The 144,179-nt window shown below is 41.2% G+C and overlaps 2 protein-coding genes across 13 annotated transcripts; both read right to left on the bottom strand.

The window, feature by feature from the left end:
* Positions 1-44,745: 44,745 nt before the first annotated feature.
* BBS10 (Bardet-Biedl syndrome 10) lies at positions 44,746-47,506 on the bottom strand. The gene is made up of 2 exons (XM_063155873.1): positions 47,319-47,506; positions 44,746-47,250 (listed from the first exon to the last, which is right to left on the bottom strand). The coding sequence occupies exons 1-2, from the start codon at positions 47,504-47,506 to the stop codon at positions 45,492-45,494; spliced, it is 1,947 nt and encodes a 648-aa protein (XP_063011943.1). The 3' UTR covers positions 44,746-45,491.
* A 182-nt stretch (positions 47,507-47,688) lies between these two features.
* Positions 47,689-131,358, bottom strand: OSBPL8 (oxysterol binding protein like 8). 12 transcript variants are annotated; one of them, XM_063155003.1, is made up of 24 exons: positions 131,256-131,358; positions 102,491-102,594; positions 97,159-97,195; positions 93,288-93,422; positions 76,552-76,619; positions 73,176-73,256; positions 72,247-72,348; positions 71,338-71,541; positions 67,525-67,609; positions 66,254-66,425; positions 62,451-62,685; positions 60,884-61,068; positions 60,137-60,218; positions 59,337-59,435; positions 58,809-58,905; positions 58,358-58,456; positions 57,508-57,605; positions 56,776-56,865; positions 56,077-56,213; positions 55,559-55,744; positions 53,188-53,275; positions 52,703-52,805; positions 52,043-52,148; positions 47,689-51,820 (listed from the first exon to the last, which is right to left on the bottom strand). In XM_063155003.1, exons 2-24 carry the CDS (start codon positions 102,530-102,532, stop codon positions 51,685-51,687), a joined length of 2,667 nt encoding a protein of 888 aa, XP_063011073.1. In that variant the 5' UTR covers positions 102,533-102,594; positions 131,256-131,358; the 3' UTR covers positions 47,689-51,684. The 12 variants fall into 12 exon arrangements, with proteins under 12 accessions (XP_063011073.1, XP_063011075.1, XP_063011074.1 ...); XM_063155005.1 differs by having other exon boundaries at positions 93,288-93,419; XM_063155004.1 differs by lacking the exon at positions 131,256-131,358 and adding an exon at positions 103,433-103,518.
* Between the last annotated feature and the right edge of the window lie 12,821 nt (positions 131,359-144,179).

The following is a 144,179-nucleotide window of genomic DNA, read 5'->3' as shown; positions in this document are numbered from 1 at the left end:
GTTGTTTCAAAGAGACAGCCAGCTGAAATCCTAGCCTGGAATAAGTACATGGCAGTTCTGATCAGCAGATTTCCACCTGCTTTGTGTAACAGGAAGGCTGAGGTGGAGCTAACATTTCAGTTTTAAACATTGGGTTTCAAACATGGTAGCCAAACAGTGAGCAAAGTCTAATAATAAAAGCAGGACCTTGAGGACAGCAGAGTCAAGGTCTGTGTCTACTCTTACTCCCGGCTGGTTGGACAACCTTGGCAAAAACTTGGCATCAAGACATTCCAAGGCTGCACCAGAGAAAAGTAAATGGAAAGATGGAGCTTGCAGGAGACAGCTGTTCAAGGATGGAGACAGGACCAGGCATTAGTGCGAGACCAGGCAACAGGTGGGGGTGAGATGGCTTTTGGGGAAAGAGAATCAAGCACACTACTCTTCAAAGAGCTTAGCTGGAAATGACAGGTACTGACAGGTGGGAGGAGGGGAGGTATAATTCTGTCCCCCAGTATAGCAAAATCAGTGCTCATTAATGGCTGCAAAACAGCTCTGAATATGCAGAGCCCCACCCAGGCTGCTAACAAAAATGTGAGCATATGGATAGGATTATCCTATTATTATTTTGCAACATTCCCAGGGGTAAGACCAAAGGAAGAATCCCTGCTCCACTGTAGATAAAAGGTCTTTTTCTTTCTTAAAAAAGAAGAGTGACTTTTTTCTTTTTTGCTCAAAAACCAGTTCCATATAAAAAATTCCCATGGAAGTGTCTAGAGGGCAAGGCTGGAAGTGCTCAAGCGAAATCCTAAATTTTCAGAAAACCACAGCAAAATTAAATTCTTCATCTGGTCACAAGAGGATGAAAGGAAAGGAATAGCAAAGGTCTGTCCTAACCAAGCACCAGAGAATCAAGAGATGCTTGTTGAAAGAGCTTTTCCTAGTGGTTATTATGCTCTCAGACTGGGGTGGGGGGTGGAAAGCCAAAGAAAACATATTAGAAGAGGCTGAATAAAAATGTAGCTATTTCCATTTCCCTAACCGTTATGAATTTTGAAAAGATGTTTCATCTTTTGAGCTAGACTAAATTACAGACAGGATGACAGATGGAGTTTGGGCTGAGTACAAGGCTCTGCTGACATCAGACTGCAGGGATGCTACCTGCAGTATCCAGTTTAGGGATTTAGAAATGCTACCATTCAAACACCATTTGTTGATTAGTTTGCATAAAAACATAGCACAGGTTGATAAGATGCTCTTGTCCCCATATATGAACTATGTGTGATTTCCTGATCAATGCTGAGAAGTATTTAAGCAAGGGAAATTAACCAGACCTTGCTACAGTGATGCAGCTGCACTGCTTCTCTTTCTGTGGTTGCCCCAGATGTGGTTATTGCCTAACTCCAGCTCAATCTCCATGGTTTCCTGCCATGCCGGTGTCCTCTTTCCCAGCAGGAAGGAATCACTGTGCTGGGCCATGCAGTGAACACCTGGGCTTATCTTAACTCATCAGACCTAATGTGTAGCACGTTAAGTTCATGAGTGGCAATGGCACAGGGAAGAAGCCCTGTGGCTGAGGGGCATTGAGGAGCCTGGCCATCTGCAGCTGGTCACAGATCACTTGGGCAGGCACAGTGGCACAGGAGGCTGTGGGCTGGGAGGTGAAACTCAAGGATGGCACATTCTTCTGTTTGCAAGGGACTGCGAGTCAAGAAACAACTGTGGGTGGCCAAGACTGGAGAGCTCGGTCTTCCCCACCCCAGCCTCCGTCCCATTTCTGGAAAGGTGATGTGCTAACAAGTTCATGGCTGTCCTATTGCCCCCAGCAGCAGCAGCATGCTCCTGCCCCTTTTCCTGACAGCTTTTTGTTTCTCATAACAAGGCCTGGAAATTACCTTTTCTTGGGATTCATTCTAATGCTCCTACTGCTGTAGTACCTGTTTTTCAAGACCTGTCAAGGTATTAACTCTGGGAGGTCAGAAGCATCACAGTGCCAGTGGAGCAAGGCAGGAGAAGAGGCACATCTGTGACATGGAGCACAGTGTGGCCCAGCAAGTGCTGAGCTCCCACTGACCCCGTTCCAGAGCTGGGACCTTCTCAGCTGTGCCTGGCACGGTGCTGAGCAGGCTGCAGGCAGCTGGCTGGCACAGCCACCTCCCTGGGAGGCTCCCAGGCATGGGACTGCGTGTGGTGACAAGGTGCCACATCTGCACCTTGCTCCACTGCCTGGATGTGCCTGGTAATGGCCCAAAGGACATCAATGCAGCACCATTTTCAGGCTTATAGATACTCCAAATGGAAAAGACCTGTTAGCTCTTTTGATCATCCTTCTTGCCTAGAAAGGATTATGTGAGCCACTGATACCTGAATTTGCATGTGTTTCCAGGTGTTCTCTTTACAGAAGGGTAAGCAAATTTGGCTGCCGATTGTACCTTACTTGCATCCCATGAATCAGACACACCACTAATAGCAGTGCTAACGGGGAAGCAGGGAGCATCTGGGCCCAGCTTGCTGAAGGACAGGGCAAATCTGTGGGCAGTAGTATTCATTCTTCCTAATCTGCCTTGTGATATTCACAGAAGAGAAGAAGAAAAGAGAATGGCCTGATGTGTGACAACATCATGCTTCTCCTGCATGCACTCACCCTCCTGCAAGACAAGTCAGATTTCCCAATGTTGGGACTGGATATGTTAGGCTTGATTCCTGATTTTGTCAGTCAATGCAAATATCTGGAACTATCCATTCCATCTCTGGAATGTGACAAGGAAGCAAATATCCTGCCTTTACATGCCTAAATATCTTTGCCTCCTGGGGATTGGCAGAGCTTGTTTGATGATTCTTAAATTGGGTTCTTAATTGCTTTTAGGAAGCACCCAGGTACTGCTTACATTGCTGAACCAAGCACTTGCTGTGTTATGCAAAGATTAGAGGAGAAAGAAACAAGAACCTACTTGAGAGCTCCTTTGTACCCCTTTGCATCAGGAATGTCTCATCTGAGCCTGCAAGGGTTAACCTGGCACAGAGCTACTAGGAAGGAGAAGAGAAACAGGCCCCAGTACCGCTTTTCTCTTGCTAGCAGCTAATTTCTCTTTTGGATTCTTCTGTTTCCCTGCTGCAAGAAGTCTTTTTCCCTGCTCCTGACAGAAGTCACAGGAACACTCATTAAAAGTACAGCCTCCTGCCACCTCCACAAAGGAGCCAAAATTCACATCATGCTGGTGGGCTGGGAAAGTTTATAAAATATCTTATTGTGATTGTGCTGTTTGTTAAACACTGAGGGTGGAATACATAAACTAGGAAACGGAGAGCCTGGCGCTCCTTGCTGGACCTATAGGATGATGGATGAGTGTTTGTTCTCAGTGCACTCAGCACTTGCCACCTCCCATGCTAATTCAGCATTTCTGTGGGGCTGCCTCTGCTGCTGCGAGCAGCTGACGGTGAGCACTGGCAGTGCCTGGCTCTGCAGGGTGGGTGTGGCATTGCAGGGGACACCCCGGAGACAAATCTGACAGTGCCACACTGATCCTGACAACTCATATGCAGCTTGGACAAAGCAGCAATTGCAGCAAAACCAGAGAAATCGATGCTGTTATCCTGCCCAGCAGGAGCTCTAAATAGACTAGGAGAGTACCAGAAGCTGACCAAAACCCTGAATTTTTTAAATAATAAAATTCCTTTTCTTTAATGCAATATTCCTTTAAATTGGTTTGCCTTTTTTTTTTTTTTTTTTTTTTTCAGACAACTGAACAAACACAATAGCAGATGGAGTCCCTGTTTCTTCTCCTGGCATGTTCGCAGCTGGAATGTGCAAAGCCTTAATCTCCATTTATAAGTATATTAGGAAATATATTTACATTCAGTGTTGCTATGGAGGCTGAATGGTAAATAATTATGATCTCAATATACTGAGATGGCTGGCAAGTTGTTAGTAATCAGTACTACAATACTTTTGTGTCATACTGCACTACTGAAAGACTTCTATAGGAAAATACCTGTTTGATGCATTAATATATGCAACAAATACAGAATTTTACAGGTATAATCCTACACAATACTGAGGTCATTTATATGGAATTTGTTCTTAAAAAGAACAATTAATAAAATTATTCTTTTAGCATGACAAGGCATAATTTGCCAGGGACTGTCTGAGGACTAGAATACTTTAAAGCTACAGTTTGGTAAAAAGAATCCAACAGCTTCTTTAAAGCACATGTTCTGGGGTCAGCCCTTCAGTTATCACCTCAGTATGTGACAGTGCCAATTAAATTTGGTGTTGACACAAACTTATGAGATTTTGTCAGTCCAGGGGCAGATGGTTGGGGTGGTAATCAGATGACCCAGAGGGCTGAAGTAGCAGGAATCAAATTGTATCTAGCAGAGCAAGGTGGAGGAGCAGGTACCAGGGGACTAATAAAATGGTAAGCTCAGAGTGCATCAGCTGGAAAATGCAGAGAGGGAGAAATGCTTGGGTACAGCAGCCAAACCCAGGCAGACGATGTGCTGACCTCAAATGCTCCCTGGGGATGGATTTCCAGAGGCAGGGAAATATGAGACAGTGGCTAACTTAAGGCACTATATTAGTTTGATACTATGAATTATTAATATCATAACTGTTAGAGATTATCAATACACGGAGACCAAACATAAAACAGAGCAGCACAGCAAACTCTCTCCTGCATTTGGAGCGGAGTTTGTCCTGTTTCTGGTACAGCTGCACACCACTACAGTGGACTGGATATGAAGAGTCATCTTGTTCCTGGCTGGAATCTGCCCCACCTGCCTTGAGGACAACCCCTGCACCATCCAGACTCCTTTGTCAGAGCCTGCCATCCCGGCTTGCTCCAAAGCTGAAAAGGAGCAGGTATTTTAGGAGCTGCAATGTGTCTGATCTATTTTAGACAGCTGCTCTGGGATAAGGCATGTCATGTCCTGGAAGTGCCTGTTTCACTGTCTCTAGACATCTACATCTGCTCCGAGGGCTCCACCCTGCCTGCCACCAGCAGCTCAGCCCAGCCCAGGCGCCCCAGCTGACTGTGGGAAAGTTCTGCTAAACAGACAGATTCCTCTCTGTATATTACTATTTTATTTACTTTTGGGGAGGGTGTTATTTACTTAGTTTTATTTTTGTTCAGAATCTCTAAATAGTTCAAGGGGTGAACTCTGAGTTTGAATTTTGAACTGCAAGTATGAATTTAAATACTTTCTTGCTTAAGAATAAGTATTTTTGCTGGAAGCTTCTTTCAAGGAGTTCCTTAAAAAAAAAAACAAAAACAAAACAACAAGGATTTTAATTACTGTGGAGTTTCTGCACTTGCTTTCAGAAAACTGGATTTTTATTTTTTTCAGAAAATATATGACAAGTAGGGATTTCTAGCCCTTATCTAATTTAAGTAAGCTGGCTCTGAGTGTTTGTGAGAATCCCAGCTGCAGATTTTGGACCTCATTTTGACTGACACATTCTTAATTTCAGTATGGCAACAACAGAGAAAAAGCATCTCATTTAACATCTGTTATCATGGTTTTACACCAGCAGCAGAAAATTCAGATGCTCTTTCAGTCATGCCCCATACATGGCTGAAGGCCTGTCTTGCAAAGCAGTATGATGCCAGTGTGCATTCCTGGGCTGATGTTACCTGTTTGTTCATAGACTCATAGAATCCTGGAATCATCAAATGGTTTGGGTTGGAAAGGCCCATAAAAGCCATCTAGTTTCAATCACCCTGCCAGGGGCGGGGACATCTTTCACTGGACCAGGTTACTCAAAGCCCCATCCAAACTGACCTTGAACATTTCCAGAGTGGGAATGTGGGAAATTCCCACATTTCCCAGAGCAAGTACATTTGGGAACATGGAGCCTGTATATTGAGGACCAGGCCCTGAAGATGTACCAGTGATTCCAAGAGAAAGCCACAGGCAGTTTTTCTCGGAAAATAGAAGAAAAGAATGTATATTACAGGTTTCACATTTCTGACTGTAATTGTGCCCCTTCCTTCACCATTGCTGAAACACCAGCTCAGTCCCCTAGCAGACAGCCATTACTCATTACAGCTAAGCCTTGCCATTTTTTTGAGGCTTCAGCACTAATTTGGTTGGGCTCTGTTTTGTTGTTTGAGGTATTTTGAGGCAATTCAGGCATCCACAATGATCTCCAGGCAGTGCACACCTATCCTGTATTCCTGCAGGTGATTCCCACTCACTGAAGAAATCCTGCTCAAGTAAACATCAGCAACAGCACAAGTACAGAACTGTATAACCAGACCGAACACCCTGGAAAATTTTGCCATCTAAAGAAAGACAGCTCTCTAGAGCTCTCCTTTTCATATTCATGAAAGATGGCAGAACTGCAGAGGAGTGAAAGTAAACACCATGCATAATTTAACAAGTATTGGCTGCGAAAATATTTTTAAGATTACCTGCAGAAGACCCAGAAAAATGTGACCAATTCATGTTGTGAGGTGTGGAAAACAAGAGAGCCCTCATGCAGTTTGCCATGCTGCCTGCCTGATGATACTGCTGAGTGATGGTACAGCTGGTGGTGCTGCTCTGGTGCAGCTGCACCTGTCTCTGGTAGAAATATTCCTACAGAGTGGTGGTGGTGGTGGTGTTGTTCTCAGTGCCATGCTCGGGCTCATGAGTGCACCTGCAGCCCCATTTCCACTGGCAGGCAGTACATCTGCTTCCTGCCCGTCCTGAGAGCTCAGCCGTGTGGTTAGGAGAGCTGGATTTTGGCTGGGCTTCCCTGGCATCTGCCTCAGTGTTATTTCCATCTAGCTGTTCCTTGCCATGGCTGAATAAATGTTGCTAAAGACAACTTTTTGAGAGTTTGGGATTTGGTGTGGAGAATGGATGGGAAAGAGTGGAAGTCCTGTTGGGATTCCATGTCTACCTACATACACCTGCTTTGAAATAAAGAAGGAAAAATACAGAAGAAAGATTATAAAGCACCAGTTATTAGCAAGAAGCAGAAGACTGGCAATACTGAACTGGCATTCCCTCCTGAGCTGTATCATCTCTCTAAAAGCAGCCTAGAACCAGCTGCTTTCAAGACAGAACAAGAAACCTGGACACTACTATTACTGGGTAGTTTCCTCTTGGTAAAATGTCTTTTGAACCTGTATTAAATGAAGGGGGTGTTATAGTCTGAGAAATGAGTATTTACATTTATGTAAAAACTCTAGTCTTTTAATCCTTAGCAAATAATCACTTCCAGCAACATGAATAGAAATAGAAAGCCTTTCTTAAAGAGGCAAGAATTCCTGCATTCCAGTCTGGGCATATGGTTTGATTTTCTTCCAGTTTCAAATTAATGAAAATAAAGACTCATAGTGAAATAAAGGTCAAAAAATGCAAGCAAAAATAGGCCAAAACAAAGCCAAAAATCTTTAGGAATTTAATTTCAGAAACCAAAGATGGGAGGCACTGTTAGGTGTTGCAGAGTGCAGGAGAGAGGCCATTGTCATTCCAAGCAGGGTTAATGCAAACCTCAGAGCCCTGAGAAGGTGGTTTGTTCTCTTCCTTCTTTCTCTACCATGTAGATATGGCCTTTGGGTAACCTGGGCATACAGCGGAAGAAATGTCAAGAAATCAAATTGAGTTTCTTTTTTGGAGAATACCCATCAAGCTGCAAGAAAGAAAAGGTCACTATCTATTTAACAGGGTTTCAAAACATTCCCCAGATGCTATGGCTGGTACAAAAGCAAAGATTGTGTAATTCTGGGGGAGCAGCAGTGGTCCTAGTGGTTTAAAAATTCTTCTAACTGCATGAAGTGTAGGTTTTTCTATTTGCTGTATTCTGTTGCAGGCACTTCAGTCGTTGGATGAATGATAATCACTGTGGGATTTGTGGAAAATTTACCCTTACAAGACACTTCTTTCAGTACTGTTTGCAGGTAAGCTCTCCAGAGCACCATTTAATCAAATGGTTCTAACCATAAATTATTTTTTCACTAGAAACCAGATAATTTAAAAGAGTGAGATGCTGAATCTTGAACACTCCAAAAACAGTGAACAACTCCTCCCTAGCTTCTTGAAAATTGCCTTGAGTTACTCATATGTAATTAAACTTTCCTTTTAATTAAAAAAAAAAAGGAAATTGTTACACTTTTATGAACAGCTATTTTTAAAATTTGAACCGCCTGTTTCTCCTTCACATTTTTGTCTGTGTTGAATGAAGTGTTACAAATCCAAGTACAGCCCTGCTCCTCTCTGTGGGCTCTGTGGGCACTGGGTGCAGAGCATCACACTTCTGCAGGGTCGTTCGGGCAGGTACTTGTGTCACACTCATATTTTCTGGAAAAATCCCTTCGCCCAGGAGTTTTCTGCTGGGAAGCTGAGAAGCCTCAGAGCAAAAGGAAAACAATAATTATCTGTTTTGCTTCTCCTGTGTTTTGGTCCTTTGGAATGTGTTTGGAGATTGTTTACCAGCAGGTGGTTGTTTCATTGGTTTTCTGTGAATTATTTTGACTCATTGGCCAATCAGGGCCAAGCTGTGTTGAGGCTTTGGAAAGAGTCACGGATTTCATTATTATCTCTTTAGCATTCTGTAAGTATCCTTTCTGTATTCTTTAGTATAGTTTAGTATAGTATTCTTTACTATAATGCAGTATCATAAAATAATAAATTAGCCTTCTGAGAACATGGAGTCTGTGTCATCATTCCTTCCAGCCACAGGGCATCCCACAAATGCAATACATTTGGGAGCTCTTTGCAAATACCACTCAATATCTGGAAGTGAGATCATTAGGTGTTGATAGCCATGCTGATTTGTAGATGGCACAGAGAGTCAAGGGATTAAGGATTGCATCTCATGCCTCCTCCTTGTGCACTGGAGGGATGCAGTGCCCAAGCAATGCATCTCTATGTGTTTGCGCAGCCATCAACTGCATCAGTTGTCCCCAGCTTCTTCTCCAGCCTGGGCCACGCTCCTTCCAAAGGAATAGTGGGCAAAGCCAAAAGTCTGAACACTGGGAGCTAATAATAGCTCCATGGGGGGGGGGGGGGGGGGGTGTGTGTTCATGGGGGAAGGTGGAGGCACCCCCAGCACCTCACTGGGATGAGGGCAGGGCAGGCACCAAAGGTGCCATGAGAGGAATTACCCAACAGCTGAGTCCAAGTCCAGATGCAAAGAGCCACTGCAGCTTTGTGATTCACAGCCCTGCTTGACTCCATCAGAAACACAGCTGATCCAGAAAAAATTCCACCCATATTTTATACAGAATAGAAAAAAGGCCTGGTTTTCAAAATATGTTTGGTTTCTGCAGGTTTTGTCAATAAGCCCAACACAGACTCGTGCTGTAGGTTCCCAGACATCCACAGGTTCCCTCTGTGCCCTGGAGTCAGGGCCCTCCCTCCTGCTGCCCCCTCTCCATGCAGTGAACATCACCAGTTTCCTTCTGTCACAGGTGTGTGGTCAGGCTAAGGGCACAGAAAGGCTGTCTGGCAGTACAAATGCATGCACATATCCACTCTCAGATCCAGAAGGCAAACAAGAACTCTTTCTCCAGAAAACCTTTGGCTGCAAAGGAAGAAGTCCTGCTGCAAGCCGCTGCATGGGAGGTGCAAGAGAGTTTCTGCATGCGAAGAGCACACTTCCCCTGGGAAAAGACTTTTACTGTAATTCCCACCTCATCCATGCTTTTCTTTCAGCCTCTGTTCACTGTTAATTATTTTTTCAGACTCTACCAACTTATCCTCTCTTTTTCCCCAGGCAATTGCTTCAAGGTACTTCACCACTAATGGGCCATGTGTTTATTTTTAGCTCTGCATCTCTTCAGTGTAGGAGTTTGCTGGTGGATAGCAAAATAAGTACCTCTAGCCATCAGATGCTGCCTCCAGTGCCCTTCCAGATACTATTTTGTCTTTTTTTTTCAATGAAGTGACAGTAAATACATGGTGGTGGCCTGCTGCACAAGATGTAATATGTGCATCTCTGTGACAGGCACCTGCAGGCAGAGACCAGCTGGAAGGGCAGAAATGCTTCTAGCAAATTGTGGGACTCCAGCTTCACCTTTCTGCAAGTGCACAGAAACAGCAGAGAAGGGAAGAACACTCCAAAAGGACACCATTCCTCAGTACAAATTGCAGACTACCCCTTTCATCCCAGCTTGGAGGGCTTCATAAAAGGCATGTCAGTGCTGAAGCACCCCAGAAAACATGAAACTACTGAAGGTCTAACTGGTGGTGAGGAGGGTTGGGACAAAATGCTCACACAGGCACAGAGACAGCTCAGAATAAGCCCCTGGGCTTCGAATTTGCCAAACAAGTTCCTGGCTTAGGCTTGTGGTGTCTGAAGCAGCTGTGTGCCAGCACTGCAGGTGGTGCAGAGCCCTCAGCACTATGGCAAGACTAGAAACAGAGCTCAAAGATGACAGCTCTAAATGATATGCACATCCACTCCCCAAGCCATGAGAATTCCCAAAACAGGGAGCACCAACCTGAAATCAAAAGGTATCTTCAATATCTTCAGGTACCACAGAAGGAGGCCAAGTGCCAGAATTATTGTCATTGAGGCAGGAAGAAAATCCATGAGCAGGGCAAGTGAGTAAAACTCACTTTGTGTTGAAGTGAGGGGCTGCAGATGTTTCTAGGGCATGATTAATCTCACCCTAAAGGAGATATCAGCATCCAGTCAGAGGAACTGCACCATTTCTCCATCACAACACTTCAAAGGTGCCTCCCTTTGTCATCTTAAGGGAACACTATCCCTGTGTCTGAGTGGTTCAGTCACCAGTGATTGTTGGGAAAAAAATAAAACCCCAAAAAAACAATGTAATTAACCACTGTCCATGGGTAGAGACAGATCTGTCGGGGTACAATACCAGAAATATAATTCTGTATGATGGGACACAATCCTGCAAAATAATTGTTGCAATGTTTAGCACTGTAAGGCCAAAAAGGATCCTCCCAGACCCAGGTATGGCTATTGGGGAAAACTCTCTTTGCTCTATAGGAATTTTTTCAAAGACATCAATGTTCATTCAAAGGAAAAGCTGTTTAAAAAGTCAAATGTGAACTGTTTTATTTACTTTAGTTTAATTCCTTTAGTTTCCTTAAGGAATTGAGAAGTTTAAGGAAAGAACCAGATATATTTTGTAGGGGTCTTAGATGAACAAAATTACTGACACATTTCTAAGACATACTGTGTGTGCACAAGAGCCCAGGGAGGTAGAAGAGGCCTTTCTGGGCAGTATCTGGCCAAACCACACGTGTTCTGGCAAAAGGATACAGGGTCCAACTGCTGGAGCTCTAACCTTTCCTCTGAGCAAGTGCTGCTCACAGGCTGCTGTTTGGCCTAGGGATTTTTAATGAATTTTGATTCTTTTTGAGAGTCATTTGAGAAGATTGGAGCACATGCAGGGTGCCTGGAGTGGCAGGTCTGACTCTGCAGTGGCTTGATCACTGAGGCACCAAAGAGGGAGAGGCACCTTCATCACTGCACCTTTGCCTGGTGTTGCAAGGGAACAGAGCTCCTTGTTCCCCCATCTGCCCTCGCTGCTCCACCACCTTGAGGACTGCACTGCTGCATTGCAAAACATCCACAGCCTTTGAGGGGTTGTGAAATGGCCTTAGGATATTGCTCATCCATCAGAAACTCAAAAAGTTCCATAAAGTCAATATACATCAACAGTAGTTTTATCTCCTTGAAAACACATATGTAGGAAGGGCTCAGCAGCTGCACAGTTTCCCTTACCACTGTTTAACACATGATTTTTTAACTGGCACTGTGGCATCTTTTAGTGGCAATATCTGCAAAGGTCCATGCCTGAATATTTCATCTTGGAAGAAGCATGCAATCCTGGAGCACAATGGTGCAATGTCACATTTTCCAAAGAGTTGTACCCACTAACATCAGAAAAATGAAGGACCTGTGTGGCTTAATTAAGTGGAACAGAGCTTATTCTTGCAGTGCTTTGGTTGATCTGTCAGTGTTGGGCATGACTTTTCACCAGTGGGACACTCTTCTTGGGCTGACATTTTATATTCTGCATGGTGTGTGTGGTGCTTTTAAAGCTCAAGGCTTTTCCTGACTATTTCCTAGACAAGTTTTCCATATTGACACGTAGGATCTGCAATGCAGGAGTGTTTCCTAAAGAACTTTCAAAACATTTCACTCGCCACATGTGATCCCCTGCCAGCCCAGCAGCTGGAAGCAGCACTGTGGTTTTGCTGGCCTGTAGTAGAGCAGCCCAATTACATGGAAAACACAGCTCCCGTGACTGATTTCCCAGGCTTGGCACCTTGCTGATTGCACAAACAAAAACCTGTAGATGAAGGCTGTGTGTCACATGACCTCTCTTCAGGATGCTGACACAGCAGTGTCCTGTGCAAGCAACAGGAAAAGCAGGAGCCAGGACAGGTCACCCCAGGACTGGGCCATGTTTGCAAGGAGAAATGCCTTCTGACAAGTTCTTCTTTTCAACAGGCAGGTCTCCATGCTTATCTCTGGGGCTGAAGGTTTTCTTCAAAGCAGACATCAGGGTAAAACATCACCTGTACTTTGAGTGCTCCTGGCCTCCTTCTGACCTTAGCTCAGGCCCTGCTCTGGGAGTGAAATCTGGATGAAGGGGAGGATTACCTCTCTCCTTACATATCAGTAATTAAGTGCAAAAGGATAAGGAGAAAAACTCTGGGATTTCATCCAAGAGAAGCCAGGACAGGGGACTGGGAACTTTGTGTGGGTAAAAGTGTGGAGGTCAGGAGGTCACCCATACTGGTGTAGTGCTGGGCAAGGATGGGTGAGTAGGCCCCATTCATCCTTGTTCCTCCAGCTGCAGGATTTTAATAATGCACGATGCAGGGAAGTGCTGCATAAAGCAATCACTCATAAAGTCCATCCAACTAATGTGTGAATGAATTCCAAAATATTAAGTTTGCCCTTAGCCCTTAATAAAGAACATGTTGAATCCCATTTGGATCATTGATTTTAAGTGAGAGTTCAATATCAAAATGCTTTTGACATATTTGCCACCTCTGTAGATTGTAGAAGTTACTTGCTGCTGCTGCATTTTTTATTTGTCTCCTGACTCTGGGAGCAGAGTTGGCAGGTGTAATCTCAGAGAGGGGGGTCTCTCTGGTTAGCTGATGGCTGGTGGCTGGCCTCAGGATGACAAGGTAATGAGATGTGCTTGCAGAAGGTGTCAGGAGCCCCTGTGCCACAGCCAGCCTCTCTGCGGAAAGCACACGGACTGGGCAGGAGAAGGACAGGGATTCGTCCACTCCTGTCAGCTCCCTCCCATTTGACATTAGAGAGGTCAGCACACATGCTAGGAGGATGTATATACAAGTTCATTATGGGACTTGAAATTGAATGTAAAGCTTTTTTCAGTCCAGGGGGAAAATATCTCACTGAATTGGATGGCTTTTGACCCCATTTTGGGTCCACAACATGCCACTAAAGGGAAACCAGTAAACTCTGTGAAAACTGTTCTGCAAAATTTTATTGTGCATTTTATATATTTTTTCATTTTTTAACAGGAGAGCTCCACACCAGATGTTCTTTCATCTTCTTGCTTTCCTTCCCTGCTGTTGACAGTGATTCAAATCCACTGAGGGCAGAAAAGCCACACAAGTACTTAGATGATGAAACATAAAGCTTAACACTTAGATAAAAACTTGCACAAAGATTAGGCACTTGTAATTAATACTAATCTATAAGTTTTATTGATGAACATTTTGGCCAAGAAATACATTTTCTATGTCTATAAAGTATTTTTCCAAGTTTCTTCACAGTCATATAACTATCAAAGCTTGATGTGTTTTTATCTCCATAACATACTTGCTGGCTGGAATCAGGAAGAAATGTATCCATATGTCATACAGATATGTTCTACTTTCCCCAGTGCATTCCAGCGCGGATTTGTTTTTTCGAGGCAGTTTTTTGTGTGCTCTGTGGCTTCATAAATAGGTCGCTGCTGAAAAAACAAGAAGCGAGACCATTGGCAAATCCTGGTGTCACAGTTGTGCACTCCTGTGCAATGTGGGGATGTGGGGGCATTTTCATTGCAAGGAGGTTAGACTAGCCTTCCTTTAGAGGTGCCTTCCAACTCTAATTCTTCTATGATTCTACTCTGGCCTCTGAGTCAGTGACATCTTGGTCTTTATTCCCAAATCTGGTCGATTTTGCTGAGGATTAGGATAACACACAGCAAGTTTTTGCAGGGGTGTATGTTTGTGCCATGAAGGTGTTTCTCAGAGTCAAAAAGCCCATGCTGGTGCAGGAGCTGACTGCTGGTGATGAAGTATGATGCCATCTCAGAAACAGGGGAATTGAAGGAAGACATTCACACATGAGGTGTTGGCCCATCTGTCAATTAGGCCACAGCTTTCCTGGCGAGGGGCAAGAAGGTGTTTATCTCCTTGAAGCCATGTGAAGACAGGGAGAAGGAGAGGGCACACAGTGCTACAGAGACCAGCACCTTGTGTCAGATGGGACCAAGATGAGGACTGGAAAAGGACCACCTGCTTGTTGGAGTTATGAGTCAATAAATCAGACATCAGGCAGGGAGATGCATTGCTGCAATTGCTTGCAAGCCCCTGTGTGTGAGTTTGTGCAGAGGAAGGAATGACAGCTGTGATGGAGGATGCAATAGAAGTTCTCCCAGTCATGCTGGATGTCTTTGCATAGGGTCACCACCCTGGGGCACAGACATGGAACTGCAAATCCATGTGTCAATGCTGGAGCCAAGCCTGGCTGCCCAAGCTGACACGTAGTCCTGGCCATGTGGGCAGCAAGATGTTCTGCAGGCATGTGGTGCAGGCAGGGGCCAGTGGGGGATGCACCTCTGGGACATCGGTGAAATGATGTTCTGATGGATCTCTGCAGGGAAACAGAAGGGCAAATCATGAAGAAGGGCCTTTCCTCACCCAAATGGAGAACTGTACTGGTGTGCAGTGTTGCACCCACCTAAAATTCCTTGTTGCCTGTCAGATGGAAAGGAGCATTACTGAAATGCTTTGAAGATGCTGTGTCATAATTCCCCCAACCCAAAAAGACGGATGCTAAAGAGCACTTTGTGATGAATAAATGATGTGACAAAAAAGGAACAAGAGTGAGTATGCAAGTGCTTCCCCCCCTCACATGCATGGTTGAGCTCTTCCCTGCTGCTTCCTCACAACCTCTTCACCCTTTCTATTTTGTACTCATACAAATATGCACTCTGTACTCTAACATACCCTATAGCCTTGCTTTATAATCCTCTGTTATCACTTCATCTTCCAGCACTTGACCACAGCACACTGCACAGCCTGACCCACCTTTGAGATAACTCATTTGTGCTCTCTCTTTGAGGGGCTGACTCACAGCACCCCACAGCTGCTCCATACCTTTGTGTCCCTCTGCACTGCAATGAGAGCAGGGCATGGCACCCTGTGGGCTCCCTCCCACGGGTGGGCTCCTTTCCACAGCCCCCAAATTCACAACTACTTCTGCTGCTGCTGCTGTGTAAATGCAAACTGCAGGATCAGAGCCCTAAGGCTAGAAAATATTGTACTGTTAACGTTTATTCCGTCTCCTTGGGCAACTCAGCTGGCAGGTCGTTAAGTAACAGCTGAGACGGAGGCAGCAGGCAGGAGTGCTTGAGAAGAGAGAGAGGCTGGCAGTGCAAAGGAGGGGACGGATGGGGCTCACAGCAGGAACTCCTAACTCTAAACCCTGAGCAATATGTGCTGCATGTCAGAGGCAAGTAACAGGAGAGGAGACAGTAGTGGTTTTCATTTAATAGGGAAACATCATTTCTGCAAAATGCTGCCTGCAATATTTTGCCTCTCTGCAGCACAAGTGTGATATTTGTGGGAGAGCTCAAGTGTTTGCAAGTCATTGAGCAGGAATAAAACATCTCTCATGTTGCCTGACTGCCTGAGTGCCTAGGGAGCAGCCACTGGACTCATTGAGCCAAAGTCAATGGGAATTTGGCACTGCGGATCTGCTTCCCCAGGGATAGCAGCACCCATTTTCCAGGCAGTGTTCTCCATTCCTAGCAGCAGGGCATGTGCTGCATGGCACCCAGAGCAGTGTGGTAGCACAGGGCAGTGCCAGGACACCCAGCTTGTTTGCCCCCACCCAGAGCCAGGTACCAGGGGCCCTGCTCATCCTGCTAACAGCAGAGACAGGGCACAGGCAGAGCAAGTAAAAGGAGATTTGGACATCTCCCGGTCCCCCATCTGATTTTCCCACTTGGATTGCAGACTCTTTGAGTAGGGGTCATCACTGGAACACAACCCAGAAATGTTTGGGTTTGGAGGTAATCAAGTAGTAACAGGAGATATTAGTTCTTCAGAAAATTTGTTGCTGGATGCTCATCTCCTTGGATGATTCATTATTGATGGTGTCCATGTGACGTTTTTCAGCAGTCTCTTTTAAGTTCAGTTACATGCTTCTTCATTTGTAGGGAAAGAGGAACTGAATGAACATGTCACCAGCTTGTCACTTTTTCATTCCTCTTTCTGCCATGGCCCTTCCTTTAATAGTCTGAACCAATTTTAGAAAAGTCTCTGATGTCATTGATGATCCATGGCCTCTGAGAACTGGAGAGCCAGCTACCAGTCAACGTGGGCTCGCTGTCACTAGAGGAAAGAACAGTACTAACACAGTCAGTGTAGGAGCAAAGCTGATGATGTGCTGTACTATCTCTAGCTGCTTCAAAAATTCCATTTTTAGTCCTTTTATTGATTAAATTGACAGATCCTACCCCTGTTCAAGAGACATTTTAGGCTGAACTGAATGCAGCTATCAGATATAGAGATACCAAATATGCTACAAGAGAAAAACAATGAATCTTTAAAGCCCTGGTGCCCCGCAAAGACACAGCTTGTGACCTACCTCAGTGCCCTTAACTCATGCAGAACAGCACTGTGCTCAGCCCAAGCCCTCAGTCCAGGCATTGGTATGCCTCATCCTTGTTGCAAGGGAGAATAAATGAGGGCTGGGCTCCCCCACAGCTGAGCAGTGGGTCTTCATTCTGGCTAAGCATATCATTGCATGAATAAAGAGGCAAATCTAGTTCAGCTCTATCTCAACCTCACTGCTGCATCAGTGCCATGGGCCCTGCAGACAGAGCCTGGGAGAGACAGCTACTGGCTGGGCAGCAGGAGCTCCAGATGGCAGCTTGGCTCTGTGCCTCTTTTGCCACAGTTGGTGCCACAACTAATGAAGAAAAGCCACCCAAGGCCTTTCCGATTTTCCTTGAAGTCATCCCTGAACTTCCCTGGTTGGGCAAGAGCAGTAGGAGTGGGGAAGGACAAAAAAAAAGTCTCTCTCCTCTATCAGTGAGAGGGAGGAAAAACCATGAGGGTGGAATTACAAGGGTGAAATTAGCACTCTGCCAAAAGCCAGTCAGGAGTCCTCCATGGATTTCAGAATATGACAGAGGGGAAAACCCAGTATATTAAATCTAGCCATGCTTGAAAACTATAGTACCACATCATTCCTACTCAGATGCCAAACCTAAACTGTGGTGAGAGAGAGACTTGCTTGGCTGGAGGTTGGGCTAGCAACACACTCAGTACCAGCTGCTCTGCAAACTGTGTTAGCAACTTCTGTTCAAGACACATATTGCAAGATGTTGCTCAAGCCATATAACTGCAATTTCTTATTAATTCTGGGCATAAAAATCACCCAATGAAGGTGTTTCAATAAGCAATAATATTGCTTATTGCATCAGTAAGGAACAGCCTGAAGTAAAATCCCATCTTACTACAAAGAGCCTGTTACAGCCTGGCATGCAGGAAAGGCCATTGGCAAGGTGGTAGCTCATAAACCCAGCAAAGTGGTAGCTCACAAACAAGGTGGTAGCTCACAAACCCAGCAAAGTCACCTGGTGACTCCACATGTCCCTAGGAGAGAGCCTTCTTCCTGCAGGATCAATAGAAGCCTGGTGTAAATGGCTCTGCAGTGCCAGCCCTGGAAGTACTGGAGAAGAAACAGCAACAAGACTTTGATGTATGGAGGCCCTGATCCTCTGGGCTTGCTGCATGTAGGAGCAAGACAGGTAAAGCCATACTGGCCACTCTCACTGGCTGTGATAGAGCAGCTGAGCATCTCAACACCAGAGGGATGGCTCAGAGCAAATGTCCCTGTCATGCTGGTGCCTCAATGGCTGAGCAGCTCAGAGATGTGAGGTCCTCAGACCCCTAATCTGAATGCTCCTTGGATGATGGGGGTAATTCAGCACACACACTTGTCAGAGTCAGGCTGGGTCCAGCCTTTGCAGGCTGTCCTGTGGCAGTGATGAGGATCTTCCACAGCAGAGGCAACTTTGACAAGGCAGTGGTTTATGTAACCACGATCACTGACCAGGTAGATGTTTCTCCATGCCTGGAGAGCAACAGGGGCCAAATCACACACTAGGCAAATTCTCCAGAAATAGAGTCCTATGGTAATACTAAATGGAATCTTTCCACATCCAGCTGGGGCTTTTTGTTTAAAGTATCAATATGCTTTGATTTGCAGGCAGCAGAAAGCTCTGCTTGAGATACATCCATCATAAATTAGAGCTCTTTATTTTATGCTCTACTCTTCTGATTTTATGACCATGAATGGTAACTTATGTCTGAAGAGATTTATAGCTTTGCTGTCACTCTCCTGTCACAGTGCCACCCAGCACCCAATGCTGGCACTCAGAGGTGTGCTGAGGCATGCAACAGCACTGGGCAAAAACAGGCTGGGCTGGTTTTATTTCTGTGCTCATTATCATTTCAGATTTATAGGTGGCCCTAGTGTGCTGAAGTCAGAGCTGGGTTCAAGCAACATAAATTCAAATCCAAGCCATGCCTAATGTTTCCTGTGATCTCTGCAGGAAGTTTCATAAACTCCTAAGCTACAAAATGGAGATAAACTCTCCTGAAACTTTACTGCCCCTAATGCATTGTCCGGATGATCTGCTTAGACTAGTCCCTTTGGGCTGTTAGCTGCTTCTGCGGAGGTGTTTGCACATCTGGCCCTGAATTTGGCTGAAAACTTGCTCTCCACATGTGACAAGTCAATAAATAGCATTTACACCTTCTGGCCTTCAGTAAGACGAGAGGCTTCCCAAAAAACCTCTGCAGGGCTGGGGATGCAACAGCCCCTCTGCCAAACAGGATACAGGAGCCAGGCACCACAGGCAGCAGCTCAGTACAACACACAAGCCAATGAGTGCATTAACAATAAAACTGTGCTTTGGTGTAGCTGCAGAGAAAATGGATTGATGCTGGGCCTAGACTGCTGTGACGTGATCCTGTTGGGAATTTGCCATTCCTTAGATCCATGTTCCTGCCCTCATACATCCCCAGTGCTGTTCACAAACATCGCTGGGGGCGAGATCTGCAGCTTGTGCCTATCAAATGTCAGCAAATCATCGGCAGTGCCTGTGCTGAGGAGGTTGGGGTGAGGTTGAGGAGCTTGTGCTTAAACTTAGTCCTCCTGGCAAAAGCCATGTCAGGCAGTCAGGATATCCTACCCTAAGAAGAAAGGAAGTGGCAAGGCTGTGCTCTCATAGCAGAGAGCAGATGACAGCTCAGGGATATTTTATTTGTTTTAATTTGTGGTATGCAAATTCAGATGCTGCAGCAGATGTTCTCTAGTCTTTAGCCAAAATATGTTTTCTGAATGTCACTTTAGTGATCTTTCCTGCTTTTTTTTTTTCAGGTTGGTGATCCTCTGCATTACATTTCTTTTTAGTGCTTCTTTGTTATTTAGTGGCAAAACACCTCACAAAACAAGCATTTATTCTTCTAGAGGTTTGTGTGATCTGGATATCATCTGGCCTATTTTTTGTATTTTGTGGAAATATCCACAGCCCTCTGCAAAGCTGATGGAGAGACTTCTGACAGTCATCAAGCTATGCAAAAAAATCTTAAATTATTCCGTTTGGGGAATTTCTACCGGAAAGATGACACGGAGTGATGCACTTCACTCAAGTGTCCTTGAAAATACATTTTATCACATCACTTTCATGTCAAGAAAGTGCTGCAAGCACTGATGGAAAAAATTCAGTATTCAATGTGCTTTCTGAGAGCTTTCCAGCAAACATACAGGAGTGCAGCAAAAGCCTCTATTTTTATTTTAATATTTGCATAAAACTCCTCATCAGAAATCCAGGTGTGCTGGAACTAGCAAGCCCCAGAAGGGCTGTGGCCAGCTAGCAAAAGGGAGAACATGTCCCAATACAGAAAAAAAAAATACAGTTTTCAATCTTGCAAAAAACACAGTAGTCCCTTTAGCTGGTCAAAAAGCCAGAAAAAGGGCTGGATGCTTTCCCCAGTCTTTCTCCTGGGAAATCCATGCATCAAGGGCCAGGGCATCATGTGCAACAACTCCATGGGTTGTGAGCTTGTGGTCACGTGGGGAAAATTTCCATCCAAAGGTGAGGGGGATCTTCCTCTGTAGCTCTGTGGGGATGCTGCAAAGCTCCTCTGTGAATGTCACTTTGAGGGTTAGGTTGCTTCAGCCTCTGCTCATCATGACTGTTCTCAGGGCTCTTCTTCTAACAGGCTGTTTTCCTTCCTTCTGTGATTCAGGCTTCATTTTGTGTCATTTCTGAGTTTCACCTGAGCAAGAGAAACGTAAAAATCTTCTTTGTCTAGAAAATTATTTTAATTAGCAGTAATTTACTAAAGAGTTCTCATGTGAGCAATGAGAAAGATTAACATTACACATTGAAAATACATCCAAGTGACAAATGTGTTTCTTTTACAAGACAACGTTTGACTCACTTCAATTTCAGTGGGTACTGGGAGATTAGTTTTTAGTAAATATGGTCCTGATCCAAAGCTATCTTGCTGAAGGGGGCAACTGTCTGTTCATCCAAGTGAAATGCTGATTCCTCTGACAAATGCTAAGCTCACCTGAAATCTCAATCATCTGAATCGATTTCTACAGCAAAGTTAGAGTGACAAAGGAATGATGCATCCAGACCAAGGGACTAGATGTTCCATTTAGTTTCCATACTAGATGTCTCTGAAGCAAGCCACCACACACTGGCTTTGCAGAAAGCTAAAATGTGGGCATTTTCATCCTATTTTCTGTTGGAGAAATTTCTGAGAGTACTGCTTATAGTGAGGGGAGCACAGGGTCAAAGGCAGAGGTTGATGATTTTGATCAGCTATTTGCATGGGTTTTGTTTGCTGTAGATCAAAGCAGGTACTCAGGTGGTGTGCACAACAATGTGCATATGTTAATGTGTACTCTCATTTATATAACCTTTGGAGGAGTTTGGTTGCCTGTGTGAACAATTAGTTGGGGTCAGGCTTCAGGAGGGGTTGGGTGGGATAGCAGCAGACTGCAGAGCGGCTTCAAACAACAGTTTGTATGTGATACAAGGAGCTGCTGTGTCCCTTGAAGGCAGAGAGGCCCTGCAGAGAGACCTCAACAATCAGAGGGCTGGGCAATCACCAGACACATGAAGTTCAACACAAAGTGCCAAATTCTGTACCTGGGACAGGACAACCCTGGATGTAAGGACAGACTGGGGAACAAGATGCTGGAGAGCAGTGCCATGGAAAGGGACCTGGTCAATGGAAAGTTGAACAGAGTCAGCAGTGCCCTGGCAGCCAGGAGAGGCCAACTCTGTCCTGGGGTGCATCAGGCACAGCAGCACAGCTGGGGAAGGGAGGGGATTGTCCTGCCCTGGTCTCCACTGGGGCAGCCTCACCTTGAATATTGTGCAAAGTTTTGGTCACTGCCTTATAAGAAAGATGTTAAAGTACTAAAGAATGCCCAAAGGAAGAAGACAAGGACAGTGAAGGGCATTGAGGTGAAGCTGTGTGAGGAGTGCCTGAGCAAGCAACCTTGTTCAGCCTGGAGGAGACTGAGGGGAGACCACATTGAAGTCTACAACTTCCTCATGAGGGGAAGAGGAGGGGCTCCTCTCCCCTTCTTTTCTGAGGTGCCCAGTAACAGGACCCAAGGGAATGGCCTGAAGATGTGTCAGGGGAGGCTTAGGTTAGGTATTAGGGAAAGATTCTTCACCCAGAGGGTGGTTGGGCACTGGAACAGGCTCCCAGGGAAGTGGTCACAGCACCAAGCCTGTCTGAATTCAAGAAGTTTTGGACAACACTCTTGGGCATATGGTGTGACTCTTGATGATGGTCCTGTCCAAGGTCAGGAGATGGACTCAATAATCCTTGTGGGTCCCTTCCAATTCAGCATATTCTGTGATTCTGTGAATTTCTGTTTGTCAGTGATAGAAGTTGAGGAGAACAAAATGCCACAGTCTTGAGCGAGGACATCCCAGTTGTTCAGGCTTAACACTGCTTAGTTCAGGGCAGGACTGGAAGCATCATTATGGACAAAAATAAACCCCAGTTGTTGTTGGAAGCTTTCAGAACAAAAGTAGGCTCGGAGTACAGCCAGTACCCTTCTTCTTGGCTGTGTCTCCCCCAAGATACAGTTGGAAAGGCACAAAAAAGTGGGATTTTATTTTTTTTACTTATTCACAATGGTGTTTTCCCTCCATCTCACTTGTCTTCTTCAGAGCACTTGTTGGTGCCCACCATTTTTTGTTCACTACTATATTTCTATGAAGAAGGACACAATGCTAAGAAGGTGGTTGCCACTGCCATGATCTAAAGTCAGAGGAGAAGCAAGATTTGCAAGGAGGAGTCATGTCTTTTAGACCAAACAATACACTCAGAAAAAAATGGAGACACCCAAATGCCCCAAAACCTGACTGCTCTTTTCTCCTGGCTCTGTGTGATGGTCTAATAAAAGCTATGAGTTCTCCTGACAGAGCCTGTCTCCTGATGCCAAGGGATGTTCACTTTGCTCTAACCCTTTTGGTGAGCATAGAGACGACAGTGCTTTGTCCCTGCATTCAGGAGTCCCATGAGAGCCACGTTCTTTGGTGGGTGCAGACCAAGAACAACCAGGCAGGAGAGACCTCCCTGTTGTGCAAAGCAGTCCTTTGCATAGTCAGACACACTGAGGGCACTGAGCCACCTGGTCAGCTAATTGTCTCCAAATGCCTTGCAGCATGTATAGACAAACTCCAGAGCAAGGAAGCACTGTATGTATTTAGTCATGTGCTGTGAGAAACACACAACCAGCCAGCTGCCTTCGTCCCCACCAGCCAGCCACGCCAGCTAATATCGCTAAGCTGAACCTGTTTCACCCTTGATGGTATTTAATGAGTGATCTCTCTCCCTGTCCTTATCTCAACTCATGAACCCTTCATTAAACTTTCTCTTCTCTGTCCAGCTGCAGAGGGGTGTGAACGAGAAGCTTTCATGTGTGCCTGGCATCTGGCCAGTGTCAAACCACAAAAGTCAAGTGCCAGGCATGAGATTTTCACTGTTGGGCTGGAAGAGCCCTCAGTTCACAGGCTGGTTTAAGTGCAGAGGAGCAGGTCTGCAGGGAGCTGTGGTTTTTTTTCCATCCCAGGGCTATCCTGCTCTGGGCTGTGCAGGTCAAACAGGACCTTGGTGAACACAGGCTGGTGTTTCCTTGGCCAGGTGCTCCTCCCTCTGAGGCCCCAGGGAAGCTTGCTGCCCTGAGGAGAGGGGCCACCAGCAGGAACAGCTGGATGCAGGGAACATGAGGGATGAGACAGTATCCTGCTTTGCACTTTTGGGGTTCCTGGGAGCCTGGGCCCTGCAGCTGGGTTCTGGGTACTGAGGAAAGAGTAATTTCTGCTTCTGCCCTAAAGAGAGGGCAGAATGGTTTCAGGTCCCTGCTGGCACTGCTGACACACCGTGAAGCAGCCACAGCTGAAAATGCTTGTTTCTTTGAGCAAGGATTAAATAGCTCACCAAATGAGATTGTTGTGGTTTCTGACTTATTTCAGTTTTGCAAAAATATTAAAAGAGGGTAAAACCAGGGAGAGAGTTCACTTCCTCGTATAGCCAGATTACTCTTTCTAGGCAGTAGCAGCAATGACCACTCATCCCTGAGCTCCCTTCCCTCTCTCTGTGTCCTGGCTGAACAGGGCACCAAGGCAGCTGTGGGATCTCAGCACCTCAGGACTGATGTGCAGAGTGACCGAGACCACCCTTGGGGGGCTCGGGAGTCCTGGAATGTTGCCAGAAGTGTCTGGTGGCTGGACTTTGATCCTACACAGGAGATGACACCTGTATGAGGACTGGGAGGATTTCACTGGGGTGAATGGTGAAGGGATAAGTTAATTAGAGTGTAGAACACAGGGTTTAAGATTTCTGTACAAGGGCGTCTAGAGAAGTAAGATGGAGGAATTGGGGCGTGTCCTGTCCTTCTTCTTCTTCTTCTTAGCCTCCATCTTCTGTGGTGATGGTGGCACTTTGGGATTGGTTATTACTAAAGGTGTACTGGTCAATAAGGGTAAAAAGTATTGGGGGAAATAGGTAAATATTGTATACGCAGTTTTGAGTATAAAGATAGGTGACCGCCCCAGGGCCTCTCAGTGTGCTCATGGCTGGCTGCTGAGCAGACCTCTGTTGGGCTGAGAGAAAATCTTTTAGATAAATAACTAATAAACACTGAAGACCGAGAAAAAACCTGAAGCCTCTTTTCGTCCTTTGGAGCGCGGGCTGCCCAAGGCCATCCCGGGCCTTTCCAGGTCATTAAAACAGCCGAGAAACCGACAGGCAGCCCCTTTTGTGTGCTCAGTTTTCACACCCACACATAACCAGTTTCCTTTCACCTGTGGTCACATGTAGCATCATTCCATCTTAGGACTAACCCGGATTTTATCAAAATTATGCAAATTGATGCCCCTCCTCTCCCATGCAGTCCGAACTCTGGAAACTCACTTGATTACTTCTTTTAATGCATGAGGTCTGCTTCAGTTCTGAATCCCAATAAAGATGAGAAAAGTGCAGAAGTCTGCTAGACAGAAAGAGTTGGATTTATCTTTTTTCCGACCTGACAGGGAAAGGCCGGTATAAGCAATCTTGGAGGAGATATACTCCAAGGACAAGGACAAGAGCTGGCAGGGACAGTGGGTGGCCTTGGCAAACCACTCTGCAATGAAACCCAAGAGAAACCACAGCTCTGCTTTCACCTCAGGACTGTTCACCCTTCAACCTTGCCTGAGGGAGGAGCCCAGAAACACTCCACATACCCCACACTCCCCTCCTCGTGGTCTGTGTTTTTTCTTTCCATGTGCCAAAGCGATACAAGGAGTCAGCAACTCCCAGGGCCTTTCCTCTTACAGCCAGGGGATATTTTTGGAGGTGGATTAGGTGGACTTGTTTGGTTGGCTTTTACTTGTCTCCCTCTGGATCAGATACCAGTGGCTCATCTTCCCAGGAGCAGAGAGCGTGGCAGGGAGCGTGCTGGTAGACATGGCTTAGCTGGCTTTCCTCTCCTTGGGCAAACTGCCTCTTTGCATAATGATGGCCATATCCTCAGGCTGGCATGTGCCAGGTAATCCATACTGCAGGATGACTCTGCTCCAGAGGTCCTGAGAGCAGCACTAAAGCCATCAGCACTTGGGCAGTCAGTCAGAAGATGCGGCAGCCTCAGTAACCTCCAATCCCAGCCAGGAGATGTCCTGAAGGAACCTGACCTCCAGATTCCTTTAATTTCAGTCTGGACTGAGCTTCAGAAGGGTAAAATGAGAATCACTGTGGGTGACTCACCACTCCAAGAGCATGACAGACAGTACCTGTGGCCACTGCCCTTTGCTGTGGATGGCGCTGCGTGGTGTCTGGGGGGGACCTGAAGCCCCCTGGCCCTGGGCAAGCAGCTGTGAGCCATGCCAGCCACAACACCACGAGCCCCTGGAGCAGCCACTCTGGGTCAAGGGGCTGCATGCTGCAGGAGGTGAGTGCTCTCCCTTATGGCAAGACCCACAGCAGCCAAAGGCACACAGACAGGGAGCAGGAGCAGAGCTGAGACTGGGGCAGACACCCCCGTAGGGTCTGATGCTGCATCAACACCATCAGAGCACATCACAGGCTGTGATCCTAAAGAATAAGCCACTTGAATCAGAAGATTCATATCCCTCCCGAAAGCCCAAAAGGCATAACAAGACTGGTATGACATTCCCATTTTCAGGTTCTGGGGACACACACATCTTGATAGTGGAGGCCTCATGTGGCACTAACAGCATGGGCAGCTGCTTTTGGCTGATATGGTTAGGGCTAAAGGCAAACTGATGTCCTGTGGGCTCTTCTTCCCAGCAAATGAGGGTACTCAACACGATTTTTAAGAATTTGGGCAGCAGCAATAGAACAAGAGTAATTCTTTAGAGATAAGAGAGAGAAATAAACAAAGAAAAATTGGCAATGGTAAACACCATTGGGAGGGCATCTTGTCAAAACAAAGCAAGAGTCAGCTGGGGCTCAGGACAGATGGGCTGCTTTGGCTCAGCTGTGATTTTGTTGTTTACACAGCCCCTGAAGCCAGCCTAGGTCACTGATCTCAGCTGTCCATGACCACGAGCCCTTGCTCAGAGGAGTTCAGAGGAGACTGCTTTCAGGCCAGCACAGACACAATTCCACAACATGAGGCAGACAGAGATTTGTGTTAGGTGTTATTTCTTCTAGACCAGCCTCCCAAGCAAGGACTGAGCTGACAAATACCTCCATTTGGGTATTCCATCTGTGTCCTTCATGCAGTTTCTCAGGGACCAGGTTGATAGCTCTCTTGGTTAGAGTCAAAGCTACTGCAGATCTCCCGCTTACCAAGCTGGAGTCAGACACACTAAGGCTTTGCTGGAGCTTCACAACAGCCATGATGCAGTGATATCACTTACAAACTGAGCAGAAAGTGAATTAAGGAATCTGTGTGAGCCAAACCTCCTTTGGTCACCTGCCCTCACCTACAGAAGATGCAAAGTGAAAACTTCCCACACAGCAGACCTGACTTCCCAAATCATTTTCCCACTGCCAGTTTCTAGTCTCCACTGACCAGCAATGAGAAATGAGAGATTAACAGTATTCAAATGACTGTGTAGGACTCCTCACAACACTGTGGCACTCCTGCTGTTTGTTTGCAGTCCAAAACGAGTCACTAGCACAGGTCTCCAGATCCCTGTACGGCCCTTGCTGAACATTTTCCTGTGCTGACCATCCATCTTTGCATCCCTACCTTGGCCCACCCGGTACCTCCTTCTCCCCAAACCTGACTCTGTGCAGCAGGGGAGCTGCTCATTGAGACTGAGGGCATTGACCTGCATAGTTTAGCTGCTATTACACATAAGTGTACATACACACACCTGTATCTGTGCACATGTGTGCATACATATACATGCCCTCCTCCTGTGTACGGCCCAGAGTGAGCAGAGACCCTTGTGCCCAGAGGCAGGAGGCTTTGTGCACACACACTGCTGGCACGGGGCCCGTCAGACCCTGATGGGTGCCGAGCCTTTCCTGTGCAAACATGGTGCTGCAGAGGTGCAGAAACAGGGACCACCAAGCCATGAGACAACTGCACCCCACAAGGTCCCCCTCCATTGCCTTGGGCAAACACGTCTGAGTCTGGGTGCAGCATCCCTGGGGACAGCAGGTGACGTGCCTTTTGTGCTCCGTGGCCAAAGCATAGGAGTTCTCTGCTCATTTAGCAGTGCCCACCCAAATCAGGCCTGCTCCCCCTCCGTGCGCTGCTCGGCAGCTGAGGTGTCCCGGGGTGACCGTGCTGCCCATGAGGCAGAGCCGGGCTGGCAGGGCCGGGATGGCAGGGGTGACACTGGCAGGGGCCAGGATAGCAGAGCCGGGCTGGGCTGGCAGGGGCCAGGATGGCAGAGCCGGGCTGGGCTGACAGAGGCAGCGCTGGCAGGGGTGACGCTGGCAGGGCCCGCCCAGCTGGCAGGGCTGGCTGGCAGGGCCTGAGCTGGCAGGGGCTGGGCTGGCCGCCTGCCGAGCACAGCGTGTCCTGCCCCCCGCCAGCCCCGCAGCTCCCTCCGGCAGCCAATTCTCCAGCAAAGCAGCGGTGACACAGCAGAAAGAGCAGCGTTCACTCACAGAATCATGGCACAGAATCATCGAGCTGGAAGGGACCTTAAAGAACACCTAAGGCCATGCCACTGGTATGAGCAGGAGCGCCTTGCTCCGGGCCAGGCTGCACCAGACCCCATCCAGCCTGGCCTTGAGCATTTCAGATGAATCTCCTTCCCCTTTTGGGAGGCAGAGGGGAGGGCCAAGCTGGATGTTCAGTTGTGTGACCAGACACCCCAGAGCCATGCACGGGCACCATGCAGGCAGGACTGGCAGGCAAGGTCTCCTGGAGCCTGCCTGAAACGCTTCAGCCTTTAGCTCAGTTCTAGGGGAGGTGAACCAGCCAGGAGCTCATTCGGATCCGGCACCCACGAGCTGTGCAGCAATTTCTGCCTGAGCACTAATGCCCGTGCCACCACTGTGGCCTGAATTAGCAGGGGAAAGGAACTCTGTGTAATACATTGAAGCAATCCCACAAATTCACATTTCAGTCAGTTCACATGTGCTCTTCAGGGAACAGGTGCTTTTATTATGTGCAGATGGGTCCAGGTGTTAAAACTCACACAAGTACAGGGTAGTACAGCTCTGTACCCATGCACAAAGAACAGGGAAATTTGCTGCAAAAGATTGCTGTGGGAGACCTCCCTTGCAGTTTTCTTTCCCAGGTGTAAGTGACAAGATTTACTCAAACCCAGCTGAATCAGGTTTCGGGTACCTGCAGCAGCCTTCCTGTGGAGACCTGGTGTAAGAGGTGCAGGTGGGCTGGGGGAAGCCATCCATCTGCACCTGCATTCCTCCTTTGAGACCAAAGCTGTTGCTTTGGGCTCTGTAAAGTGTGGAAACACCTCAGAGAGAGACAACAGTGAGTGGGCAGCCTGTTCCAAGCATTGAGCAGCTGGCCCTGAGCAGCCTGTGGTACTCTGGGCACAGAACCCTTTGCAAATATGGAGGCAGGCACTGTTGGGGTAATGTAAGTTGCCCTGGGTTTGTTACAACCAAAACATACCAGTAGGCAAGCTGTAACTGAATGGATTTACCATATCTGAGGTAGAGGAGTTGCTCTCTCCTGGGACCACCCCTGCATGGACTTTGCACATGCACTACTCTGGGGTCAGCTCCCCAAAGTTTTACTCCAGATTCAGTTTCATCAGAGGAAAAAATTGTTGCAGCAGATGAGGTGGCAGTGCATAGTATCTGCTTGTCATCTTAGGGATGGGTGAGGGAAGGAAAGAGGAAGAGTTGTAGGTGCACAAGGCAGAAAAAATGAAAAGAGAAAAACCAAAAGTAGCCAAGATGAAAACAAAAAAACCCCGCCAAAAATACCCAACCAGCCCCCCTAGAATTAAACCAGTCAATCTGCCTCTCTTTTAAGCCAGTCAATTCCTCTCTTTCACAGCTGATTTCTCACTTGCTTGATGCCAATTGCTCAGGCAGGAATTACCTAATTATAGGTTGAGTTTTCCTGGAGTTTGCCTTACTACTCAACTGTGCATGATTCCCTGGCAGCATCTGTGCCAGCAGCTACTGTTGGCAGTCTTTGTATCTGGTAAGTGTGCTGCCTCTCCACAGGAGAGGCATGAGAAGGTTGCTCCCACTTTTCAGGAAGCTTTTTGTTGCAGGCCACACATGGCTGATAGCTCATGATTCCTGTTGTCTGTTGTCTTACAGTCAGGAGGAAATGGATACTGAGATTGACTTCTTTCACTTTGTTTTCTTAGTTATTTTCTATTTACTTAACATGGGCAACGTTGTTCATCCTATAACATTTATTAAAGGCAAGGGAGAAAAAGCATGACAATGATTCATTCATGCAGAGCAAATTTTACAGGAAGGTTTCATTTATTTGTTGAGAAAAGGATTAAATTAAAACCAGAAGGGAAAAGGCCAAAATTAAGAAAAAAACCAAAACAAAACAAAACAGGGGTAGGCTGGGAAGGGGTAGTCAGAAGACAGAGAACTGGGTGGGAAGGTGAGGCACAGCAAGGCATCTGTTGTCAGCCATCAAAAATAAATTGGATTACATCAGTGGATTACATTGATTACATCATTCACACATACCTGAGGAGGCTGCTGCTGCTGCTTAATCCATGGCTTTACCAGAAGAAAGACTGGAGGTTTCAGCAGCAACCCTATCCTTGTGCTTTTCTAATGCCAAGGGTTGCTGTGGCACAGCAACAAGTCCAATGCCCATCACACCAGCTGCTTTCTCACCAGCCCAGAGGGTGAAGCTCAGGGGAAAGCAGGGTCGGTGTTTGGCAGTGTTTGACAGCAGTGCCAGCTGGGCTTGGTGGCCAGATTGCCAGCCTAACTCCTCCTTCAGGCCCAGCTCCTGATGGCAACTGAGCCCAAGTGAGGTTTTCATCCTGCACCAATTCACTCAGTGGATTTACAGACATAGGATTATCAGCAGATTAGTGCACAAGTATTGTAAAGATTTTTTCCTAACAAGGTAAAAAAAGAAATGTGAAAACATGTCTTTAGATTTCCAAAGTTAAAGCTGCTGTCCTGGGTACACCAAGGACAAACCCAGACTTTTTGGGTGGGAAAGGTGCCCTTTTCATTTCTATTAGCATAACAGGAGCTGGCAGATTAAGATGCAATAAATAAGCAAATATATTTTCATATGTTTGTGGTTTGGATCTCTAACAGACATCAGGAAAGTACCTCTTTTTGCAGTGAAGAAAAGACCAGAGAGAGAAATGTTTCCAGCAATAACTTGCTTTATATGCTTGCACTGGGTAAAGAAAGGCCTAGTCTGTACCCTACTGTTCAGTAACAGCTCATTTCTAGGTCTCTGACTCACTTGGAGCACAGCAGCCATGTACATTGTTTACTGAACTGCAGCAAAACTGTGTGCAGTGCTTACAGATAATGCCTGATGCTTTGTAGTGTGGCAGGCAGCAAATGCCTGCTGTGGGTGATTTATACCTGAAGCAAAGCTGAGGTACAAAAGGAAACCCAAAGTTGCAAGGACTTGGGCTACTTCTGTAAGGGGAGAGAAGGCAGCAAACACATGAACTCCTTCCCACAGCCACTGGAGCTACAGCTGGACCAACTTCTTCTTTTATAGAAGCATGACTGGGCAGGCATAAATAGCAGGTTGTGCTCAAAGTCAGTTGGGGAGAACAAACCAAAGTGGTATCAGGAAAAGGGCCAGTTCTGAGGATACAACATGCAATACTTTAAGATGGTGAGTAGGAGTGTGTTGGTTGGGTAATTCACGTTACCTCTGTTGGGAAGGAGAGCAATTCCTGCTCAAGCTACCATGTTTTTGCTGCATTTATGACAATGCACCAAAAACATGCCTGAAGTATGAGCCTCAAAACCTGGAGATATGCCAGTCATTTAAAGGCTGTTTGATCCCATAGCTTACCCAATAATTTCTGGACATTTGAGGCTGGCTGGTCCTTTGCTGGCACTGCCGGAGTACTATGCAGCCAGATGTGAAGGCAATTACAGCACTTGAGTGCCACATGCCACGGTGGCATTTGCCTGGAGTCCCTGTTCACAGGGGTTTGGAGTGTGCTCTGCCATCCCTGCTCAGAGCCACTGCCATGGCTCACCTCAATGGCCTGGAGCCCCTGCAGCAGGTGCCACACAAGTGCACCTTCCTGTGCCAATAACACGGGACACAGCCTGCCTGGGAGCACTGCTCTGCTCTGCTTTCCACACCTGCCCAGGGCATTGAGCCTAAAATGCTCCCTTTCCAAATGAGTCCTGAGGAACTGGGGCCCCAGCAATCCAGTCCTGACATCTATTTTAAAAGAAAACCATGCAAAAATGATCAACTGCTAAAAACACCATAGTCTCGATGGGTTGCTCATAGTCACAGCATACCACCTCTTGGAATGGGCCGGCAGGAATTTAAAACACTGACAATTAAACAAAATCCGTGGGTTTTGGTAGGACTTTTGAAAAGTATTTTTTGAGCAAAGCCTTGTGACAGAACTCAGCTTCATTTTCAACAACAACTCGTAGCACTTTGGGGATTTAATTAATTATTTTCCAGCCTTTTAAAATCTGGGTTTCAGCTTATTTCTTAGCTATTATTCAATGTTTTCATTACTGTTAACTAAATCCAGGGAGCTTTTGGAGTTTTAGTCTGAATTAAGCCTTTATTCCTCATTGTTTTAAATGCATGGAAGTCAACCGAGTTGTTTTGTTTGATTCTCCATGCCACGGTGAATTCTGTGCTGGTAGGGCTGTAAATGGGCCATGTTGTTCATGAATTACTAATCCCTGTCACTCACATTTTCTGGGGAACACATGCTATATTTAGTCTACATATTTGGAAAAATAAAGCTGGAGAACTCTGAGGCTTTTTTTCCCTCATTAGGAGTCTTTAGAATATTCTCTAAAAATGATAATTCAAGTCAGATAATTCAGTCACCAAGTATAAGTGTTCTTCATTAACCATGGTGGAAATTAGACCCTTGAATTGAGAGGCTAATTAAGATAATTATATCTAAAGCCTGAAAGGAAACTATACAGACATTTCTTAAAATCTCATTTGTCCTTATGTAAATCTGGACCAACTCCACTGTCATTTTCTGGATTTACACCCAAGTAATTGAAAGCGCTATTGAGCTGTTCTAAACTCTCAATATCAGCAAAAGGCATTGAAGTAAAACAATTAACAGGCAGGCTGTGTTTTTCCCTGTAACTTCTAGATGAACTTAATATCACAATGCTCTTCTTTCCAAAGGTATGTTGCCATTCTGATGGATTACTTATTTAAGAAAAAAAACAAACTAAAACCCATGATGTATTTAGAGGGCTGTCACCAATTTAAATAGCTGCCAACTTTTACAACATTAGCAAATAAAGAGAGTGGAAAAGTTCCAGTGTCAACTACTGCCTCCTCCAGGGGTGATGTTATTTCTAATGTGTTTTTCCTGTGGAAGGAACTTTCTCCTCTTCTGTTTCTTGTGACTGCCAACTGCACAGAGACCACCACTTAGTCAAATCCACTAAGTGAATGCTGTATATGAACCAAGTAGAAAAGTGGATAAAGTGAGTGAAGGACACAATTTAATCATACACATTTATGAATTTTAGCAGTTTGCATTCATGTGCACTCACCTGCCATGCAGTCATCAGGAAGGTGAGCCTTTGTTGCCTTATATTTAGTAGGAGAGCTGGGCAGATTTCTGACCACATGTTGGGATTTTCTGTCCCCCAGCCCATCCCATCAGCAATATCAGCTGTAGACAGAGCTGTGCCAGTCTGTTTTACACAGAGCAAATGTGAACTGAAAGGCAGCCTGCCTAGACAGCTATGAAACACCAAGCCCTGCCATCTGCTTATCTCTTATATCCAAAACCTGTCATGAGAAATGGAGAGAGCTCAGCTATCTCTGACCCAGCTCACCTAAGACAATTCCAGGAGGCACATACCCTCACATCTAAATTGTGCAGACAGGCAGACATTAAAAAACTGAAGATTCAAATCCTGTCTATCACCAAAAATACCATGCTATTCCATACTTTGGATCTGGTTTTCTTCTCAGCCTCAAAGAACTGAAGGAACTAAGAGCAAGAAGCAGCCTGGGGGAGACTAGATGCCTCAGTTGCATACAGTTTACAAAAACACTTTAACAGGAAAGAAAGAAGGGGATGGAAAGAAGGGCACTGTAAGATAACAGCACGACCACCAGCTCAGCCCAAGGGGCTCTCCAGTCTTTTAACCTGCTGGCTGACACCTACCAAGCAAATGCTAGCAAAGCTTTTTGGGATTCCTGGTTCTTCCATCATCATTTCAAGCACACCAGCAGTGGAGGGAGCGTGCACAACCTTTACCTCTTTTCACAGGCATTGTCTGGGATAGGAGGAAGGCCTCCAGGAAAAGAGAAGAGAAAGAGTCTTCCTTTCATCTGGGTCAAAAAAGAGATAGAGAGGAGCCAGGTTCATTTAGTAGAAAAGTACCTAAACTGCTTTTGCATAGGCCTCTGAAGAGTATCCAGGATACCTGAAGCAGATGTGACATCTGAGGCCAACAGTTGTTCTCATTACTGATACAAAGTGTTGTTTCTTTTTAAAAAATTCTCTTATTTGGAAGGTTTCTAGTGCCACACACAGCAGTCAGAGAGAGACTGCCAACCTCGGCAAGGAAGGCTGCCGCATCTCAGGGAATGTGAGCTCGCCTCTGGAAGACGGCCAGTTCTGTCCCCTGCAGTTCTGGCATCTCAGCAGGAACTGAGAGTCATTGCCTTGCAGACAGCAGATATCCTCGGCTCGGTAAACATGCAGGATGCTCTCAGTGAAACCGGAGACAAATGCAAATAGGCGCCCTCTGTCCAATCCCGAACTCCCATTCCCCTTTCACAGCAATTGCAGTCTGAATTCAAATTCAGGGAATCCATGCAAACATTCCATCTCTGGAGCTCAGCATCAGCCCTTCCCAAATGTCCCTGGCCTTATAAACCTAAAACCTTCATGTTGCCATCCTGTGAGAACCCAGGTTCTGTAAAGTATCTTGAATTTAGGAAACAGAAGAGGTCTGCATTTCACCAAATGCAAAGGGGAGATCAAGCTTCAGGACTGTACCCTCTGGTTTTTTTTCTTTTTCCATTTGTACTTGGGAATTTGATTTTTATATATTAGGGCAAATCACTGCAAGTGATTTCTTTCAGCAGCAGTAAGGCAAGGCAGCTTTCCATGGCCCAGGGCATTAAACCAGTCTGCCCTTCTATGGCACAGCAAAGCCAAAAAACCTTACCCCCTTTTCCCAGTTCCATCAGTACTCTGACATTTATTGTCACCTGTGCACTGGTGGATTGGGCTTCTCCAGTCAATCTCCTTTGCAGCAGCAGTCAGATTTTAATCAAAATCTGTTGCTTGTTTTATGAGCAACAATAGACATCAGCACTGTTTTTATAAAACTAAAATTGGGGTTTCAGTTGCTAATAGCATATGAATCAGTTCTCTCTGACTTTCCCATATAACCTTGAGGATAATTAATCAGCTTTTTAACACAATCATGCCTCTCTGTCCTTGTCTTCGCTGTCAGGATGTTCTGTCAAGGTACCTGTGGAAGTTCAAGTTCATAGTCAGAGCATCATAACAACCTGGCTACAATTAACATACATAATTCTATAAATAAATATCTAATACTCTACACATTCAGAGTACACAAATTGCTATAGAAATAGCATTCTATGAATTAAGCATTATACAGTGGACTCCCAAGCAACCCAGATCACCTCTCATAATACCCAAAAAATGGCTTTTGGTCCATTGGAACAAATCTGAGCAAAATTACTTCTTTCTCTTTTGTAGACTAGGTCTGAAGAATTGAAATGGGGATTAGGATCCCAGATAAGTACCTGATTTTGACCTAGAGGTTTGTGTTGGAGCTGTTAAAGTTATAATTTATAACTTATTAGTTATAAGTTTCTAATATTATTTTTTAAAACATCATCTCCAGTATCTATGGAGAAAGAAACAAAAGGTAAATAATAAATATGTAGGCATTGGACTCACTCTTTTAATGGCAGTAGTAAATCTTCCAAAGTGTAGATTATTTCATGAAGACTGTTAAAGTTTAGTAGTGAAAAGAGAATGAATGGCAAAACATTTTTATTGTGCTAGTGATCAACAGAAGCAACTACTGGAATGATGTGATGAGTATAACCCAGTAAATAGCCTCCATCTCCACATGTTTCATCCTAATCACCCAGTGTTACACAGGTAGTCTGCTGCTCACTTAACTCAGGCTCCTAGCAAACCAAGTGACACACTATGTAACAATCTAAAAGTTAGACCTGGACTTGGATTAAGGAACAAAGAAATTAAAGATCTGAGTGCAAGGGGAGAAGAGAGAGTTTCCCAGGCAGTGATTTTCCATACAGTTTTCCTCCACTGCTTTTAGGAGACAGAGCTGGTGCCAGGCAGTATGGCAATACCCCTGGTTGGCTGACCATGGAGAAAGTCACATCACTGACCTGGACATCATTATACCACACTCAGGCCATGCCAGCTCCAGAAGGGAGGCAGCTTGCCCTTGAACACTGGCTCAGCCAGGGATACCAGGGCTTCCTTTGCACCTTTTGGAAGTCACTGCAACCTGTCCTGGCTTGGCTACACAGCACATATCCTTTTCACAGAATCACAGAATCACTTGTTTTTCACTTGTTCCAAGATCCTTGGAGTTTAAATCATAAGCAATGGCTCAGAGAAATACAGAAAAAAATATGGAGCTACAGTATGGGAAAGGGAAGGGCTCATTAAAACCATTGCATTTTAAACATTTCTCTGTACTGCATGCAGAAGTCCTTTACATGTGAGGGAGCTGTTTTTTTATTGGAAGGGAAAGAAAAGTAGGAAATGGTGCCTGTTTCCTCATTAGCAACTCACTTTTCCTACAGCAGTTGTGGGTAAAGGAATATAATATGCAGTAACTGCAATCCTGGTAGAAACAGTTTTCCTCACTCTATAAAAAGATAATTGAGAAAATGAGAGGATATCTAATACATTACTTTTTGTTTTTTACTTTTTTCTTTTTTTTTTTTCAAACAATGATTGCACTTGCATCTCTCCTTGAATTCCCCATGATTTAAAGCACAGTCTGAAACCTTTATGAATATGAAGCCTCCTTGTATCTCATGATGAAAAATTAATCACATGGGCATTAACTGACTTACTCTAGGCTATGCAGTAAATCAGTGCCAGCAATGATAAAACCCTGGGGTCTTAAACTCTGCCTCCTCCTCCTCTAGCTGATTATTGTGGAATAATACAATATAAATACAACTCTGTGGTATTTAATAGCTATTTCAGCAGAAGACCAACTGTCGGTCTGTTATTTTTACAATAAATGCCTGTTATTGTGAAAAGTTTGAAAAGTCCTCAGTATTTGCTTTCTTCAAATTGAATATTCATATCTGCTGTTCTCTATTGAATCATTCAATGACTCTTAAACATAATTTTTGAATAGGGTAATTAAAAAATGTGAGCACATAAATAGTAAGTCAAGAGAAATTCTGGCATCTAAGATTTTAACAAAATATGACAACTCTCAACCTTGAGGAAAGAATATGGATAAGGAATGGCCAGTGTCTCATGGCACATAAAAACAGTGCCAGGGAGGAAAATTACAGAGGGAAAACACATGTCACATTATGGAAACTAAAGAAAGGTACATGCACACATTTCTTCCTACAGACGTGGGTGTTTTTACGAGTGGAGCAAATTTATTCCAAGTTCAAAACTGGAGCATTTGGAAAGTTCACAATGACAAGTGCAACACCATTAGGAGCTGTAGAGGCAGCATTTCAAGGCACTAGCATTTATTCTACCTTCTGACATGAACACCCACTCATTCTGCCAACAGGAATCCAGAGGGAATAATGATGAGAAATTTATTTCTCTGCATTTCGATATAAATTCAGACTTTGTTATAAATCTGAGCAATGTCAAAATGTAAAGGTACAATTTTTAAAATGCTGCACAGTTCATGAGATTCTAAATGCCATTTGCAGATGCTGCTGGTTCAGGATCCAATCCTAACCTCAGGCACAAATTGTTATAAAACTCCAGAAGAAAAAATCCACTAGTTTCTCCCAATGGTTCATGGGGTCAGATTTCCAGGATATTCAGAGATGTTTCCTACATTTTTATTATAATTTGATTTTTACTGTTTAAATGCTACAGCCAAAGTCAGTCAGTTACTGAATCAATAAAAGGCTTTTGAGATCATATATTAATCATATTTACAAAGCCCTAGAGACACCACAGAATAAATGGTTAAAACTCAAATATGTTAAATACAATAGCAAGAAAATGATTTATGATCTTGTTCATGCATTTTAATTCAACCACATTTTTTTTTTTCAGCAGGAAAAGCAATGTGAACTATTATTTAAAAAAAAACTGGTATCAATCATCTTCTGCTCTTAAGTGCTAGGCAATTAATTTTACTGGTCTGGTACTCTGTCAATTCAGTATTTTCTGTTTATAATCACTTGAATACATTTGGATTAGAGGTTTGGGGTCTGAATATGCAGAGGCTGAAACTTGCTGTTTTCAGCAGGACAGACATTTTTCATAAGTGCCAGCTATTAAACAAACAAGATGCTACCAATGCTGGATTGGTATTGGAGATGCTGGAAATCTATGAGCTTTACAAGAATCGTTTCTCTTAAAACATTTCAGTCTTATAAGAAGACAGAACTACACAAGAAAATTACTTTTTCCCTACAATTCAATGAGGAGGCTAAAAGCACTGAACTCCTGCTGTATTTCACTATGAAAAGTAAGCTTGGAGGTCCTAGACAGGCTTTCTATGCTCTAACATAAGTAAATTTAGATCCATTATCTAAGGCCTAGCAGATGGCAAATTTATCAGCTGATGATTTATGGCTTAAATAAGAGTTTGTACAATTATTTTCAAAGCAGCAAACCCAGCAACTTCCCACTACAGCCCTGTTATTCACCAGGTGCCCTGAAACACGAACCTGTGTGGGCTCCCCAGGCACAGGACACCACTAAAGCTCAAGCCCTGAGCCCCTCAAGGCTGAGGCTGGGGAGCCAAACTCTGCACTGCTGATACCAGCCTGCACCTCTGAAAGACCTAAGGATCAAAGCACATTCCAGAGGCTCAGGACAGTGAGGACAAGATGTGCTATCTAAATAAATGTAATCCACACCCAGTCATTTCTTACCCACTCCTAGACACTGAGCTTCAGGAACAGAAATGTGAATCTTTATCTCAGGCCGTTGCAAGTTTACAGCCCAGGACACCTTGAGGCGTAGACAGACTGTCTCCAGAGCTCCTAACACTTTCCAAGGGAGCTACTCCTCTACACCAGGATAGGAGAAAATTGGCTTTATGGATTTTATCTTTTTCCACTTGGCAACTACCAAGTGGAAAAAGATACCAGTCTTCCAAAAGGGAGAGGAGAACTTAACGTCTTCCTGCTTCTCCAGGGAGAAAGGTGTGAAACTGGGGCTGGTTCTCCTCATTCACGAATCGGAGAGTCTATATTCTTCCTTCTACACGACAGTCCTTTTCTATGTTCTATTCATCAATCAGCCTTCATCTTTCCTCCCTCTTCTTTTTGAACTGGGCCTTCTTATCTCCTGTCTTCTCCTTCTCTCCACCCACACACCCACGGAGTTATTTCCATATTTCACTGCCTCATGAGCTCTACAGTCAAGCAGAAAGAAAAAGAAATGACACAGGAGGGGAAAATTTCCTGCTTTCTGCGTGATTATATATTGGCTCCTCTTGTAACTTCTGCAGCACTTAGGATTATAGCCCAGGTGGCAAACTTTTTAACAGAGGGGAGTCCTAGAACAAAATGATCCTGATACTACTTGCTAATTACTGCCAAGGCTTAAAATGTGTCTCACTGAAAAATTCTGCAAGGTGACAAAAATGTCTCCGATTACAGGGAATGTAATTTCTGATACTTGCTGCATTATAAGCACTGGTTGTTTGGAAATGCCAGAAAAACCCCTCTGCTTACCTACACCATAGCCTGCAAGATTTACTGAGCTGCTGAAATTCAATCCTAAACACTCTGGTAAGGTGAACTGTACCACATCTAATCTTGGCACCCGTAGGACCCGTCTTTGTGTGACTGCTGGAGTGCAAGGGCAGAGCTACCTCCAGTGCCAACAGGAATGGCAGCAGCAGCTCTGCTGTGAGGCACTGCTCCTCAGGGTTATACTCCTAACACTAGGACATTAAAAAACCCTTATGCCAATAACATCTCCAGTACAGTCAACACTGGTAACAGATTTAAATTGTTTCAGCATTTGTGATTATTTTGTACTTTTTCAGAACTGCATCAGTAATTAAAAGTCTCAGAGTATTTCTGATTTTAGAAAAAAGTTCCCAAGCAGTTTAATTTGTCCATGAATATAATCCAGCAGTTTCTACAATCACTTTCCGTGCTCCTAAAGCAGTGGCATATAAATATAATCCTTATACATGATACCAGACATGTACCAAATCTAAAGTTAATATCTCAGTGGATGTTACTCTAATCTGGAACTGCCTGTTCCCCCATGTACACAAAGAAAGCCCTGCTATGTATTTCCTCTCTGCATCCCCATTTTAAGGTAATATTTAATCAGATGCCTAGCCTGCAAAATGAAGACATCCACTGAAAGTAGGTCATGATTCTTATCAAAAGCAAGATCATCATGCTGGTTTGTTTTACCAGGAATCTCAAAATAAGAACAGATTAAAAAATCTGTTCAGTAAAACAGTACCTTTTAAAAATACCTTTAATGGAAAATTTATCTTTTATAGTGATTTCAGCTGTTGATGGCTTAGGACACAGCCATGCACAACAGAGCATTACTGATGTGCCCTTAATCCTGCACTGGACCAAAGCCTCAGTGTAACAGCTCTTTTATCTGCTGGTGACTTTGTGAGAAACAAGCTGAACCAGCACAAATGGCCTCCCTATGGAAAACTCTTTTGTTTTCTTTTTGCCAGGACTGTTTTTAAAAAGGGTACACTGCATGATCTATTACAGGAATGAGAATCGCTTACAAAATCTGGTCCTTTATTGAACCATATAATAAAGAAGGAGCTACTATGTATTACATCTATTACATTTTTGCTATTGTTTTTAGTTTCAGAATGCAAAAATTAGAATTCTTATTCCTGGAAGTAATTATTAGTTTAATATTCTATTCTATTAAGGGAGAAGTAATTTGCATAATCCTAGATCTAAACATCTATTTCTAGTCTCATTAACAGAACACAAACAACACCTTACACAAAATGATACTGGAAAACTACAATCGTGTTAATTACAGCCAAAGCATTTCAAAGTGACTGGTGCTAAATTCATTACTCTCTTGTTTTGTTTCGTTTTAATAGCAATAATGGGATAAGTACTATAGTAAATAGAACAACTATTTAATATTTGGGTTTACCAGTGACAAAACCACATAGTTTCTTAGATTTTGAGATCAAAATTAAACTAAACAGAATTTTGCAGCTGAACATTGAAAGTTTTTCTTTCTTAACATGAGATTTAAAAGAACCTGACTAAAAAAAATGGAAGAACATAGATTAACCTAAACAAGTATAGAAATAATTCAGCAACGAAATCAGAAGTTTCTACCACTGATAGCAGACGTTATGTAACAAAAAGGAAATTTAGAACAGACGAATACAATTCTAGTGAAGTCCAGGAGACATATGCAAGTGAAGAATTTAATCTTCCTTAATCTTCTCACATGGCATGATTAATCCCCTACCTTTGGGCTCTGGAAGATGACTTCTAGAGATAGCAACAGAAACAATATAATTTTTCTGCATATAAAATATACAGAAAAATGTAAAATATGCCAATATAGAGTTAGGTTCCTAAACAAAACATTGCATTTCCCTATCCCCTCTTACAAATGTGACTCAGCAGCATGAGATTTGTGGCACAACATAACAATTATCTTTGTTGTGTCTGGCTCCTATTTAGTGATGCTCTCTGTACAGCTGCCAAAAATGCTGAAGGTCAGCTAAGCATGGATGAAAATGTAAGGCCACACTCAGGTTGCATAACTTGCACAAAAGAAGTTAAGCCATACCTGTTTGGTAACCAGGGAGAGCAGCGAGCACGGCCAGGGAAGGTGCTGGGCAGGGAGGAGCTGGCAGGGTTGGCAGTGGGGATAGCAGATCCAGGACAGCTGGGGAACAGAGGCTGCCTCAGTGGGGTCCCAGCACCTGCAAACCTCTCTTCAGACTCAACCCCCACACAAACCAACAAATAAAAACCAGTGTGTTCCTGTCATGTAAATAAATTATTCCTATTCTCAAGAACTGCATGCAGGAGGCATGTTTCAACCTAGTTTCAACCTAGTTTCACTGCACATTACTAGACCCATATAATAAAACCAGGGTTTTTAAAATGTAAGGAAAAAGAGAAACTACCTGCCTGTACATGTGAATCTGCTACCTAACAAATAGGATTACCTTGCTTAAAATATACCTACAAGTCCTTGTGGGTGGGATGAATGCCTTCAAAATATTCGGATGAATTTCATGTGGGACAGAGACATGAACTGTACCACATAGTACAGAATCTAAGTTTGCTAAGGGCTGCAGAAAGGAGAGTTAAACATCAAGTTATTTTAAAAGCCATTCTTTTAATCTTAGGCTATTGATGCCTAGAGAGGCTACCTGGAACAGAGGCTAGATAAAGGAATAAAGTAGGTATTTATTAAAAGGCCTTCAAAGGATGAACCTTGGGTGGTGCAAGAGCCCAGCTGTGTATCTACTCAAGATAGACACAAGACAGATGTCCAGTCACGAGTTTTCACACTTTTATAAGTTTTGATCCATTAGCATATTGGGGTCCAATTACAGCTTCAGATTATGAAGTCCCATCCTCCCGGATTGCTCTCCTCAATTTGCTGTTGTTTACACTTTCTGGGCCTGAAGCTGCAATGGTGTCCTTGGTTCTCAGGCTGGAAAAGGATTGTTTTGTCTAACTGAACTGTGAAGAGAACTTGCTAACACTTCATATGAAGTTCACAGTTACACACTAAGGCAGTACAGAATCTGAAAAATATGAAAGATAAACCTTAAAGCATCACTACTAGTATCAGCATCCGTGACCTTAATGTCTTATTTCAAGATTGGAGTTGAAACACATGTCCATGTGTACCTAACTTCCACTTTGCATGGAGGCCAACCCATATTTAGAAATATAAAAATAATAGAATCATGGTGAAAAATAATCTCTGTGAAACAGTGCATGAAGAAAAAGCCATAGGCTGTTACAACCCCAGTGAATGCCCCAACACACTGGTCCCTGTGGTTTTGAGTGAGTAAACATGTTGTCCCAAGCTGTTGCAGGTAACCTCTTTGATCCCTGTCACTGTGTCAAGAGATCACTTGTCCCCCTGACAAAGGGCAAGCTACAGCTAGGGACAGCTTTAAAAATCAGGATAGCTGTGAGATGTATGAGCTATTGCATTCCTAAGGCTTAGGCACCAAGGAGCAACATGAACAGCCCAGGCAGCCTCGGCAATGTGGGGCACTGCTGAAGCAGGTCACAAACATCAGCAGAGCAGAAATGGCAGGGACAGCACCCAAGGCAGAGCCCAGAAGACAGACTGAGCTGCTTCTCAGGGCTACAAGCAGCCTTTCTCTTAAGGGGCAGATGGGATAGCAGTGAACCCAAAACATTTTCTAAGATGTTTACATGTTTACATCCAGGCTAATTACTGAAGAAGACTCCTAAGGATAAGGAAGAGCTGAATCTAGCAGTAAATCTGTTCTTCTTTCCAAACACTAAGTTAATGCCTTTTTTTCCCCCTTGAGCTGGTGCACATCTTGTAATGAGTTTAGACTCCAGGACTGGAACCCAACAGCCAAATCTTGAGCAAGCATCCACTTCTGCAGACCAGGACAAAGAATGAAGGGACATTCCTATCCAAGGGAAAAGCCTGCCATGATCCCAGTTCTGCAGACAGAATAGGGAAACAGTGGTTCAAAATGGAAAACAGATAATTGATAAAATATAAAAGGACAGAGAAGTCATAGAAATATAGTTCTTGCCTCCATGAATCTTCAGACTCAAGAGGTTTCACCAAAAACAGGTCAGAAAAAAAGTTTTATATAACTGTCATTTTTTAATTCTCCTTTGTATCTCTGGCATGCAAAAGTAAAAGTTCTATATATGATAAAATTTCTGGACTTTCTTCTTCCCAGTAAGAATGACACAATTTAAATCAAATAACCAGAAGTCTGTTCATATAACAAAATATTTTTAACCTTTCAAAGAAACTGCAGTACTGAAAGTAACCAGACGTGCAAATGGTATAAAGTGAAATGACACAGTACTCTCTTTATTTAGACAGCACCTTGATTCAGAATACAAAAGTTGCTTCTGCAGAGAACCCCTGCTGCTGCCAGGCTTCACATGTTCTATGCCACAGTAGTTAGACTACCACAGAGCAAATCAATCCTCTCTGGCCAGCAAGTTGGTCAGTGGTTTGAAGAGAGTATTTCAGAAACTTGTGCAAGAGCAAAACTGTCTCATCAGCTCATTGCAGCAGTAAAATGCAGACCCCAGTGGCTGCTGAAGCGCCAGGGCTGGTGGGAGCTCCCAGCGCCCTCCAGGCAGAACAGGGCACACAGCTCTGGAACATTCCACAAAGGAGATTTCTCTAGGCTCATACTACACCTGTCATATTAAGCAGCTTCCAAGAGGACATGGCAGCAACGAGGATGGGATTCTCTTTCCTCCCTGTTTAATTCTCCACCACCTCCACACCTGCCAAAAGATTCTAACAAAAACAATTACTGTCCTTAGTTCTTTGGTAAAGAAACCACTCTAGTGAGCCCTGAGTTTCACTATTATTCATCTGCACATGTCTGTAAGAGTGTATTTGTCAGGAAAAAAAAATTATTACCATGTGTTTTATTACCAGGAATATATGTAAAATGTCAATGGAAAGTTGCAGTCAAACAAAGCATTGTTGACAAAACACCTGAAAGAATTTGGATAGTTTGAGTCTTCTGAAGAAGCTGAAAAAGGAAAAGCCTAAATTAATGGAGGGGAAAAAAAAATATCTTTTCTAGTTGTAATCATCTCAGGTATAGCAAGTAAATATGACTTATGCCTATGGCTTTAAACAGCCCCACTCAATTTTATTTAATAGAATGAAAAAAAAAAAAAGCCAAACAAAACCATTACTCTCAGTATTATGCAACACTGGGAAATGCACACAGAACCAACTTGATACCATTATCAGCTGCAGCTGGTCAAGTTACTCAAAAACCTCCTCCATCAAACCTATAATTTTTAGGACCCAGCAGAAAGGGAGGTACACATGCAGGTGCTTCTGGACTTAAAGCAAATATTATTACGGTGAAAATTCTAAGGAAAAAAGAATTAGGGAAAACCAGAACCAACAAAAAAAAAAACAAACCCAGAATAACATCCTTAATGATCAAAGACTGAACTGTCTCAAGTTTTTCAAACAGAACTGCTTTATTTTTTTTCCTGTAAATACATAGCCTTTTATACCAAGACCACAACTCAACCCATTGTAGTTAAAACAAAGAGTTGTATTAAGCAATGCCATATAAACTAATTTTCCAGAGAAGCTGCCATAAAGTCATGGTATGAAATTATTCTTAACTCTTCTAGTTTAACTGAAATGAACTCAATGGAAGATAAAAATGCTGCATCTCCTATCAGAAAATTCTTCATTGGGAAGAGGCTAACAAGTTAGATTTTTCCCTTTATAGTCAAAATTATGATGTATACAAAATACTTTTATTTAAAAAAAATTTAATCTGGCTAATTATGAAGGCTACAAAATCTACCCTTTGGTTTGTAACTTGAAAGTTCAGTGGCTCCTGTCATACTGGCAACTTTAAACATGCCAAGAAAAGAAATTACATCTAGCTTGTGAAAACACTCAATCCACCAAAAGAGGGAAAGCTGACCCTTGGCTTGAATGTACACAGAATCCTCAGCATGTGGATGGAGACTGCACTGCACATCTGCAGTGGAAAATGGCTACACTCCCTCATGCTCAAAATGTCAAGGTCATATTGTTCATAACCCAGTTTTCCACAGTCTCTGCTGGTTAGCCTTAATCTTCTTAGAGAAGAAGCATCTTTTAGTCTCTAGCATGGACTTTTGAGGGTGTCCATTTGACAAGAAGACACAAGGAAACAACACATATAAACATCATTCTTTATTAATTATTTCAAGTGTCATCTTCTGAGTCATGATCCTGAATTTTTTGGAGCGGCCGCCTAATACCAATTACTAAGTCTATGGAGAGAAGCTCTGTAAGACAATGAAGAACTGAAATGACTAACTGGTATTTGCAATACACCGACTCTAAGCCTTCATTGTTTACAGGCAGTGGCTGATTTTTTTTGAGTAAATTAATGGCTTCAAGATAGAATTTGGTAAAGCCATCTCGTTCTGTCTGGTACAAAACCTTGGGAATACTTAGCAAAGCATCAGCAACTACGTTAGATACAATGGTTAACTCTGACTGCTGACACTGTTTTGCATAATCCTGAATATAATAATGTAACAGGATTTCAAAGTAACCTCCTACTGGCAAAACTGATCCTGCTTCTATGAGGCAGTTGGAGTAATCCTGTGCAACATCTGCACAACTCTCCTCCTGTTTAAATGGAACTATATGGCAACATGTTTTCTCTAGACCTTTGCCAACATCCAGGCACTCACACGCAGTGACTGTATCAGTGTTAAGTGCCACTAACACAGGAGTGCTGTGGTTCTTTTGATTGTGGACCAGCAGATCACTTTTATCAGGGTCAAAAATTTTCCTTTCTGTTTCGTCACTAGGTGCTTTCAGCTGACATTCAGAAACCTGGTTAATATTACAAGTATTTTCTATTACCAGCTGTTTCTGAATTGCTGAAGAATGCCAAGTGTAAACATCTGAGGCTTTACTCTGGCTTTCACCTTCCGCTTTCCATTCCCCCCTCTGATCGACTGTTTTGAATAGCTGCTGCAGCATTGTGAACGCCTCTTGCAGAGCAGCAGCATGTTGCTCATTAACGCCATCGACCGGCCCACACAGGATCAGGCAGTGGGGCTGGAAGGCACACACACTGGCGAAGCCAACGTGGACACATCTCTTGGAGACAAGCAGCAAGGGCCGGCAAAAGGTTACCACTGCAGTTTCGGTTATCTCTCTGTCCAGGGTATCACCAAAAGGCACGTAAGGGGAGACACCAGTGATTTCACTGATAAGGGCCATTTCTTCCGAGGATAAGCACTCTACCACAGACACACCACATAACTTGGCATAGTAGATAACTACATCTTCTTGCTTCACACTGGACAGTAACAGCTTAACGTTGTTACTCTGCAAGTGTTTCATTAAGGCTTCTGTCCTCTTAGCGATCCAGCGCAGGGAAGCCTGGTACTGACCTTCGGAGTCTACAACGAACTCCACACCGGGGGCCATCAGGGCGGGCCGCAGGGGCTCGGTGACGAGTAGGGCCCGCAGCTCCCCGTCCGTCGGGCAGTAGGCAGCGAAGTCCCTGCGGAGGACGATGCCGGGCAGGACCCTGGAGCTCGCCAGGGGCAGGCCGGGCACGGCGGCGTGCAGCTCCGCGAACCGCTGGCTGAGGAGCCGCAGCACCTGCGGCCGTGTGGCGGCGGCCGGGGCGCAGCGCCGGCACATCTCGGCGCAGAGCCGCGCCAGGCGCCGCCGCTCGCCGGGGCCCAGCCGGCCGGCCAGGTACGGCTCCAGCAGCGGCTCCAGCGACCCGGGCGGCGCCGGCCGCAGGTGCCGCCGCAGCCCCCGCGCTGCCGCCCGCTCCAGCACTTGCGCCTCGAAATCTCGCAGCGCCCGCCGCAGCCCGGCGCCGCCGCCCGCCGCCCGCAGCCCGCCCAGCACTGCCGCCAGCAGCACCACGAAGCTCTTGGCGCCGTCCCCCGTCGCGGCGCGGTGGCTGCAGGCGCGGGCCGCCATCACCCTGCGGGGACACGGCCAGCGTTAGGGAGCCGCCCCCGCCGGCCTCGCCCGGCCCCCTCGCCGCGGTACCTGGCCGCGGGCGGCTCCACGCTCAGCGCCTCCAGCAGCCGCCGCCCGTCCCGCGTCGGCATCGCCTCGCCCGTGGGCCGCAGCAGCAGAGCCCGCCCGCCCCGCGGCCCCAGCGCGCCGCGCACCGCGCCCGCCAGCGCCGCCGCCTCCTGCCACAAGCGCGGCCGCTCCGGCCCGGCCGCCGCCATCGCCGCCGCGCCCGGGCCGCCCCTTCCTTCCCTCCCTCCTTCCTTCCGCCCGCCGAGCGTCAGGGCCGCGCCGCGCCCGGGCAGCGGCGGAGGGCGGGACAGGGGGAACACGGGAGCGGGAGCTGCGCGGGAGGGACGGAGGAACGGGAGAGGGAGCGGCGCACAGAGCCCAGAGACGCGGAGGTGCGACACATCTTTATTGGAGGCGGGCCGTAACAGCTCAGAGCCCTCACACAAAGCCGTGATCCCGGGTGTCGGACAGGGCGGGACACGCGGGACGGGGAAGCGGGCGCTGTGTCCTGAGGGCTAATCTTCCCGCTTGGCAGAGCGAAAGGCCGGGGTAGGGCAGAAAGGAGAAAAAGTTAAGGAGAAAAAGCCCAAATAATCTCACCCCGAAGTTACATCATTCGAGCTATTTCTGTATTACCACAAAGTAGTGCAGCTTCACTGTAAACATCCCAAATCCTCGACTTTCGGCTCACCAGCCAGAAAGAAGAAATAGTGTAATGTTTTAAGAGCTGATTTTTTTTCCCCCCAGAGAATGACTAAGCAGGAACATCAGTTCTCAAACACAACAGCCCTCACAAAAGATCTGGTATTATATATGGCACAAATTTGACAAATCTTTACATGTCTCCGAACAGCATAGAAACCCATCAAGAAGGCACTGTTTACAATACTTGAATATCTGCTAAATTTTCTGTGATTTGCGGGTACTCCTGAAATAAAAATAATTAAAACGTAGAGATGTACAGAATTTTTGTTACACATTATTTACAAAACAATGGTAATAGCTAAAAATAACAGCCTTTAAGAAACTGACATACAAAGTCTGTTTCATAAACATGAATCTAGGAAGGAAAAAAATTTGCCAAAGGCACACAAGGGCAGCAAACAAACAAAAAAGAAGAAACCACAACCATTACATTTTACAAGACAACCTTGCAAATAATTTGTGAGATTTCATAAGTGGGAGGAAGGACACGAAAACCAGACTATACACCCTCATCAAGTGATATCAACTATTTAAAAGAAATCAACACATGAAATCCAAGAAACATAATCTACTGAAAATGATACTTGTTGTATTTCACATGGCATATTTACTTTTTCTTAGCTTAGGTTATCTGTACCCAGTTAGGCAATCTGTACCTAAATGGCAAATTAAAGGCATAGAGTGCATCTGAAAACAAACAAACCAACCCAACAAAACCACATGGCAAATTCTGCAGATATTTCCTGTACAAGGAAAAAAAACCCAAACAAAACAGGAATTCGAAATCAAATGTGAAAACAAGTGCTGTTATAAACTTTAAAAACTAGAAGGCCACAGCCCTCAAGCATCAAGCATCTGCAAACTGTACAATCAATTTTTATATATGTGCAGAGCTCAGTCTTACGCAGGTAGTAGTCAAGATCTGCTGTACATCATGGCTAAAGAGGACAACGGTGACGCACTAAAAAAAGGATCCATACATGTCTGTGACCAACTGTACAGTAAAAAATAGGGAAGAAGTTTCTTTGTTCTATTCAAATGAGGAAATATACAAAATCCAGCAAATTACTAGGTTTTCACTGTACTTTTCAGAATTTAATCATAAAGTCTTGCAGAAGTCTGCAATCTTACTTTTCAAGAAGTTTCATCACATATCCTTTACCTTTCCAGTTCATCACTAAAACCACTTTTTCAACAGAATTCAACTCTAAAAAATAAGTTGAAAAGGAAAATAAGCAAAAGGATTTTGTTTTGCTCTGTTCAAGTCTTTCACTCATCGTGAGCTAAGCATGAACTTCAGCAATGGATTATCTTTTTAGTCTGACATTGTCCAACACTGCCAGCCAGCCAGCTGGCTGGGTCAAATCCAGTCACTACCATGTGGTCCATGTAAAAATGCACGCAAACTGTGTTATTCACTGCTCTTCAACAGAAGTGATTGAAAAAATCAGCATGAAAAGGCAGAAGTACATTTCTATTTACAAGGAGATAAAAGCTTGAAACTATCATTCAAGAGTTTCAGCACCACAAATTTAGCAGAGTATTATTTTAGGGGATTGAAGTTATTGCCCAAATCTCACTCATTGGATTATTCTCATGTTCAGAGTATGTTTAAAGGCTTGTAATGGATCTTAAGACAGGTGAAGCTTTGACATGTGAATGCAATAATGAACAGCCAAATTCCAGGCTAAGAATGTTAAAGTGAATGCCGTAATACTCTGCTTTCTTAATGCCATTTCATACATGGGTAACTTCAGTTTCCATTTAGAGACTGAGGCATTTGTAATTATTTTGTTTGTTTATGAAAGGACTTTTTATGTTCACAAATTTTTCCCCTGTTAAATCAGCTGTGGATTTAATAGAAGTCCAACCAGGTTTGGTCTTGCCCATGGCTACAAGATCTGGTTAACGTAACACGTTCCAGAAAAATGATATTCAAGACCAAACCATGCTGATGTGAAGCTGTACGAAATATGCTGAAGTTCACTGCTTACACAATAGACTTTCACACAGCTGAGGCCCACAGAAGAGGAAAGGTAAAAGATTAGGGCAGGTGCATGGGTGTCAGCCACAGAAATATATAAGCTGGACAGATAAACAAGTAAACAGTATTTTTACTAAATACTAGTGAGACTGATGCAGAACAGAAAGGCAGATCACCTGGAGACTCAGGCAGGCTGCCCAAGGCAGAGGCATAACCTGGCCATGGCAAAAAGCCAAACATGACTTTCAAACTATTCCACTGCCCAGGATGGATTTGATTCCTGAGAGGATCCTCTGAAAACAAACTTGGCTGTCCTTCACACTGTGCCACTCATCCTCCTGTTGTCTCACTTGGGGTACTGAAAATACTTTTTCATTTCTACAGCCCCTTTTTGCCTTGGTATGCTTGACTGGCACAGGGAACTCACCAGATAAATACCAGCACTACATTTTTGGCTGGAATTTTACAAATTCTATACATGCATATATTTCTTCAAATAAAAAATGTTAGAAACCCTGGTTTTGAATTTAAACTTAAGCTTTGCATGAATGTGTATGACTACAGCATACTAAGAAGGTGCATCCATGTATTCTGGTAGGTAGTATATACTTGCAGTACAGAGGGATTTCAAACACTTGGATTTTCCTCTTACTTGTTTTGAGATACGTGGTATTAGCCATCACACAACTTCTGAGCTTTCCCTGTGTAAACACACACATTTTCATTTGCAACTCTGCTCATGACAGTGCCTGAATCCTATTCTACCGTGCCTTTTGGAGATTCAGCTCACGCTACACACTAAGCATACCCCTTGACATTTTGTTTCAAAAATACCCATGAGTCCTGGCATCAGCAGTCTGTCTGCTTACCATGACATGGCCATAAACAAATGTAAATCCAAAGCTGTAGATTTTTCAAGACTTACAAACATACCATAAATCCTTGACATTTGCAATTCATGAGAGAGTAGACCAAAACAGTACCTCGCTGGCTGCTGTACTGTTAAAAATGTGCTCTGTACAGTAGATGTGGGAATGTTTTTAAGATGAATCTTAAGTTTTAAAACTATAAAACAGCTGGCTTACAAGCCTACAGTAATTCAGGATAAAAACCTCATACTTCCAAAACTAATCAAGGACATTATATTGCAGATTTCCCAAAGACTTTTTACTTGCCATTTCCTAACACACACAATTTTTCCTATAATAATGTATTTGTTTGACCTTAAACAAAAGTTTACTTCCAAACACCCAATGCCATTTACAAAAGCTGATGGCTACTTCAAAACTTTTTGTTACAAAAATGATAAGTTTATATATGTAATGAAGTATGCCTGTTTATCATTCTACCATGAAGGACTCACATCCTACCTATGGGGTCTGACCTCAGTGTTGAACTTGATCTATTCTGTGGTGAAGATTCATCAGTGTGACGCAATATAAACACAAGGCTGATGTCGTATGACTGCGAGACAGAGGCACACACCAGGAGCAAGAGTGTACTGGCACTTACACAGTTCTTACTGCAACTGGGTAGACACAAGTATGATTCTGAACCATGAATGCTGAGGCAAAGTTCTGTAAGTTGCTGCTACACAGTTCTTTTACATAATATTGCATCATTTAAAGTCCAGCTTAAAATATGGTCCCCAGTAACAGTTTGATCATTCCAGTTCAAGAAGGCCCTTGTTCACACTTCTTATTTGAACAAGATATTAATGATAAGCTGTAGCAGAACCATAAGTGCAATGAAGACATAGTGCTTAAACTGCAAGGAATGGTAGTCCCAGGGTGATGAATGAGAAGTGACTCTATTTCGTAGCGCCGTGATCTCCCTGTAAGATAGAAAACAGTATCCTGTAAATTACAGACTAGACAATTGGACACTTTCTACTATGTTAGGGTTCCCTACAGAAGGCAGCTTTAGAGGAAAACATTGAAACATCAATGAGCAATCAATATTTGAGAAAAGATGCATACCAGCCTCTAAGAGAAAAAAAAAATCCTACAAGATTACTATTCTCTAAATCATTTTAAAGCATTTTAATTAGTACTACCTCTTAATGTCTTCCTGTGTTTCCTTTATAGACTCAATGGCACTATGTAGTTCACCAAGGTCTGTCCCTTTTTTCCTTATTCTTGTATTATGCTTCATAAGTTGTGCTAGAAGGATACAAAAGCCAGATGTAACTGACTGAAGTGACTGCTGCCATAAAAGGAACAAAGTGCAAAAGACAAACTAAACCTGTAGCAAAAATGAGGAGAAAATTTTCTAACTAGCTTCTATTGAAAACTTTATTTCAGAGTCACCTATACCACAGAACAGCAACTTTAGTGCTTGAAATATCTTTTAAACACTCATCATATTGTTTAGCTTCTGCAAACATTATCAACAAGAAAAATTTACCCTCTAGCCACATACTAATCTACAAATTAAAGTAAATTTTAAAGAAAGAAAACAGTTTATGAACATCATTTTTTCCCCCTAGATATTAAATATGTACAGCACTTAAGCCTACCTACACTGCATTTAAAAAGACAGGAAAATTTGCAATCAAAACCATGAGCCATTCTGCTTTGTTCTCCAGAACATGCTTCACATTGGATAGAACTAAAATATTGTAAAAACATTGTGATAAGAAGAGTACTTATGACACTGAACTCTTCAGCTGTCAAATAAATTTATTATTTGTGTAAGTAAATGTATCTTTTTGTACCTTCACTCCCAGAGGAGTCCTGGTTATCAGGCTCTGGGGATGAGAAACCACACTCTCCTTTCTTCAGACCGGATGGCTTTCGTTTGATTTTTGGAACAGTAACCTAAAATTCATAAATTTGTGTGTTATTTCCAGAGAACCAGAACTGTAGCAAAGCAGCACATTCCAACAATGACAGTTAAAAGCACAATATCTAAGAGCAGTCTAAGTTAAAATTTTTGATGTATTAGCAGTCTGAATTTTGTGCATCTTCCCATTTAAGGGAAAATACACACTAAACTGCTGAGCTCAAGTCTGCATATTTTATATTCCTACCCAATCAAGTAACTTCTGCTGCTTAGGATGCAACAGAGAAGTGAAAGACTGAATATTGTGTGTAAACAACATTTCCCATTAATCCCAATGCTCTAATGATCTTTATACACATAATATACAATATATACAAGTTCCTGGATCTTGCATGTGCTGTCAGAACTGGAACATACCATTGGTGTCCGATGTCGAACTTTTGTCTGGATTGCACCATCTTTTTCAAACTGGATCATATCATTCAAAGGGTCCCATGGTCTGGTACTAGACAAAGTAAATAATGTTAACACTACAGTAATTTCAATAAGAAATATTTCCTTGCTCAGAAACTACTCAGTATGAAGAGGCTAAAACTCTCACTACACAGAAATCAGATATGGCATTATGATCTTATCTTCTACTTATGGTCCAGTCTTAACCTGCAGGGCCAACAGAGCTAAAAAATGAACTTCATGTCCAGATCAAACCCCCAGCCAGCTGATAGGAGTACAAACTATTACATTAACCAACAATACCATAATGATTTTTTTTTGTCAATCATATCTGATTGAATCATGAAAGATTTTCTGCTTCAGATACAGTTATTATTTTAGAACTACAGGGAAATTAGAGGAATTTAAAAATATTTAGACTGCTTTTTGTTGAGTTTTCATTTTTCCTTTTCAAATATGCCTATGAAGGAGAGTTTAAGAATCAGTTGCCTCAAACCTGCTTTGATCCCAAAGCAGCTAATGGTAATCGAGACTGGTTTCATGAGATGCTAACGTGCTATGCACAGTTTTCTTGTTCTGATTTTTAGGAGTGCTTTATCAATTACAGTCTGATTCAGAATTTTAAAAACCACAACAGCATAAGACACATAACTCACTGGAGAACAACAAGCAGCCAAAGGAAAACGCCAACGTCACCACTGATTACAGAGCTTTCAGGACAGAAACTGCAAGTGAGCTGCAGGAAGGATGTTCTGACGCAGAGCTTTAGCCAGAGTATATTGAGCAGGGATTTCCTTTTGTGTCCTTCTGCATGCCTTTTAAATAGCTGTAGCTGTTTCAGATGTTGTGAACACAGACCTGCACTCACATCTTAGCTTAACCTGACTTGAATTAAATGTCATCTGAGGTAACTGGGTTAAGAACTAGGCATTGCTCTCTTCTCTATTTGTAATCCAGATGCCTAAATCCATAATCCAGATACCTTAACAAATGCTCCAGCTCACTGAACACATCTTTCACAGTAAGTGTAGAAGACTGCTCTCTACATGGACCAGGTGGTGAGCCAGCATTATATGCTTGAAAGGAGAGGCTTTTTCCAGGGAATGCTGTCAGTGCAGACTGCTTTCTGGTACATAGCAAAATTTCTGTGACACATCCTTGAAGCACAAGGCCTCAAGGACATCAGGAATAACGCAGATTTACAAGATAGGTTCTAAAGTCTAACAGATTTCAAGTAAAGTCCTCTTCCTAATGGTTTTGCACAGGGTTCAAGAGTATGGGCAGTCCATTCAGCTGGACTGTTCCCAACTCTCAAACAGGAAGAGGCATCAACAGCACTAGAGGATTCAAACCAAGAGAGGGTGCTTCACTGAGCATTTGATCTAGTTGGGGAATTTCCCTGCTGCACGATGTTTTCAGTGGTGAAAGTCTGCACAAACTTAATAAGAAGACAATGAAATGGGAAAGGAATTAACTGAGAGTTGTTAAATACAGAGATTCCTTGTTTGGTTCCAGGAAACCTCCATGTTCCAAATTTGCTGGAGATGTGTAGAGTACTCAGGATTCTTGTACTCTTCCCCGTACATACACTTACGCTATGACCTTAATATCACCATTCTTGTAAAGAAAGGTAAAGGCCTCCCATGTTTAGCCACGGGAATATGCTTCCAGCATCCATGGATTCAGAGTTACCTAATTTCATTGTATCATTGTTGGCCTTTTTAATTTTACAATCCCTACAACACAGAAGCATGCTGGGTACTGAAAAGAAAATCAGCAGAACATGGGTGCTCTGTGAAAACCATCACTTGTAAAGGGCTCAGCTTCAAGCTGACTTTTGCAACATTGGTGAGGACACAGAATACATCCTTCCAGCAGTCAGGGAGACAGCTGCATCTTCAGCTTCTGACCCAGAGCATCACACAAAGAGATTCACAGACACTTGTGCAGGACAGATTTGACAGCCAGGCAGAGCCACCTCGTCCCAGCATTAACTATTGCTGCAAAGCTGCTATTCTTAGAGTTATTCTAATATATAACAAATTAAATGGCTCAATCCAACTATGCACAGGCTTCTCTGATTTTCAGACACTAGATTTTCTGATTTCCAGCTGGTATGCCCATACGTACAATATTTTCCAGTTTGGGAAAATCTGCATAGATGTCAGTCTAGGGGGAAAAAAGGGAGGACAAACACCAAACTGACATGCCCCAAAAAATCTAGAGCATAGCACAGCTATGTTGTTATACATAAATAAGCTATATGTATCAGTTCTTTTGCTGCTGAAACCACAGGAAGAGGCTCAGCAACATTACCAAGCACTCCAGGACTCACTCAGCATATTTATAGTGCCATTCTCCTGTGATTGAATCCTGATCGAACAGCTTGCATGCCCACTCTTCATCCTTAAGCTTCCTCTCTTTGGCACTCCTTCTCTGAGCTTCTTCCAGAATATATTTCTCCTGAGTAGCTTCTGTTTGGTCTTTATTATTTATTGCTTTCGTCACTTGTTGCCAAAGCCTGACAAATGAACAATATACAGAATCACCAGAGTCACAGTCTGGTTGACAGAAATAACAGCAAACAATTTCCTCAATTATAGGCTAAGTAAATGGACGACCCTCCAAAGAGAATATTACCATTTTAATAGAAGTTTTATCTACATTTCTATCAAGATTTCCCTGACTTAATCCATATAAATAATGATCTTATATTTAACAGTGTTACTTTCTTTTATTATCAAAGGCTAGTATCATCAAATATGGGAAAGTAATGATAATTTGCTTCTATTTTGGAGAAGATTATGAGTTTTATTTTGGAAAAATAAATACATGGTTCTATAGTGAACTTACTTCTCTGATTCAAAGTCATCTTGCTCTTCAAACTTCACAGTGTATCTATGTAATCTACGCTGCTTTATCTCAGATGTTGGGTTCCAGAATGTCTCTGAAACACCTGTCTTCTTGTCACTAATAATAACTTCACTGTCCTGTAACAGATATGATTGGTTTCTTAATTGTAATTATCTCAGAGTGTCAAAATAACAAAAAAACAGGACATGAGCTTTTTTTTTTTTTTTGTAATAAGAATTTCTTTTCTTTAGAATGCATGCAGTTAAGAATAATTAGATATGCTAAATTTAAAATTCAATTTCTGCTCTCTGTGCTAGGTTCTAGCTTGGAACAGAGATGCAATGGAATCATTACTACATTCAAAAATGAGTGATGCCATGTCACCTCACCAGATCTGAAACAACATCAAATATTTCATGCTGGTGCCATAAAAATTCTTCATAGTACTAATGCATATACCAAAACATTTCACAAGATCATTGTGAAGGAACATTTAATTTTCTTTGTAAACTACTTAAACTTTTCCATCTTTTAAGAGCTGGAAATAGAACAATGTTGATTCTATACTTCCTGGAATACTTTCTGCAAAAGCAGTACTTCATTTTTTTAAAAACATGGGTCTTTTTTGCATTTAAGTGCTGTTTTCACCTGTCTCAACTGTCAGCCAGAATTTATAAAAGAGCATCACTCACTACTTACCCAGTGACCCTCTAAAACAGCCAGAACTTCTTTGCCAAGCTTAATTCTCCCTGATATTTGATTAACATTGTCATTGTTACCCAGAAAAGGCTGCAAAACAAAAACAAATGGTTTCATGTTTATTTTAATAACATATTGTGAATTTATGGAATGTGCCGTAAACAGCCCTGATATCTTTAATATTGTATCTTCTACTTATTAATCTTAAAGAAGTCTAAAACCAGAGTACATAGTTTCTTCTTTCCTTCTTAGAAGATTTTCTGAGCAAAAGTATTCTCTAGCAGATGTTGAAAGAAAGAAAACAGAAAATAAGGCAGAAAACAGTGACACGATATCCCGAAGGACACAATCATTTGCTACACTAATTTCATGGCTTTGCCAAGGACCATTTGTTACTAGAGATTATCTTTTGTAGAAACAGCAACGATTGCCAGGGATTTTCTTTGGCCTTTTGACAGGCTGCACATGTATCCTGTGGACTGACAAGGCAAACTGTCAGTTAACACAGCCTCCCAACTTTCATGTTTCCCCTATAATTTCAACTGAATACAACTTCCCTCTCCTCCATGTGCACACTTCTTGAAAACGTTTTTTTTATCAGTTTCTACCTCAAGGATGGCAAATGCATTTTTCAGAAGCCATCTAGAAGTGGTTCAGAAACCTCTGTTTAGCTTATGTAAATGGACATTATGTTCATTCTCCTTCTTGTGCCCACTCACAGCGTTCACAAACCTTGAGTTTAAATTCAATTGTTGCACTGTAGCCAGTTTTCTCACAGGTGATGTTGACTATTCCTCCAAGCTCTAAGGTCATTGTCCCATAAAGAATTCCTGCAAGAGAAAAAAAAAACAAAAACAAAAACAAAACAAAAACCTCCAGCTAAAACAAATGCTTTTAATTGAACAAAACAAAACCCTAAGTTACTTGGGTAAAATTTCTAGAGTAAACATGCTTGTGCCAGAGGAAAACTTTTATTTTCAGATGACCTTTCCTGTGTGATTCTGTGTATCCTGAAAGGGAATTCTGGAGTATATGGGTAGACAATACTGAGTAAGTTACAGCCTAAAAATGAGCGATTCTGCAAGCTATTTTGTGCTATTACTGACCTTCCTGAAAACTTTACAAAGCACTGACCCATTTCCCATAGTGAAACTAAGGACAAATGCTCATAATTTATAAACAAATCACGCTGTGGTGTAGATACTACATTGGCTTTTATGTTTAAAAGAGGAAAATAGTGGAAAAGCTCAAAGCTGCTCTAATAAAAGACAACTCAAACAGTAAATTAATATCATGTACTGACAGATAACTATATATATGATTTTACTATTTCTTACTAGTCATGAAAAATTCTTTTCCTGTGTCAAAAATGAAAACATGGCTTAAACAACAGATGTATTTTTCTCCTGATAAAATATGTGGAAGCCTAGAGCCACCAATCTTCAGAACAGTCTCCTCCAGATGACAGGCTTGAGTCCAACACAGCACCTTATTTAGAATAATGAACTATTTAGACTAACAAGCTTCCTTTCTCATAACTTTGCCATCTAGAACCCATCTAGAACATGAAAAGAACCCCTACCTTTACAATGGGCATATGGCATTGTCATTACATAATCTTCTCCCCTATTTAGAAACGTTAGGCGTCCTTCTCCGTCTAGTATGGCAGATAATGAATTCCCTGAAATTCAAAGACAGACAGTCACATTTCTCCTCCTGCAAGACAACAGCCAACGCTTCCTAATAACTAAGCAATACAATTAAGAACATCAGTGTATTAACACTGCAACCTATCCTCTCTAGTGAAGCCACTATAATACACGGTGTCTCCAATTAAATATTAAAACACTCCAAAAATAGAAATTAAAATTCTGAAGACCAGTAGCAAAAACTTTGTAAGGAAATGACAATACCACAACCAAAACACTGACTCTTCTAACAGCCTTCTTTCAGTCACAAAACACAGCTCCAAAACACATGCACCAATTTTGCATCCCTCAATACACATACAAACAAAAAGCCCCATTATTTACCATAGAATTTTGATTTGGCCAGAATGCTACCACTAAGGCAAAAACCATCCTTGCGGTTGCTAACATAGAAGGCAGATACTGGAGGATGATGTGACACCTGTTGGAAAAAAAAAATACATATTTGAGACAAACAAAAACAAGCAATATAGTAAATATAGTATAAGCTTTGAGCTAAAAATGACAATGCAAAATTCAGGTTGCACATATTAGAATGCAGTTAATATATGTGAAGTTTGACTAAAATCTTTATAAAGATTGAGCAATCACCTACTGAATTTCAAGAATTAAGAAAACCAGCACTGACTTGTTTCAGGGGAAGTAGAACAGAAATATTAGAAACACCTTCCTCCCTCTCTCTTTTTAGGAAGGCAGACTTAAAAGAGACAACTGTAAGAAAACTATGCTCACCAGGAGAGGTTTTAGGATACTACTCATACACTCCAGTACATTTTCTGAAACTACCATAGCATATAACTAGCACAAATGTACAATACATTTATTTTTCTTAAAATTATTTTTTCCATTTACCTGTTCTGCAATATAAAAGGTCTTGCTGTTTGTTCTTGGATGAATCCACATGCAGCGGAAAAACTCTCCAAGTATAGGATTGTACGGCTTTTTTAGTCCCTAAACAGAAATTGAATAGAGAGTAACCATACTGTGCAGGTACACAAGTCACAAAACATTTTATCACCTATCACTGAAGACACGTAGGAAAAATAATTATCATAATATATATGCTGAAGTACATGGTACTTGATTTCATCATTTGAATATTATGCTCAATTAGTCTGCTGTTCACTCTAGGAAAATTATCATACATTCAGTATATCCACTAAAGTATTCTACACATAAGGACACAAAGAATGTAAGATTTGTTTAGGTGTTGTTTTATTTTTTTTTCCCCAGAATCATTACAGAGCTTTTGTCTGAAGTTAGGTACTAAGTACTTTCTGTCAATACTATTTCCCAGCAATATGACTATGAAGAGTATTTACTGCAAAGCTAAATGAAGTGGTAGAAACATTAGTCCTCCAATTTCAGACTGTTATCACCGAATAATGGTAAATATAGAACTGGATCAACTTTATAAAAAATATTTAGTTCATTTTCTACTGCAAGGGACAAATGCAATTGAATTTAGTCTATTTTCAGCATGGTTAGGGATCAAAAATTTCCATGATGTGTTTGTGTAAGCAATGAAAACATTGCTTTTTTAAAAAATGCATTAAAATATAAATTAAAAAAGAAAAACTTACTCCAGCATATCCCTAAAGTCCTCAAAATAGACACAGTGACTGAAGACAAAATATTATGTGAAAGTATACCTTTGGCTTTTTGTAGAATCCTGACAAATACCACTTCACTACTTGTTTCATGCGGTTGTAAGCATTCTCTTCAAGAGCAGCTCTATGAAACAGAAAACACAGATCAAGTATCAGTATTGCATCATCTATAACATGCTATCAATTGTTGTGACATATCTTGAATCTGTGAACTGAGTAAAACAGGTCTGTGATTTGCACTACTGTAAAACTTTCAGCCTGATCTCATCAAATTTAAAGTTTTCAAATAATTGTTTGTTCAAATAAGTCCAACTAAAATGGCAGAAATTGTATTTCCATATTTGAGTTTATTCTTTGTAACATTAAATTCTGTCCCACTCCCACTCAAGATCTTCTGTTTGAGAAGGTTACTACTTGAGTATCTTTTTACTACCAGTCTACTTACATGCAGAGTTCTGAGCTGAATTTACAGTGTGTAATTTATTAGCTACATTTGAGCTGGCAATTGTAAATCATTGTATTAAAAAATTAACTAGTATTGGTTTGTCATTTTAAATATGCTTCTTGGAGAAAAAAAATTATACTCATTTTCAGAAGTCTTTCAACCAGTCTTCAGAAACTAAACCAGAAATGCCTGCAACATGACTGCTCTTAAATTATAAGAGGGGCCAGACTTCAAGATGTACCATGTGAGCTCTCAAGACAGTCAGCTTTCAGAAAATGGCAACATCTGACACTGTTACCCTATTTTAATTTTAAAAAATTTAAAAATGAAAACCAAAGACTTACTCAGACAGAAAGTCTGCATGGTAGTAGTAATCAGACAGCTTGTCCAGGAAAGAGCGAGGCTCCAAAATAAATGTAGGCAGTACAACCTTGGACAAGTCCATTCCTGGCCGGACTTGCTTCAGTAGTGTCCAGATCAAACTTTTGTTTTCTTCTGACACTTCTTCTGTCTGAGCAGCCTCACCTGCCTAGGATGAACCAAAAAACTGTTTACAGAAAGGAGAAAGCAAACAATCCTCCAGAAGACAGGTCAACACATTCTAAGGTTGCAGTAAGGATGGGAAATGGATACTTAAAATAAATCACTCTGAGATGCTGAAGCAACTATGAAAGTTAGAACCAGTTTCTATAAATACACTTATGATACATCTTTCATGAAGTAGGATAGATTTACTACTCAGCATTAAAAACCACATTTGTTTTCATCATCTCTAGGATGGAAAATTTTGAGGTAGGATGTTGTTCAGAAATCCTTCTTTAGTTCTTTCCTAGGCATCACCTGCATTACTCTCTCTTCTCAAATGCAGGACCTAAACACCAAAGGGCTGTTCCTTCTACCAGCTTTTCCCAACCATAAAAGCTGACATATCTATGTCTTTCATTGCCTTGAATCAGCCAGTAGCATCAGTGGTTTTCCTTATAGAAAATACACCACTTAGGGGTAAATGAGCAAAACCAGCAGCCACACTCCATGCTCCTTTTTGTCCAAGAAGAGGGGAGATATTATCCCATATAATTTCTGAAATTAAGAGCAATGGTTGTAGGAAAAGCAAGGAAAGGCATCCCTTTTTCCAGAACAGTTCTAAAATGCATAATCGAAAATATGTGACTTAAAACTCCTCAGCTTTTCCTAAAACACTGCTTTGTTTAGACATTTTACTAGAAAGCACTAAAGCATGAGATATTCTTGTTCCATGAGTATAAAAAAAAAAAAACTCATAGTCATTTCTCTTAAAGAGAAAGAGGAGATTTCTGAAATGACTTATTTCAATTTTTGTAGTCAAGATTTTTGGTTTACAAATCCCTGTCATATTTGTCTGTATAGACAAATATGTAAAACAACCTGCAGAAGTGGAATAGCAGCTCTGAGGAATCTTTGAAATGCAAGCTGACATCAGAAGCACAGCAAGCCTTCCACTAAATTCTGCAGACTACAACAGCTTAACTTCTCTCTTGCAGGAGAAAAAAAGCAAGTGTCAGATTGAATTCAGACCTTCAACTCGAAGATTTTACTTGAAGGAAAAAACAGGACTAAGTTAATAAAACCCAAACAGAAGCAATAACAAAAGAACAAGTAGTCCTGACAAACCTCTGCTGCAGGAGGTCCTTTCTGTATCTTCTGTCTGAGCAATATGCCAGGTAAATTTATTATCTCTGTTAAAATCTGATATATTAGCACCAGAATGGCAAAGCAGAGCAGAATATGGGTGAACAGAACCTTTTCTATACATTATTGCTGAAAATATGAAAGCCAATCCTGTAAGTCAGCTTTCAAGTGTAGCCTGACCCTTAAAATATCAGCTTACTATTTGGAGAAGCTGCTTGCTCAGTACATCAACAGCCCTTTTACCTCCCCAAGTTCTTCATGACTCTGTTCTAAGTAAGTAGTTTCCTTGATATCAATTGGTTCTGGATCCACATAAGAATCATCCTGTCGCTCTGATGTGTCACTGTCGCTTTCTTCACTTTTCCCCAGCCCATCGTTATCAGACTCCTCGTGGTCATGGTCATTTTCCTTATCAGACTTGTCAGAGTATGTATCTTGATCTTTGAAGTGATGCCTCTCAATTTCACTGTCATTTAACCTATTAAAAACAAAGGCTAAATGAATCTTCAACTTCACACAACTTCCTTGTTTCCAAACCAGGATCTTAATAAAATACACACCAAAATTCCCAGTGTCAAGCCTGAGGTGGCAGGAGTGTCAAACTAGCCCTGCTGGAAACATATAGTATACTCTTCTCACTGAAATGTCAAATGACACTGACATCAACTACCTCTACAGGAAGCCTGTTCCAGTGTCTGACCATACACTCAGTAAAAAAATGCTCCCTAACATCCAGTCTAAACCTCTTCTGATGATACTTTAAACCATTCCCATGCTTCTATACCAGGGAGAAGAATTCAGCACCTCCCTTTCCAGTTCCCCTCCTCAAAAAGCTGTAAGAGAGCTCTAAGTTTACATCTCAGCCTCCTTTTCTAAAAACTAGATGAACTGAAAGGTCTCTGTCCCTCCTCACCAGCCATGCCTTCCAGCTCTTTAACAAGATTCGTTGCTCCTCCTCAGAACATAGTCTAGAACCTTCATAACCTTGCTAAATTTTGGGGCCCAGAACTGCACACACCCCTCAAGCTGAGGCCACACAAATGCTGAATATAGCAGCACAATCACCTCTCTTGACCAGCTGGTTAATGTCTGTTTGATGCAGGCCAGGATGGTGTTTGCCCTCCTGGCTGCCAGGGCTCGCTGCTGGCCCATGTCTGTCAGACAGACCCCTGTCCCCTCTGCACTGCCCCTGTGCCCGCCTCATGACCAGCAGTCACCTCAGGCCACTGGGAGGGCAGGGCTGCTCCCAGCCCACTCCTCTGCCAATTTATCCTTGTGCCTGGCATTACCCTGCCCTAGGTGCAGAATTGGGCACTGGGACTTCTTTAATTCCATGCCATGATGATTGCCCCTCCCTGTTTGGTATTGTCAGCAAACTTGCTAAGAGTGCATTCAACTCCTACATCCACCGATCACTGGCCAAAACACAGAACAGAACAGGCCCATGATTGAGCCCTGAGGGACACTGCTGGTGTCACCAGAGAGATGTAGCCCCATTCACCACACCCCTTTGAGTCCTGCCATTCATCCAGTTCTTCAACCGGCATGTTGCAACCCTGCTCATCTCACAGCTGAATAATTTATCCAGAATGATTCTGTGAGGGACAATGTCAAAAGCCTTATAAAATCCAGAAAAATCTACATCCACTGCTTTACCTTCATCCAGTAGGCAACTGACCTTATCTTATGAAGGATATCTTATTAGCTAAATGGGACTTTGCCTATGCTGACTGTGCCTGGTAATTCACTGTTCTTTAAATTTCTTTCAACAGAGCACACCATCATCTTCACCATTTTTCCATGTACTGAGGTAGTCTCACAGGTCTATAGGTTCCTGGGTCTTTGTCAGGCCTTTCTTGTAAATCTGAATACTGTTGTTAGTTTCCAGTCAGTGGAGACCTCCTCAGACTCCCCAGACACTTGGAAGACAATTGAGAGGTATCCTGTCATAACATCCACTAGCTCCTCCAACTACTCTGTGATGAATCACATCAGACCACATGGACTTACAAACATTCAGCTGATACTACTGGTCTCTTACAATTTCAGTGCCAAATTGAAAATCACTGATCCTGCACTCACAGGCCTCCAAATCAAGGAGATCAGGCAGCCCAGTCTATTATTAGTATTAATGACGGAGGCAAAAAAAAAGGAAGCAGTGAACATGCCTGCTTTTTCTTCATCCCTATTTTTCAGGAGACCATCTTCAACAAATATCAGTCCAAGGTTTTCCTTGGACCTTCTCTTGCTATTAACCTACTTTAAAAAGCTCTCTCTCAGCTGAAGCTAAAATTGCTTTCACCTTTCTTCTCCCTCTTCTGCCACCCAATTAAAGCTAGACCTGCCAGTTTTGCTCTTTAGACAGTTAAGCACACTGAATACTCTAAGAATATGCTATACCAGAAGATGTACTTAATTAAAGCATTAGTCTTAATTAGACTTAACAGCTGTAGCTAATTGCTGTGATTGTAATCTTGGCCAGCAGTTGATATTAAACTACTATTCCAGAGTGTAGATCTTCAGCTGAATTATACACAGCAGTTATAGTGTTCCTATGAGTGAAAAGAAGGCACTAAACTGCAGCTGAGCCAAGCTTGGTCATCTGGATAGGGTCTTTAACTGTTTCAGGGGGCAAGCATTTACCTTTTTTGTGCTTTTCTCAGACCATCTAAGAATTGCATTAAAAGCATTGCATTTCTCCTACTCCAGGTCTCGCTCTGGGCCAGCACACTCCTAACAGCAGTACAAATGTCCTGCCTACCAAGAAAAGATAAATGGACAGCTAAATCTTCACAAAGTATATTGAACTGGTGGAAAATTACTGAGGTAAATGCCTCAGAGGAGGCTGTAAACCCATGGGAGGCATGTGCTCGAGCAGGCTCCTGGCAGGGACCTGCAGACCTGTTGGGAGAGGAACCAATGCTGGAGCAGTGTCCTGGTAGGACCTGTGGCCCTGTGGCAGACCCATGCTGCAGCAGGCTGTGCCTGAAAACTGCCCCTGTGGAAGAGGGACCCCAGTGGCAGCAGCTGTGGAGAACTGCTGCCCATGGGAGGAACTCATGTTAGAGAAGTTCAGAGAACCATCTCCTGCGGGAGGGACCCCAGGGTGGACTCCTCTCCCTGAGCAGCAGCTGGAAACCTGTCTGTGCCTCTGGGCAAGGAGGGAGGGGTAGGCCAGAGGTGTTTTTTAAGGTCTTATTTTACTTCTCATTACTCAGCTCTGATTTTTTTAGTAATCAGAGTAATTTTTTAGTAATTCAATTAATACCTCTAATTTAAGCCCGTTTCGTCCGTGATGGCATTTAGTGAGTGATTTCTTCTGGTCCTTATCTTGACTCATGAACCCTTTGTTAAATTTTCTCTCCCTATCCAGCTGCACAGGGTAGTGAGAGAGAGAGGCTTTGGTGGGTGCCTGGCATCCAGCCACTGTCATCCCACTACAGCCATTCATTCACTACACTTAATTTACTTCCACAGAAGCTTGTGCTCACAAAAACATGGCTGAAAGTGTTTATTAAAATAATCAGGGAGTGACTGAAGGGCGCTCAGACATGAGATAACAGGTGATATAAGACAATTTTAACTTTAATGCATTTAATCATAAGGTGACTGAATTATTATTCATCCATATGATGATTCATGCTGAAACCATTTAAATAAAGGAGTTTTCATTTCTGTAACTAAAGAACAGCAACTTAAATTCACATCTACCAACTTTTTAATGTGTACTAAGCTTCTGATTTTCCACTGAAGCTAACAAGAGACACCAACATAAAATTTTCTTTTTTTTTTATTTTGAACAGTTTAACTGAGTAATTAAACTTACTGATGCAATACTCCAAGTTCCTTGGGCCTAATTTCCCCTGGCTCCACTTTGCTTAAAAAAAGGATTTTTTTGTTTTATGTGCAGGGTATAAAACACACTGCAAATAAGGCATGTACCTCAGGAGCAAAAACAAAAAAAGCAGCCTTAGCCTCCCTGTGGCAAAATTATCACTACAAGCTTCTGCCCAAAAGCAATCAGGTTTAGTAATTAATTCACTTACGGTAAGTTTTCTCCACTGTGCAAGTTGTTAGCACGGATCAGACCATAGAAAGAGACATGACTGCTGTCAGCTGAGGAGTTCAAATCGTGCTCTTTACCTTCCCTAATCATTGTACGCTTCAGGAGACTTGAACATTTCAGTGCCAGCTCCAAAGCATCCATCCAACACCTGCCTAAAGATAAATTTAGTATTAGACCAAAACTTAAGGATTTAACAGAACTGTACCACTTCTGTTTGCTAACTAGGAAAATCAGCCCTCTGGGCCTGCTTGCACTGCCTTTGAAGACACACATCAGAGTTGTTCCATGTTCCATGTACTGGATTTTATGGTCTGGTGGGGACATAAAAACAACTCACAAGCACCCAGCTTCAGTGCAAGGGATGCTTCAGGGAAGGAGAGCAAGGTAAATAGTGATTTTGTTAGAGCATATTCCAGCATTTCTTCCTTGATGTGAGTCTGGTTCCACCCAGGCCATGACTGTGGAATGCCCCCAGAGTTGCCTGCAGCTCTGCTCTAGTTATAAAGACTGAGTAAGCACATCATTTGGCAAAATTTGCCCAAGTAATATGATAATAGTGTGGAAAAAGAGCTATAATGATAGATTATTTCTGCAAAAAGTAACTGAACAAATTTCTGTATTTTTTCCCCTTCTTACTTCTTCTTTTCGATGTATCTAATCCATTTCTCAATACAGAAGGCAGAGAGAGTCCTATCTTTAAAGTCTGCAGGGGTATGCCTAATTAAGCAGTAGATGAAAACTACCTGCCAGAAACAACTACGTAACAGTCTTAAATTTTTTTCACATTGTAACTTCAGAAGGTAGTTGCACTGATCACCACCTTCCCAGTGAAGGGTGTTTACAAAACTACTTTTTGAAGAAATTTTGACTACTAGAACTCTGTGCAACTGCTGCACTTAACAGAGAAATGCTTCAATAAGAATACAATCATATTAGCACTTTACAAAGGCATTTGATATTTAGAGCTTGATATTTAGACATATATTAATATAGATAAAACACAGATAACCCTTTCCCCCTCCTCTACCCTGTCAACAAAAGGCAACTGCAAGGAGTTCAATAACTTCTCCTTCAGATCAATATTCTCCTTAAATAACTATGAAAAAGTACTAGTATCATCATAACTGCATGCTCTAAATTAAAGGAGAACCTTAACAACAATTAAACAGCAATCAAAGTGCTGTAACAGACATGATAAGACAATTGAAACTATCTTTCTCACTGCTGAAAATCAATGAAGTGTCTATTTACCATCTGATTCTGAAGCAGCTCGGATGATCAAGTAACTGCTGGGCAATGGCAGAGTTATAGCACCAACCGCTTCACCCTTAGGACCCTTGAAATACACAAAACAAGAAACAGCATCAGATATTTTAATTCAGTTTTATAGTTTATCATTCAATGTAGTAAGAAGCTAACACACTGCAGGGCTATTTACTGTCACTCAGCAACATCTAATGAAGACATGAATGGAAAGATGGACAGCCCTCTTTCACTGGATTTCTTTTTCAAAGACTTCATTCTAAGCATGGGACCCAATTCAAGCCCAGTTTTCAAAAGAGTGGTCTTTGTGATTAAAACAAATTTAGTTTGGTTGGGGATTTTTGGTTTTAGTTTGGGTGCAGTTTTTTGATCTTTTTTCTTTTTTTGGAGGGGGAGAGGTGGGGGTGGGGCAGGGGTGTATAAATCAGACTTGGCCAAAGTTTTATATTCTATTTACTATGAAGTTTTTCACACTTTGTATTAAAAAAATAAATAAATTCAAAAGACTTTTCCATTTCTGTTAACCTTCATTTTGGAATAAAATGTTAAATAACCATTTTGAAGTCCCTTCCAAAAAAAGTTTATCTATGATAACTTTAAGACAACTGATAGGCAAAGAGGGCTGTATTAAACATACTTGAAGCTATTGCTGAAAGCTGGGTTAAGCCTGCCTAACTGATGACAACGTATTTTGATCTTACTGATTTCCCCCAGAGAAGCCTAATGGAAAGCCAATAGAAGGCTTAGAAGAGGGAACTGGAGAGCCAGCAGAAGTTTTGAGCAAAAGCAGATAAAGGCAGCTAATTTTAGAAGCAAGCAAATGAAACAGCCAGAACGTTTCTGAGGGCGAGAAGCGGGTTAAGGAGTAGTTTTGGTGGCACTTAAATACCAACACACACGAGCTTGTGCTGGTGTAAATGATGGTCAAACTCCTGCGGAGTCAGTATAGAGTAACAGCAATTGGGTGCTAGAAACAAGATTCCAAACCTCAGTCTTCCTCTGAGAGAAAGGAAAGGTGTGCCTACAAAAAGCCTTTGGTGAGGCAGCAACACTGGGATTAGGAGTTATTGGGTACCAAGAGGGACAACCCCATGCAACTCCTCATCCCAAGGGTGGGAAGGCAGGGAAGAAGCTCAGTGTCCCCTGAGGAGGGGACAGCACGATGGCACCACACCAGGCTGGGGTGGGAGAGGTTCTGGGGTGCTGCCATCACCACACAAAGGCTCAGCCATCAGAAGGCCTTGGAACTCTTGGGTCACAGACACTGGGGCAGACTAAGGGCTGACTTGTGCCCTTTGGGTTTATACAGTGGGCACTTCAGGGTAGGCTACTTACTCTGTACCAAACAACTTCAATTTAGAGACGAAGTGTGGTTTTGGTGTCTGGTTTTGCCTCTTTTTTAATGCAAGACAGATACACTCCCTAAGTGTTTTAACAATATATTGATTAAAACCAAGCGAGTAATTTTTAGCAAAGAAGTATTAAAGTAAGTTGACTTATTTTGTATAACTGCTCAGGGATCTTGATTTCCTCTAACTGGTTATGGTTCCAACAGTACAGGATACTTTCCTTTTGTATCATCCATTAGGGTTTCAAAACCACTTTCCAGTAGTTAGTAATCTGTACAAGAGGAAAATTAATTTCTGTTTGCTGGGTGACTTTATGTGGATTGTCTCTGTTTCTGGTGGAATTATGCTACTGCTCCAAGCCAATGGTCAAGTTAAAAATTCCATTAGATTAAAAAAAGTTGAAGTTTACTTCTTGCAGAATATTCAAGTGCCATGAACATTGTTTCAAAGACAACAATGAAAACTGATAGGCAGTCACCCCTGACTAAATATACACAGAGAAAAATATTTGCATTAACTTTTTAAATTAATAATTTCAGAAGACTGAAACGGCATCAGGACCAGGCAGACAAGCAAGACAATCAAGGTACAGTGCATCAGCTACCTCAGAGTGTAGGAGGAACATCAAAGACCACAGCAACAGGCTTAAGGGAGCATGTGAAGTGACTGGCCACAAACTACTGCAGAAGAGAATTTGCAGCCTGCCAGATGGACACACCATGGGTAGTGTGTTCAAGTGAGAAAATCTCCTGCAGTACTTATAGCTCTATATATGTTTTTTGCAATGCTATCTTTCTGCACTAACTGCAAACAAGGGTCACTTTGCCTTGGACTTGAGGCTCTTTGTGGTAAACCTACTCTGGATCAGTCAATTGCTATTACACTTATGCAAGTTTGCCTCATGATAATAAATCTCTAACTAGGACATTTTGATTGACTAGGTGAACAAGGCAGAAAAGGGTTTCAAACTTAAAGACCTTTCATCTAATGGAATCCAGGAATTCTCAACTGCATATAGCCATACCAAAATGAACAAACGCCACTCCAGCTCTCAGCACATTTAGAATGGACAATATCAACTTGTTCAGGTTCAAAATTTGACCTACCTTAAAAAAGTAAAAATCTGGTAGGGCATGTCCTCTAAATTCTAAATATCTAGTTAAAAAAACAAACAAATCCATTTCTCATTGCCAAGCAATAAAGAAATATAAGACTGATTTGTGATCTTCTGCAGAGAGGCCACCACTTTGCAATGTATGTATATATATAATGAAAAAGCACATTAACACCAAATGCTATAGCTTTGGAAAAGGTTATGGAGTTTGTGTTCTGCAAATGTGAGATCACCATTAATCACTGAAAAGTTTGCCTAAGCAACAATTAAATAAAATTATTCAAAAGAAACTGCAAGTGATTTGATCTAAGTTTGGTAAATTTAGACAACGCTGATAAATGATCACAATCCAGAGTAACCACAAGCATCAGGAACTATACTGACTTCCTTAAGAAAAGGATGACAAATTTAACACAGCATATTCTACAGATGTGACAATACATCTATATCAATTTAAGATTTAGAAGATAGCTACTAATTGTGAGATTGTAAGATGTATATTTTAGAGGGTATATAATTAATTAATTGTCCTAATATTGTACAGTACTTTCATCTAAAGCAAGACGTTATTTTAGAAGGAAAATATGTTCACTTGTGCTGTGCTTCCACATCCCCTCTCCACATGTAAACACAAAACAAGGACTAAAATAGTTTATCAGTATAAACAAGGAGTAAGAGCAAGCATTAAAGATCCCTACAAGATCTGAAACAAACCTTTGTTGTGCAGAACACACCTGTGCTTTTCAACACAGGTAAGAGCTGCTCACAATATTATGCCGTGTATGACAAGGCAAACAGACATCAGAACTGAATGAAAACATTTATCATCCTAACATCATAACAAAAGGAACAGACTTGGCTAACAAGTTGCAATATGAGCTATCATTGCACAAGCAGGTAATCTGCTTTTTGACTCTTACAAGCACATTGAACTAAGGTGACATTTTACTACATGAATATAGTTGGACACAAGAAATGTTTATAACAAAACTCTTTCATTTTGGCAAATCTCACCTTAATTTCTGAGATTTGAATGATGTAAAATATAATATTAAACATGCATTCCTTTAATTTATGTGCTTGCCAGTGATGTCATTAGCCTTTTTAATGGCAACCCTTTGCACACCACACTTCTGAAGCTCTTCAAGTACACAGAGCAGCATAAATCAAATACTTTTTCTGACGAATGGGACTAGATGTTGAGGGCTTATATTCAGAACCAACACAAACCACTGAAGTTGAAACAGAAAACACAGTTCCACTTTTCAGTGAGGTTGTCTTTACTTGTAGCTGAATAATGCTAGTCATCCCTTAAGAACCATGCATGCCACCACTAACCTTTGTAGCCCATATGGTTTGCTCCAAAGGATGAAAAAGTTTGAAACAAAAGCCATCTTTTTTAGAAGGCCTCTCGATGAGTTCACAAACATTCAGCAGCACTGTTCCTACCCACTGGTCATTTTTGGGAGTTTTGTAAAGAAGCAGCACTCCTGGTTTCAGTACACACCACAGTTTGGTCCAACTTTTCAAGGTACCACGAATCTAGAAGATAAATAGTTACACTTATAACTCAGTGAAGTCAATACCAAAACCATCCTCCTTAACAAAATTAACATTGACTTTTTTTCTTTTTTTTGAAATATATTATTTATTTCAAAGCAAGGTTTATTAGGGCTTTCAAAAGTTTACCCAGGTTTATTAAAGAATGCAAAGGTATGCTTGTTCTTCTGTCTTGATGAATACCCAGTTCTACAAATGGGTATACACACATCCTGTTATGGGAAGTATGACAGTTCAACTGCACTGTTGTTGATAATATGAACTGCTGTCCTCAAGATAGCAGTACCAGCTAGTTCTTAAGAGAGGAAAATTACCAGAAGTACAATGAAACCAGATATTCAAATATCTGACTGAATTATTTTTGCAATTGTTATATATGTAACAGAGCCACCTTAAAGTGTAAAATGAGAAGGATGAAATGAGAATTGTAAAGCCAACTCATCCCAAACTGATGGCTATGCACACAAGAACAATGTGACTAGGGTGACTGCAGTAAGTGGGAGCTAAGTTGCTTTATTAGTCCCCTGGGATTTGAGCACAGAGACCTTGGGATGCAATTAGTGGCTGCTGTGCCTGTAGAAAAACATTAACAGTAAGTAAAAGATTGAGCCTTTTCTATTCTGGCCAAAAAGCAGCAAGCAACTAACTGCTCCATCTTCAACTCAGGTTTCACACTTGGATTCTGACCTTCAACCAGTCAGCCATGACAACAACTGAGGGGTCTGTGAGTGTGCTAAGTAATTCTTTCGTGGCTCTCTTCTTTTCTTCTCTGTAGTTTTTCTTTTGGACCTGTAAAAAATAATAAAAACGTTTACAATGTCACGGCCATAAGCCAGTTATCAGCACAAAAATGTATCAGGCAATAAAAGCTGAGGAAAAACCTGCTAAATTCAATTTGCAATACACATATAGAAAAACAGCTTTAAAACAGAGTATTGACTTCAAAGTCAACAAGTACTTCAAGAGCAGCTATGATGCAGAAAATTTCAGATTCTTCTGCAATTTTCTTTAGAAACTGAGGACTTTGAAGCTCCTCTTAGAATCAAAGGGGAGGAAAGACCAACTAAACCAAACTCCAATATATAGGTACATTATCTGATCTGTGGTCTTAACCCACCAGTTATGTTCCCCCCTAGGAGAAATTTGCAGGAATTTACCTCCCTCATTTAAGCAGAATAATTTTATGTTTCTCTTCAAATGGTACCAAACAGTGGAGTTTGATCTTGCTACAGTACAGAGGGAAGGAGATAGTAGAAATGCATTCAAATTGCTATTCTGATAATTCCATTTGTCATTTCATTGCATGTAGATGTCCTGAATCTACAATTCAATGGACAATTGAATTGTCATTTCAATTGCCAATCTGAAATCATCTATCATCTGAGTAATTCTACAATATTGTGCCATCTCAAAGACAGCATTATAGAAGCTATTATTCAAGTAAAAAATACAGTAAAATTTGAAGAGACTCAACAGCACAACTTCTCTCAATACTTAAATATTCCCTAAGTCTCATCATTATTTAGCATTTTTGTGTTCTCATTAGAGAATAAGGAAAAACTATGTGAATGCATTTATAGTCCTTGAAGAGGAAATTAATTTCTACAGAGATTCACCTTGAGAGATTCTTTTTTTGTAAGTTTGCTTGAAGATTGAGAGATGTCCTTCTCAGAGCCATTGAAAAGCTTGGATTCAGACTGAAATTCACAACACACATAATAAATAAATGACAATGGCAGATACAAGAATATATTACTGATGCTGGCACTTTAGCAAGGGTTTGAAGTGCAATTATGTTTGCAAGGTCCCCATTCCCTCTCACTTCTCTACTGCTTCCCCCCTTAAAAAAATCCAAACAAACCATAACATGAACTGTTCACCACCTATTCATGGAGTGTCTTTTTATAAGGGTTTTATGGGAAAGAAGTCTGAGGTTCCTTTGGACCATACACAGCAAGTATTTAGCTCATGTAGACTGTTACTAGACAGAGCATGCTTGAATAGTTCGGCATAATTTTAGCAGAGAGAGAATGTTTTAGGAGAATCCAGGCGTTTTAACAGGAGTCATTCCCAGGATTTATGAATCAGAATATAGAATCAGCTGTCTCATCCACAACTTGACAGCTTCTGCAAACAAACTGCTATAGAGGCACTTACCCTGTGACTCATGAAGGGAAATACAGCCTCTTCAGTCTAGGATTCAGTGCTCTGTAAATCATCAGAGTACAACTGCCCACTAATGGCACTTGTTCTGCTCCTTGAACCCTAATCCCACGCTCTGATTACTTTGCAAGTCATCTTCAAGGAGCTCACGGTGGCACCAGGCAGGAAGGAGATCCAGGGGTGTTCGTGACACCCACGTCACGTTGGTGCAGGACAAGGAGCTGCCTCAGCAGCACATGATCTCTCCCCCCGCCTCTCCCCCATGTCTTGCAAGGTTCAAAGTTTGCACCTGGAGGTTTGCTGCCTGCTAGCTGAAAGGGAACTCAAGCCACCAAATATTCACTTTGGGAACAGCACTCTTTAGGGGAAAAAAAAGGGGAAAAAGAGGAGTCTAAGAGGAGTCTGTGATAGAGTTTTCATGCCATTCCTATCAGGGGTCAGAGAACATTGAGTAGGTATGCATTAAATACAGACTTCAGATAAGTTAGAGAGTTGTATTTCTTTGTGCACTGAAACATAAGCCTGATGGACCCAAAACTTCCATATTGTCAAAAAAAAAAAAAAAAACCCAAAAACCCAACCAAAATAATTTAACATTGTAAACTAAGTATTCAATTCAAATTCAAGGACATTTTATTGAAACTGACCCTTAAGATGTCCCCATTTCAAATCTCAAACAACAGTGCAAAGTCTATTTACTGAATTTGTATTTTGGAATACTATAAAATGACAGTCCAAAAATATGCAAGCTTTGAGTAAAATTTACAGCTATAATAAAAACAGTGCACTTCAGCATTCTCTTAACTCAGGCTGCTCAAACAAAAGAAACAAAGTCTAAAGAGTCACAATCTGTACAGAAGAATTTAACCTGGATTCTATTTTTCATCTTTAATTCAGAACTAAGACTTTACAGGAGTCTTCTCAGGTACTGTAAAAAAGATATGTACAATAACTGGCAAAAAGTATTTTTAGCTCAAAATTATTTTAATGATAAGTAAATGTTCTTTAACTTTTGTATCTATCGTAGAAAAATAAAGGAAACATCTTGTAATAAAGGTATGTTCTTGACACTCAAAATTTAGCTTTAAGATGAGTGCACAACTTGAAATTAAATTCCCCTCTCTAGAATTTAAAGGAAATACAGTACTTTAAATGTAGTAACAGAAGAGGGGGAAAATGATTATCATTGTCACATAAGAAGGGTTAATGAACTCATTATGCAAGCTATAATGGAACAACTTAAACAAAAGATTCATAAATATTCTAGTTGCTCACCAACAGAAAGCGAAGGCAGTCTAAAGGTCATGCATAGAAAAGTCTCAAACCAAATAAGTTTCCCCACTTAAAAAATGAATTTTCTCATTGTCTCAGTTTTAAAGCTCATTAATATGACACTGAATAAAGGTTTGCATTTAGCTGTTCCATGTTAGGAGACAGGTCAGTGATCTGTGTGTGTATTTTTAAGCCAGTAACCTTCTCACTGTTATATCCACACAAAGCAGATGGGATAAAAAATTTAGAAGAAAACACTTTAAGAGAACCTGCTGTAACTCCCAGCAAGGTACATTCAGTAGCAGATTCCAGGCAAGTCCCATCACTGCTTCTGCACGCTCCCTTAGAAAGAAGGGCTGCTATTTCACTTTCATTAGTAAAATCAAGCCCCACATGCAGCAATTAAAAAAAAGGGTGAAGAAATGCAAATATTGGCAGAAGTAGGAATATTGGTATCATCTTTGACAGAAAAACACAAAAAATGTAATAGCAAAGAACCCAAAGATTAAGATCCTGTTAAGACAAAAGCTAAGAAAAAATAAGTATAAGGGAGAGGAAAAGAGAATTAGATTGTCAAAAGTATATCATTCTTCAGAGTCTGGAATAAATCCAAGTCAAAAGAGACCATATTAACTTGATTTCCAAGTCAAACTGATTTGGAGGTTTCTGCACCAATTTAAATATTTTGATCACAAGAAAGCTGGATAGTGAAGTATGCTTCCCTGATATTCCTGACAAGTGAGGCTCTAGGATGCAGTAAAGCAAAAAGATTCAAAGTTTTGTGATCCCAAGTCACATGTAAGACACCAACAGTTTGAAATGCTTAGCTACACACCACAAAACTGCAGCATCCGCTGCAGACACCAAACTGCTTATCCCATTGCAATTTCAATGACTCCATTTAATCCTGGAAATGCTACTATAATATTTAAGCCTCTTCATTTTCTTTCAGTATCTTTGTAATGTTTGTCTTTATGGCTCTGATACATCAAATACGACAGAAAAATTTGTGTCAAGACCTCGAGTGCAAACCCTGTCTCCAAGGGGTGTGGCTGCCTGTGCCCAGCACAGAGTGCTGTGGGAACAGCTGTGTGCAAAAGCAGCAAAAAGCAAGAATTTCCCCCTTTTCCCTGAGAGCTAGCTGTCACCTTCCAGAGCAACCCAGCAATCTGCTGCACCCCAACAATCTGTTTAAGTGCCTGTTACCATATTTGCCTCTTTACAAAGACAGTGGATATCCTAGCAGAAAATAGAAAACCACATGGCTAGGTAAGTTAGAGCCTTTAAACTCTATGGCAAGGCAATATCCCACTCCAAAACAACCACAAGAAGACTTCATATTTAGTTTCCCCTACTTTGAACCATAGATTTGGATGTGACTTCATCCTGGGAACTATATTAAGAGATGCCCTTTAATCTTTATCTATTGCTGAATCTGCAGAGTAATCTTCAAGATTATCTACAAAAAAAGTAAAATACATTTGACCTTAATTAAAAATGTGTAGCTTCTTTACACACCTAAATTTTTAAGACAGGTCAGGAGGTTCTGTTCCTTACCTTGCTTTTTGACATAGAATATGCTGCATCGTCTTTTTGGGACGCATCGTCCTTCCCTTTGTCAGAACCTTAAAGAAAAAACAGCATTGTTGCAAATTATTTAAATTCACTAATAAAATTTATATGAACTAGCTTTTGAAATAAATTTGCCAGCGTGTTAAAAAAGTACATGTAAATCAGATTTTCAAATAGCATATACATACCAGTCTGTCTCATCAGTTGAAAACATACCAGCTACTATCATATGCACTAATTTAATACTTGCCTCTAAGAGGCAAGAACAGTGCACTGTATTTGGATAATTCTGTACCTGATCCAATAACCTGATGAAATTTAAATAAAACATGCCAACTTTTGTCCTTTTATTTTCTCATCCTACCCTATCTGCATACATGCAGGCACAGAGAAGAGTACTAAATAAAGCCTTTTTTTATTTGCTCATTTCTGAACCTTTCTGTAGCTAGATAATTGTTAAATACCACCTACATGAAAGCAAATCTGATTAAAATCACCAGTCAGGATTTTTTTGCAAGACAATGGAAAAAGTTCTTTACATTAGCCTTGAACTTATACTTTCAACTTGGACACTCAAGAAGCATAAATACAAGGCCTTTTATTAATACAGTTGTCAAAATCCCATGTTTCTCTTCTGTGACAAACCCCACACTTCCCCAGTATCAAGAAAGCAGAGTAAGTTAGTGTCTGTGTGACAGTGGAAAACAAGGACACAACTGTTATGGATGCTGCCACATAGATGCTCTGTGCCACAGAACATATACTGAGAACCTGGCACCCTCTCACAGAAAAATTGCCTCCTGTGCTTACAAGACATCTCACTCGTTGATCAATTTAATTTGAAGAGAGTGGTGGCAGCATAAAGCTTTTATAAAGAGGGAAAAAACAAATTGCACAATGCATTTATCTAAGTAAGTCAGCATGCCATCATTTAGATGCCCCCTGAAGAGGAGGCAGATGAGACCGTGAATTCAGGCATGGATTTCAGAACAGCCCAGGCAGCTGAGAAGCCTGGCCCAGGGGTGTCCAAGAGCTGTGCCTGTGAGAGGGCACTGCACCAGCAGGGACAGCCTGCACCCATGGACATGGCACCAGCAGGGCAGTGCACCCTCGGACACCGCACCAGACACGGCACCAGCAGGCACACTGCACCATGGACACCACCAGGGCTTTGGAGCATCCCTCTGGGCATGGTCCTGACTTCGAAACACAAAGCGGTCTTCTGATCCCTGAAATGAGAAGACTTACCAGAGAAACTCCTTGATTTCACATTTTTAAGGGGAATGTGGGTATGTGAAGGGAAACTATGAGCTTTGAAAGAATTTTTAACTTTTTGTAGTAGTGTTGGGTAGTTTGTCCATAGTAGGAATTCTTTTTTGTTGTTATTATTATCTTCAGCCTTCCACAGCTTTTAATACCTAGAAACTCTAAGACAGAACTCATTCATTTGTCACAATTACACATCCCAGGAAGATTCATGGAGTTAAAGAGGCATTAGGCTGATCTCCAGGTCACATGAAAAATCTTAAGATTCCTCTTGATTTTGCTCTGGTAATCAGTCTTTTGGGGATTTTTCTCCTTTTATATTTATTACTTTGTGCATATATTCCTTTGTAAGACCAGATTTTAAAAATTATATACTGCAGTACCATATCCCATTTTACATTCACAGAAAGGAAGCTCTACATGTCTTTACAAACAACTTTTTAACATCCTTATAGAAGCCCCACCTGGGCATAGTTCATTAAATTCTTCATTTTTAAATTCTTACAGGACACCTGCAATAGACTTGTGCAGCTAATGAAAGCTGTAACATAGGAGACCATTTGACAACAGGAAAGGAGTACCTTGACAGGTAGAAGATTTGTAGTACTGGGGAATTCACAAACAAACTAGACACCAGAAGCTACATTTCCCAGGTAATACCAAATGCAAAAGCACATTTTCTACAGCACTAGTTATGAGGCATGAAACAAGGTTGTTTCAAGCCTCAGAGGCTACTCTTGCCTTGGTTTACTTAGAAGTTACTGGAATCAATGCCAGTCTTAGGCAGTCAGACACACACCAGAACCATAGCAGAGACTTTTTCCTCATCCAGTGCCCAAAAGAAAAGGAATAAAATCCCACTGAAAATGCAATGCAGGCATTTTCTAATGACTTTCCCATTTTTGGGAAGTCAGAGTATACAGAAACCTCAATGAGGAAGAATCAGCAAGGAAGTGCTAAGTCAGGATTTTTCTTACAGAAGAGAAGCTGTAATTCCAAGCTTGCTTTCTGAAGCACAACAATTTTATGGACTTTTCACACTGCTATCCAACAGACATACATCTTTTATTTTCACAAATAAACTTTGCATCAGTACCACCAAGAAGAAATGAAAAAGCTCAGTTGCATTTCCATGAATTTCACCTCCTTGCTTTCAGTGTCTCGAGCTGCAGAGGTGTGCGTGCCAGCTGACTGATGAACTTACCCACCACACAGACTGTTCCCCTCCTCACCCACAGCACAGAAATGGGCTCTCTCAGGGGTCAGCAAACCCAAGTCAGGGTGCTGCACCTCCTGGAACACCTTGCACTGCCCAGTCTTGGTCTGTGAGGAAACCCAGTCATCCAGCTTGCCATCCCCTACCATCCTACTGGTGACCTCCCTCTGTGTAGAGGGATAAGCTCACAATACAGACAGCTGTCTGGAGCAGAGACTGCCAGAGCAAAAGAGGCTAGAAGCAGGGTATAATAAAATGTTTCAAGTTTTTCAATATTCATCAGCAGTGGTTTTGGGCCTAATATTTTAGACCTAATATTTATTCCCACCTTGTAACTCAATCAGCAGCTCCTTAACAAAATAACCTGAGCCCACATTTGACAATGTAGAAATTCATGTGTTGAAGACAGTCCCTTTCTGTAATTTCTTCTTTATTGAATCCTTTGAATTTATGTATCATTTTCTACGTACAATCCTGAAAGCAATCTTTAGTTAGGAGCACCACTGCTGTGCTCTCTCAAGCAGTTCTGAGCATCAGCGATTGCGTTCAAAGCAACACTACACCTTAAAAGGCTTTCTCCCAGAGCGACCTTCCTTATCACAACAGCTCAGGTGCCATGGGCTCTGAAAGCTGATCCCAGTGCCACTGCAGTCAGCCACAGTTCATGGTACGACCTCAGAAGCCAAGGCAAACTGTCCATTAGTGCATTCCTACTGTGAGCACTCACCATGTTCTTGCAAAACTTGTAGGTGAAAATCTACATTAAAACTCATTAGGAGCTTTCGGAGAGATTTAAAAGCCTGACAGAGGAACCACAACCCTTGCATACAAGACACCAATGAAACAAAATCAAACAGTGCTGCTTTAGAGATTGAGACAGATTATGTAGTCAATAACAACAACAACAACAAAAAAACAACCCTACAAAACAAAAAAATATCTTCGAAACACTGTTGACAAAAACGAGGCTATATACACTGCAAAATTAAAGACTATTTAGGATTAAGACTATGGCAGGGTACAGTTTGAAAAACCCTCAACCTGTCCAGATAATAGATTTCAATTTTCAAGAATAATATACACTTTTTGAAGTTGCACACACAATCTGTCCCTTCAGTCAATTTTGAAGGAAGGGAAAAACCAAAACCAACCACATAACTCTTACATCTCGAATACTGGCTTTGGGCCTCTCAATAAATGCCATCTGCAATTATGATACATGAGAAAAATACATCAGAAAATAAGCGTGTTACTTTTTAATGTCAGATCTATTTTATTCATAAAAGAAATAATTACTATCCACTGGAGGCTCTTTTTCAATCATACAGAAAAAACAGCAGAAAAGCAATGCAATGCATGAAAAGATCACAAACAGCAATCCAAGCAACAGTGTTACTGACTTCCAAGTGAAAAGAAAGGAACAGCCTGATGTGATTACTGGTGTGCATGTGCAGTTTTGAAGAACAAATACTTCAGTTGGAAAATGCTTCTGGAAGAACTATGAGCTGTACTTAGTGGGGATTATCAATACTGGTGCTATATAATAAACATATCAGAAAAAAAAAAGGAAAAATCTTTTTAAAGAAGGGACCCATAGTCTTTTTAACTGACTGACTGTCAAAAGCTTATTGACAATTAAAGAGTACAATCCCATATTAACTAATTCAGATTCCTCCATGGACTTTGAAAGCAAAGTAATCAGAAAAGTAAGCAAAGTCCTTTTATGTATTTTCTAACAGTAGTGTTTTCTTTTGTAAGCACCACAAAATAAAAATAAATAACCAAAGACTGTCATCACTGTAACTATACATGAGTATATTTTAAACAGACAATTACTCTTTGCCTAAACCAGTATGTTCATTAAGCATGTTAGGAATATTGAAACTCTTCAGAGATATAGGCAAGAGTCCAAAAAGAGTAAGCATTTTTTAATTCTATGTACACACTTGAATTTTTTCATTAAAAACCGCTTTCCATTTGTTCTGCATTTTAAGTACTCATTCACTGTCTCCTTATGAACAGTGATCAGCTTTAGCTGCAGAATTCTATACAGAAAGGAAGCAAATACAAAACAAGACTCCTTTTTTTCCCACTAATTACCAGACTACACACACTTCTTTTAAAGATAGGAAGCACCTATCTAGTTGCCAACCCCATGCTTTCAAGCTTTGAGATCTTTTGATTTGCAAGCAGCTTGGATAAAACTCAGTGTTAGATTCTTGGTAGAAGGCTAATCATATCCTGAAACAGAGTGAAAGGAAACATTCCAGGATAAAAATGTTCAATAAAACATGGTGTCTGCAACCTCCCCCATGGTCTGCACCCAACTCTGCTCTGAGGCTTAAGAACCAGGGCTTACAAATTCAGTGAGCCATGCTGCAGGAGGCAGGCAATAGAAAGTGAAAACTATTTTATTCCCCCCTTTCCTCCCCCCCAACATCCTGGCCCCGTGGAACTACACAATAAAGTGCATCTCTGCGCATGCACAAGACAACTCACACATCCACAGCAATTCTGGAAAGAATGCACAGTTTGTACTATGTCCCCCTTCAGGAATGGGTGACCTTGTAACACATTTTCAAGCACTGAGGCTTTATGAAATAAACTGCTGAAATTCAGGTACCTACGTCAGAAGCTTATGAACAATGTGCACATTATGAACAATGACATGCAATGATCTACAAATTCATTGCAATATTCCAGTACTGATTTTCAGGAAACAACAAATCTGCGCAAAAGGAGATTAAAGCCCTTTCAGAGGTTTTAAGTCTTCAAAATCTTGCACTACAGAGTTTACCAAAGCTATGTTTTTAGCCTTCATTTTCTATCTTGTCATTTTATGTCAAACCATTGATGACCAGCCTGCGGATTTTCCAGTAGTTACAGCTAAATATAAACCTTCTGCTGTACCTTACAATTTTAAAGCAGATCCATTGGGGGGGAGGGGGGGGGAGCAGTGGAAACAGCAGTGGAAAGTACAAGAAAGGAAGGCATTTATAAACCACATCACAGAACCTCAGTCCTAAAAGCCCAAACAACCAAAACAAACATTCCAGTCAGTCTCAAACACACCAATGCATTTTGAAGTGAGATTTGTGGCAGTGTGAAAGCTAACTTACTCCTTTCCCTGTCTGCAAATCCTGCCACTACAAAGAGCTGTTATCAAACTGCATACAAGCAATACTCTTTCTGATTTCTACCCACATCTCAGTACATTACTTTCATTCAAGCATGAAAATTTGAGGCAGACATTAGATTCGCTTCTGTACATTTTAAGAAATGCAAGACCAAAACAAACCTGGTAGAGCAGGAGCGAGCTCGTTATATCCGCCAAATGAAGCGTTCCGGACGAGCTTTCGGCCATCAGCTCTTGGAGAAAACACAGATGAAATCCCAGCACATGAAGAAAACCTACGTCGCACTGGACCTTCTTCCTTCATGAGTTAAGGTGTTTGTGTAAGGATTATGTTCTCTGTGAAAGCTGGTTAGCATAAGCTGCTTGGAGCAAGAGTGTTGCAGTAGCAGCCTTTTACCTCACATTCTGATGAGTAAGATACAAAAGAGGAAAAAAAAGAAACAAACGAAGGGCGCACATGAAAAATGCAGTGAAGAGACAGAGGCTGCCAAATCAGCAGCAAGCCAAGCAACACTATACTCCTCTCATCAAAGCTCTTAGGATGCTTAAAGTGGAATGCCTTTGCTTCAGCTCCTTTTTCCTGGGAAACACACCACATCTTATTTTTTAACTCTCAGTTTTAGTCCTACTCATTTCTAAGTACACAAAAATGGTGTCTAAGTTTTAAGGAATCCTTAAATTCAGTTCCTGTTAGTCTTTCATGTCCCAAATTTATATTGCACAAAGGACAACTCATGAGCTTTGTGGCTTCCCTGTTTGATATTGTGGTACACTATGGGAATCAGAAAAGGGAGTCAATGATTTGCATTACACAGCCAAGTTGAACTTTCCTGTTCAGGCACTCACCTAACTAGTTTTTGACAGCTGACTGCCATGGCCTCTACATCTTCATTTCTTTATTTTTCTTTAAAAGGTGATGCAACTGCTTTATCTTCTTAAAACTCTCCCATATTTTTATAAACAAACCAGCCTGACTCACAGAAGAGCTGTCCTAAATAATCTCCACAAAAAAGGCTTTTTATTATTAATGCCCCAAATATTTTATTCAATGAATAAAACACTTAAATGGGCCAGCTTAAATTTTAAACACAGAAAGGATTCCAGTAAACTGTGATTCAAGACTAGAAATCTGCTGATCCAAACTCCTCCTGCTGGCAGCTACCATAATGAAGTCATATAATCTCTTCCTAACCACCTTCATTCACTGCTGTTACATCAGCAGCCTCTGCTGCAAGGACTAGTGTGCAGAGCCACTCTCTTGCAAATCTGGAACTTCCTTCCCATTTGGTGTTTCTCTGCTGGTCCCATTTTCCCCATCAAACTTTACTTCTGACAAAACAGGTTTTGAAACCTTCTCTACTAAAAACCAGGACAATAGGACACCAAGAACTGCCTTGAAAATAAGAACTTGAATTCTTACCTTATTCCATCCTCTCCTTTTCTTACAATGTGAATCACATGCCATAAATTAAATCAATAGCAGCATGAACATGATTAACCCTCAAATAATACTACTTACTCTATGGCCTTATACAAAGAAGTGTAGTTAACTTCCCAAAATATGACAAGGTAGAAAGATGTATCAGAAAAAGCAAAGATGAGGCACAGATAGTCATCAACAGAAACTACTATATGCTATATGAAAAACACAATTCACTTAAGCACAGGGAATAGGAAAAACTGGATAAGCATCATGTATTCAGGCCTGTCTCCATTTATCCAATCCTCTCACACTCCCTTCAGCTGAAACAGTCCTTGTTTCAAGATGTCCCAGAAGGAACAGAAAAAGCAGCTAAAAAAACTAAAGGAGTCGAGTGGAAGGGCAATGAGGAAATGCAAGGAGGGAGAACACTAGCTTTATTTTCTGTTTGGTTTTGTTTTGGTTTAGCTTTAATAAACACAGCTCCATATCACCTCTCCAAATCTGTCCTAACTACAAAACAGAGCAAATACCTTGGTTCAAATCTATTAATAATATGCATTTTCTTTTTTTTTCCAATTGAAATCAAGAGAAAGCTGCAGTAGAACTCCTCTTACACATAGAAGGAACTGTATCCTCTCATTACAGACCTACCTTGCCCAGTTAATGGGGCTGTTATCTCCTCTTTCAGAGTCAGGGCTGTGACCCTGCCCAGAGCACTCTGCTGACACCGGAATCCAGCCGTGTCCATGTCTCTCGCGTTCTGGAATGGCTGGGGGGGAGGCTCCTCCATCAGACACCTGCACAGTCTGCATCTGCCTCCAGCCCTGGGCCCTACCTGCCAGCCCACCAGCTTGTTTCACAGCTCAGTCTTCTCTGCCACCTTCTGTTCACTAAGGAGCAGCTGCATTTTCAGGAGTTTCAGGAAACAACATAATCATGAAGGCCTTTCCCTTACTTCTCTCCATGCCCTCTCAAGTCCCTTGACACTGCTCATGTAGTCAAACTGTAAACAGGAACAGATTAAAATATCTCTTTCTCCTTCCTATGCCCTTTTCTCCATTTAGAACTGAAACTGAACTCTTTGGGTAGACAAAATTAAGAATTTCAATACAGATTATGTTACATTTCCCCTCTCTGAGGCTCTCTTCAGTCAAGGAAGCTGTTATCCAGGTATTCTAAGCGCCTTCTGCTTTAACTCAACAGCAACACAGGAGAGGCAGGCTCTGAGTCTTTTATCAAAATATGACTCTGTCTCACCACTACAACAGAGGAGAAAAAGAAAAAAATCTGATTTAAGCTTTCTCCCTCATCACCTCGCCCCTCCCCGCCAGCAAAGACCAAAAAATCCCATAACTGCTTTTTCTTCCTGAAAATAAACTCAGACAGAATAGGTGCATCTACTGATGAAATCAAACTTTGTGATCTTAGACTAATGTCCCAGGCAGCTTTCTGTCCTTTTGATATTAGTCTTGAGTGCATTAAGAATGGATATACTTAGAAAATGCACTCTCATACACAGCTTAGAAATTTACACAGTTTCAGATACTCACAAATAGAACTATAGCCAAGTCCAACTGCATGTGTCAGACATGGCAGAAAAGCCTGCATAAACAGGGAGGTATCGGCACTTTAGCTTAAAGGCATCAGGTGCATGAATATATATGAGCTTTTTCATAACAGAAGTTTCAGTCACCATAGGATACACTAGACTAACAATGCCACTGAAACAGACAAAAACTTTCCCAATTTCTCTGTTTTATAAAACACCTGTATCAGTAAGAAAACAAAAATCCCTACATGACTGAAATATTTAGTTTATGTATCTTGGGGCAGGAGGGCAGGGGGGAGCACAAGAATCAATTCTCAGCCAATCTCTTTAGAGAAGCAAAACCTATTTAATGTATATATTTTTCTAAAGGACAGAATGCATTTCTCCCATTAGATATTGAATCAGGGCTTCTTCAACAGCAAATAGTAAATGCTGGCTGAAAAACCAATCCTAATCCTGTGCTTAAAACATTCTTCCAGGATATTGCCTGGAGCAAAATGTAAAATCTCATTGTACAAAGTCAAATAGAAGATATGTGGAGTTCTGACAACTTGTGAAGACTTTTGACAAAGTATGGTTTTAGTTTTGAAACCTTTCTCCAATGGAAAAATATTTACAGCTGAAAAAACACCACAGTCTTAACAAAAAAGACGTCTCTAAATTGTAAAGAATTCAATGAAATTGAACTCAAATCAAATCTATCTGGACTACCCAAATAAGGAATTTTCACTACAATAATCCTTTTTATAGAGATTTTAGAAGTTTAGAATAACGAACACATTCTAAAAACTGATATTGATGCAGTAATACAGTAAGTAGTAAAACTATGGATAGTGATGGAAAGTAAACAAAAAATCCTTTTCCCTTTATAGGTACCCAAGGAAAAGCTAAAATCTTCTTAAAACCAAACTCTGTGAAAGCTAGAGAGAAAAGAAAGAGGAAGGAAAACTTGGTGTAGTAGAGGAAGGCAGAAGCTTTTCAGACTTGCCCTGCAATTTTGACAGTAATTTGCCCTGACATTTCAACATTACTACCTTTTCCAGTAGAATTCTCCCCCCAGTCCATGAAAAGGTCATAAATAATTCTCTACATGCAGTAGAGAATTATTTTGCAGCATGCAGAAGACAGAAAAAGAAAACAGGTAGACAATCATACCTATGAAGGTTTTATCTAACAATTGACTTTCACATGTGGATTTTAAGTAAAAGCAGGTTTTTTTTTTCTATTTTAATAAAACGGGTATTAAAGATATACTTGCCTTCTGCACTGATATTTGATTCAGAAAAAAATTATACCTAAACCATGAGGCTACAAGTTGGAGAGTAGTTGAGAGAGGCAAATTTCTTTCACCAAATATTCTTCTGTTCCCTGGTATTTCCAAGTCCAGTGCAGTTTAGCTGAGGAGTAATTCCAGAGGCAAGCCTGAGAGGGGTGACCAATGACCACCAAGACTCCCCATGCACTGCTGGCAACTGTACTTGGCTGCACCTCCTCACTTGCTAACAGGCTGCTCAGCTCCTCCCACACGGAGTAAATAGCTTTGCTCACTGCTCAGGTTTCAACATTGTCCTTTCAGCCCTTATGAAATTCTCAAAGTCAAGGCTCAGGTTCAAGTAGGCCAGTCCTGCAGAGACTGTCACGAAGAAAGAGAACTTGCTTGAGATGTTTCACATCAATCACTGCTGTGCCTTTTAAACCCAGTACCACACTTTCATAAAGCTATACCCACACAGAAAGCAGAATATGCAATTTACCCAAGCCACAAATACTGGGTGGAGTAGCATTTCAGAAATGGCAAGTTCTAATAAACACAATGACTTGCAGAGAGGAATGTGCCAGAGTACGCATGGCTTTAAGAAAGCAGGAGGTCAAGATCATGTAACCACACACAGCAGAACTTAAAACATTTTACAAGAAATTCAGTTTTATAACACAGACTAAGATCACATTATTTAGGGCTCAAGCTCCTTCCTCCTACTGTGACCAGAGCCTCACTCACACCTCATTTAAGACAAGCTTCACTGAAGCTACTCCAAATAGGTTACACAGTTTTGTGGAACTGGGGCTTCACTTCCACACTCTGTTGAAAAACCGAAAAAGTGACCACCTGTGTCCTTAGGCTCAGGACCCTGCAGCAGGATTAACAGGCATTAATCCAGTACCACCTAAAGAACAACCAGTGCCCATGGCTCCCACACACTGCTGATTACAAATACTTCCTCATCATCAAAAGCAATGCAAGACAAATTAAAATGCCTCCTAATAATACAAGAAAGACTAAGAGTCTCCAAGCATGAGGGTTTGCAAGGTTTTAGAAAGAATTCTTATGTGGCAGGAGAAAGCAAAATTCTTAACATTTTTCTAAGACATTAAATGCATTTACTCTGCAGAGAAGGTACGTTACTTCAGAAGCAACACTTACTGTTAATATTGAAGTATCAAAAAAAGGTTTTTGGAGACCCTTAAGTAGAACTTGAACAGTTCTTCTTTAGCAGTGAGACAATGAGACAGTTATGGGACTATGAAGTGAAGTAACAAAGGATGACTGATAAATTGTTCTTACTGTGTCAAGAAAGTGAGTTATTTAGCCATTCTTCAGCTTCTTTATTCAAAGAACAGACACAGTGAAGGGAAAGGGGAGACTGTATGAAGTTACTCCATGACTAAGTCTGCCTACATATAGAAAGTAAACACATAGGAAAGGTAAGAAGAAAAACAGAAATCACTATTGAATATAAAATATAGCCCAACTATCCAGGAAACAGCTTGGTTTGGAACCAGATCGATTGGCAAAATTTTGCCATTTGCAAGCCAAATACTCTTATCCAAAAGAATTACTAACACACTGAAAACACTAGCTGAAAACAAATACCAACCCAAACTGGCATTTTAGCAGTGATCAACGCCCAGTGGAGTTCCAGCCTCACCTGTGCTCAGTGCATCCATCTGCTGTAATTATGGGCAGTGGGATTTCTCTCCCCAGCTCAGTTCCCCAGTGCTGTGGCTTCAGCCTCATGCATCCATATGGAAGAACCCTTGGCAGAAATGTGCCCAGAGCACCACAGCCAAGTGACTGTCTTAGGCAGAGGTGCTAACACTTCGAAAAGGCTTCCAGTTCACTCTCACAGGGCTGCATCTTTCCTTCTACTGGTCCACAGTAATTTGTCTTCCGCTGACAGCTGGTTAAGAGGAGATACTTTGCTGTATCTCCAGGGCTTCTTGACCACCAGGAACCCAGAACAGGGATGACCAGTCAGGAGCTCCAAGACCTTTGTTACTGCCCAGTGAAACAAACTGTTCCTGCTGTCAACTGAGCCAAACAACTGAAACAAATGGTTTTTAAAGCTGCAAGTTGCACAGGTCAACAACAAATCAACTTTAACTTGTTAGTTGCCTTGGGTACACAGTCAGTAACATCTGAGTTTGATATTTTCTGGGTCCTTAAGGCTCCAAAGGCATCTCATCCCTTCAACAGCTAATAACTGTTCTTTAGGACCTACTTCTTGAAAATGCCTGTTCTTTGCTTTCCACCTTCTGTCACATACAAAAAATACTTAAATTCCTATTTTCTCCAAAAATGCAGCATCCTGTGGATTAAAATCCTAGCACTGGCATATCCCTTGAATGTTTCCTCTGGAGCTATTTAAAGCACAAGTTCAGCACAGCCAAAAATGCCCTCACTCTTCGCCAAAATCACCTTCACTTCCTTCCAGTTCATGGTGATCATCATCATCATTACTAGCAGATATCATTTTGTTTCTACTGTCAACCCTCCTCTCTGCATCTAAACCACTTCTGTTTCTTAGTCATGTAACACAATATATTTTTAATTGCATTGCAAATTGAATTAACAACTACTACTGCTCTGCTGGAAAAGAAAGGCAGATCCTGTTTCTTATCTCCTGTCAGGCTCCTTCTGCGGACACACATCCCACCTCATCTGCATCTTACTGATGTTTTAAATAAAGACAGGAAAACTACAGAAAAGTCTGACAGTTTCAAGCATTCTCTTACTAGATTTCTCTATTTACCACAAATATTGCTATTTAAGCATCTGTGACGTCTTCATCAAAAGTTGGAAATATGTTTTAAGAAAATATTGGTAAGTTAAAAACATTATTAATCATTTATAAGGAGACTGCTGACTTTTTAAATAGTTTTTATGTGATTGCTATTTCTGCATTCATTCATTTTATCAAAGAAATAAATCAGTATGCTTGAGTTAATAAGATTTACAAGAATTCAATTTACCAGGGATAATTTTACATAAACAGATTACATCAGCAAGCAGAGTTCTGCTCTACAACTTTTGAAAATGCAGTCTTGTACTTGGTATTTTTAATGATAATTTTTCAACTACAAAAAAATAATTTTATCAATTATTCCTTTTGGTCCCATGCTAGGTTAAAAAAGGAAACATTTCAAAAGTAAGTTCAATGAAAGTTTACTTGTTTGATCATTAATAGTTAATAACATTTTTAACCACTGAATGCAAACACAGAATATGAGCTAAATTAGCACCATACTATCTGTGTGTCAGCTGCTAGAACTGAGAGATGATTTAGCACTACTAACATCTATATGACTATACTTAAAAAAATACAGTCTTGCTGAGTTGGAGGGGCCATACTGCCCACTGGGGCCTAAAGACACACCATCCCACAACATAAGCAAAGCTTCACAGATAAAGTAACTTCCCAAGATTATTAAAGTTTCCATCAAAAAGCTACTGAATTATTTAGGTCCTCCTCCAAGTCTGACAAGTCTAAATAAAATATTGAGCAAAAAAACATAGTATAACCATTAGTCTGTTCAAGACACATGAGTTGTAGCATTATTATCAGGACTAGTCTATTCTGACGCTCCAGTTAACTACTTGATGGACAAGGCAGGAATAAATAAAATACACAAAAATTGAAATTAAAACCCCACCTCAGGATCAATGCTATATATGGCCAAGTTAGTGTCTGGCCACTAAAATCTAAACTTTCGGCATATGTTAAAATCATACTGGAAAAATCTCCACCATCAAACAACATTGCTAAAGCTTCCTGTGGAAGTGTGACCTCCACACCTACACATGCCAGTCTGTAGCCTCACAGGTAAGCTACTTCAGCCTCAGAATAAAGGACAGTGTAACTTCAAGGATCTTGAAAATATTTTGTAAAACAGTGCAAATACATGGAACAGTGACATTTTAAATAGACTTTTGCTGAGCAACCACTAGACAATGCTGCCAGATCAAATCACACTCTACATTTATAAAATAAATCTGTATTGGACTCCAAGAAGAAGACCCCCATCTCTGTCTCAGACAACATACTCTGCTCAATCTCACAAGAGCAACAGGAGGGAGGGAGGAGAAAGACATGTCTTAAGCTAAAAAACCAAGTACAGGAAAATAGAAGCTTTCTGAAATCCAGAGCTGTGGTCAGAAATGAAAACAAAGTACTTATACACAGCAGCACCTAAATTATAAAATACATACCACTTACAACTTTACATTGACATGGTTCTTTTTGTTCCAAATAAGAGGTAACTCAAACTGATTTTAAATGTTCACCTTCCTTCCCTTGCATTAAGACTCATGTAGTTTTAACCATATTTGTAATTCTTGTCATTAGGATCTTACCTAAAACACAAGCAGATGACACAAATTAAGCTTGTTACAGTAGATTTTCCAAACAAGAGTCACTGAGCACGTCTATCCCTAGATAGCTGCTGGACAGCCATGGTGGTGTCCCCATTAACACCAAAGCTAGTGCTGGTTGCTCCAGAGACTGCCCCATCACAGGCTTTGTTTCATTTTGACTCACCTGGTTTTGGGCTACAAGTTCTATGCCTAAGTGCCCTTGCAACACAGGTGCTTTTTATTCAGGCAGAAGCAGCCTAGGTAAAAGTGGTCAAATAGCATTGCACAACATCCAACTGCCCAGCAGCAAAAGCTAAGTACCTGTGCCACAGTTCTACCTTAGATATATTTCATCAGTTCTTTGTAGATGGTATCATACATTTTCTGTTTTGATTCTCTGTTATTCTGTGCCTAGCATGATACTGAATTGTTTATTTACATTACTCATCTCCTAAGGATGACTTCAGTTGTCAGTGACTAAAAGTATTTCCATTTAGTTCCTTGTAAATGCCTTCAAATTCTGTATCTAAACATTCCCAATGTCATTATATCATACCACAGGCACATTGTAAAGACCTTGGTTAACTGGATTTCAGTTACAACAGCATCACTCCATCATATTAAGCTCTGTTCTACTTAATATTTTTCAGGCTTCCACTACATCTCTTCTTCTCCAATGTAATAAGCTCACATTTTTGCCAGCACTGTAATTTTCCCATAGGAATAACTGCCATTGAATATTCACCTGATTTTTAAATGTTGGTCAACCCACTCAAAAAAAATCAGCTCCCAAGCTGTAGATAGGCTGCAAGACAGTAATTGTGGGTTGCTGAAGCCTAGCCCACATTGTACCATTTCTCTACTAAAACTGAATGCAAGCCCAATTTCTTGTCTCATGGAAGTACAGCCTTATACCTAGTAGTGCTCCTGGAAAACTAAGTCAGTAATGATTGATGCTAAAAAAGGCACAAATACACTTAACTGGCTTAAATTCACTTATATAAGCCCTGAAATATTCAGAAGAAAAAAAAGATCTGGAGAGAAAAACTTATTAAACTGCAAGGAGTTTGATGTAGGACAATCAAGTGCTTTTCAAGCCCATTTTAGTAATTTTCCTATGAGTGAAAGTCCTGAAGAAACACTACAGTTTGACTTTATAACTTAGTGGGAACATCAATATTAAAAGGAAGAGTTTATTAGAATATTCAAATACACTTACATATCAGCATTTCTCTAGTAAAGGATACAACACAGTACAGAGAGAAAATAACCAAAAGTTCTTTCAACATAATAAAAATTACAAACAAGTTTTATTTATATTATACAGAAAATATTTCCAGACTAAGCTTGACATAAGCCAGAGGACATCAAGTGCTGTTCCAGTGTGATAGCACCAGGAATTAGAAAATATATCTGAGTTAGCTGTGTGTAGTACCAAAAATGCTACCATAATAACTTTAAAATACACTAAAATACTACCAGATTCAGCACAGTAACAACTGTCTTTGTTTCAAAGTTATTTTCTTGTCTAATAGAACTGAATGGGACAACAGGAATGTGATTCAAAGTGACCTAAGACACTGCCTTTGTTACTCTGAAACACCAGTGTCATTACTCTGACAAAGCAAGCTATGGTAGTTAGGGAGAGTCATACCGAAACCAGGTAAAAATATAAAACCATGTCAGGAACACTACTCATGAAAAAAACTAAAGGAAGTTTGGATGACTATTATGGCTGCCAACAGTAAAAGGGAAGAGAACATCAATTTTAAAAGCCTGAAGTTTTCACTAAGAACTTCACACACCCCAGGAATGATGTCCAATGATTTCCTGAGCAACAAATGCAAGTAGTTTCAAATGCAAATAAGCACAAGGAGACCAATTATTGCTTGTTTTTTGTTTCTTGAATAGTCTATCAGCATGTCAGGTCTACTGAGTTTCTCTTTCCATCCAATCAGTTCTCATGGATGCACAGTTTGTTTTCAACAAGTTTAGCAAGGCAGAGGGACTTCTTGAAAGCTGGCAAAAAATAGTGTTGAGACTTTTCTTTTTTTTTTTTCTTTTTCTAAAGAGAAGGACCTTTCAGTAGAAGTAATTTAATTACTACTTTGTTATTGAAGTAATTTGAAGTATCTTTCCACCAAAGTTCCACTTATGGTACATCATAACAATGCTGCATAAAGACACAGCTTGAATACTGAGAGAAGAACATTACGGTGGGTTTTACAGGACTACACAAATAATCATTTACCATCATGTGAACTGCTCTCCCATCAAACAAATCATAGCATGCCTTAATAAACTAGTGCATCACATAATGTATTTTTCCTCTTTCAGATTAACACAAAGATACAAATAATTACACAGAAAATTCCAATACGCTTTCTTCCTTACCTCTTTATTGTAAAAGTCAGTGATTTTGAACCGATATTTGGAACATATAATTAATGTTAGAATTTAAGTTCTTTAAAACCTCTGCAAAAAATAACTTTGTCTTACCATGACTATGGGCACTTCCTGGACAGTGACATGGCTGAAGTAACTCTTTGGTTGGAGTAAAATAGCCTTCTTTTCCCTGGTGCTGGTTCATTTTTCCTGGAGTTATAGGCCGGTCATCACTGTTTGTTACCACTGCTGAAATACAAAATGGATGCTCATTCAAAGATGTTATGTGCTTGTGCATAGATTTCTACTAAGAACTTCACTGCTGTTTTTGAAACTGGTATTCAACTGTTCTGTTGCAAAACCTTTCATTCTAAAAACTGAGGTTTTCAAACCAGATATTTGCTTTGGAGAGGATGGCAGAAAGAAGCCAGTAAGACTGGTCTAAGACATGAGGCAAAAGATGAAAACAAAAATTAGCATGAGGTTGGAAAGGCTGATACTCAATAGAGATACAGCATTGAGCTGTTGCTTATCTTCTGAAATACTTCTTTTCTTTGCCACTTTGAGATAGCTTTTGGTTTAACTAGCCTCAACTCAGCCAACCCATGAAACAACTTGCCAGATCAAGCTGTACCAACATCCCAGAAAGCTAAGATCAATGTCTGTATACACATCACAAGAAACAAGTCTTAACAATACAAATCATGTACAAATTCTGTCAAGGCAAAGGCTTAAAGCAGAAGAGTTACTCTCCTTGAACCTCATCGGTCTGAAAGACTTGTCTGGTGTCTTCCTACCTATTTCTAGGATCACCTGGCCAGCCATCCTGTTTTATAGTTTCTGTACATTTTGTTAAGCTGCAGACAACAAAACTGTACCTTTTCTCATAATCAAAGAAAGACTCTGTAACACCTGTTGTGTGAAAGCAGATATACTGACAACGTGCTCAAAGAGGGAAACAAGCAATATTTACTAAAGAAAAGACTGGAACTTACAACACAGATGATTTTAAGAGTTCCCAAGCTTTCCTTAAAAGTTCAGCAGAAGATTTGAGTCAAACCAAACAAGTTCTATTCTCTGGATGGACTCTGCAAAGTACAAAGGCCTTCTTAGCTTTATCACTACTCTTATTACAGTAGTGGAAACATTTTGCAGCAAAACCTGGAATGAACACAAAGCAGTATGAAAAAATAAAAAGGTGCTTGAGTGTCCAGCAGGGTGAGGAAGATAGTGAAGGGTCCAGAGCACAAGTCTGATGAGGATGGCTGAGGGAGCTGGGGTTGTTTTGCCTGGAGAAAAGGGGATTCAGGGTAGACTTTACTGCTCTCTACCACTACCTGAAAGGTAGCTTCTCCCATGTAACAAGTGACAGGACGAGAGTGACAGCCTCAAGTTGTGGCATGAGAGGTTTAGATTGGATATTAGAAAAAATTTCTTCACCACAAGGCTTCTCAAGCATTGGAAGAGGCTGCCCAGGAAAGTGTCACCAGTCCTGGCTGTATTTAAAAGATGTGTAGATGTGGCACTTGGGGACATGGTTTAGTGGTGAACTTGGCAATGCTGGGTTAACAGTTGGACTTGATGATTCTCAAATGTGTGTTCCATCCTAAATGACTCTATGAAGAATGCAAGGATTGCAGTACACCCACCTGTATTATTTTTCTACATCAGATAAGCCATCTAAAGCTTAGTTATAGATTCTCTGCTCCAGAGAAACTATACTCTATGTGAACTGCTGCTGAGGAATAATATGTAAGGAAATGGACAAGGGAGGCAACCAGCTCATTTTACCAGTTCAGAACTCAAGTCCATCAGTGCCAGAAGTTGGTATTTCAAAGCAGTGTCTGATTTTGCTCTTCTTGTTGTACCAACTAGCTGTTTATTGTTCTGCAGCTACAAGTAAGGGAAAGGGGGGAGCAAGGCAATTGCTGAAGTCTTGGGAAGAGACCATACTGCAGAAGGTCTTGTATGTGAAAATAAAAGGGGGTAAGAAAGCAGCTGCTTCACAGGTTTGCACAAAATGGGTCGCTGCAAGGAGAGTGAGCTATACTTGCTTTAAAGATTTAATGTGTACAGTGCACTGAAGGAAGACCAGTTCTCACCCTTTTGACAAGCCACTGGCCACTTAGCTTCTGCAGGGATGGGATTTCTCAGCCTGCTGTGCTCTGCAGGTGCCCCCACCAGCCCCTATGCCACTGCAGCAGGTGACACCGTGGGCTCCACTGCAGGAACTGCACTAGCAACTCTCCCCTGAGTAACCTGTGCAGAAGGCTTGTTTGTGAGCAGGCACCATGTAGCACTTCTAACTCTTTTTTAAGCTTTGGGAATTCCAAAGGTTTCTTAAAGCTGTCACAATGCAGTTATATTTCTCAGGCAGAAGCTGCCAGTAACCTGCGGCGTAAGCAAGCTCTGCACACAAGTGCTGCTAAAGCATGAGCTACATTCAGCAGTGGGGACTCAGTCACACTAACAGGACTACAAGCTTCAAGCTCACTGTAAAATTCATATCCCTTCATTAGGAGTCATTAGGTCCTGCAACAACTCCTAGAACTGTCGGAAAGGCACTTTCCCCACCAGAGTTTATGCATCACCTAATATAGAATAGCATATGGCAAGCACTTCATATGCCTGGGTATTCAAGGTGAACTTCTTAAACCAGGTGGGTTTTTGAGAAAGTCCATCTAAAACGCTGAAGAATGATTGGCAGGAGAGTTTTTTAATCTCCTTTTTATATAAAGCAGTGTAAAAGTACTAAACAAATGGAAATAAATCAGTTAAGAACGTAACTATTCACACCATAGCAGCCACTAGGAGGAAGGTGTCCCCCCTCCTGCAAAATGCCTCATCCTAACACTCAGACCTTTGCTCTGAGGTGAGGGAGAAGACAAGGCATTATTTTAGAGAAGTAACAGCAAATAGTAAATATCAAAGCCTCCTTGTGACTCTTTTAGAGGTCACATTTCAATACCAACAGAACTGTTGAGAGTTGAAAAAGACATACTTTGTTCATGTTCATCATACTGGTCATCAAATTACTAATACAAAAGTTTGTCAGTACAATCATACCTTAGAAGAAATATAAATTTACAGCCAATTTATTTCAGGTAAAGCTATGAAAAAAAAATCTGGGGAGTCAGATTCCCACTTCTGTTTCTATAATGAGCCTGTGAAAGTGTCTGCACCACTGAAAATAGCACAAGGACATCATATACAGGAATATGTTTACTACAATTCAATTCAACATTGTTTTTTAATGTCTATAATAAGCTACGTCAGCTAAGACCACAACTTCTGCACAGATTTCTCACAGAAAAAAGAAACAATTTGTGCCTGCACCTTTCTTTTTCCTACATACACAAACTCGTAATCCCAGGCAAAATTACTCTACTAATCATACTATCATACTAATGCTCACAAACCAATGGCACCAGTAAGTCTTTGGCTGCATGTAAGCACATATATACATCTGAAGTTTTCCCTAGCACCTCACCAGGTCCAATCCTGAAGAATTATAGTATATATACACCTGTTCAATTCTGAATATGTAAAATTATTGAAATTAAGGGAACTACACATAGCACTAGAAATCAACACACTCAAAAATAAAACCTTTTTCTGAACCATTACTTCCATATCTTTACTATCTGTACTACAATAGCATTTGAAAGTTTCACTTCAAACTCATAAAAATAGCTTTTTCCCTTCCAGATAAATAATATAAAAGATTTTTTTTCCTGGCCATGACTAGGAGAGGTGAAGAATAAACTTTTCCCACTAAAAAATAAAGGTTACGGTAGGAAAATTTTTGTATGAGTGGTATGCCAGGCAAAATACTTTTCCAACAGCAAATTTTAATCACACTTCAACTTCTCAATTCTGATAAAGAAGAAAACTTAGTATTTATCCCCGCAACTATATGCAAAGATATCTATTAACTACTACAAATATATGTGTAAACATAATGTAGGAGAGAGGAGTCACTTACTTGATAGTTCAGGAGAGTCTCTGTTCTCACCATGATGCTGTGTACACATACAATTGAGGAATGAAGAACAGCAAACATAAAAATCCAGGCCAGGAAGAAGCAAGTGCGCAAAAAGCAGCAGCAGCAGCGGGAAAGAAGGACAATGAAAACAGTGTTAGTTCATAACTAAAATACAACATGCACCTCAGTGCCAAAGGCAAGACCTCCAGGGACTCCACAGTTCAGAAAAGTTGAAGCAACAAATCGGACAAATATGCCTATAGGAAAGCCATTATTAGAAGCCATCATTAGTAAACAGCAGCTGCCTCAACCACTTCTTGTGAGTGGAATCTCTCCAGCAGCAATTTAGTGCTCCTATGACTTGATACACAGCATTTTTAAAGACATTTTAAGCTGGAGTGGTTTCAAAAAGACTGAAGCTCTGAAGAAAGCTGAAATAACACAAAATGTTTCCAAAACCACTCCACTTTCAGAAAAGTGTTTTGGAAGGAAAAAAACTTTTAAAGCCATAAGTAATGTGCAAGCACCTACTAATGCTAGATCCAAGCCTAACTGCTTTTTAATACAAACACAAACTTAGAAGCCACAGATTCAGCTCATCTACAAACACAGGTAACATTTGAAATTGCTTAGGATGCAAGACAAACATTGCAGTTTTAAATTTAAGAGGATATTTTATATCTGAGTATTTCCATAGAACCAAGTTGCTTAGAATTTCTCTCCCACTGAATGCATCAAATACAGGCACTAAAGGAGGGTAACTACACAGTAATATCCTGTAAGCCTTTCTGATATTTGATCTGGAATATTTTTAAAATCCTTGCTAACAAAGACCACAATCAAGGCTAAGATCCCACTGTGCTCAGCCATGTACAGATAAAAGGCAAATTCCACTTATGTCTTTACGGATTTACTGCATTTGAAATCTGTGAATAACAGAAAAGGAGAACACAAGAATACTGATCAGCATGAACATTTTCTCCTTAAAAATAAAATAAATCCAAACATGACATATCTTCTATATCCCAAATAAAAAATTGTACTCCATAAAGTATTGAAATTTAAAGAGGATCCAATCTTGTCTCTCTTATCAGGACTTAACAGCAGGAAATTTAAAAAAGAAAAATCATAATCAAAATCTTTGCAAGCAGGAATCTTGTCTTGCACTCCTGACCTCAAAACACTGATTATTTTTTTTTTATCCCTCACATCTGCCTAAGGGTGTTAAATTGTAAATTGACACTGTAATGTGCAAATGCAAATGAATATACAGCAATTGCAGTACACATCATTGGAAAGATGAGGGAACCCCTCTTTCACAATTCTGCACTTTCTGGAACAGGACTTGACTTATCTGGAAAAACTGAAATAAAATATAAGCACGCTTGGCAAATAACCTTCTGTTTCTGCCAGAGACTAAATTCAGGTCAAAGAGTGAAACCCATGAACTTACCAGACAGATGTGAGTAGTAGAACATGCAATGTATTCAAGAATTCAGTGGCTTTCATGGCAAAGTGTTTATTCTTAATGTACAGATAACATACCGCAGACTAGGAAACAGTTTATGTTCAGCCTGGAACTCTCCTACCCTATGCTGATTTTAGATTCAAGAGAAGAGTGGCTGACAAGAGAACAAGAAGCCTGCAGAAACTATACAGACATCCAGCAACTGACTGAAGGACTGGGAGCACAGCTGTTCAGCACTGGGCTGCTGCACAGCAAGAGAATGGAGCTGGAAAAGTACACTGTGAACAGACAGGATCAGCAGTACCTGAGCTCAGCCAGATGCTCACTGGCAGTGCATTACTTACGTGTGCAGGAAACAAGAGGGAAAGGCAGCACAGCAGGTCCTGTCTCACTGCCTGCCCTGCAAGCAGCCCTGGCCAAGATACAACGTGACACCAGAGAGCAGGGCAGCCTGTCACCCGAGATGGCAATGCAGGGGCTTTTCATGTAAATATTTTAGCATTGCATGGTTAATCCTATGAACTGGTACAAACAGCTCCTATGCCAGAGGCTGAAACACAAGCCTGTCTAATTCTGTCCTCTATCTTCTCCAATTGACATTCTGTTTACACACCAAACTGCCTCTGTTGCTGCTCAACCCTCTCTCTTCATCAGAGGAATTTGGGTCTGTGTATTTACCTAAAACCTGCAGACTATATATTTCTAAACACTGGTGCGAGATGTTAAGGCACTGAAATAAGACTGTTTTGGCCAAAAAGACCTTTTCATTTTCCAATGGCCCATTGCACCTCTATCACCTGCAATTCATATCACTGCAGACTGAGGTTCCAAACAACTGAGGGAACAAAACATTACCATTTTACTAGTTCAGGGTTTTCTCTGAAAAGAATGCTCTCTGGACATTCCTGTCCATCACCACCCACAACTCTTATTCTAAATCTAGAAAATTAAGAGAAACATATGTATATTCCCAGAGGCACGGCCTAGCCTTCTTTTCCCATTATATAATTGATGACTTTGATTACAGATTACAGAACAAGTCCTCTGACAGGTTCTCAACACTACGTGATCAATTTCATTTCTACAGAGGCACAATTACTTTAAAATTTTGCTACCAAAATACATGAAGCCTAGTCCTCCTCCCAGTAAAGTTTTTGACTAAGACCTAGAAGTAAAACCAGCAATATAAATCCAGCAATATAAAGTATCACAAGACAGCAGCTGTAATTGTTTTTATACAAAGGCAGCTTACGTGCTTCAAAAGAGCACTATTTTTAGATGTTCATTTCTCAGAAATAAAGCTTATAACAACTGCTGCTAAACTTTAGGTTATATCTGCCAAGTTCTTCTAAAAAACAAAAACCTTTTCCTGTTGAATATAAGGGTAAAAGCAAAAGCATGTGTCACGCTAGCAGGTGTGAATGTTTTATCACACAAGTTATTTTAAAACAGTATTTTTACAATCAAAACATACCATTAAATTCTAAAGCCAAGTTTGAGTTTTCACCTTGCTGAAGACAGACTTTCCCTGAAGGCAGTCTCTGATACATGTAAACCATTGAAATTAATCCAGTCAGATTAAATTCAGGACCACTGACCCAACCTACAAATCTGATCAATAAAAATGATTCAATGCTTCACGGAAAGAAAGTACTTTTATGTCTATTGATGTATTAAGTAACAAGGACTGACACTGACTGTACAAGTTCTATCACAGGCAAATTATTTATTAAATGTATGTCTCAGCAAAAATTAGAAGTGGCTAAACATTTCTAAGAAAATATTTCAAAAAACAACAGTTTATACCATACATTTCCATGTAATGTTCTAAGTTCTGGGGAAGTGAGACTTGATTAAATTATTATTTTATAGAAAAATAGACAAAAACTGTTCTCAGACAAGAACTCAGAGCATCTATTATTTTGCACTGTTTTAATGGTGTCAGACTACAAAAATAGCTGAGCTGTCACAGCCTTTGTCTTCAAATTTATATTCAGTACGTATCAACCTAATTGTGAGACAGGAAGAGCGTTTAATATGAGACTTTTCTCTGTATACTGATTCTGGAAAGGAAAAAGCACAGCATTAAGGCCTGTGATCTCCTTGTCTTTTGTTCTTCAATAAGTCAGCCAAAAAATGAAATTAGAAAGCTGACACTTCTAAACAAGTTTTTTTCAGATACCTCCTAGAAACATCCCAAAGAATTTAAAAGTAGAGAAAAATTTTGCTCAGTATTCCTTATGCACATTACAACATATGTATTTCATTCATTTTATCATGACAATGGAACTTCAAAAAAAATTTAGATTGCACCTAAAAGTCGGGAATACTGAAAAATTTTAAACATGATTTCAAAAAAATTACATTTCTGGGAAGGATTTGCATTGACTAAAGGTCTTCAAAGTGTTTATTCTTAATGTACAGGTCTTCAAAACTACTGGGCCAATCTCTCTTAAAATACAGATGGTATTTTTAATATTTAATTTTCACTTCTTTTACTATGACATACACTAGGCTGTGTATTAGACTACCAAATAAGCTTTCAAAAATGTTTTTAACACGTGTAGTGCAACACACAAAACTTGACATTGTAACTGCAGTTTAGACAATTGCCCCACTGACTGGTATTTTGATAAGAAATGCTTAGACTAGCCTATTACATTACATCATCAGTTTAAAAAAAAACTATTCTGAGATGACACTTCAGAAGCACATAGGATGAAAGGCAATCTATCCTTACACTTAGCATTCTTCTAAAGCAGTCCTGGTAAAACAGAGACTCATTTTGATGAACTTTCTTAAGATCATGCTATTCTGAAGGAATGTCACAAAAAGAAAAGTAGCACATCTTACATTACTTTGAAGTGTTTTGTAAACTGGTACTTTTTAATATATTTTGAGGAACACAGAGGACAGCAACTGAACTGACAGCATTTTTTTAAAAAAATGAAAATACCCTACTGCACAGTTGGCAGTTGATACTCGTAAGTATGCTGCATCTGGGATATAAATGCATAGGCCATGCAGCAAACCAATGAATGTGTTCATTACAGAAAAAAAACAAGAATTTTCCTAACACACTCCAAAACAGTTTGTCTCCAAACTCACCACTTAAGATAAAAACAGTAATAAAACACTTGATCAAAGTAATAGCTCCATGTAGTAGTTCAGTATCACACATAAAGTTTGCCAGTAATGAGGTGTTAAATTTGACCTTCACCTCAGTTACAGAAAAACATATCCTATTTTGCCTTTGGGAAGCAATGCTTTGGAAACTATAAAACATTTCCTGCTTCAGCTATTAAAGTACTTCTACATGACACAGCTTGTGGAAAAACTAAACTCTTGTACAATTTCAACATTTATGATGATGATGATGAAGCACAACAGTACACACTAGCCTTTCCTGTTTTTAAATTGTGCTTAGAAGGAGCTTCATGGCCCCAGGAATTTTATAATCAGTACACATTATCAACTCTTACACCTCAAGATTACTCTGATAACATAATTATCACTCCTTCTGTCTTTTCTGCTCCTCATTCCACCAAGAACATTATTTTTTCTATTGTCCATAATCACTAACAAGCAAAGCGTCAGTTAGACTGAGAGGAATACCTTTTTCCTCTGGGACTCTGAGACAAAATCCAAAAATCAAATCAAAAATCTAAAAGTTTTTTGACATTCAGCCCTCCTGCCATGAGAATCTAGTAAATGATACATGATACTACATAATATTCCAAATGTATTCACCAGAAAAGTATCAATTCAAAGCAAAAGCGAACAGATTCAAGTCATTTAACCCTCTCCCTGCAAAAGCATCTTCACAGTCATGTCACTGCACAAAGGCACACTTAAGTTACTCACTGAATTTCTATCCAGCTCCCCATCAACCGGCACGTTCTCCATGGTGAGAGGGCCTGTTCTCTGTCTCTATCAGTTAAAGTTCTTCCATCCTGCTACTTGAGATCCTAGAGAAGAAAAGAAAAATGTAATAATTTAATTCCAAGGGCTGAAATCCACTAGACAGTCATACTTTCTCTCCCCTCCGTTTTATGAGGCTAAATAGTCTCACATGGTAACAACCTCTGTGTTTTACAGTACCTTGCAAAACATGAACATTTACCCAGAGAAATCAGCTAAAGGAATGGAGAGAATAGTTTCAGATAAAATGGCCAAAACAAAAACTACTCACAGAGAGAAGCACTTCTACAAATAAGGAAGAGTTATGCAAAAAAAAAGAGAAACCCACAGGTTTTGCCCTGTATTTCCCGTTGTTCCAGAGTTCCCAGCAGCACACTGCTCCCTCCCCTACAGGCATGTGCACACCAACTGTTTGGGTACAAAACAAAGCTATTCTGGAGCAGCCAGAGCTGAGGGCTTCCCAGCATAACTCCAGAAACAGCCATGTATTGCTTTGCAGAACCAAAACACAAAAATTAAATAAGTGCAAGGCAGCACCTTCTGTGGCACAGCGGGCACTCCTCTGGGGGTCATCACACACAGCGAGAAAGCAATGCCTCATTCCCTAGGCATTTCCTATTTACTTTTTTTTGCAAGAGAATGAAATCTACGATGAATCCTAGCATCCACAGCATATTTAAAGGCATTAGCGAGACAAGCACACACCCTGGGATCAAGCAAAACTCAGTGGAAAAGAAGGGTTTTAACTGATTTGTTAAGCAAGTCTCAGGAGAGGTGCAGATCAAACTGGGATGCCTAGTGAGATGTTCAGCCAGCGCCCATAGCTCTGTCTCTGTCCCAGACCTCCATCCAAGAGCAGAGCAGGGGATAAGGGGCTGTGCTTACCTGTTTGGAGCAGTGCAGTTGGTATCACACAGGGACAAACCCTGCGCTCCCACCCTCCACAGAGCCGCGCTCACTCTGCCCTTCCTGCCAGCCACAGCAGTGCTTCAGCACAGAATCAGCCCAAGGACAATTTTCTTCTCTGCTTTTGTCTTGGGTGGGGTGAGGGGGCAGGAAGCAGCTAAATTACAAACTCAATTGCTAAACCAACACTTGTGCAAAAGCAGGGGTAGCACAGAGGTGGTGATTTTTTTTTACACTATAATGTTTGCATATTGTGTTTAAACTCCACATCAAGGTAATGGCAAATTTTAGTAAAATCAGATTAAATAAAGACAGAAGGGTGAGGTGGGAAGACACATCACAGTCCCTGCAGGGAACCTGAGGAACATCCTGAATGCAGGAGGATGAGAGAAAGGCAAACAGATAACCAGAATACACAAGATCTTCTGGTTCAAGGTCTGTCCCAGGAAATAGACACTCATGAAAATAAATGGCACTAAAAAGAATAACCATTTATTCTACTGCTCTCCATGTTTTATTATAATTGGGATTTGGCTTTGTATTATGTAAAGCAAGTTAGAATTTTCCCTCATGAAAAAAACATACAGTATTAATACACTCTAGGTAATTACTATAACATATGCCAGTAAACCACAAAAGGAACCATTAAAAATAGTTTAACAAAACAATTGTGTGCTAACAAAACTGCAAAGTTAAAAGTTTTCTATGGCTTAGTCCAATGAACTAAGTCCAATGACTTAGCCCAATGAGGAGGACCTTGCTCAAGCACCTGAGTGATTAACTGAGGTGGCACATAATTGGGAAGCATGGCTAGATGCTCTCATGTAAATTAGAAACAGTAGACATCTGAAAGGAGATGACTACAAGTTATTAATTTGCATTAATAAAAGGAAAGATGCCATTACCACAGAAAGAGGAATTCACCCTGAAGCTCTGTTTCCCAGACCAGCAGGCACTGCAACCCTTACCTTCCACAGCCAATATGAGATGCAGACCTGGGTGATGATTTTTGATATCTGTTGCTTCTCATCTCTCCCCCACACACCCATTTTAGGTGCTCTTATTAGCGGGAAATTCAGCAACACCAGACTGCATGCATATTCAATTTGCAGAAACACCAAACTCTTATAAATAGGATGAAAATTGAGTGGCATTACAAACAGATGCAAGCACTGCTATTTAAAGCAGGTTTTCAGCTTTTTTTAGTTACACAAACTTGTAACCATACTCAAGTTATCGGAACGAACAGATCTTTGCTGACAGGAACATTCAGCCTAAAACACTTTTAACCCATTTTTATATTTAACATTTTTTAACTCTTCATTTTTATTGTCAATGCTCCTGGTGTATTCTGCTCCTCCATCTGCTCACATGATGACAGCCTTCCTTATTTAAGTCTCAAGAGCAGCACCATCAGACAGAGAGATACCCAATGGTCTAATTCTCAGCATTCATGATCAGTTGTGGTCCCAAAGACTCAATCCAGCATGCTCTTAAAGGCTGCAGAGAAGTCTTCTGGGAAAAGGAAGGAAAAAATTCTACCTGCTCCTGTTTAAACAGTAAAGCAGGTGCAGAAATGGTTAAGGACTACCTTCCCCCAAACTGTTTAGCTTATGAGTAGACAGCCAGCTTGCCTTATTTTTCTTGGCAAAATGAAGGCTGAAAGTGAACAATATTGCTTCTGTTATATGCCAAAATAAATACAAAGGAAGGAAAAGGGCTCTCTCAGCAAAAGGATACTGCCAAAGAGTCAAACAAGTATGAAATTGGAGAACAGATTTATTTTGAAAATTACAGAATGCTTCTAACCATCTGAGCCCCAAGGCTTTGAAACAATTTTCCAACCAATGTAGGGAAGGGGAAGTTTCTTATTTGTAAATGCAGCCAGGTTATTATGAAGGGTGATTCCACAAGCAAGCTCTTTTCTACTTTAGCTAATCTAACCATTAGATTTGAAGATACAACCCCAAATGTACCATTTTATTGATCTAGGGGTTTTTCTAGCTTTTGGGGAATGTTCATGACATGCTTTTGCTGCTCTCTGTTACATTCACAAGTGTTTGCAGTTTGGTCAGCTTGAGGTTTTAATTAACAAATGCTCCTTCACACTATTAATTCTTAAAAGCCTAAGTGTTCAGACGGGTACACGCCAAATGAAATTATTTCAAAATGACTCTGTAATGACAGCCAGCTAGTCAGCTATTTTTCCTTTATAGACACTGGATACAATCAGGCACACACAAAGGTATTACTTTAGAGCACTGTACCAATCAGACAAATCCTGCCACAAAATAAGCTCTTTCTCTCCGACTGTGAAGAAGGTTGAACAAATCAGAAATGTATCTTCAAAGCAGAAGGGAAATGTTTTCCTCTTATCACACAATCCATAACCTGTCCTGTGAACACTTGGAGTGCATCTTGTTTTTGCTGATGACACCAAAGTGTGTGGTGCAGCTGACAAGCTGAGGGAAGGGGTGCCATCCAGAGGACCTTGGCACACTCCAGAGTTGGGTCTGTGTGAACCTCAGGACATCAGTTCAACAAGGCCAGGTGCAAGGTCCTGCACCTGGGCTGGGGCCACCCCAGGACAAATACTTGCAAGCACAAATACCCAAGGCTGGGGGGAGAATGGGTTGAGAATTTTCGTTTCCTGAGGAAAAGGAATTGGGGATACTGGTGGATGAAAACTAGACATGACCCAGCAACATCTGCCTGCAGCCCAGAAAGACAACGTATCCTGGGCTGCATCAAAAGAAGCGTGATCAGCAGGTCAGTCCACCGGGTCATTCACAGATCTACTTCACTTTCACAATGTTTATATTTGATAGTAGAAAGAAATTCTTTACTGTGAGGGTGGTGAGGCACTGCAACAGGCTGCCCAGAGCAGCTGTGGATGTCCATCCCTGAAAGACAGGACATTTCCTGATTTTTTTGAGAGCCTTGGTTTGAAGGCCAAGGAAGTGTTCAAGGCCAGGTTGGGTGGGGCTTTGAGCAACCTGGTCTAGTGGAAGATATCCCTGCCCATGGCAGGGAGATTGGAGTTACAACATTTTTAAGGGCTGTTCTAACCCAAACCATTGTGGGGTTCCATGGTTTTAACAGATTGCTTCAGCCATTGGTAGTTTTTTAACTATTTGGTTTTCAGTTCACTGGACCTTCAGAATAGGAAAATCCTCCTTAGATCTTCCACAGAAGGAAAAAAAAACACATCAATGAAAGCTACTACTCTGCATGAACAGGATCTTTCCTGACTATCTACACACATACATGCTAAAAAGTCCTACGGGAAGAGGTAAGAAGACAACTCCCATCATTAAAAAAAAAATTTCAAAAGCCATAAAATGGATGTCTCAGTATTGTGCTGTTACCCAATATTCTCTTAGATATAGGTACACAACCACAGATCAAAAGCTGCACAACTTAGGTGCCATGGCCATGAGAGAAACGGTGGTAGCAAGTTTTTGTTCAGTCCTATAGAGATCAGAGAAGTGGATATGACAGTGTTCTGCATTGATTTATTACCTATTCTCTGTTAACCAGATTACATAAACTTTTATTGCAGGGTATGTTTAACTAGATAAAGGGGTTATTAGGCAATGCAAGGCCCCTTTTCTGCCAGCATAACAAGAGCTCATCACCAAACATGATATTTGTTCTAGACAGAAGAGAGTTTAACCCTGACACCATGGCACTAATACAATTGGTGGTATATTTATAATATTAAATTATAATCCAATTCACAAAAGGACTCTTCCTCCCCTTCTCCCACACAAGACTAGCTTCAGTTCAAACACTTCACTAAATCGGGAGAGTTTCATCAAGAGTCCCCAATGTTCCCATACAAATTCCTGAATTTCAGTCAAGGTGCAGCCACAAAGTGCAAGTGGTGGAGATGACCCCTTTTTAGTCAATGGCCAAGTTACTTGAACACCTGCACAGTGTATTATACAGGCAGGTTTTAGGTGACTTCCTAAGGAGCACCACCTAGGGTCCTTAGAGCGGGCAGGTGCACTGCAGCGTGGATTTGTGACCTGTTACAGTATCAGAGCCCTCCTGCACTCCAGCACCAAACCCTGCCCCTGGCTGCCTGTGAAATGGCTGCTGCCTCCTGACCCAGCCTTTCCAGAGGGGAAGTGCCCTCCTGGGCTCAGACCTCCAAACTGACTGAGCTCTGCTGGATGCCTGCTTTCTTTCCCTAAAGCCAAAAGAAGTAGAAGCATTTAAATTGCTCAAGATGAGAATATAGTGTATTTTTTTAAGATGGCACAAGCATAACAATACATTTACTTTAAAGATCAATGTGGCAGCAAGTAAAGGCAAGGCATACTAGGAGAAAAGAAAACAAGTTGTTTACATTGATGTCAAGAAGGATAAAAATTCACCTAGGTCTTTGCTGGAAAGCAGAATCACAACAGCAACCAAGAAATGCTATTCCACAGGGAATCAGAGAATAGTCCAGGTAGGAAAAGATCTCTGAAGGTCATCTTGCCCAAGTTCCCCTTTGCAGACGGATGTCTAGACAGCTTTTGAATATCTCCAAGGATGAGGACTACACAAACACCCTGGTCAACCTGTGCCAGTGCCTGGTCGCCTTTCCAAGTCAAAAAGTGTTCCTGATGCTGGGATGGAACTCCCTGTGTTTTTGTTTGTGCCCACTGCCTCTTGTATCATCACTGAGCACCACTGGAAAGAACCTGTATCTGCCACTTTTATACCCTCCCTTCAGGTATTTATACACATTGATGAGTTCACCCTGAGCCTTCTCTTCTCCAGGCTGAACAGACCCAGCTCTTCCAGCCTCTCCTCATACAAGAGATGATCCAGGCCTTTGATCATCTTCACAGCCCTTCACTGGATCTCTCCAGCACATCCACATCCCCCCTGTACTCAGGAGCCCTGAACTACCCAAGAGCTCAGATGTGAACTGAACAGTGCTGAGCAGTGAGGAAGGACAGCTATTCTCAATCTGCTGGCAGTGCTTTCTCTAAAGCATTCAGGAGCACCATGCATCTTCTTTGTGGCAAGGGCATGTTACTGACTCATGTTCAGCTACCTGTCAGGAAAACCAGGTGAACTCCAGGTAAGCAATTCTATAAGGTCCACAAGGAAGCTTAAGGTAACTCTCTTGACAAAGGCATCTAAGTGCTAAAACAAACCAAAAAGAACAAGTTTCCTAGATATTAAGATTTAACTATAACAGTTGTAGCTACCTACCACTCCTAAGAGGTATAGATCTGTTTCAAGAGATTAAACGAAATCTGTACCCAAAATCTAGCAAGGGTGATCAAACAAAGGCTCTCAAAAAAATCTAAGTGTCTTTCGGGCTGTCCTATGACTGCTGAAGGCACTTTCACTTTGCTCTGTGCAGCAGGGGAGCAGCAATAGCACAGAAGGCAATTGAGGAAGCATGTCTTGCTCTCAAGGCTCTTTGAATACAGTGCACCAGAAGAACAGAAGCCTTCTGGTTGTAGCACAAGGCCACAGATCATCCTTCTCAGCTAACAAGTCTGCACACCAAGTACACTCCATTATCAAGCTACAGATCAGGCCAGCTTCTTGCACATGACACAGTGCCACTGCATGCCAAGTACCCTGTGTTTGCTGAGATCAGTTCCAAGAAAGCGGGAACTGAAGCAAAGTTACTAGTAAAAATGGAGGAGAAGCAACAGGGTCAAAAAAACCAGTAAAAGATCTGGTAAACAAAGAAATCACAAGTTCTTCTCGACTCTCAAACTAACATTCTTAACTAAGAAGAACTCAGAAGAATTAGGAACTGTTTGTATTCTGCAATTCTAAAAGACAAGAAATCTGAGAGCTGAGAAAATCTCTAGGTTCAATTCCTACTAATGTGAAGTCAGTCCAAAAAGGAGAACTTGACAAAACCAGTAATTATATAGAAGGCATAGATGGCAAACTGCATAGTTACATTAACTCTGAATTGCAGTATTTGAATACTCAAAAGTCTGCTGCAAATATAAACAAACCAGAATCAACAACTGCCTCAAGTTCCCCAAGTACACTGTGATCACTTAATGCTATCACCCACCAAATCTACTCTTATGAAACACTTCCTTCCACCCTGGGTTTCATCACCTGCCTTCTCATTTCCTGAATAAACAGTCCACATGCAGAGCAAGCTGTTTCCTCTGCTTCTGTATTGCTGTTTTCAGAAGGGAAAAAACCATCAAATACCAAGCCACCAAAAAAACACAGGAAAGCTGAAATGTTTAAGAACAGGACTTGAAAACATCTCTCATCTGGAAAAAACCCTGGGACAGTCCAGATATCTCAGCTATCTTTTGAGAGAGTTAGCTGGCAATGAAGGCCAAGGAAAGCATAACAAACTTCTGAATGCCCACTGCAACTTCAATAATTACTACCATAAGCTGGGTTCCACAAACAAACTTGTTCTGAAAAATGAAGGAGTACAGAAAATATGGTAAGAGTCACATCCAGGTACTAAATCCCAACATTCTCTCTAAAAGCTCAAGTTCCTAGGTCCTGGAGCTCTTGGCCACTGAAATACGCTTCAAAGCTCCCTAACTTATCCAGGTCTTCATGACAAAGAATCTGCAAGACTGTTCCCATGACTCAAATGAGTTTGTGGTCTTAATGGTAAAAATGTCTATTTCTTCACTTACAGGTGCTCTAGTTACCTGCAGCATTATTCACTTCACCTCCACAAGCCACTTTTACCTAGGGCTCAGTCTAACTTTGGAGCATAAAAATAAGAGAGGCAATAAACCATTGATTTTGTTCATTCAAGAGAAAACCTATGAAGCTTCATAAAATATTCAGATTTTTTTTTGTTTATTTCATTGTGAAGTAGGCAAAGAAGATTTATTCAAACCTTTCAACATCAAATCTAGCACTGTATTTTTACATACTTTTTTTGTTACTTTGCTACACTACTAACCAGCAAAATAGAACTAAGGGGGCATCATACACAACCATACAAGGTTAAATTGGCAAACGACAGTCTTGATTTTGAAGAAAAAAAGATGGACTAAAACTAAATGGTTAGAGACATGACAAACCATATTCCTTTCAGAATCCCACCCTCTGATTTTCTCCCACATCTGTAAAGTTACTAATAATAGTCTCTCACATGGTACTCTTTGTCATCTCCCATATTGGCAGCCGTATGAAGGGACAGTGTGACACCCTCTGCTAGAGACAGCTGGAAGGGTTAGGAGATTACCAGTCCTCCACACCTGGTCCTTACCACCTCTTTCCCCACTGTGGCTGAGGTTTTTCTGAACTGCCTGTGGACCTGTCTGTGCAGGTGCTCCCTAATCCTCTTCTGTCAAGAGGAATCCCCACTACTGCAAATTATTTTAAACAGATGCTCACAAAATGAGAATCATTTAAACTGGGCTAGGTCATGGGACTTGTGCAGGCCTGGCACAGCAGGGGTGAGGAACAGCTGAGGGACACCACTCACCTCCACTTCAACCAAAACAAAACAGCCTGGATAAGCATGCACTGTGGTACAGCTACAGACTCCCCCAACACCAACTGCAAACTACTTCAGGAAATGAAGGGAATCATGACAAGGCAACAGGAAAAGCAATGTTGTTGTAGAGGTTTTTCTGAAATGAAAAAGTAAGATGAGTCAGCAGAGATGTTTCCACAGACAAGATGGATAGGTGGCAGAACAAGTCCTTCTGATGCTGATGCCAAAATGGAATCAGTTGCCCTCCTGTGAGAGCAAACAGACCTGGATGTCTTCTGCATGGAACTTTCCAAAACAAAACACAAGGCTATGAAAAACATTTTAAGAATATAAGAATTAATTAATTGTACTGAAAAAGCCTCAATAAGAGGATCTTAAAAGTCTACTTCAGTACATCAACTGATGCACCTAAACATTTTAGATATAACCAATCATAGATACAGAAATATTTTAAGTCTCATCTGCAGCTTAAGAATACAATTTACTCCATAAGGAATGACTTTTCAGAAGGCTATTCTGAGAGTACTTATAAACAACTGCAAGTAATCATACTATTACAGATCAATGAATTATGAACTGCTAGATGAGCCATATGTGACTAGGTGAGTACTTCTCACCTACTGCCAATAAAGTAACAATGTGAGCTTAAACTACCCTAAAGTTTCTGTAACCCAGAAGCTGCAGTGATTTTGCTTGGACAAACAGGCACCAACACACACACTGCCACATCAGGTGCTGTTGCAGCCGACTGCCTAAATGAATCCATAAGATTTTCCATTAAATGAATAATATACTTCCAAAACTGAGCAAGTGCAAAGACCAATTTTCTAATGGCAATTCTAGTAGGTTTTTAGTCCATCCTTTACTCTATGTATTTTGCCACCACTGAGAACTGAAAGGAATGCCCAACTTATTTTCAAGGGTGAAAGAAACCTTAGGGCCTCTTTTGAATTCTTATAGTTATTGAAAGGACACCTTAAGTGACAGATCTTCCAAAGACCTACCAGTACAGGACCACTTTTCTGTATGCCAATGGTTGTTTCAGCAAAGCAAGAACTGAAATTACCTCTAGAATGAGCATCATGAATACACTTCACACGAACCCAGTTAAGAGAGTAACTATAATCCTAACTTAGGCTCTAACCTGAAATAAATTAAACAAAAAACACCTCAAGTTCCAAGAACAAAAATATGAAAGAAGTCTTAACCCAGGCAAACAAGTTTCAGCTGAGCTGTGTTGGCTGGAATACAGTTATGTTGTGTGGGATGTTTCTAAAAAATGGGCTTTCTGCAGGCTTAAAAACAGATATTTCAAACAGGAACCTTATGTTTATTCTCATATACAATTTAATTTTCTTATTTTAGCAGCAGTGTCTCTTCTTCATAATAAAACAGAGTTGATGACATAATAAATGACCTTTATTTAAATTTCTTTTGGCAAGCGCTACAAGGTAGCTTATACAAGTTCAAGATACAGGATATCTGTACAAGAATTTAAGAACAAAAGGTCAGAGTAGCCTACTGCAATAGAAAAAACCCTAGAAATCCTAACTTAAAGCAGCAGCAGGTTCAAACATGCAGCAATAGTATCTGGTTTACACATCATGGTTTATTAAAAAGCTTTAGAAAGTCTAATTTAGATTTCCATTGGTTATGCCAAGTTTGTTTTTTTTTTTCACTATAACACTAAAGTAAAACAAGCTGATGAACCCAACTTTTCTTTTTACATGTCAGTGCTGTTCTGCCTGATCACAATTCAGGATCTTTCATAGGTTTTTCAGCAGGGTTGGTTTTTTATTTGTGTTTGTTTATTGTTTGTGAGGTTTTTGGGGGAATTCTAGGGAGGAAAGCTGGAGTTTTCTGGGGAGGTTTTTCACTGTTGTTCTGTGGGGTTTTTAAATACAGGAGAAAAATATTACAAATAGACTTCATACAAGGCTTTACAAGAACTAGTGCTTTTAGCGCCAAACATCCAAGCTTGTCTTCTGAAGCTACTGAGTAATTGCTGATCATCAACTTTGATTTAGAACTGCTGCAACAATCTTGCACAGCTTTTAGTTTAATAGGATGAACCAATAATACTTAAACAACATATGCACAGGAACTGTACAGTATTGTTGCATTGCAGACTTGGCTAGTGATCTAACAATAAAGCTCTTGTTTACCTACCCATTTCTATATAATAAATTACAAGCTTCTGTGTACATTTCTTTGGGCAATGAGAAGCACCTGGCCTGCCACAACAAACAGCTGCGGACGAATGACAAGCATTATCAAGTGACAACTTATCTGCAATTCACAGCCCTCAGAAATCAGGTCGATATCACTGCCTAATATAAGTCAGCCACTGCTCACACTATTTGCAACAAACAAACAGAGATGAAAATAGAAGTCAAGCTTTTCAAACATTACAGCCAGCCCTCAAGAACAGAAATTAAACATATTTGTTCACCAAACTATCCCATTTCTGAAGATCAGAATGCTTTTTGCTCCCAATACTGCAAGGAGGCACCAAGACTTTTTATAGCAAGAAGCACATATTATGAGGGCAATTTTAATGTTCTGCTTCAGGGACCAATATAAAAGATTCTATTTCTTCTGCTTCCATCAATTGAGAACGTGTCACAATTGGGATCAAGGGTTCTGTTCCTTGACAACCAGGGAGTGGTGGTAAGCACAGACAGGAAAACAAAGTCTTGACACTTCCTTGGAAGTTCTTTGAAATGCTTCAGAGAAGAAAACAAAGACAGAAAAAAAAATTACATCCTAATCAAAGCATTATTCTGTTCAAGGCTAAACAAATATTTAATGGACAAGGAATCTGCTCCTCCTCTTCCACCCAGTCTACTCAAGTACTGGGAATTCTCTTTCCCCTAAAATGGTTTAATGGGGCCATCAGATAGCTTGAGCACCTGATTTAAAGTGAATACAATCCTCTCAGCTGTGCAATCCCACAGGACTGTGTGATAGGAAATTTGAATCCTGCATCCCCAACACCCTCTATCCAGCCCCTCAATAATCAGCTAGTTAAAAGAGGCAATAAAGTGGCAAGACCCATGACATAGTTCAGGAATGCAAAAGACAGAAACAAATGCTGGGAAGGAGGGATGTAAGCTCAAACAATTTAAATTGCTATTTTGATGATAAATAAGGGAAAGAATAGTTCCAAGAGGGAATGCATTTCTTTATTTAAAGTAAAAAACCTACATTCTTGCCTTTCACAGGATTAGAACATCCCAATATTGTCGCCCAAACTGACAAGAATTATCAGTTAACAGCATTTTATAATTTACTTTCATATTTACAATCACACACAACACCAAGATAACACAAGCTTAACTACCGAGATAATATTAGCATAAAGCAATTCAATACCCTGTATCTCTGCCAAAGCAGTCAACTACACCTCTGTGTATAATGTTACACATTTTATTCCCCTGAAGGCAGCTTACACGTGTATTTCCAAGTCTAATGTGTAGGAAAAGAACTAAGCACTAATTTCCATGCTTCACAAAGTAAATGGAGCTGGGCAGCAATTGCTCAGAAGCTGTAACTGGACAAAAATGCATGTCCCAACTTACCAGAGTGTAAGAGAGTGCTCCTGGGGCACCTTCCCTTTCTGATGGTCCCTTTGACACACTGCAGAGGTGACAGAAGAAAAGTGCAGGTACCCATTTAGATCCCTGCAGGAGCAGCTGTGAGAGTAAGTATCAGCACACGCTTCCAACCGTGTGCAATGGCAAAAGGGGCAACTGGAGGAACCCCGTGCCCAGCACTTTCAATCCATTACTAATTAAGTATCCAAAAACAGCTGTCACAGACACAAACCAGTCAACTTCAGCAGGTACAGTGTAGCTACAAGTAGAGTCTTTAACTTTTAAAAACTATCATTTGTCCAAGAAGCCTTATAATGAACATGTAGGAAAGTGAAAATGTATTGGTTTGGGGTTCTTTTTTCCAAAATTGTAAAGCTAAAGCCCAAGTAATACTGATTTTAATGACAGCAACAAACATGCAGAGCCTCTAATCTAAAAACCAGCTTGGCCTACATAATCTTTCACATGAGAAAGGATTTCGTTCCTTCATTTTGTAGCCCTCAACAGAATTCAGAGAAGGATCAGCATCTCTTTCTCATGATCACAACCTGAGAAAGCACACCATATGCCAGTAGTTCTTAATACAGTGGCACGTTTTACACTGCCTCCCTGACAGCTTCTGTGAAATTCCCAACTTCAGCTTTTTTGTATCTAAATTGTCTGCAACAGACATGCAATATGAAATTAGGGTTTGTAACTCTAGGAGTGCTATTAACTTAATAAAATCCAGATTAAAAGTGAATAGCCAGCTAGATATTTCAAATGCATTTATAAGCACCAAAATTTCAACTAACTGAGACAACTACCTAACCAAGATAAGCACACAAACATTCCAGTCAGAGCATGAGGTAATAAGCAATTTCCCTCAAGAGAAAAGCACTATGCCAACACTTCACATACAATGAGAATTGACTGTTCCCAAATGTTGATAAGTATAATTAACCTTCTAGCCCTGTCTTTGGCCTTGAACATTAAACCTGAATTCATCTTGAAAACCAATTAAAATGCTAAGCAGTCTGTCTACTTTGGTACTGGAGAACAGCATTCAATCAAAAAAAAAAACCATAGCGCAATTGTTTCCTTAGACATCTTCAAGGATCTGTTAGCTGTTTTGGTAAATAAATAAATCACATTTTAACAAGAACTGAAAAATTCTTCACAAATATCCTGAAACATTTAAGGTTTATGAAGGCAAAATTGAAGGTTTAACAGGAAAAATAGCCCCAGAGAAAAAAGATAAAGATGATCTAGGTGGGTTATGAAGTTTCATTTTGCCTTTTCATGCTATCTTTAACAACAGATAGTAATTGCACAGTATACTTCCCATTCAAAGAGCTTAACTTCTCTCTCTCATTCATTCTGCCTTTTAGATTGCCTACTGACAAGGAAATCTACTTATAATTTATGTCATCCAGCCTGCTTTTTTTTATGTCTGCCATTTTGAAATTAGTAGAACAACTAGACAGGCAGGAGGAGCTGGAATTCTCATTTTTCTTTCTTTCTAACTTCTTCTTTCCTACATCATAGATATTTCCTCTTACCAAAAAAAAAAAAAAAAAAAAAAACAAATTATGCCTGCTTGCTATGAAATTCAGATGCATGTGACTCTGTGATGATCACATTTCTTCTCATAACTTTACTTCAACAGAAGGAAAAGCAGCTAAAGTGATTTCTGATTTTCTAGTGAATCTGAGCTGATGAGCACCATTCTATAGTTACTACTCAGTTTTAACATCAAAATTTTGTTTCTAGTGATATATTCCAGTGTTATATTTTAGTATAACTTCATTCACTATTGGAGTTCAGAGTGGCATTAATTACTTTTTCTTCCCCATTTTTAGAATTTATTTTTAAATATACACAATATATCTGCCTACCAGGCGTCTGTTCCATTATTTCAACAAGCTTAAATTTGCTCTTCATTTTGAAAACAGGTCCTTGATGAAGTGGCAGAAAGTCAGCATCATGTCCACGTCACATTTCATGGCTCATAACTTCCAGGGAGCTCTGCCGATGCTGCTCAGCTGCCCCGGAGAGTGCTGTAGGTGGCAGCATTTCACAGAGCTCACCGCCCTGCCCCAACCTGAGGCTAAGGACTGCCCGCAGGGAATACACTCCAAGGGTGCTTCAAGAGCCTTCAGGCACTTCCACAACATGCCACACACGGTAAGGAAGTATACAAACTGCTTTAATCTGAAAAGCAACCTTCTCAGATGCCTAAAGAAATGTACCATAATGTCAGTTAAACAGAAATGTTAAGTTACCACAGGTGAGATCATCCTTAAAACACAGATCCACAATAAACTGCTCCCATGTATGGGATTTGAGCACACTCAGACATTTTGTTTCAGATTACCAGAAGAAAAATCAAGTTTTCCATAGTGGCCTCATATTTCAGAATAGAAAGTGCTGTTCTAGTGCAGGTGTACATCTGGATTGCCTGGACTTTCACTTCACCTGAAATTGAGGCACTTTCAGAAAGTAATTGCCTGCACAGAAAACATCTCAATTTCATGCTAAAATATAGGGGTAGTCTGTCAGCAACACATTTTCCACACAGAACCCCCCAAAAGCAGTCAATTTTGTCTGGAAGCTGACTGTTCACATCATGGCATGCATGGCATGAGCTTCTCAGGAATGAACCACCACTCATTCCCAGAAAACATAAGTAACATGAATCCAAATATATATATTGCTCTGACTTCCAATTCTCTCTCTTCCTACAATTTTAGCAGGAGTTGAAAAAAGCAAAGTAAGCTATATCCTATTGCTACAACTCTTATGTCTTCTGCCACGCATGTCAGAAGCAGGCTGAAGGGCAAACTGTGCAAATCCCATATGACCATCATGGTTTCTACCCATTTCATTATGGGCAGAAAAATTACTCCATCACTAGCAAGTCAGTAGCTTTAGGAACCACCTCAACAGCAATTTCAATGCTCCCCCAGATAAAATCCATCTCCTAGCTGTCAGCCTCATTATGCATCTCAAGCAAAGCACATAACACCAGCTCCCAGGACCAAGCATGCCAGCTTGTCTTTGTAATGCTCACAAATCAGAATCCATAGGAGTCTGGCATTTCTATTCCTTATAAGGAAGGACAGCCTGCTGAAGATCAAAATTACTGTCCTTGCTACTCAGCAAAACATTTGCTGGGAACTAGAAGATGCATGAGACACCAGAAACAGCGATGATGAAGGAGGAACAGAAGCCAAGACACCTATGTCATCCTCGTTAAGTCAGGAAACAAAGTCCAAGGCTGTCCTGGAGAGCACACTGATAGCACTGCATTCCACCAGAGTATCAGCAGTAGGGCTCCTGAAAGTGCTGCTCAGAGCAAATAAACTTATGCTGATAACAACCCCCATGGAGTCAGTATTGGGAGGAGTGGAGTGTTACTAATTTTGCTTTATAGCTTATGCTATATTTGTTTGAGGAGGGAGGAGACATTGACATAGGCACCTGAACTGCAGCTTCTCCCACACTGTTACAATAGCATGATCTTTGCTAGGTAAGCAGCAAAGTCTGTCATGCATGGGATTCAAGTACAGACATTTAAAATTTCACAACTACAAAATATTCATGCATCATGCAAGCTTCCATCAGTGAATACCTGTATTTTTCTCCAGAGAAATTAAAGCAAAGCACAAAAGGACAGAAGAAGGCTGCTAAGTTTCTGAATTGCTAAGACAGCCAGGACAGCAGCAAAGAAGAAAAAACAAATATGCTGCTATTTGTTTAAATGAGAAAGGTGTGTGAGGCTAAAGATAAAACTTTTATGGGCATAGAATAAAGCTGGGATGGAGAAAAGATGTTGAGAAGAGTCAGACAATTATAACCAAAACACTTAATGACACAGGGCCATCACCTAAAAGAGGACTACAGCAAGACAAACACGGAGATAAATGCATTTTTTTAAAATCACAGAACAAATTTCAAGCAAACGTGACCCTGAAACAGGATGGCAACTGAGGCTGCCAGAGCTCAAGTGGGCTTTTGCTCAGTACTGATGGCAACAGCAGCATTGTGTCACAAGAAGAGGACAGATGCTAAGCAGAGTTGGAAAACTGTACCTATCATACCTGTGAGTGGTAATAAAAAAGCCTCATCCTTTCTTCTCCCTCACCATTCAACTCTTGGGACCCTTGACACTGGAGAAGGGAGTGAGGATTCAGTGGGAGCTTTCAGACTGAAAGGTAAAACCTGATAACATATGCACACCTTCCTTCACTCAGGTCCTTTTCTAATCTAAGACTTCCCATGAAACTTATTTAGCAATTACTTTTCCCTCCTCCACAATTTCCCCTGTCTGGGCTGCCCTGCTGCAGAACATGCTGTGCAGATTGCAGGTGGTCAGCTATAGCAAGTTACAAGTCATTAAAACACCATCTGCTCCCTGACAAAAGCAACAAGAAACGAAAAAACACCAAAAATGCCCCACATCCCTTTCTTCCTTCCTTCCCTCCATCCAAAAGGTGACAGGCAGAGGTGCAAAATCAAACACCATCTCTATGAAGGCACTATATTCAGAAAATTATTCTATGAGCCAAGAGCTTGCTTCCACAACATTTCCCCCAACACCTTAAAGCCAAATGAATCACAACAGATGCTACTCATTTGGCAAGAAAGACAACCCAAGCTTCCTAAAATCTGCGTTGTAAGACAGAAATATCTGCTAAGCAAGCAGTTTATGTTTTAATCACTTACAAGAAACTTACGGTCAAAAAACCCCAACCAAACCATACCACCAGAAAAACAACAAACTGTTTAAATGAAATTGTTAGCTAACACCGGAAACTAACGCATTTTTTTAAACCCACAGAAACATCGACAAAATGCCTACAATGAATCACAGTTGAAATTTACGTGCAATAGAGCAGACATGTTTCAGCCATCACTTTACATCATTGAACACTATACATTGAAACCAACACCAGGTCTCTCTCCCTCTAATTTCCCTTTCCTTTTCCTGGGCTGCCAGCACAAATGCTTTTTTAGATATTAAATTCACAAACAGTCGACTGCCAGACAATATTCCACAGAACTAAAAGGAAAAACAAATTAAACTCATTGTATTTAGTTCTTAAGAACAATACACAGTCAAGTAACACTTAACACTGTTTTCTTAAAACGCAACAAGCCTTAGCTTCCTGAAGTTTCAAACTAAACCCAAAAGAGCCAGCAGTTTGAGAAGCCTGAGCCTCCTGTTGCTACACAGCAGTACCAAGTGTCCACATTGTTACAGAAAAATTACTGGTTTCTTCTTCCACAAGCAGACTAAGCCATCTAATTCTTCTGCTGGATCTTCAGCAGCCTGATGCATAATATACTGTTGCAAGTTCTGATGAAGAAGACAGGAAGATATGATTTTTAACTATTCTCAGCATGAGAAATGTTATGCTGGTAATTATTTCAGATGCATAATGAATTCCTGTTCCTGCAATAAGAGGAAGAAGTAGTCCACAAATTATTATCCAGAATAATTAAGGAATAGAGTTCAGAAATAAATCCCTGTAAGGAAACAAAAGCATGAAAATGCAGGAAGACAGGCAAAGCTACATCTGCAATACATTTGTCAGAGATTCCTACTGGCAAATATTTAATCTATATAGTATGTAAAGATAAATAATTTCTTCTCTTTTTGAATGAAAGCCTACAGGTGATAATTTGAAGCATTCACAGATTACAGCAACTGAAACAGTACAGCTCAATGTTGATTTTTGCCTTATCCTGTTCATGCCTCAATTCCATCCATGCTGCTAATATGGCAATTAATAAGATGGAGGTTATTTCAGTATATTTACATTAAGAGATAACACAAGTCCTGTTCATAAGTAGGTTATATTTACAAAATCAATCAATCAATCAATCACAAAGGAAAATTACTTAAGATAAGCAAAAAAGTCCAGTTTTTCTTCATTTCATAAAGAAGGGTGAAATACAATTCGATAATTGGTAAAATAAATAGCTAAAATCTGTATTGAAGTTCTTTTCTGGTCAATTTATAACAAAAAATAAATATTTCTACTCAATAAATGGTACAACATGCAATCATCAATTTGTTATGCTTGAAAAATCACCACCACCTACCAGATATTTAATCTTCTTTTTGACAGAAATCAAGCTCTGTTTAGGAATAAGGTAGAAATCAACAATAAGATATACAAGGAAACTTTTAAAGTCTACTGAAGACATATAAATATAAATATAAATATAAATATAAAGCTATTTATAAGTCAAAAACAGGGGGAAAGTCCAAAAGCTTGTTTTAATTCAACAAGGTCTCTGAACACCAAAGTAGCACAACTTGTCACATGATCTGACAGTGACCAGAGCAGAGGTCTTCTACAAATTTAAAAAGAAAGCAAAGCAAAACCACCAAAAACCACGCCCTCTCAGACCACAGGCCTCATTTCCTTACACCAGTTCTTAGTTTAGTTAAGAAGAAAGTATGTTTCTCTGCTCCAAGCTGACAGCCACACAGAGCTGATGACACTGGAAAAAACTGATTATTGAGCTTCAAAGAAAAATATTCTGATTAGTGCATGGAGAGGAATATTGAGCAGTGGTCTTTGAAGCACTGACAGTAAGTGGGTATAGTTAATATTTAATTAAAGTAGCTGCCATGGTACAGATCCATCTGTACACTCAGGTTTATTTCTCGCCAGTTTCTCCTTCACTTTATAGGGCAGCTCACTGCATTCTACCTTGATTAGAACCTTTAAGCCTTCTGCTCAGTGCTCCTTGGCCTTATCAGACTTTTTTTTAATCAAAGGAGAACAATCCTCATGAAGGAAGAACATTTATTCTTGTTGATGATTTCACAATTGTATCTTAAAATTCTGCTTACACTCAGTAACTTTGTGCTCTATTTAAATAGATGGAATTGTGATTTCAGTAGGGGAAATGCTTTCTGCTTGCCAGTTTCACAGACCTCAAATCCATGCTTTCCTCTGGTGACTTTCTTTCCCAGGTATTTTAATGTAGCTGTTTGCATTAAGGTTTATCCTGACCATTTTCAAGGCAGCACAGGTTTGTAACAATTAATCCTGTTTCCAAGCTAGAATCAAGGTACTGTTTTTAAAAACAGCAAGCAGTAAATCTTTATAGGTAGCTTGGTGTGGGGTCCTTAACTCTGTGTACAAAACAAGATCCAAATGTGAGCTTATTGGCTTCGCTGCACAATCACAGAGTACATTTTAATTGCTGATGAGAAATTACAGAATTGTGATTTCAGCAGAACAAATATGTATTGTGACATAAACCTTCCAGCCTCCAAGAAATCATAACAGACAGCCCAGCAAGACCCTTAGTGTTAGAATTGTAACTTTTCATGTATTGTGCAGATTCAATTTAGATTTTTTTAAAGCACTAATTGAAGCAGAGCTACCTTCAATTTCCATCATACAGATAAGCAAACTTGCTCGACTTACCTATACCAAAAACTTATTTTTTTTTTTCTAAAGGAATTTCCAAATAAAATGAAGGACTGCAGGTCACAGCTGCTGTGTTAGGCTGAAGACCTAGCTGGGAGCCCTGCACTGAGAATTGCCAGCTCACAGTTTCCAGGAGGTTATCTCCTTCTCATGTATTGCTAGCACACTCTTACCTCTGCAAATATATACATGCACGCATGCAAATTATATTCTACAGGTTCAGCAAGTCCTTGCAGCAAAGCAGATTCTACACAGGCCCTGTATCACATCCAGACAGCACACACCACTGTCCAAGTAACACGGGGAAGCACATCACTTAAGGAAAAGAAAGAAATAAACCCTCCTGCAGATAGTAGTCCTCCACAGTGTCTGTTGCATCTGGAGAGAATATAAGGGAATTGTCATGCCCTCTTCCAAAACTGTGATCTCCTGAAAAACAGCTAAAGCCACAGTCAGATATGATGCCTAGAGCTACAAGAAATCAGACAGAAAATTCCCTTCAGCCCTTTAATGGTGATTTTTGTAGGAGACCAAGGCAGAAGACAGATGGTAAGTATCCAGTGAAATTGGAACAGATAATGTAGCTCGAACTGCATGTAAAGTAGACAGGCCATATCTCACATGAAAAGCAGCAATCCCAGATGTCTTCTCTTCAATAAAGCTAACAGAAGGAGGCCCTCACCATCCTATTAACACAGACAAAAATAGAAGAGAAGCAAAAAGGCCACCTCAACATTGGCAGAGCAGCTGCTATTAGGTTAGGAAAGTGATGCAAGCGGTCTTCACTCACAAAAGAAACTCCTCCATTAGTAATTTGCCCATGACATCCACTGCTACTTCAGGTAACAATTAACAGTATTCTTCAATCCTCCTCCTTTCCCTCAACTGCATATTACTATAACGTTAGCGACATTGCCTGAATTGGAAAAGCATATTAGCAGGGACAAAAATCAGAAGACAATTCAGCATTGTAAGGTTCCCACATATGAAATGGAAAAACGAGAGCAGCAGATTTCTAATTCAGAGAATCAAACATGATCAGCCATCTAGAGAGCTGGAAAATATGCAAGTCTAAAACCTAATATAGATATGGAAATTTCTCTTTGTAGATCTTGTACTTTAGCTGTCCAATACAAGACCTAAATGACTTCTCCTGTTGCAGAGACCTCTTTTTTTGTCTCCCAAAGTGGAAAGAGGGCATTGAGAATAAGGAGCATTAAGACAGCATGTTTGCATTATCTCCTGGTTAGTTACTCAACTAGTCAGTTACTCAACTGTACAGTCATACTAGCAATATTTAACATGCTTTGCAGAATTATATTGTCTGGCATACTATACCCAGAATAAATGGGTGGTGGCTGTACAGTACACATAACAAATCCACTGAGATGAGTCAAAGCCAAATTTTCCCTCCATTTGGCCCAGGTTTATAGTGCAGGCTATTAATCAAGTTTAGCTGGTGTACATCATCTCCCTGTGCCAATATAGTTCAGAAGGAGAACAAGCTATTACAAACAATGAATTGACACTGAGCTGATGCCAATTTGTGGCCCAAGTCCACAGAACTTTTCCTTTGCAATTTTTCCTCCAATCACACTAGCTGTTATTTGACATCTTCAACAAATAATTTTTAAGATTTTTTTTGTATTTAACTCTGTATCTAGACAAACTTCGTTTCCTCTAGACTTGGATTAAACACATTCATAATTACTCAAACACTCCTTGCTAAAAGAAGCAATAGCTCCTTAGAATGGTCTTTAGGGGCAATACAAGTGCCACTTCCAAGTCTTGTCATTTTCATCTTGCTAATGTTTCAACTCAGACCCACTCCTCTATTTTTGGAACTGGTATACTAGAACAGTTAACACTTTCTTTAGATACCAACCTATGTCTTTAGCTACTTTATTCCATATTTATACATGGACTACAGATTAATAAAAACATTATGTTTCAAGTACTTAAAATATGTATCTTTTTTAAAGTTACTCCATCTTCTTTATAAAAAAATCCAATAATCTTGAGTGTCCAATAGTCTCTCAAAAAGTACAGTACAGCAGCTTCCAAGGCACGGAAAAATGACAGCACTAGCGTTAGTCATATTAGCATTTTCAACTTCTACGAAAAAGATTGAATTATACATCCATCTATTAGTGGGAAAAGAGCACTTGGTTGACTTCACAGGTACCCTTCTCCTGAAAATGACCAAGGCCTGAAACAAAGCAGTGCCAGGGGTTTGCACCATCTCCACCCAGCACCACTCCTACAATTTACATCTAATTTAGCTCCCAGTTGTAACTCTGTGGAGCCAGTGCTCAGTAGAGCACAGAACTGCAGTTTCACGTTCAGCAGCCACGTGTAGGTGGCAAGGAGTCAGCATGACTGACATGTTCTTCACAGGAAGCACAAAGATTATCTGTGCCAGGCTACAAAGCAGGAGATGCACCAATGGTAGACTACCTAAGAACAAATAAATACCTCCATCAAGAAGATGAGCTGCCTCATTTCCATATGAAATCGAAAATTCTATTTTGAACCCCCCCATGTGTGAGGGTGGGGATGAGGGAGAAGAAGAAGGTAAGTGGTTCACTCTTAAAAGTCAGGCCCAATTAACATAGACTGCATTATATGCATTGTCACAGTATCTCTGTTTAGACCAAAACATTTTCCTTGCATTATGTAATCAATTGCACTACTCTAAATGGAGATCTAAACTGGCTCAGTTCCGTTCAGAGACACAAATAAACTTGTTCTTGTGATTGTCTTCCACTGGAAAAAGTACTGAAAGAAATATCACAAGAGCTCTGATTACATCTAAAGCCTTCTAACAGAGCTCTTACTAGACAAAGGTAAAGTCATGCAGGGAAAGAGACTGGTGACCTTCTACAGCCACGTTAAATATTTGTTTTCCTATTTGTTACGTATTGTGAGTTTCAGACTGAAACTCTAGCATGGTTCAGTCCTTCTCTTAGACTAGCTCTCCAGTGAGGAACAATAGGAAACCCACTCTCCTGGTACAGTATGGTGCTGCTGTATGTGAGTCCCAGAGCTGAGAAACAATGAACTGCAGTTTCTGCAGACCCACTGCTTTAACGCCTAAACAATATCCCAGCTATCTCTTCATGCTAAACAACAATATTTGACTAACGCAGCACAAAGGTTCACAAGCTGCACCAAAACTTCCACTGCAAATAAACTGCCTCCTCCTCCCCTGGCAGCACCAGCATCCCACCACACAAAGAACAAACACCCCAGCCTGCTCCTCTTCACCCATCCCCACGCACGTCGCCAGGCTCTCGGGCAGCCACCTCTGAGACGAGACTGGAAGAAACAGCTTGCTCAGGGAGTGGCAATTGGGATTTATTCTGAAAGCTTCATGTGCCTGTGAACAGTATTTTTCCCTAACTCCAGTCACACACACTGCAGCATTTTCATGCCCTGCAGAAAGAAACCACAATATATGGCCTGCTTTAAAGAAAAAACAGTGACCCATAAGCAGCTATTTACATCAGAAGCAAATATGCATGAATAAAGAACAAATATGCTACTTAGAACTGGAAAGAGTTTACATCTGTCACCATGTGTCACCATGTCAGCATACCAAGTGATCTTTTCTACTACACTGCAACCAGGGCAGGGAAAACTACTGTTTTGAGTTTCTCAGTTCAGCGCCATTTAAGAAGCATCTATTCACATATTTACAGCATTAACACAATAATTTTTAAAACCTGCAAAGACTGCAAGACCATAAAATATGAATACAATAACTAAAAAGTTAGGTCAATGCAATATTGAAACAAATGCCACCCATCCTTTACCTAATGGAAGTATTCACTTTGCCCATAAAGGATGCTTTTTACTACCATGTCTTAGAAGTAATTAGAAAAAATCCACATGAAACTTTAGGCAAATGAACTTGCTGTGTACCTGGCCAAGTGTTTCATGATCTTAATACATCACATTTCAGCTTTAGAATAAAGGCAGGAATCTTTCATAATTCATGAACTTGACACCAACTAAATCTATAATTTTTTTCACAAATCTTGTATCAACAATATGGCTCTCTTTTTATGTATCACCACTCTGTTGTAAGTAATAAATTGTCTTAACTCTCCAAATCATCTGTAACAAATACAACGTCTAAAGAATATTTTTGAGGAAAAATAAGCCAATCACTGAGACATGGCCTGCTTAGGTAGTAAGAAAAAGACCAACTGTCCATGAGACAAAGCCAGGTTTGGAATGATGCTTCTGCTACTTGAAGAGTCACATAAACCATTCATGGGTGTTATTAATTACTCTGAGGTGTAATGAGAGGTGAAAACTGCCCTTTAATTTATTAAGCTTTGGGAATGCTTAACAATAGATAAATAATACGCAAGCCACAGTCAAGGACCCAACTTGGTTTACTACACCATCTGCTTAAGGACGATTGGCTTTAAACATGTGAATTCTAAAAAGCCCCACTTATTTTCTCATGTGTAATTCCTTAAATAGCTAGAAATGTCAACCGAAAACAGTCTCCATACAATACACATGCTTCCCTAAGTTAAGCAAGAACACTCAGTAAAATAATTTTTTTTCACATGTTTAAATGACCTGCACTTCCAAGTCCAAGCCTATTCAAAAGAAACTCACTGGTCTTTTCAAATAACCTGCAAAATACCATGGCGTCTGTTTGCAGGCAAGAAAAAGATAACTCTGGAAGGAAACATGCTGGTTTTCCTTATCTCAATAGTCATATTAACAGCTTCTGCAGTACTACAACACAAACACTGGGTGACAGGATTAATGCACTGGCAAATGGCTGAACATACAGATAGCATATTAACTAGCTCAAGCCTAGACTAGATGCAATGAGAACTCTTTCAAATGAATGAATGAATGGTTAAATTTAAAAAAAAAAAAAAAAAAAAAGGAAGATCAGATACACACATTCCCATAAGGTGTCAAAGTCACTGTAACCTCAAGAACTTCTTGAGAGACAGATGTAGCATTTTTAGTGGATGAATGATAAGTGCTGTACTCTGTGCTGAGGGAACAAACTGAGATAAAACCTCACATCCACAATTAAAAGTGTGAAGAAAATTAGGTTTATTTATTCCTCTCCTAGCACCAGAAGTCCAAGCTATTTCCTCAAAGTGAAAATCTGACTTCCCAAATGCCTCCTACCATCTGTCAAACAGTTTTAGCTGTTCTCAAGAAGCTTCTTATGCTACTATACACGTTACATCTGCAACAGATTTCCTTCTTGTAGAGTACAGATGGGATTAAACACTGTTTTATAACAAATATAGCAAAATACTGCTCCAGATTTCAACTGTGTACAATCCAGAACCAGTTACTCTGAATAAAACACTTTAACATATCTGATACTAATCAGTGGCCTATTATGAGCACTGTTTCCCAAACTTCACTTGCTGCATTTATAGAGTTCAACACTCTATACAGGCCTTCCTTTTAAAAGCCAATGTCAGCCATCACAACATCAAGCTCCATCATGGTCTGAAATTACCAAAATGAGACAAATCACCAGAAAAGCATGCAATTTGCTGTTCCCACAAGCTGGACAAGCATATGTTTTAAGACAAAGCTACACAGAGCTGCTTCTACTGCATCTAAACTGACAGGAGTTTCTTAGGAAGAGAAACTACCTCCTTCATCAGAAGCTAATTTATAAAAACAGACCCAAATCAATGCAGATTCTTTAAGTCCGAGGTCCAAATTAGTCCACAAGGATGCCACAATGGATCTCCTCTACCAGTTATCAATACCATTAAGTATTTTTTAAAGTCAATAATTCATTTTTTCTAGTTTTTGGTTACTAGGCCTTCTAGCACCTAGAAAACTTGTGCAAGTCACACTTGTCTCAATATTTGTTCACACATTCTCAAGAGAAGCAAGAGCCTTACAAAGCCCTTCACATGGCTCCAGCTTTAAACTCAGAGCATGATTCTCCACTTTGTAGAGAGGTGGGAGAGGCGTAGGCAGCAGATGGAAGGAAGGGAACTATTTACCAGCTGAAGCTAAACACAGACGATATCAACTTTACCCGAAAGACAGGAGAACAGCAAAATAATCACTCAAAAAAATTTCAGAGACAGTCCTCTAAAATGAATCAAAGGCATTGGGAAAAACATTTTTTGTCGCTGTTGGTTTTTTTCAAGCAAAACAAAAGACCAAGACTGTGCCCATCATTTCTTCTGTCTTGAACAAGATTTACTTCTGAACTATATTACCATCAACCACCTGTTCTAATAGAAGATGATTATAATTGCTGTCTAACAACCAGAAAAGATTAACTAATTCAACATCATTATGACCACATCAGAATACTGAGGGGCGGGGGGTGGGGGGGAAGAAAACTACACAGTAAATGCAGTTCACTCAGGAAACCAACTAAAGAATCATTTTACACTTAGAAGCGATATTTTTAACTTCCACACCGATTCACCAAAACAGCCTAGGCAACGAACTACACTGCTTCCCCCTTCCTGTGAAAACAGTGACTATACAAACACCTCCCTCCAAAAGCTTTGTGCCACTGCTCCTCTGCTTCCCAGCTGTATATCTGCTGCAGAAGCAAGATCTTCATTAACAGCATAGTCTACTATGATACACAGTTCACCTGACCAAGAGGTTCACATCACAGTTCAGAGAATAGGATCAGCAATGTCTGTGTTTATGCTACATTAATTACATTGCATAGACTGGAGAAAAACCCACACATGTTGTGAGCAGAACCATGCCGTTTTCTACAGCTATCACTATTTCTTCACTGAAGGTCTTTTTTTTTTTTGTTTTCCCTCATAATTCTATGTTTTGTTGAACAATAAAAACTGTTGTTCTGTGTTTAATCATAAATTTGAGTAATGTAGATGCAGGATGCATGTTCATTAAAAAGAAACTAACAGAACTGAAACAAACCACATTGCTTGGCGCATTAGGAAGTTTTAAGTATACGACATTAAGTATAATTCTCCAACAAATTTATTTTCTGTTCTGAAGCAGAAGACCAAGAGATAACTTATCTGGCAGCTTAAAGCAAGAGGAATTACACAGCACAGGAAGGGAGAAGGGAGAAAAGGCCTTTAGAAAACTCTGCTGCATGCTTCAGGAAACAGAGTTTGTGGGAAATGCAGTGGGGAGGGAGGTGGTAAAGCAGTAATCAGCAAAGAGATGAAAGGCTTATAATTGACTCAACACAGTTCATTAAAACTTGGCTGAGTGTCCTATGCAAAGATTTACTGGACGGAGAGGAGGCTGGAACACAACTTCACAGAATACAGAGTATGCATAGTTTCTTTACTAGGTAGCTGCACAACCATTTATTTGAAAGTGTAACAGCAGATCAGACAGAAGAAAATGGGCAAGCGCCGCATCGCCTTAGACCCTTCTCAAGCACGTTAACAGAATTTAAGAAAAGACAATCTAAAAATAAGCCATCTTCAGTGAACTTCCCTTCCCTCCAAATTATTTTCCCTTCATTTCTGCATCTTATTTCTCTTTGGAGCAAGCAAACCACTATTAAAAGAACAGGACCACTGAAGTCTGACTTTCTGTTTCAGTTCAGCTCCCCATAAAAAGTGTAGGAGTCCAACATTGTTTCCTGCAACATCAGAAAATTCCTCCTATTGTAAAAGTTAACAAACATTAACAAGCATTTACAGAACAGAGTTTGGGGTACTCTGGGTGTTTACATGCAGCAGAGATATGAGCTAGACAGACCTTTACTAAAAAGTCATTTTTTAACTAATTTGACAAAGCAGCAAGTTTAAAAGGAGTTCTTTTCCCTGACCCATGATTAAAGTAGAAAAATGATTTTGTCTTGCTAGGTCTAAGCTACATCAGCCTCGAAATATTTGATTTACTTACAACATGATTTTTAGAGTCTTTTCCAAACTAAATGATTCTAAGACCTTCACAACTCTAGAATAAAGAAAACAAAGAGGAGCCAAAGGGTCCACAAGTGACCACAATCACACATCTCTTTTTTTTCCAACTAGTTTCAATTCTGAAGTAGACACATCAAATCAGCACCTGGAAAGGAGGGCTCTACGGCCAGGTTTTGGCAAGTTGTATAATCACAAAACAAATTACTTCAAAGCTCAGGAGTTTTTGACTAAAAGCTAGTACTTAGCTAAAACAACAAATTACCTCAGAAGTTTGCAGGGAATTCGAAAACAAAACAGCACACAGAAAATTTCCCCAGTCTCTTCTACAGTTACTTGATAGCCAACAATGCAACTATGTTCTTCTCACATTTTCCACATCACTGAAAACCAGAACTGTATCAACTCTAAACTCAACAGACTGACAAAGACAAGTGGGCAGCCCTGCTATTTACACAGTTCTGTTGCTGCCCATTACGTCCACTGTAGACTAACAATTGGGTACTATCTCCTGTCTTTTCCGAACTTCAAAACTGAGGTTGATAATTAACGAGCATTAGCAGAGTCCCGATTGCACTAACACTCAGATCAAATAGATTTACATTTCCTATGATTAAGTTGAAATGACTGAAGTGATGAAAGTTGCCAGATGAAAATCAACTCTTTTTAAAAGGTATCCTGATCTTAGTCCCAAGAACTCTGTTCTGGACAGTGGCGACATGAAACACGTTAGACACGCTGAACTGATGGCTTTCCTCCTTTCAGAAGACAAATTCTACAGCGCACAGCTCTAACACACAATTTGGGAACACCACTATTTCAAGCAAGCGTGTGAACATCATCTGGACGATCACGGCGGAGCATAGCGCTCTTAGAGCCCAGGCTCTTTAGGGAGCGAGCCATTTGCGAGGCCTGCTAATAGAGATGCAGGAGCGCGGCTGGCAGCGCCGCGGGACCGGGGACAGTAACTAGGTTTCGCTCCCCCGGGCACGGCTGCAGCGCAGGCTTATTTTCCCAGTGCGAGGGGAAGGAGGTTACCGGCAGTCACAGCAGATACATTTTAACTGCATTTAACGCGACCGGTTCCAACGGCGGCGGGCGGGCGGGCCCGGGGTGCGCGCACAGCAATGGCAACAGCCGGCCCGTGGTGCGGAGCCCCCGGCACCGCCCCGAGCTGCCGCAGCCCACTCAGCCTGCCCGCGGGACCCAGCCCGGCCGGCGCCCGCCAACACCCACCGGGCCCGGCGCTACCGGAGACCCCCGGCGTCTCCCAGCAATCCCCTCCCGCCCGGCAGCCGGGGTAGGCGGCACGCTCGGCAGCGCGGTCCCGGCGGGGACCCGGGTGGCACCGTGGCACACGCCCCCCGCCGCCCGTCCGCAGCCGCGGTCGCCGTGGCGCAGCCCCGGAGCCGCCGCTGCCCTCACCTCTGCCCGCAGCAGGTCCGGCGGGAGGCGCGGAGGGGCGTCCGGCCGGAACCCCTCCCCTGCCGTCCCCTGCAGGCGCGGGCTGCGCTGCCCCGCGCGGCACGGAGCGCTCCCGCTGCCCCGCTCCCGCTGCTGCCGCCGCGGCCCCGCCCGGTCGCCGCCTGATCCGCTCATCCGCCGCGGCGGGAGGCGCGCGCGCAGGCGCGGGAGGCGGCGGCGGCCCCGCCCCCCGGGGTGCGCGCGGGCGGGCGCGGTGTGAGGGGGGCCCGGAGGCTCCGACAGAAATTCCCTCTGTGCCGAGCTGGGCCCGGGCCGCGCTGGGAACCTGCGCAGGATGCGGGCGAAGCACGGGCTCGGGTGGCGCCCGGCGCTGTAACATCGCCCAGCCGGCTGTTACGGGATAACTTAGGCAGCGGAAAAGTAGTAACAGCGGAAATAAAATGCGGTCTGAAGCATGCAAGACGTCGTCTCAGATTAACATCACAACAGGAACCCTGAATTGGTTTTTTTCTTTTTTTTTATCACCTCAAAATATGACTTCTCAGATACACAGAATCAATTAGGTTGGAAAAGACCTCTGAGATCATCGAATCCAACCTATGACCCAACACCACCGTGTCCATTAAACCGTGGCACTAAGTGCCACATCCAGTCTTGTCTTAAACACTTCCATGGGCAGACGGTGGCTTCACCCTCTCCCTGGCCAGCCCGCTCCCCTGTCTAATCACCCTTTTTATGAAGAAATCCCTCCTAATGTCCAACTTAAACCTTTCCTGCTGCAGCTTTAGATTGTGTCCTCCTGTCTTATTGCTGGCTGGCTGGGAGGAGAGACGGACCCTCACCTGGCTACAGCCTCTTTTCAGGGAGTTGGAGTCAGCACTAATGTTACCCCGAGCCTCCTCCTTCACTTTTAAACACATCCTCGATAATCAGAACCACCGTGAGCAGCTTACATATATTACTGTATTTCAAGTGAGATCAGCATGTACCTCACTTTGTTATCACCTGCCAGTTGACAGTGCTGAAAACAGTTGCTAAATGCAGAGCATCTTCACTTACTTCAAGGGAAAGTACTGTCAGTGCATTCTGAAGATATCTGGCACCTTCAGCGCTGACCCCCAACGAATGATGCAGAAAAGTTGACACTTTGGATTAATGTTCCCAACTCCAGAAATAAATCTTTTTGCTCCATCCAATTTTCATAAAATCATCTGCTGTATCTCAATTATGCAGCAGTGTGACTAGGAGTCCATTATCTTGGGCTAATGTTCCACTCACAATCTTTTCATTCTATTCCTTGGAACCAGAATTAATTAAAAGGCTGACTATTCTTTCCTCACTACTTTTTAATGCTTCTGTAGAAAGATGTGTATGTGTTCCTGGCTGTGGAAGATTGCTTTGTCTTCTCAGCAATGAGTTATAAAATGTTGAGTAATACAGAGAACAAGTTTCTTTGTACAAAGCTTTTTATAATTAAACAATACTTCTTCCCAAAGGAGGGCTCTGGAATGAGATAATTCACTCTGACAAGAGCCACTCACCCAGCCTTTCTTACCATGGAGCTTTAATTCACAAGGGTGGTTGCCGTCTACAGAACAGACTGAGCCTAGCTTTGGGAAGCAGTCCTGTGCCTGTGTGCAATTCATGACTCATTTATGTCTTGCCTTGTGACAGAGCAATGCTTTAAAAGCTATTTTCAAGGATACCATATTTCACAATTTAGCACTTCAAGAGCTCCACAAAAAACATGGAGTTCTTCAAGTCATGCTAAATACTCATGAAGGGGTCACAGTTTCAGATATACAAAGTATGTGATATCAGGCTGCTGGGTGCAGCTGAGTGAGTATGAATCCACACTATGTTTTTTGCTTCTCCTGGAGGGCATTGGTAAATTTATTCCTCAGAGTGCTTTCATAGCTTTATAGAGTTCTTGTATTCTTGTTTGAGACAGAAGAGGGAGGGTGGCAGTGCACCAGAGCATCAAGAGTTTATGGAGATCTCAAGCCTCTCCTCACTGGGCTTACACTGAATCATAGGCATGCTGATGCTTTCATGGGTTGCACAATGCTGAATTATGCCTCAGGTATTTTTCATTAAATGATCTCTTTTAGGGAAAATGGAGGTGAAATGCCATTCAAGTATCATGGCTTCAGATCTGAGAACACAGAGAACTGATGAGCAGTGTGAGTTTGCACCTCACACCTTAGGATTGTCAGGCGGAGAAAACACTGAATTATCACCACAAATACAGAGAATCATAGATGGTTTGGGTTGGAAGGGATCTTTAAAGGTCATCTACTCCAAACTCTCTGACAAGTGCAGGGATACTTCCACCTAGACCAGGTTGCTCACAGCCCCATCCAATGCGGCCTTTAATGCTTCAAGACCTCACAGGGATGAGACATCAGCCACCTCTCTGGACAGCCTGTTCCAGTCTTTTACCACCCTTCCTTGTAAGGGATTTCTTCCTTATATCTAGTCTGATTCTGCTCTCATTCAGTTTAAATCCATTCCTCTTTATCCTATCACCACACACTCTTGTAAAAAGTCTTTTCCCTGCTTTTTTGTTGGTCCGCTTCAGGTACTGTAAGGTGCCATAAGGTCTCCTGAGCTTTCTCTTCTCCATGCTGAACAGCCCCAGCTCTCACAGCCTCGTAGAAGATGTGCTCCATGCCTCTGATCCTCTTCATGGCTTTCCTCTGGACTTTTTTCAGCAGGTACAGATCCTTCTTATGCAGCAGATCCCAGAGCTGGATGCTCTGGACTAAGGAAAACATTTGCCTGCACTGTATACATCTGTGACCAGGAACAAACAAACAGAAAGCCCACAGCTAATAGAATAAAAGAATTATCTATTTTTTTCCTGTAGAAACACCAGAACTATCAATCTTGTTAATATGAATGTCAGAAAAAGGATGAAAACTGCTCCATGAAAGGGAAGAAGCTGCTTTCCATCTTTGATATAGGCTTTAAATTAGGGCATATTTCCAACTCATTTAAAATAGCAGGGATTCAAGTAACTTAAAGGAGGATCTGATGTTTGAGGTTGTCAGGGAATGGCAAGGACAGGACTGTTCCCTAAGGGAAGGTTGAGTGGGGAGCCAAAGTTGGTAACACATCTGCCAGAGCAGGTACCTCACCATCCAGAACCTGCTCTCACATTCAGTTGAGCCAGACAGACCTAGAGACAGCCACAAATCCAGATCATAAGGCAACATCACAATGAAGAGAGAAATGCAAGGTGAAGGCAGCAGCAAAACCCCTTAGTTGTGTTTAGGATGAGGCCCAGCAACCACCAAGGCAATGAGATCAGGCTGAAATCAAGTTAGGCCAGAGGCTGAAGCTTGAATGAAGACTTATTTCATGTATCTCACAGACCTAGTACTCTTCTAACAGAGCTCAAGTAAGGGGTAAGGGGCCAGGGCTGTGTTTAAATAGAGCTCTTGGGCCTATGGGTATAAGTAGAAGTTGCAGATGCAGCTGCTTAGAGCCATTAAGGCTCATTACTGCACTCAGGACCACAAAGAGCTCATCTGGTCCCTTTTTTCCTTACAGGATCACATTTGCAGTAGTATATTGAAGAAAGCTTTTCACCTCGGCTACCCACAGCTGCTCCTTTCTGACTCGGCTCTTGCGAAAGGAGGGGTGAGCTGGTGACAGAAGAGCTGTGTGCTAGACATGAAGCTGAGGCACAGGAAGAACAACTTCCACCTGGAGTGTGGGAGCTTCTGGCAGGGCTGCCATCTCAAGGTTCTTTCCCAAGAGCATCTGTTCTCAGAAAACAAGATAAAATACTTCAGAGCTGAAGGTGAACAACAAAAAGGCAGAGTGTTTTGTTTTGCAGTTGTGCATATCTTTGATTATGATATGTGCATGATTAGGGCTGGTAGATGCTATAGGAACACAAACAAGCTCTGTTCAAAAAGAAGATAAGAAAATTTGCATTATTCTTAGATAACCTGCTTGCAGAGTCACTGGAAGATATTCATTGTAATCCTGCTGGGTGTTGTTTTATTATCTAGTGTTAACAGACACCACATGGGGCTTTACTGGTGAAGGAAACAAAGACTAAAAGCAACAGCAGAATCTGAAGTAAAGTGAGAATTCTGCAGTCCTGGCAAGGGAGACTTCTGCACACACTCACTTTATTTTTTGGTTTTTCTGAAGTGGATGTTTCTTGCTACATCTACAGGTGTAGAGAACTCTGAGAATATGGAGAAAATTAACAAAACCAGAAAAAACACCCTAGAATTACTGTATTAAATTAGTAAGAGGAAAAATACAGAAGTTTTGTGTTTTCAGGGAAGCTGTATTCCTTGCTCTTCCTGGAAGTTTTCAGCTTCCAGCATCTGTCAAAGAGAACAGAGGCTTTAGTTCTTAGCTTAAAAAAATCCTTTTTAGCTAAAGTTAAAATTGGGACCTTCATTCTAATTAACAAAACTTGGTTTTAATTAAAAAGCAGCAGGGGTTTGGCAGAGAAGCAAAAAGCTTCGTAGGTAAATGCTCACTTAGAGTGGTTTTAGCCTGCTCTGTTGGAAAGAAGCTCAGTTCTGCGTCCCTCCTTTGTGGGAGAGCCTTGGTGCTGCTGCCAGAGCCATCAGCTCTGTGGCCTCTGAGCTCTTGTGGCCTCACTGCACAGCTTCGTGTTTTGGAGCAATTATCTGCATTGAGATATTAGTGAAATTAGAATTTTAATTAAAATTAGAAAGGATTATTATTGGGTGGTAAGTACCTAATACGTGGTGGGAAACAATGTTTAGCAGTAGCCTTTTTATCATTGAGTTTGGTAATGCACAGTTGGTTTAGAACAAGTGTTTGAAGCTTTAAAACCACTGACATTGCTAAAGATTTGAGTCTCTGATTAAAAGCCAGCACATTTATGCTAATTAAAAATGAGATGAAAATATTTTCCCTTTGATTCTAAAAGCTGTATGGCAGGTATCTGAAGTATTTCTTATTTACAGAGCAGCAATTCTCACTGCCTTCAATTTCTTCACAGTTATGAATGCCATATTTAGGAAATCACTTTTGCTACAGTAATCCATCTTTTACCCCAGTCATTCATGGGGCTAACATAAAAGAAGTCAAACTTAGTTTTCCACTGTTAAATCACATTTTTATTTAATTAGATGCAGAGCTACTCATTCTGTCACAGACCTTGGCACTGCAGAATGTTCCTCCCTTCTTTAGATCTAAGCTTGTCAGAGCTTAGACATATGAGATATGTCAGTCCTGTTTTTCTGCATTATATTTAGTTATTTAGGACATGATGTTACAGGATTTTTAATTCAACTCAGGCATTTTTCAAGTACTTGCATATTTTTATTCTTTTGCATCACCAGTTCAAGTATTCTTAGCCCTGATGTGGTTTGTCATTTCTGCAGTTTTCAGTATGCTCTTGTCTGACAAGTCCTCTTTAAATATCTGCTGTATCAGCTCCTCTTCTGTCTTGGAGAAGCTCCTTCCCCCCATGTGTCTGTTTTTAGCCTCCAACTTTCATGTAGAGAACTTCACATTTCTCCTGTACAGTGAACTGAGCTTGATTTAGCGGTATCAGTGGGATTTTAATCCAATAATCCTGTTGAGGAGTTCTTCCAGCAAGGAGACCTAATGCACCTGTTTCACCTGCCACTTGGCTTACACACCTTTGCAGTCAGTTTTCTCAGAACTCTTTGTATTAGTTTTGATATTGTGAAGAAATGGAAAACAGCAATGCATCAATTCTTGCACTAAATGCTAAGCAGGAAGGATGTAAATCGCTCACATTGTGCAGAATGTCAATTCTTACTGCCTGCTGCTAATAAACAGTGAATTAATTCCTTCTTTTGCTTTGCTTATATGCATGGTTTTGTTTTCCCTATTAAAATCTTATGATCTCAACCCACAAGTTTTCTCATTTTCACATTTTGGATTCTCTTCCCATCCCACAGAGGGGATGTGGGGTGAGCAGTTGCATGCGGCCAAGAGGCTAGCTGGGGGTAACCTGTTGGCACAATTCCTTTACCACATGCAAATTTTTTTAGGAAGGAAGGAAAACATTCACACATTAAGATCAGTATGCTCCAGGTTGAATCTTCTTTACCAGAGTTTCTTGCTGATGTGTTGAGTTTTCCTCAGTTACAGAATGGAATAAGTACACTTAAAGTCATAAACCTGTCTTTCAAAAGGACAGAGCCTGCTTGTGGTGGGAGGAAGGGACCTCCATAGCTGTGAGGCTTCTTTCTGTTCCCTTGTCAAGTCAGTGGGCAACTTCTGCTGGTCCCTCCTTTACAGGCTTTTTATCAAGGCTCTCTTCTGTTTCCTTTTGAGAGTCTTATTGTTCCTGGGATGACTCTTGCACCCTTATTTTTTTTAATAGCTCTCTTCTACATCGGATGCAATACCATTCTATAGCCTACATTTGGAAAAACAAAGTTCATTTAATTCAGAGTGAGTCCAGGCCCTCCCTTTTCTCAGACATATTTTGGATTGCTGGCTATTCAGCTGGCCCACAACATGTACAAATATAGTCCCCTGTGACTAGCTGTTGAGATTGATGCCTCAGTTGAAGACAGCAGTTGGTCCTTAGCAGATGCTGGGTCTCTGTAAACCTCTCTCCTGACCCTTGACTGCCTGTTTGATTCATCATACCCTAATGTATGTAGGTTTTATTGTATGTCTTTAATGCATAGTCCTCAAAACACATTCTATTTCCAGGCCTTATCTAAACCTTAAGCAGTGTTGGTCATGTCTCAGTTCCTTCATTTTTTTGGCAGATAGCTGTGCTCAGTTAGCTTGTAAATGCTTGGTCTCCAGCACATATATTCATATATAAAACATATTATACAAACAAAACATATATTCACCATTCAGAGTAGTTAAATAGTCAGTGCTTGGGGGACTTTGTCAAAGAAAGTGTGCTGTCACATTTGATTTCCTCTCACAGATAACATTCATTAATTCAGTGTAAAGCACAGACATCTCAGAGTCTTGTTTGGATTTTATTTAGCAGTAGGGCAATTGAATCAAGACTCCATACACCTCTGCAAATGTGTGTTGTGATTACATGGTCTCCAGCCTGTCAGAAGCTTATGAAAGATTTTCTAATCAGGGAAAGGCAACTCAAGCAATTTTCTCTCTTTCAGCTCTTGTACCACACAGCTCCTGTGTTATTTGACCCTTTGTTTATATCATAAGAAAGCCTAATGCAGAAAAACTATGTAAAAGTAACACACCCCATGTGTTTTCAGGTCCCTTCCATGTCATCCGATTCTATTTTTCATCCTTCATCACATTTTTCTTATCTTCTTAATACAAAAGGCCAATGTCTCACATCTGGTCCTTGACAGGCTGATCCTGATATGCTGAGAGCTATGTTTATAGATGTAAACATCACAAATGAAATATGATGTGTATGCTCACCATTGCCCCAGCTACAGGACACTTCTTGTCATTCCTCTCTGCTTGCAGCCTTGTCTGTCTGCAAATCTGGCTGGAAGTTGCCTACATGGCTCTGCATTTCTGTCTTATGAAACATCTGAGCTGTCTTTTCCTCTTAGGTTTTATTCGTGTATGTACAGTTGTCATGAAACTTGTCCATGAGCAACAGCCTGAGTCCTGAACCCCTTTTTTTTTATTTGCAGAAGGGAATATACATTTCAAGGATGAGGGAAATTCTAGAGGCTTGTGAAATGGAAATCACAGTGGCCATCTTTAAAAGGATGGAAGGGGAGAAGAAAATAACCAAGGAAAACACACTTAGCCCCTTTTCCCTTCCTAGAAATAGCCCAGCATATGTCATCTATGTGTAACCCCTAGAAGATAACGAGGTAATGAGCAACAGCTGGCATTCATAAGCTGAACAAATAATGTGGAATTGCCCTCCTTTTCCTCTACTCAAGGAATTTTCTGAATGGGACAAAGTCAATGTGATATATTTTAAATCTGGTAATACCTTAGTAAGTACAAGGATAGAGTCTACATACAGCATCTGTAAAGTGGGATTGTAATATATATTGAATTCTGATTTTTTTTTTGTTTGATAAACAGAAAAGTTGACAGTGGCTCCTGTGAGTTTTAGAAAATGGTTAAAGAAAATAGAACAGTATCCCTAATTCCATGTACTTTCTGAAATAAATGTGAAAGTTCATGAAGCCCAGCCAGTCTACAGCTTTTATTTGCTGAAGGAAAGCATTCACACAGTGTAAGTTTTCTTCAATAACCATGAACACATATGAGTGAAAAAACCCACTGCAATTGGACGCATTATTACATTATTCTCCAGTGGGCATATCTGGCCTGATTCTGCACTGTGGTACTTTCATCCTACAGAAATTAATCTACCTCTTCCTAATGAGCTTCACCAGGGGGAATTGGTGTGGATTCAAGCTTATTGCATCCTGAAAACTGAAAACATAGTTTCAAGGTCTGATTTTTTTTCATTAAAGTTTTAACTCAGCAAATAGCTCCATTAAATAATTCTTCTCATAACTAACAAATGGCTTAATCTAAACCTAGATGGATACTTCTAATAAATTGTAGTGATTCTGAATTCAATCCTGCCTCCATGGGTAGGATTCTGTAAAATCAATGGAGTGATCATTACAGCATAGCTGTGAATATGACTAGAACCACCTGCTCCTTCCCCTTTTTCCATCAGAAAAGCACTGCTTGTTAGGAGAATGTGTTCTGAACTGCTGTACTTCATACAAATGATATAACTGTGAAGTCTGGAATAAAAAAACAAACCAGCAGAGGGAGGCATACGAATAGGAACAGGAGAAAAAATGTGGATTTGAGACCTGAAAGCAAATGAGATAAAAAGAGAGAGCTTGAGGTGCAATGGGGCAGCTGTGCAAGTGGGAGATGGGAGGGTAACTGCTGGTAGGTTGTGAGCCCCTGAGAAACTAGCCCATTGCAAGGATTAAAGAAAAGGTGAGGGAAGGCAATTTTGAATTTCCTGGAATTCCAAGGAGGTGGGATAACTGGGTTTGGAGATTTTTTGCTCTTCGTCCTGTTTCAGGTAAAACACTCTCAACTCAGAGAATATTTACTTTGTTTAGTCCCAGGTAGCACCAGCAACTGATCACTGATTCAGGTATTGGGTGGAAAAAAGAGTGCATAATTAATACTTTAAGAAACACCTTTCCTTCCTCAGGCTCTGCTTTGGCCAAACACCTCTCCTGCTTCCATCCTAGTCTCCTGTTTCACTGCAGGTCATGCATGGTCACCCTGGGGGGAGGTAGTGTTTGATTGTGTGATTCCCTTCTCCTTCCCTTCAGGCCTCTCTGGGGCTGCACATCCCCAACATTTTACATGACATCCCAAGCTGTAACAGAAGTCTTAAACATCTTTTCTTTCTGGTAAATCCATGGTTTTCTGTGGTACTGCAAAAATGGCTAGGCAGGCCATAGAATTGTTAGTACCACTATTCATATACATGCTAGAAAAAATTCTAGAAAGAAAATGTTGCTTTTAAACAATTTTAAACTGAAAAATTCTAAAATGCTACTGACTAAATCCAAACCAAATCTAGGTGCAGTTGCATGTTTTTTGCCCCTGAATACCCTCTCCTGTCTTCCATCAGATACAATTTTTGTGTCTACTAAAAGCAGCCATCAACCTATTGGTGATGGGGAGAGACTGCCTCTTACTACACCTATCTGGAATGGGGCCCTGTGTGGTAACAACCAAAAACGAGGCAAAATACTTCCAGGTACTCCATCCCTGCTAGTGCAAACACTTGTGAACAATAATGTAATCTAGTGGTAGCCAAGTTATTTTTGTCCCCAGAAGTCTTAGTTTTTTATTGAAAAAGAGAAAAAGTTCTCAGATATATGTTTTTTTCTATCTCTGCAAATCATGTACTGCTGCGAACATTTGTTGTGATACCAGCCCGTGAGGATGGTGATGGGTTGTGAGAATGCCTTGTCTTTTTAGCAATCTTAATCTAAAGCCTCAGAGGCACAAAGCTTTTTCCTTCTATTCCTATATTTCTATTTCCTGTATTTTAGGTGAAGGGCAGTCTCACAAATGCTTTTCCCAAAAGTACATTCTTAGGTTCTTAGTATATTCAGAATTTGGTGTGGGGTATTTTCTCCCCTTGCTAAGTTGGTATCTTAATGCCACAATGCCTTAATACCAAAGTGTTTGTATTTCCTCTGTTCCTCAATGTCAGGATTGTCCCAGCTTGCTCAGACTTTGTCAAGAATATTTGTCTGCATTAATGAAGATGTGCTTTATCTCTGGGCCCTTCCTTTGGATTTGAATTATGGGACAAATTGTCTTTCTGATAAATTTCCAAATTTGTTTCAGTGTTTTCCTGTAGCACCATTTCTCTTCACAGAGAAAAGCAAGGGAGAGCTTCCCAAGAATATTTCCCAAGAATATTTCTGGGATTCACATTCTCTGAACCTGAGAGAAGCAGAGAAAAGAATGATGAAAACAGTTGTTGTCTCATTTACTGCACCTGTGTTGTTCATAAGTAGAATGCATTGTGGAAGATGTTTTACCTGAAGGGAATTGATAATTGGATTCTGGTGTGAGGGTTTTGATTCACTGACCAATTGCATCCAGGTGTATGTGTCAGGACTGTCAGCTGACAGTCACAAGATCCTAGGCAGTTGAGTGCCTGTGGAGATTCAGTTTAGATGTAGTGTAATATAGTATAGAATAATATAGTATAATAAAGTAATTAATTAGCCTTTGGAGATCCATGAAGTCCTCCTTGTCATTTCTCCCGCTCATCAGGGCTGCCTTGCATTCCAATACTTTCCAGCCTGTAGTTTTCAAGAGCTGTAGGGATACATTGCAATAGTCCTCTTGCTACTTCAAGTCCCAAGCATGATAGTGCTTACCCAGATCCATGAGGCAGGGGCTGAGGGGTAACAAAAAGCTGTTGTCAGACTTTCCATCCTGAAGCGCTAAAATAGGAGCCCTGTCAAACTTCTGATTAAATTCCATGGGGCCAGGATTTTACCCTTATCTGAAAGCCATGGTATTCCCCTCTTCATGGTCAGTGTCTGGTTAAGTGGATAGACCTGACCCTGAACTCCAAGTCTAAACAACTAAGTCAAATGTTTTGGTACAGTGTGAGTCTTCTCTGAATTACTACAATTTGGACTCATCTCTACCATGCATAGGAAAAACAGTTTTGAAATCCATGCTTTGTATGTCCCTAATATTGGGACATACAGAGCATGTAATTGCTTTTCAGAAGCAATATGCATTGTATTTCACTGTAGAGTGCATTTGCATATTAATATCAACATAGTAATATAGAAATATCTTCACAATATCTCCAAGAGCTAAGTAAAGTAGCCTCTTTTTTTTCATAGATTGAAATATTGAAGTAGAAAGTCAAAGGATTTGACCCAAGTTCCAAAGAATAAGCATGCCAGGATTTATGGCTGCTTCTCAAACAGAGGGAAACTTTACCCTGAAAAAGCTGTTATGTCTGTGAGTGATGCCTTGGGGTGCCTTCAGCAGGAGCTTCCTGCCTCAGCAAGGCTGAGGTAAACTATTCTTCCCAGGGAGCTCAAAATCTTCATTACAGCTGATCTCAGTTCACCTCCACTGTAGTCCACAGCCGCCTGTGCACTGCAGGCTCCTCTTGCTGGTGTCAAGCCAAATGCAAGGAACGGAGTGCAGGATCAGTGCGTGAGGCTGCAGATGGCTCCTATGAGCACTCTCACTTATCCCCTGTGCCCGACAATGCATAAATCACTAGCACCATCTGCCTGCTATTGCTATCAGCGCCTTGGGCACTTTAACTCATTAGGAAATGGCAGGGAAATTCATCTCAAACAACAAGGAGTTTGCCAAAAAGACTTTCAGCTCCCAGGAAGAACAATGCCTCATCATTTTGCTAGCATACTGTTGCAGGGAGAAGTGCCTGCTTCATTTTGTACCTTTACTGAGGTAGAGAACAGGCTACTCAGAAGCCTGGGGTATCAGGCAGGAAATCCTCATTCCCTATTTTTCTGTGTTTTGCAGTGAGAGGGAGTGATGAAAGGTTCATATCCTGGCAGATCTCACCATCATTCTCTTTGGCCTGGAGTCACTTGCAGTCACCCCTGTGCTTGCCTGCTTACTATAAATAACAAACAGTCAGAAAAAAAGAATTCACAGCTTCTTACTCTGATGCTGGCAATAGGAAGCTATTTTCACAGTGCTTGTTATGTATTTTGGGCTTTGGCTTGGATTTCTACAATCATGTCTGTAATAAATCACATTAAAAGCAGATCAGTTGTGCTATACGTTGAGTTTTGTTAAAGGAAGTTTTTACTTGAGAGGGTGAATGAGGGAGCAAGACACCAGATGAGGGCAGTATTTAAAATTGTCTCAGCTACAGAAAGGCAAGCAGTGTGGGAGGATGCAGTCTGAGAGAGAAAAGGCTATAGGAAAAAGATACGGTGAACAGAAACCCTTGGGGTTTGTGAGGAAAAGAACTCAACTGAGTGGCTGTGGGAGACAGGGACTCTAAACTGCTAATTTGGGAAAGGAGGGCTCAGGTTAGAATTCTCATTTCTACTGGTGGGTCAAGGGGTTTATTTTCTAATTAAAAATATTTACAAATTTTTCATGATGGTGGCCTTCTTAACATGATTTGGAAATGCAATGAACATTCTCAGTGTCTGAATGTTTTACTAGCATCTGTTACCTTTAAAATCATCCCTGTTTTTATCTCTGAAGGCACCTTTTATTTACTGCTTATCCACAGTGCAGGTACATTCCCTGGGCTGTGTTCAGGCAGCAGTCCTGAATCAGATGAGAAATTGTACTGAGTGAGGGTGTGACTGAATTTTGAATGTGTCCAAAACAAGCCAGCAAAGGCACTCTTCTCTTGCTCATTCCCTGGCTCAGACTGCATTTCTCAAACATCAGTGTTCTTCCAAACCCAGTTTTTGGGGATAGCCCTGCACACATAAACCTGAGCACTGTTGA

This window comes from Melospiza melodia, chromosome 4 (assembly GCF_035770615.1).
Source record: "Melospiza melodia melodia isolate bMelMel2 chromosome 4, bMelMel2.pri, whole genome shotgun sequence".
Lineage (NCBI taxonomy): Eukaryota > Metazoa > Chordata > Aves > Passeriformes > Passerellidae > Melospiza > Melospiza melodia.
The sequence above is the reverse complement of the archived record's forward strand: the minus strand, read 5'-3'. Positions and strand labels throughout refer to the sequence as shown.

Bases quoted from the DNA above. Each gene is read 5' to 3' on its own strand.
- BBS10 (XM_063155873.1), bottom strand. From the start codon at position 47,506: ATGGCGGCGGCCGGGCCGGAGCGGCCGCGCTTGTGGCAGGAGGCGGCG. The intron at 47,251-47,318 runs GTACCGCGGCGA...GTGTCCCCGCAG, and splicing joins GTGGAGCCGCCCGCGGCCAG to GGTGATGGCGGCCCGCGCCT.
- OSBPL8 (XM_063155003.1), bottom strand. From the start codon at position 102,532: ATGGAGAACGTGCCGGTTGATGGGGAGCTGGATAGAAATTCA. The intron at 71,542-72,246 runs GTCAGAATCCAA...TTTATCTTCTAG, and splicing joins TCATGGCTGACTGGTTGAAG to ATTCGTGGTACCTTGAAAAG. The intron at 58,906-59,336 runs GTAAATGGAAAA...TTTTTCCAACAG, and splicing joins CCTTTTATATTGCAGAACAG to GTGTCACATCATCCTCCAGT.